Raw genomic sequence first — 126,165 nt, 5'->3', positions numbered from 1 at the left:
CAAGTGGTGCATTTTGAGGAGGAAAGAAGGCGGGCGGTTTCCTCCTCGGAGATATCAGGAAAGGAGGAGAAAGAGGTCTGGGTTGGTTGGTTGAGGGAGAGGGTTGAAGGGTGAAGAGGAGGAGGTGGCTTGGTAGTGAACTCAAGGTTGATCTTTTGCACCTTGTCGCGGAAGTAGTCAGCCAGTGATTGAGGAGAGAGTGACGGGGGGTGGGAGCGGAGGGCACTTTGAGGAGGGAGTTAAGGGTGGCGAAGAGACGACGAGGGTTAGAGCTGAGAGAATTAGTCAATTGGGTGTAATAGTCCTGTTTGGCAAGGAATAGTGAGGACTGGAAGGAGGATAGCATGAATTTGTAGTGAAGGAAATCTGAATGGGTGCGAGATTTCCTCCAGAGGCGTTCAGCAGATCGGGCGCAGGAGCGAAGGTAACGGATGCAAGGGGTCAGCCAGGGCTGGGGATTAGTACGCCTTGTGGGACGGGAGGTGGATGGTGCAAGGGTGTCCAGAGCAGAGGAGAGAGTGGCATTGTAAGCGGAGACAGCCTCGTCAACAGACTACCAGTTCAATCTTCACATCCAAAAAAGAAACAACAGTAGGGTGGCTTTCATATTGAAATTTAATGGTGGGGTGGATATTATTTAATTCACTAACAAAATCTAAAGCTGCTGAAGAACCCCCCCCCCCCCCCACACACACACACACATTATAAAAATATCATCAATGAACCACCACCAGCATATTACTGATTTATAATCAGTCAGATGATATGCCTGGCTATAATCTATGCAGGAAAGACAGTGTAGGAAAAAAGGGTGGAGGAGTGGTATTATATGTTTAGAATGATATTACAGTGACAGAACTGCAAGACATACAGGGTAAGGAATAAGTTCTGTGGGTAAGAGGGAAAGGAAAATGTATTTACATTGGTGTAATATACAGGTCACCCTCACAGTCAGAAGAAATGGACAGAGATTTAATTGAAGACATTCACAGGATAGCTAAGTATATAAGGATTGCCATACTGGGACAGACCAAAGGTCCATCAAGCCCAGAATCCTTTTTCCAACAGTGGCCAATCCAGGTCACAAGTACCTGGCAGAAACCTCGAAGAATAACAAGATTCTGGAATCCCAGAGTAGCAACATTCCATGTAGAACCCCAGAGAGTAGCAAGATTCCATTCAGAATCCCAAGTAGTTAAGTACATAAGTGTTGCCATACTGGGACAGACCAAAGGTTCATCAAGCCCAGCATCCTGTTTCCAACAGTGGCCAATCCAGGTCACAAGTACCTGGCAAGATCCCAAAATAGTACAAAACATTTTATGCTGCTTATTATAGAAATAAACAGTGGATTTTCCCCAAGTCCATTTTAGTAACGGCTTATGAACTTTTCTTTTAGGAAGCTATCCAAAACATTTTTGAAACCCTGCTACCTGCTTTTACTACATTCTCTGACAACGAAATCCAGAGTTTAATTACACGCTGAGTGAAGAAATATTTTCTCCGATTCATTTCAAATTTACTATTTGTAGCTTCATTGCATGCCCTCCAGTCCTAGTGTTTTTGGAAAGAGTAAACAAGCAATTCACATCTACCCTTTCCACTCCACTCATTGTTTTATAGAGCTCTATCATATCTCCCCTCTGCCGTCTTTTCTCCAAACTGAAGAGCCCTAGCCGCATAGGAAAGTCATCCCATCCCCTTTATAATTTTCGTCACCCTTCTCTGCACCTTTTCTAATTTCACTATATCTTTTTTGAGATGCGGCGACCAGAATTGAACACAATGTTCGAGGTGCGGTCGCACCATGGAGCGATACAAAGGCATTATAACATCCTCATTTTTGTTTTCCATTCCTTTCCTAATAATACCTAACATTCTATTTGCTTTCTTAGCCGCAGCAGCACAGAGCAGGTTTCAACTTATCGACGATGACACCTAGATCCCTTTCTTGGTCCGTGACTCCTAACGTGGAATCTTGCATGACATAGTTATAATTTGGGTTCCTCTTTCCCACATGCATCACTTTGCACTTGCTCACATTAAACGTCATCTGCCATTTAGACGCCCATTCTCCCAATCTTGTAAGGTCCACTTGTAATTTTTCACAATCCTCCCGTGATTTAATGCCTTTGAATAACATTGTGTCATCAGCAAATTTAATTACCTCACTAGTTACTCCCATCTCTAGGTCATTTATAAATGTGTTAAAAAGCAGCGGTCCCAGCACAGAGCCCTGGGGAACCCCACTAACTACCCTTCTCCATTGAGAATACTGACCACTTAACCCTACTCTCTGTTTTCTATCTTTTAACCAGTTTTTAACCCACAATAGAACACTACCTCCTATCCCATGGCTCTCCAATTTCCTCTGGAGTCTTTCATGAGGTAATTTGTCAAAAGCCTTCTGAAAATCCAGATACACAATATCAACCGGCTCCCCTTTAGCCACATGTTTGTTCACCCCTTCAAAGAAATGTAGTAGATTGGCAAGGCAAGATTTCCCTTCACTAAATCCATGTTGACTTTGACTCATTAAGCCATGCTTTTGAATATGCCTGAGACACATGGATACAGAACAGATTCTTATCTGTAGTGGCAATGATTTATTTCTAATACATGTCAACAGGAAGTGTTTATTTTTCTTTGGATTAACTGCATTAAAGAACAGTTGGATCAAGAGTTGTCTCCCTGGTGATGCTAATATTGGTTTAGCTCTATGTCAAACTTTGTAATGCAACACTGCGAAGACAGAAGAGGATGGGTGAAGTCCGATCTACCAAGAGTAGATATGAGTATGGATATTGTGTGTAAGGGTCATTTCATATTTTGTGCTTCCTCTGAAATGAGGTGAACATTGACAATCCATTGCACAGGGAAACTCTACAAGAAATGGGCTATAATGATTCCCTGTCATTTTTGTAATTTGTGTGATTTCATACCCAGGGCCAAATACATGCAAGATGTATTGTCCTATTAAAATGTGACTATTAGCCTATGACTAGTTAGACACAACCATAGTTTGAAATGAAAATTTTCACTACATTTGCAGACAGCTTAGAATGAAGAAAGCACTGAAAACATCACACACTGGGTCAGATTTTTATTCTTGTGAATTTTAGTACAACACAAACTTATTATTACAGCAGAAATGAGCAGGCCTTAAAGATTAAACAACTTTAGTTCTTCAGGATTTCACAACTTTATTTTTCCAGGATCCATTATTAACAGATTAGATCTACCTTTAAAGCTTGTTTAAAAAAACAAAACAAAAAAAAACATCAACAATGTTTGCCTGCATAGATAACCAACAGGTAAACATGCATTTTCACCATCTCTCTATCACTGGCAGAGAGCAACGACTCTCAGCTATACCAGAATCACCATACAAACTCACTCTAGTGCAGTCACCAGCATAGTGCATGGCCATGCCAGTGAGTTTACAGAGATGAAACATAGATTGATACTATACCAACAGGGATTCCTCAAAAGACCACTAAATACATAAAAGAGAGCACATGTGTATGCATGGCAGGCTGACATTGTGGTATACCACTCTTACAAACATATTACCCAATAAATAGTTCCATAAAAATAACAGGCACAATATTCTTTTTATAGTCACCGCAAGAAAAGCAAGGGCATGTATGTTTCGGGGAGATGGACAGAATCACTAAGGAAGCTGGAGACAGATCAGAGACCTCTCTGCATTGCAGGGAGACTGCAGGTCAGGCCTCTCTAAGGACTCCACGGAGTAGATTTTGTGACTTGGAATGCAAATTAAACACAGTGATGTCATTCAACAGTGTTGAGCAGACTCCACTCTCTCAGAGCTCATAAAGATTGGAACTGAGCATTTGCATCAATTCCTGCACAGCAGCTATGATCCTGCTCCTAGAGACTGACTTCCTGGCATAGAGGGTGGGTTCATGTGTTTAATTTAGCCTGCTGTCTTATGGAGATCCTGCAGTACAGGTAGGTAAATCTGCTTTCTCTATTGACAAGCAAGATGAAATCATCCACATTAGTGGGGAATCCCAAAGTCCAAGTTTGTGTCTATCATGTGGAGCTTAAATTTTGTAGCAGCAACCTCCCTATGCATAAGAGTTGTCAACTTCCAATTAAAGCATCTTTGGAGAACTGCCTGAGCAATAGCACTGTCTCTCCGAGATTGGTTGTTCAAGTAATGTAATGTGAAAGTGTAGACTGACACCCTTTCAGATGTCTTTCAAAGAAACAGGACAAAGACAGGCAGCCATCACCTTTGACGTGCAAGTCTTGCCAGGGAGCAAACATGAAAGATGCAGTCTGCTAACCAGTTCTGGAGAACATAAGAATGCTATACTAGCTCAGACAAAAGGCTTACTGAACTTAGCATCCTGTCTCCATCAATGGCTAATTCAGGTCACAAGTGTCCAAAAGAGTAGATCCATTCTTTGTTGCCCATGCCCAAAGCTAAACAGGTTTTCTTTTCTGAATGTATATGACTGTTTATAGACTTTCTTGCAGGAAATTGTCTAATCCTTTTTAAACCCAGCTATGCTAACGGCCTTTACCATATCCTTAACCTAAACAAACCAGGGGAATAAAGACAATCACAAATAAATTCTGAAATAAAACACAGTGTAATCACCTAAGTCATTTATTTTTCCAAATTATCAGAAGCCCCTCGGAACTATAACTCACCCTTGCAGCTAACCAGAAATCTGGTTGCTAAAGAGAGTGGACAAGATTTTTCATTCATCAGGTCCTTCACACTGCAAACCAAGGCCCTTAACTAACCTTTCCTTCACAACAAGCACTGTGGAAAACACACAAAACTTAATTGAATACACTGTGAACAATATCACTTATACAAATAACATGATATAACATCTTAAAAGCAGCGATAGTCTTGTACAATAAATCCTAACTCTATAAGATCACAATGGAGCAAATGAAATCTGTAGCCTTTAAATAGCTTGCAGATTATCTCTTGACAGGTATTCCTGAAAAACTGGTCTCTTACCCTCTACTACGATGTTCCTTTGGGCTGCCCTAATACCTGTAGCTTTTGCAGACATCTTTCTGCTTAGATCTTTATGCCTGCTGCGGATGTAGAGGTTGGAGTTACTGAATTGAATATACCATGAAAGCTCTCCACTAGTAAAGGAACAACCGCCTAAAGGGGCATCTCCCCCATGCATGACTTAATAAACCTGACATGCACATCTTCTGTCAGTCAAAACTTCTGGGAATAAGCCATTTTTCTTGTACCAGTGACTACTGTCAAGGATCTGGAGGCTGTGTTCAGTGCTTGACAGAATGAACAAACTAGCTTTCCTCCTCTCTTAACTGCATTGTTGAGTTCTCTCAGGAATTTTTCCCTCTCCTTTTGTAGCAAGACATCAGCACATGGCACTGGATTAATAAAATACTTGTGTATGTATTGTACCATGTAAAGCTGATGGGTAGTGAACACAACACTAAGCATCATGCTGTGGAAAACGTCTTGCACATGGTGTTCCGGGTCTTCTGATCCTTACCCGAGAGACTGGTATAGTCCCTTGAGTGCTTGGCTTGCTTCAGTGCAGACCCTACTAATACTGAACTCAAATCTGTCAAATCCCAGACAAGATGCTTTCTGGCAACTGGTTGGCATATGACTTACAATTCACACAGCAGTCTATGGATAGGGGCCACTGTCTCCTGCAGCATGCCTATCAGGGGAAGAGATCAATTATGTCTGCTCTGGGTTATGACACTTTCTGGAAGGAGAAGATAAGAATGGAAGGCATTTTTTGATAAATTTGGTATAGTTTAGGTCTTCTGGTGAAATGCTCCTTGATGGGGATAGGTACCAAAGAATGAAATCCCCAATGGGTGGGAAAGGAAATGGTTCCATTGCTCTAGTTTATAATTTCTGAACGACCAGGGAGTGTTTTCCTCAGGAGGTTCTCCCTCTAGTGAAAGCTGGGAAGAACTAATGGACCCAATACCTCCTAGGAAGGCTCCTTCTCAGAGGGGTGGCGAGGCCCAAGTTCAATGAAGATTGAATTTTGGTCACACATCTGCTCCAAGATGTGTTGGAATGGTTCTTCAGGGCATACTAGTAACTGTACCAAAAGAAATTCATAAAAATGCTACGAAAGAAGTTATAGATGACCTGTGCCATAAAGGGTCCAAGGAAGGTACCACCAAGAGATGGTGAAGTATAGATGGTAACTTAAGCTTTGGCATCAGTACTAAATGTGTTGAACTTAAATAATGGTGTTGATGTATCCAAGTCTGTGCACCAAACATTTTTGCTATGTACTCTCAGCTCTAGCGATATGGGGACTTCCATGTTGTCACAGGTATTCTGTTTACCATTATCCAAGAGGAGGAAAGCATAGGCCTCTTTTTGAGGTCACTCCTGGAAGAAGAATGGCACTTCTTACCTGTGATGCATCCCTCGGAAGGAGTTTGTCATCTAGCTTTCCATACATGTTGAAGTAGATCCCTTCCAATAAGAACCATTCTAAGGTTGATTATTTCAGACCACATCTTAAGACTCTGAAATTGCAGGACACCAGAAATACCTGGCCAGAGAATATTATTGGAGCTGTAAGTCAGACATCTTCACATCACATGCATTTCTTGAATCTTGGAGAAGAGTCTACCAAGGAAAGAGAGCATTTGTCAGATGCAACTCAATCTTGAATGGGGAAAAGTAGGGGAGATTTTTATGGGAAGGAATAGAAAAAGGCAAGAAAACCAAACTAAGTAAAAAAAAGCAAAAATACTAGTAAGGCAGTGCCCACTGAGAGAGGAGACTCTACATCTGGGCGAAGTGGACAAAAAACAAAGACTGCTGCTGTGTGGGAACTTCTGATCTTTCTGAGCTCTGAGAGACTAGGGTTCATGTCAGCAGCATCAAAGAATGCCACTCACTAGTGTAGTTGATTTCACTATGCTTTATTGATGGAGAACTCCTCATAAGCTGGATCCTACAGAGTTTGAGCCAGGAAAATAGATTTGTCTCAAGAAAGGAGGTAGAGGAGGCAGTCTTCTTTTTCTGATACAGTAGAGATGATTTTCGGTATTTTCAAGAGTAAACATTCACATACTTAAATGTCTTTTACACAGTTAAACCCAGAATTAATCTTCCAAAATCATTTGTGTCTAGATAGGTGGAATCCTGCCTGCTTCAAAGTACATATATGCTGTAGGGATCATAAAAAAGAGGTGCTATGGGGGGCATTTCAGAGACATGTTTGGAAGCTACACACTTAAGTATGCAAAGCATATTTGCATCTAGCACCCATAATTAACTACACTGGGACATAACTACGGACTCTGCAATGGTGATGCCAGCCTGCGCCTGTGGATACAGTGCTGAGAAACATTTTGCGACTTCCTAGGATGGTCTGTATTTCAGCACTATGTATACTCAATAACATGATTAAATCCTAATCTAAACCCTGATAGGAGAGAAAGATAATCCCACTGAATAAATAATACAAAAAATAAAAATCAACAATAAGCATCCTTGTATGAACCCCCAGTTTACTTAGCATATTTAACTGGCTAAATAGAATCATGTTTAAATAGTTGGGTAACACGTTTACTACCATGCGGTGTAAATCTGCAAGACAGAGATTGGGTATCCTGTCCTACATAAAAATCCAAAAAACATGACCCAATCAAAAAAAAAAAAAAACAAAAGTAGCCACACCTACCAAAAGTGTAGTCACTGTAAATTTGTCCAGCGAGATGAACGAGACCATTTGTAAACATCTGGTGCCCCACCTTTTTCAGACTATCTACAAATAGAAAAAAGTTGAAGACCCAGGAAGGGTAATCTTGTCAAAATCACCTTAAGAGCAAAACCCCAAAATCATCTACAAAATGATACAGAACCACACTATAACAACTAAGGATCTGCAGCTTTCTCTCAATGTGGCAAAACTGAGGGTTCATGCATCAACACAGGACTGGTGTGCATGGGAAGACTCTTAGGAAACAAGCATACTCTCTAAAAAGAACACTGATGACCACATTTGGAAGACCCAAAGATTTAGACAGACTAGTGAAAAATTGAACTGTTGGTCATAACAATAAACATGTTGATTAGTGAAAACTAAACACTGCCATCTAAAAGTCAAAACCTTATCTCTATTCTCAAGCATGATGGAGGATCAAGGCACGGGGCTGTTGTATTACATCAAGACCTGGATGACTGTTACTCCACTTTAATGAGCCAAACCCCTACGAGAAAAACTGCACTGGCTCCCAATCAAAGAACGCATCGCGTTCAAAATCTGCACCCTGGTTCACAAAATCATTTACAGAGACGCCCCAGGATACACGACAGACCTCATAGACCTACCAACCAGAAACACATCAAGATCAACACGAACATACCTAAATCTCCATCACCCAAGCTGCAAAAATCAACCTATGCATCCAGCTTCTCCTATATAAGCACATAACTATGGAACGCATTACCAAAAGCCGTGAAAACATATAACCACCTGAAATTCTAGAAATTACTAAAAACTAACTTGTTCAAAAAGGCATACCCTAACGATCCAACTTAAATGCCTTAACCCAGCAACACAACAAACTGGACATTACCTAACTCTTCTTCTTACGATTCCCCAATGTGTCTATCACACATGAACTTTACTTTACCACAACCTCACTTTGTATTTGTTATAACCGGTATTGGCGATCACCTCTACGGTACTATGTAAGCCACATTGAGCCTGCAAATAGGTGGGAAAATGTGGGATACAAATGTAACAAACAAATAAATAAATTTTGTTCAGACCTGACAAAAGGTGTTTTAGCTCCCAAAAGCTATTCAAAAGCTGTATTATTTTAGTTCAAAAAAGGTACAGCCATTCTTTATTGCTTTGCTTTATTCGTTAAAATTTAAATGAACATTCTAGAGAATGCTAGAGCATCCATCTTGTCAGCTGAAACTGAGCCAGAAGTTGGTCATGAAGCAAAATGACGACCTTAAACATTTAAGGAAACCTACTAAGGACTGGTAGTACAAGCAGTGGTATTGGTGCTTATTTTAGAAGAGCTATTCATGTTTTAGATATAAATTCTGATTTTACAAAGTTAGGATATATATGTATAAAATTATATTGCACGGGGACATGGTTTGGGTGAGACTAAAAACCAAACCTGTATTACATATTTCAGAAGGGGAATGTCATAAGAACATAAGAAAGCCATATTGGGTCAGACCGATGGTCCATCTAGCCCAGTATCCTGCTTCCAGCAGTGGCCAAATCAGGTCACAAGTAACCAGCAGAAACCCCATCTACGTCCAAAACACTCAAGGTCGGGATTTACACCTGCTGCTGGGGACATCTAGGTTTCTGAAAGCTGCTCATATTAAGCAGAACTCTTTGGAAAATTAGATGAGGTTGCCTCCTTAATCCCCGTCTCCCTCTACCAATCAAAATTGGCAAGAGATACAGAGCTCTGAGACAGCTTTAAAATAATACATGTGAACCTTTTTAAAATGGCCAACATAAATGTGTAATGTTGTCAATTTTGCTCACTGATATTGTAGGAGGTTTATCGTTCTAAAATGGATGCTCTCTTCATATGTAACTGGCACATAAAAGCCCAATCGGCAGATCCTGTACTAAAATACTGGTGAAACACGACATCCTGACCTAGATGCCTCAAGTCCAATTTGTACATGCTTTGTAAAATGCCAGACTCTTTATTTATACAATCGTATATAGTTCACTGATCTCCTCTGATAGTAATTGGTCTAAAGATGTAGAATGAAACTGGAGAGAGATCATTTATGTTTTAGAAAGCAGTTAAAATCATTAACTTTACATTTCAATTCAATTATTATTTTCAGGTTTCTTACATTTATTTTTTCTATTCTACAAATGTGGATGTTGCATTTATTCTTCACTTAGAATTGTAAAGCTGGATTATAAATTATTTTGATGCTGCTTTTAACTCCTAACCCCATTCACTTGTTCAGTACCCATGTTTTATCGTTCCCACCTTAGTAATTACTTTATCCCTTATTTGTCTTGTTTGTCTGTCCTGATTGTAAGCTCTGTCGAGCAGGGATTGTCTCTTCATGTCCAGTGTACAGCGCTGCGTATGTCTAATAACACTATAGAAATGATAAGTAGTAGTAGTATTATAAATATATTAAATAAATATACAATCAGTTACAAAATAAAGCATTTCTTGGACTGGACAGGTCAAAGTAAGAATCTAAACATTAATGAAATATTGTTACAAGATTTGAAATGAGTGTTCACACAAGGAAGCCCTCAAATGTATGGAAGAATAGGCCAAAATTCCTCTCAAGGGCGATGATGAACCGTTACAGGAAATGTTGCTGCTTAGTGAACTGAATGTAGAATTCACATAGTACATTTGCACACTGTCAAGTATTTTTGTTGAATAATCAAAATGTATCCTTTTTGAGTTATTCAATGCGTTCTTAAGTAGAGAGGTGTGGTAGCCGTGTTAGTCCACTCTTAAAGGTTATCAAAGAAATCAAACAAAATAAAACATGGAAAAGAAAATAAGATGATACCTTTTTTATTGGACATAACTTAATACATTTCTTGATTAGCTTTCGAAGGTTGCCCTTCTTCCTCAGATCGTTCTTAAATCATGGTTTAGATTAGGATCCAATCATGTTTTAAGTAAAAACTGTGCTAAAATACAGACCATCTTAGGTGATTCACAAACTTTCTCAGCAGAATATCCAATCTTGCTGAAAAAGAAAGGCTAGCTCTGGCCTCTGCAGTCACGATTCAAGATCGATGCTCACGATTCATACACTCATTCAAAAACAAGCAATCAGATGCTTTATACTTCCTACAACTTTATGTACAGGACAGCGTCTCTATCACCACCTACTCTCAGAAATCAGGCTCTCGGACAGTTCTTTATTCTTCATGTGTCCGTAACAGACTCAGCTCTTCCTTGGCCTAACAGGCTTCAACTGTCCTTCTCTTAGTCATCACTACATTGGTCCACATGGATCTGAAATGAGGAACCAAGAAAGAAATGCCCTTGAGCAAATCTCTAGTCTGGGGTTCCACAGACTAGACTAGGGAGACAGTAGGGAATGCTGGGAAAATCTGCAGCATGTGTCCATCAAACAAAGCGTATCATACACAGTACAAAATAAACTTCCTTCAGAACTAGCAAATCAATATTGAATGTGGCTCTTATGCGAGATGCAGTTCCAGTGACAGCACGTTAGCTTCTGCTAACTACAACGTGGAAGATTAGTATTTCCAGGTAAAAGATTTTGGGGAGATGGGTCTGTTTCAGAACTAGCATCAATTATATGAATGGCAGGAACGTGTGCTATGTTGTATAATCAAGTGTTTACAACAAACAATATTATATACCATGTCAGATACATGACAAGAACGGCCCCAGCCTGCGTCTGTGTTCGTATCAGCACATGCAAGTGGCAGGAGTCCTAGAGATGCTTCCTCTCCTCTGTGTTTGAGCTGAATAACTAGCCCTTAGTGTTTCTGTCACATAATCAGTCTTGCACACAATTCCTCACCTTAGTGTGGAGTCAAATGAGCAGCCCTTAGTGTTGTAAGACACATTGCTAGTCTTGCATATAAGATTCCCCTCCTTCTCCCTCAGTATTTCTCAGTCATATAACCAGCCCTACACTCCTACCCCCTCACCCTTCCACCTTTCTACATGTATCATGCCGACACTCAACCTCTCTTCCTCTGTGACCTGGTCACTATCCTCTGTTTCTTTTGGGACTTGGACTGTGTTTGGGCTGCTGGTTAGATTACAGATAAAGCTGAAGGTGGAGTGAGTATAAGAGGATGAGTGAAGGAGAGGCAGGATTAGAACTGGCCAGGGAGAAAGAGGCAGCAACATGACACAGTCAAGTAGTGTCACAGGAAGAGCACCTGTGGGTGAAATTTTGCTGCCCTCTACATTCTCCCACCCAATACAGTTCAAGGAGTTTGTGCTCCAGGGCGTTTTGGTTTAAAACTACCCAGGAGGGACTGCACCCCCTTGCGGACACTGGATCCCACTCTGCGGGCAACAGAATCTGCAGGAGGAGCAGGCAGGCAGGAGCTGGAACCCTGGGGTCGTGCATCCAAACACTTCTGATATCGCAGCTGTAAGGAAAAAAAAAAAAAACACAAGTGAGAATCACTACAAAGAAATATCCCAAAACAAGCATCACTGTTCAATCAAGAAAGATTCTAGAAAGCCATCACTGCCCTCCCAAAAGCTTACCAGAGAAAGTAAACCGCTCTGACAGCTGCCTTAACAGTAGTATATCAAGTCTTATTAAACTTGAAACTAGCAAGATGTCTTTACTGCCGCACCAAAGATCCTCCAAGATTGAAAAGTAAGAGCCTCTGCCTTATGAGGAAACATTCTCAGGAATAAGGTGAAAACCTTCACTGCACAACCAGGGGTGAGAGCAACGACAGCCTCAGAAAGAAACCTCCGTAACAGCAGAGTGATAATCCCTGACCCATTACTGACCTACAAAGGAACTTTTCGCATGTATTCAGAGCATAAGAACTTAAGAATAGCCACACTGGGTCAGACCAATGGTCCATCTAGCTCCTGCCCATCCCAGTTACTGATGAATAGTGCACTTGAATATCAGTGCAGATCACCAAAGCAGTAACAGAGTGGATCTGCTGATATTTGGCACTCAGATAACCATCCCAGCCATGTAGAACCACACAAATAACTCTCCTAACAACGGCTAGATAGTTAAGTGGCTTCTGGCACTCAGATAACTCCGATGGGTGTCTAAGAAAACGATAAAGGTGATGAGGAAAGGCTAAAGCGGCTAGGACTCTTCAACTTGGAGAAAAGACGGCTGAGGGAGCATATGATAGAGGCCTATAAAATAATTACATGAATCACGTGTTTACACTTTTCAAAAATATAGGACTAGGGGGCATGCATTGAAGCTACAAAGTAGTAAATTTAAAACAAATTGGAGAAAATATTTCTTCCCTCAACGTGTAATTAAATTCTAGAATTCATTGCCAGAGAATATGGTAAAAGCAGTTAGCTTAGCAGGGTTTTAAAAAAGGTTAGGATGGATTCCTAAAGGAAAAATCCATAGACTATTATTAAAATGGACTTGGGGAAAATCCACTGCTTATTTCTAGGCTAAGCAGCATAAAATGTATTGTACTTTTTGGGGATCTTGCCAGACACTTGTGACCTGCATTGGCCACTGCTGGAAACAGGATGTTGGGCTTGATGGACCTTCGGTCTGTCTCAGTATGACAACGCTTATGTTCTTAAGATCCCAATATTCAGTGCCGGAGTCCAGATATGGCCCAGCACTGAATATGTGGTTCTAATTCAGTCTGCGGCAGTCCACACTACAAAAATACTGACCGCCATAAGCTGAATATCTACGTGTCTAATATCAAGACCGTCCTGAGAGCTCTCACTGCCCACAAATCAAATAGAAAACCCCACACCTCTCCTTTTGCCATCAGAAATACCTGTCTCTTCTTCATGTTCAATTGTAAAGCGCTGTGTACGACTAGTAGCGCTACAGAAATGATTTGTAGTAGTAGTACTCCAACCAAGGAGCCTCTGAGAGAAGAATGAAAGCCATTAATATCCTTCTCCTCCAGAGCAGGGTTGAAAACAATCATTGCCGAACCATGTAACTAACTTCCACTTCCTTGCCAAGAACAAGTGAAAGTCATCAATGCCTCAAAAAGGAACTTTCTAAAGAGCAAATCATTTCATTACTTTCACTTATGTTACCTTCGCTCACGATTGGTATGTTTTGGTCTAAAGTCCTCAGTCATGCCATTTTACTTAACCATTTAGATTTTAGTAACACCCTTATCCACAGCCTTACAGTTACTTCTATAAAACAGATACAGCTTATTCAAAATACAGCCATCAAGTGCCTTAACCATTCCATTAAATTTGCATATGGGACCTCTCTAGTTTCTGATCACCACTAGCCATCTGTTCACTGCACAATCAAATTCAAAGTTCTTATTTTAACTTTGAGCTTTTAATTCCCAATCCCATGGCCTTGAGATCTTCTGAGCTCAGTCTTAATTATTCACATGTTGATTGGGTTTCATTTACTTTGGACCTCAGGGCTGGATACACTTAGAGCAGTGATTTTCAACCTTTTTCATCTCATGGCACACTTACAAGGTACAAACAATGTCAAGGCACAGCACTGGAATCTAACCCATCCCCACCTATACCTGTAACCTTCTGAAACAGTTATTTCATTTAGATATGTTACTGAAATACATCAGAGCACCAATAGACCTGCTACTGGGAAACTGTTACAGATTTCTACACATGCCAGCAGAATCATTTAGCTCAGCTGCAGGTGCAGAACATGACTCTCACCTGATACAAAATAGGGAACCAAAAAAACATGCAGACAAAAACTGAAAACAGAGATATTTGACTCTGTATGTCTTGCAATGCCAGAGAAATAAAAAGAAATGTATGTCCTACTGTACAGTGCAAAATAACGCTGACATATAATCATATTTTCTACCTTTGTATTCTAGTGATTTTATTATTCCTATCATCTTGCTCCCAATCTTTGGTTCTCCTTTCCTCTGTTTCCAGGGTCTCCTTTCCATTTACTATTTCTTTTCTCACCTCCTGCCCTATGTCTGTTTGGCACTGATCTTTCATGTTCAGCTTTCTTCAATTTCTCTTCCTTCCCTTATATGTGCAGCCTGTCTCCCCTCTTCCCTTCCATATCCATTATCCATCTTCCCTCTGTGTCCCTCTCCCTATCCTGCCCCCATGTTCAGCATCTCCTACATTAACATCTCCATTTTGTATCCCTAACCCCTCCCGGGTCCCTCTCCCCCCCCCCCTCCATGTTCAGCATCACCCCTCTAGGTCCCTATCCCCCCATGTCCAGCATCACCCTTTGACCTGATCATAGGCTCCCCCAAGTTTAGTATTTCCCTTCTGTGTCCCTAACACCCCCCCCCCCTCCAAGTTCAGCACTGGTCCTCTGTGTCCCTACCCTCTCTCTATCCAGCATTGACCCTCTCTGTCCCTAAGCTCCTCCATGCCCACTATCTCCCTTCTGTGTCCCTATCCCTCCCTGCCCAGCATCTTTCCTTTTCTTCCCACATGGTCCACTATCTCTGTCTCTTCTCTCCACCCTTCACCCTGTGTCCAGCATCTCTCCCTTATCTTCCCTCCATCCCACCATAGGACAGTATCTCTCTCCCCCCCCCCCCCCCCGCCCACTATTCCCTCTCCCCTCTCCAATACTCAGTGCAGCATGTGTCCCTACCAATGTGAGACCACCATCCCCCTCTTCCCTCCATCTCCCACATACCACAGTCCCACATCTCCCCCCCCCCTAATCTGTCTCTGGGTCCCCCGGGTAGTTTGGCATCTCCCCCTCTCTGTCCAGTCACCCCCCCTGATAGTTCATCAAAACCCCTCTAAGTAGCTTTGGCATATCCCTTTCTGAGTCCCCCTTTCCCCTGCAGGTCCAAATTTTCTTTGGCTCCTTCCCCTGCCAGTATAGCATCTCTCCTACCCCCTCAACATATCCAACAACTCTCCTGCCCCCCCCCCCCCCAGCATGTCCAGCAACTCTCCTGCCCCCCCACAAATCTAGCCGCTCTCCCTCCTCCCGCCCAGCCCCATGGCACTTCACACCTGTCTCCTTGCTCTCTCCTCTCCAAGTGCGAGGTGGCAGCTCTCCTAATACTCCCCCCCCCCCCACCCCATGGATCCAAAAAAACCTCTCCCGCTTCTCCCCATGTCCATGGTGCTTCAAACTTTTCTCCTTGCTCCAGCAATCAACACACTTGGACTGCAACTGGCCCTGGAACCTTTCCTCTGTACGTCCCAGCCCCTACGTAAACAGGAAATTGCATCAGCAACAGGGTGGAATGTGCAGAGGAAATGTTCCGGGGCCAGCTGCAGATAGTGCGTGTTGACCACTGCTGCAGCAAGGAGACAGATTTAAAGCGCCACAGGCATGGGAAGAAGTGAGGGGGGGCATTAGGAGAGCTGTGACTCAGAGAGGAGGGAGAGAGAAATGCAGGCAATGTCTTGGGGATTCCTGAACTCCCGCAGCACACCAGTTGAAAAAAAGCAGACTTACAATCTGCCTTAAGCTGTGCCTACATCCGGTCACATTAGCAGATAATCTGTTTTTGCTTTTACAGTCACGCTCTGCACGTTTCTGTTCTTTGGAAAATTTGAACCTATTTATTATTTGAATGTAATCTGATGCACTGTTTTATTATTGATTATATTTCTATTGTCATTAGACTGTAAACTACTTTGCTATATTAAATTAAATATGGTATAGTAATTGATTAAACTATGTGAATTACAACAGTGTTTATAACTTCAAGTCATGTACCCCCCTAAGTCAAACAAAATTTCAACCAAGTACCCCCAAGTTCTGATCAGCAGAGATTTTGAAATTGACATATTCTAATCACGAAATAGAAAATAAAATTACTTTTTCTACTTTTCATTGTCTGGTCATTTTATTTTTCTAATTGTGTCCAAGCTCTGGTTTCTGCTTTCCTCCATCTTCTTTTCATTCTCTTTCTTTTCTTTTCAGTTTTCTGCCTCTGTCCAGATTTAATTCTTACTATCCAGTCTTCTTCCATCTTTCCCTTACCCTGGCTCTCCTATTCCCATTCCTTTTATTCCCCGGTCTTTCACTAACTTTATCCTCTTCCCATCAGCATCATCCCTGTCTTCCTCCTCACCCATACATGCAGTATTTCTCCTCTATATCTCTCTCTATCCTTCTAGCATCGCCCCCTCCCCTCTCTTCTCCTGCTTCTTCCCTCGCATCTTTGTTACCCTGATAGTTGCTGTTTCTTCTCCAAACCATCAGCAGCACGAAAACAACCTGAAGCAGACTCAGGGGCACAGTCTCCATGCATGTGCTGTCAGCAATTCTGATCCTCTGCCCTGTAACAGGAAGTTGACATTGGGGCTTTGGAGGGGGGGGGGGGGGGGGGTAGAACTGACAGCACGCACAAGGGAGACTTCAGCAGAGCCAAGACTGGTCTGGAAAAGTAGCAGTAGTGGTGGAGGTGGCAGTGAAAGGGATGTGAGAAAGGTCTGCTACATACCCCCTGCTGAGGTCTCATCTACACAGCGGTTATGTGAACCTCTGAATTAGAAGCATTACTGAGTAACTGTTTTCTCCCAAAGACTAGGTATGAAAAGAGCTGCCACGACTCTCCCCGACAATCCTAAACAGCAGGAAACGGGACAATACTAACATGACAAACTAAAAGGAAAGGGGGTCAGGTGAACAGACATTTTGCTAGGCATTAGAGTCACAACAGTACTGGGGAAAAGAGGAACCAGTTTGGCAGGCCACACAAGTGGCTGCCCCCATTGAGAGAAGGAGAAGTCTGTGACAAAATTAATCTCCATCAATAAATATCAATGACCAAAGGAAGGAGAGGGAGGGAGGGGATAGACCCTGAGAAACTTACCATTCACACAGCTGGATGTCTCAAGGAAGGAAAAGGCCAGACCATGAGACACAGATCTGGGGGCCTCAGATAGAAAGGTTGGGGGAGGGGAGGGGGGGGGGTTATGAGTTATCATAAGCAGAGTGTGTGAGGACTGTACCTCTGTTTCACAGACTGTCAGTAATTGGTTACGTTATACACATAGTCATAATTGCTTTTTTTCTTCAGTGTTTGGGTAAATACAATAAATGAATTGAAATGAAGATAAAGCCGCAGGGAAAGACAGCACTTACCATACAGGCAGCCTGGACAGACTCAGATAGGGTAGCAGCATTGGGCTCACACCAGAACATGTGACAGCAGAAATTATCAGGTCCATTAGCCATGATAAAGGCAAAGGAGTGAACATCCCTGCCAACACCCATAAAAGACAGGAATCTCACACGACACTCTGAGATAACCTCTTCTGTCTGAAATCAGAAGGAAAAAGTGGCAATTATCACCTCAGCACAAGTTGCAGGAAGAAAACATTAGCACGATCTTTGCTACAAATATTTCATTTCATATTTACAGATTGCCTTTTTAAAATTACGGACTCAAAGTGGTAAGAGGGATATGTTGTGGGGGGGGGGGGGGTAGGAGGGAAGGGAGAGAGGTGCAGGATATGCAGGGGGTGAGAGGGAAGAACAAGAGGTGATAGATATGCAGGGGAGGGCTGAAGGGAAAGGGGAGAGATCTGGACCTGCGAAGGGAGAGAGGTGCTGGACCTATGGGAGGGAAAGGGGTTGGGGTTAGAGGGAAAGGAGAGAGATGCTCGACTAAGGAGATAAAGGAATAGGAGGTCAAATGCTGAACCTACAGTAGGAGAATGAGTCAGATGCATGAGGGAAGAGAAGAGGAGAAGAGCTGGTTGGGGTGGCATCAGAGAGGAAAGGGACACATTGGTGTGGAGGAGGGAGAAAGGGGACACAGGGAGTACAGAGAAACAGAAGGGAGATGATGGGCATTGGGTGGGAGCGGAGGGAGATATGGGAATAGATATACAATGGATACAGAGGGGAGATACCAGACAAGGGGGAGAATAGGAACACAGAAGGAAGATGCTGGGCATGAGGCATATGGGTGCACAAAGGAATGATGATGGATGTGGGGATATGAACACAGGGGAGATGCTGGACAAGGAAATACAGGGACACAGAGATGGGAAATGGATGGTGGACAAGGAGAGAGAAGAAATTTCAAATGGACAGGAAAGTCAGAGGGAAGCAGAAACCAGAGACTGGGACCAATATGATTTGAAAAATAAAATGACCAAAGAAGTACAAAAAAAATATTTTTATTTTCTATTTTATGATTAGAATATGTCAGATCTGGCATGTACATCTTGCCAGAGCTGGTGTTAGACATGGCTGAGGCCAAGGCCGAAATCTGGGAGAGGACCCTAAAGCCAATTACCAGGCTGCGTCTTCTTCAGCTTCTGGCAGGCTTGGGACTCTCTCTGGCCAGAGAGCCAAGCACAATTGCTCTAGCTGATTCCCTCTAACACCATCCCTGGTATGTGCTATCTTTAAATTTTACACAGAAGGAATGTCTTTCTCTTGTTTCTCCAGGTTCTTGGGGGTTCAGTTTAATTTATATTTATAGAGTGTGTGGTCACTTATTCTGTATTTGGCATTTGTGTTGTGTGTGTGTGTAGGTATTCTGTCACCATGACATTTGTATGTAGCATTCTGTAGTAATTTGGCTTGTTCAGTTTTCTCGATAGATGTATCGATATTTTAGGGTCCCACTGTAATATTTAGGGTACTACCTTTTCATAGGTAGGATCCTTGTTTTGGAAGTTAGTGCTGGCATGGTATATTTGCTCTAGATTCTGAGTGACTTCTTGTTTATAGATCTTTTTAAAAAGTACTTTATCATTGAAATTACACTAGAAACCAAAATTTCTTTGTATGTTGATGGAGGGCCAGGATGTGAAATGTATTTGGCTTCAGTACCATATGTGTGTTGGTGGACTGAATGGGGGCTGAAGATTGCAGTCTACTGAACTTCCCTTAGCTCTCAATTGGCCTGCACTGCTACCCTTATTTTAGTAATTGGGAGTGAGGTAGAGCATGGGGTGGGGTATAGACAAAGCATGGGTGCACTAGGTGACTGTTTTCTTTTCTCTTTCAAAAAGTGGCAACTCTAGTGTCCACCCATCCAACCTGTTGGCACACCTAAAAAACGCCTTCTGGCTACGCCACTGGGTTGGTTATTGTCTTGCTTAAAAGAAACACCCTCTCCCCAACTCCTAACTACTTCCAAGCACACTTCTTAATTTCTAGCTATCACAAATAAAGATGACAAAAGGAAACTTTTTTTTATAAACTCAAGAGAGAAAAAAATCACCAGCACTGGATGGTATTCATCCCCAAGACCTGAAAGAGCTTAAACATGAATCTACTAACCTGTTCCCAGTATTGTGGAAGGCTATGAGCACAAATGCTTATAGTTTAGCCAAAAATATTCCTGTCCTGGAAATCCCTATGGTGGGCCTAAACTTGGACATTGTGACATTTGATGGAGATATGAGATAGGTATATAAAAGCCCGAGTGGAGTGAAATGAGTAATACAAATCGATTGCTTACTCTTTCAAAAAAAGTACAAAGACTTGAAGACACGCCGTGAAGTTACTTAGTGGCACATTTAAAACAAAGGGGAGAAAATATTTTTTCACTCAATATATAGTTAAGATCTGGAACTCACTGCCAGAGCAAATAGTAAAAGCAGCTAATGTAAATGGGTTTAAACACAGTTTGGACAAAATCCCAGAGGAAAAGTCCAAACACTGTTATTAAGGTAGTCCTGGGGAAAGCTACTGATTATCCCCAGGGTTAAGCAGTATGGAATTTTGCTACTTTTTGGGACTCCATCAGGCCACTGCTGGATACCAGTTACTGAGCTAATCCAGTAGGGCAACTCTTATGTTCACAGTTCAATGAGTCTCATGGACAGGATATCACCATACCTGGCTACAACCTATATAGGAGGAATAGAAATGGCAAAAGAGGAGAAAAAGTTCTTTGTATAAAAGGTAATATTAAAGCAGCTGAAATACGGAGAATGTGGGGAAAAGACGAAGCCCTGTGGATCGTACTGGAAAGAGATGCTACCCGCATCCACACTGTTGGAATCTACAGACCTCAAAACTCAAATGGATGAAGTGGACAGAAACTTGATCGATGATAATGCAAAGGTGAGAAAGAAAAGGAAGGTACTGACACCGGGCGACTTCAATATAATGGATATGGATTGGAACATCCCATCTGCAAATCTAGAAAGAAGTAGAAAGATAGTGGATGACCTATAAGAGACTTTGATTAGACAAATGGTGAGGGAATCAACCAGGAAAGGGCTGTTGCTGGATTTAATGCTCACATATGGAGAGTGTGTGCCTGAATGTCCATGTGAGCACTCAACTGGGTGGCAATGATCACTGCATGATTTGATACTGTACCATCTGTCATCTGTTAGTCAATCAGTTTCTACTTCAGTTCTCCATCTTGGGTCCTAACTTAAGGCATGAGCATCCTATGAGGAAATGCAGGATCTCCCTACTTAGATCCTGCATTTTCAAGAACATTAAAAATGAGAAACCTAAGAGGAAACCATTTGGGCCTCTAGGTGACCCAAGGGGTGTCTAGGAAGAGAAAAGGCCGTAATTGAAAAACTAAACACTTGATTTTACCAAAGAAGATTGTGCTAAACAGATATGGTTGATTTCTCTTGGTGATCAGAGAAGTAGATCAAGGCCGTGTACTAGATGCAGTCTACTTGGATTTCAGCGAAGTCTACTTGGATTTCAGCAAAGTCTTTGTGATAAATTTCCTCATATGAAGCTCATGGATAAACTGAGCAGCCTTAAGTTAGGACCCAAGATGGTGAACTGAAGTTCCCTGTTGTGGGGTCATCTCCCTACTTCTATATGACCCCACAACAGGGATGTCCCAATCAACATCCAGAATACTGAAGTCAGCTATTAGAAGTACCTCACCTTTCATAGCTATAATGTGGATGTCTTCAATTAAATCTATGTCCTGTGATGATTGAGGTGTGGTAAGTATCTCCACTGAAGTCTTACATCGTGAGAGCTACACCACTGAGAACTTTACAAATATGAAATGTGGCTATTATATATCAAGATTTAAAACAAATCGGAGAAAAAATTTCTTCACTCAACGTGTAATTAAACTCTGGAATTTGTTGCCAGAGAATGTAGTAATAGCGGTTAGCTTAACGGGGCTTAAAAAAGGTTTGGCTGGCTTCCTAAAGGAAAAAGTCCATAGACCATTATTAAAATGGACTTGTGGAAAATCCACTGCTTATTTCTAGAATAAGCAGCATAAAATGTACTGTTTCGGGATCTTGCCAGGTACTTGTGACCTGGATTGGCCACTGTTTGAAACCGGATGCTGGGCTTGATGGACCTTTGGTCTGTCCCAGTATGGTAGTACTTATGTACATTGGTATGACTAAAGCTGTCTCTGATTATTATAAAAACATTTACACATGTAACCGGCACACAAATGTTAGTACCAACTTCAAAGAATCACTCCCAAATTGTCTATCTGAAAACTGCTGGAACTTGTCCAAACCTTTAAGAAGTTGTGTTTTTGCTCTGTAACCCAGTATTCTTTGAAGATACTTAACTTTGAATCACGTGACTGTTCCAGCTCCTTTCTGAGTGATAGCAGTTCTCCATTCTGGTTAATACAGAGCTTACTCTTGTCATAACAAGCTTCCCAAGTGGCAAAAAATTAACTAGCTCCTAATGAATCTAAAGCTCTTCTTCCTGCATCATCTCTTTCCCACACTGACACTCTGGAGCTCAGCCTACCTCTGTAATTCTGCGTAAGTAACTAGGAGCATTTCCAAAAATGCTACCCTGGAGATTCTGGATTTTAGTTTCCTAAGTACAGCAAAATATTTCCGAGTGTATCCTCTTGAGGCTTCTTATCTTCACCCCTAGGCCTACAGCTTCCACGCCACCGAAAAAAGTATTAACAAACAAGTAGTAAACTTTCAATGTACTTAAATGTCACATAAGCACCGCCATACTGGGAAAAGACCAAGGGTCCATCAAGCCCAGCATCCTGTCTCTGACAGCAGCCAATCCAGGCTTCAAGAACCCGGCAACCCCTCCCCCCCCCCCAAAAAAAAAAAAAAAAAAATTTATTTATATATATTTAATAATGTTCAATGGACTTTTCCTTCAGGAATCTTACCAAACTCCCCTTAAACTCCGTAAGGCCAGCTGCTGTCACTATATTCTCCGGTAACGAGTTCCAGAATCCAACTACACGCTGAGTAAAGAAATATGTTCTCCTGTTTGTTTTAAATCTACCATATTCTAGCTTCATCTTGTGTCCCCTGGTTCTATTATTGTTTGAAAGTGTAAACAAACACTTCGCATCTGTCCGCTCTACTCCGCTCATTATCTTGTAGACTTCTATCATACCACCCCTCAGCCGCCTTTTCTCCAAGCTGAAGAGCCCTAACCGTCTTAGCCTTTCCTCACAGGTAAGTCGTTCCATCCCTTTCATCATTCTTGTCGCCCTTCTCTGCACCTTCTCCAATTCTTTTATATCTTTTTTGAGATGTGGCAACCAGAATTGGACACAATATTCGAGGTGCAGTCGCACCATGGAGCGACACAACGGCATTATAAAATCCTCGTGTTTGTTTTCCATCCCTTTCCTAATAATACTCAACATTCTGTGCGCTTTCTTAGCCACATGCATCACTTTGCACTTGTGAACATTGAACTTCATCTGCCACTTGAACGCCCAATCCCCCAGTCTCATGAGGTCCTTCTGTAATCTTTCACACTCCTCCTGCGACTTGACGACCCTGAATAACTTTGTGTCATCTGCGAATTTAATTACCTCCTCACTAGTTACTCCCATTTCTAGGTCATTTATAAATATGTTAAAAAGCAGCAGTCCCAGCACAGACCCCTGAGGGACCCCACTAACTACCCTTCTCCATTGAGAATAGTGACCATTCAATCCTACTCTCCGCTTCCTATCCTTCAACCAGCTCTTAATCCATAGTAACATAGTAGATGACGGCAGAAAAAGACCTGCACGGTCCATCTAGTCTGCCCAACAAGATAAACTCATATGTGCTACTTCTTGTGTATACCTTACCTTGATTTGTATATGCCATTTTCAGGACACAGACTGTAGAAGTCTTACCCAGAACTAGCCCCACCACCCAAACACCAGCCCCGCCTCCCAATCTCAGCTAAGCTTCTGAGGATCCATTCCTTCTGCACAGGATTCCTTTATGTTTATCCCACGCATGCTTGAATTCCGCTACCGTTTTCATCTCCACCACCTCCCGCGGGAGGGAATTCCAAGTATCTACCACTCTCTCTGTGAAAAAATACTTCCTGACATTTTTCTTGAGTCTGCCCCCCTTCACTCTCATATCATGTCCTCTCGTTCTACCGCCCTCCCATCTCCGGAAAAGGTTCGTTTGCAGATTAATACCTTTCCCATGACTCTCCAGTTTCCTCTGGAGTCTTTCATGAGGCACTTTGTCAAACGCCTTCTGAAAATCCAGATACACAATATCCACCTGCTCCCTATTGCCCACATGTTTGTTCACCCCCTCAAAAAAATGCAGTAGATTGGTAAGGCAAGACTTCCCTTCACTAAATCCGTGCTGACTAAATCCCTTCACTAAATCCGTCTCATCAGCCCATGTTTTTGTATGTGCTCTGTAATTTTATTCTTAGTAATAGCCTCTACCATTTTGCCCGGTACGGACGTCAGATTCACCGGTCTATAATTTCCCGGATCTCCTCTGGAACCTTTTTTAAAAATCGGTGTAACATTGGCCACCCTCCAGTCTTCCGGTACAACACCTGATTTTAGGGATAGATTGCATATTACTAACAGTAGCTCTACAAGTTCATTTTTCAGTTCTATTAATACTCTGGGATGAATACCATCTGGTCCTGGTGATTTACTACTCTTCAGTTTGCAGAACTGACCCATTACATCCTCCAAGGTTACAGAGAATTCGTTTAGTTTCTCTGACTCGCCTGCTTCAAATACCTTTTCCGGCACAGGTGTCCCTCCCAAATCCTCCTCAGTGAAGACCAAAGCAAAGAATTAATTTAATTTCTCCGCTATAGCTTTGTGTTCCCTGATCGCCCCTTTAACACCACTTTCGTCCAGCGGCCCAACCGATTCTTTAGCCGGCTTCCTGCTTTTAATGTATCTAAAAAAATGTTTACTATGTATTTTCACTTCTAACGCTAACTTTTTTCAAAGTCCTTTTTTGCCCTCCTTATCTCTGCTTTGCATTTGGCTTGGCATTCCTTATGATTATCTTATTATTTTCAGTTGATTCTCTTCTCCATTTTCTGAAGGTCTGTTTTTTGGCTCCCTTTACCTTACTGTTTAGCCACGCCAGCTGACGTTTGGTCTTTTTTCCCCTTTTTCTAATACGTGGAATATATTTGTCCTGTACCTCTACGATGGTGTTTTTAAACAGCATCCACGCCTGATGCATGTTTTTTACCCTGTGAGCTGCTCCTTTTAGTCTTTTTTTCACCGTTTTTCTCATTTTGTCGTAATCACCTTTTCTAAAGTTAAACGCTAGTGTATTTGATTTCCTAAGTTCACTTACTTCAATGCCAATATCAAAACTGATCATATTATGATCACTGTTATCAAGTGGCCCTCGCACCGTTCCCCCCCCCCCCCCCCCCCCGCACCAGATCATGAGCTCCACTAAGGTCTAAGTCTAGCATTTTTCCTTCTCTTGTCGGCTCCTGAACCAGCTGTTCCATAAAGCTGTCCTTGATTTCACCAAGAAATTTTATCTCCCTAGCGTGTACCGATGTTACATTAACCCAGTCTATATCCGGATAATTTCCTTTGACATTGCTGCGGCCGTCTGCTCGTCCTGGCCAGGTGGACGGAAGTAAACTCCTATCACCATTTTTTTCTCCATTTCACGTGGAATTTCAATCCACAAAGATTCCAATAGGGGTTCTGTATCCTGCAATATCTGCAGCCTATCTGAATCAAGGTTCTCATTAATATACTACTACTTAACATTTCTAAAGCGCTACTAGGGTTACGCAGCGCTGTACAGTTTAACAAAGAAGGACAGTCCCTGCTCAAAGGAGCTTACAATTTAAAGGATGAAATGTCAAGTTGGGGCAGTCTAGATTTCCTGAATAGAGGTATAATGGTTAGGTGCCAAATGCGACATTGAAGAGGTGGGCTTTGAGCAAGGATTTGAATATGGGCAGGGAGGAGGCTTGGCGTATGGGCTCGGGGAGTTTATTCCAAGCATAGAGTGAGGCGAGGCAATCCTCCTATCTAACCTATCACTATGATATAATCTGTAGCCCGGTATGACTGTGTCCCCACTGGTTATCTTCCTTCCACCAGGTCTCAGAGATGCCTATAATATCCAATTTTTCATTGTGTACAATGTATTCCAGCTCTCCCATCTTATGTCTCAGGCTCCTGGCATTTGAGTATAGACATTTCAATGCATGCTTGTTGCTCAGTTTTATATCACATTTAATACATGGCATTATTAACATGTTATCTTCTGTCTGGTTATTATTCATTTTACTTAAGGCCATCTGATCCACTACAGACATCCTTACTTACATGGAACCTTTTCTTCCCTGTTTGGGTGATATCCTCAAAAGATACCTTATCCTGAACCATGCACTTTTGAGCGACTGTCGGCCTTCCCCCCCCCCCCCCCCCCCCCCCCCCCCCCGTTTCTAGTTTAAAAGCTGTTCTAGTTCCTTTTTAAATGCTGATGCCAGCAGCCTGGTCCCACCCTGGTTAAGGTGAAGCCCATCAGATCGGAATAGGCTCTCCCTTCCCCAGAATGCAGCCCAGTTCCTGACAAATCCAAAACCCTCATCCCTGCACCATCGTCTCATCCACGCATTGAGACTCCGGATCTCTGCCTGTTGCTTGGGCCCTGCATGTGGAACAGTTAGTATTTCAGAAAATGCTACCGTAGATGATCTGGATTTGAGCTTCCTTCCTAAAAGCCTAAATTTGGCTTCCAGAACCTCTCTCCCACATTTTCCTACGTCGTTGGTACCCACGTGTACCAAGATGGCCGGCTCCTCCCCAGCACTATCTAAAACCTTGTCTAGGTGCTGCATGAGGTCTGCCACCTTTGCACCAGGCAGGCAAGTCACCAGGCGATCCTCCCGTCCACCAGCCACCCAGCTATCTACATGCCTAATGACTGAGTCTCCAAATACAACAGCAGTCCTATCTTTTCCCCTGTGGGCTGTAATTGGAGACATATCCTCGGTGCAAAAGGATAATACATCCTCTGGTGGGCAGGTTCCCCTTCTCTATAACATACACCTTTAGGTCATCTCTTCTGGTACAGCTTATGATCACCCTTTATAACACTAGAAATATTCTCCCCATTTTGGTTTCCTTTGGCCTATCTACATGTTTTTGTAAGTACAGATCCCCAAGTTGAATATTTATATTTACTATATGGTGGGTAACTGGTATTGCAGACAAAACTAACACTTGTACTTCTGGAAAGCAACCATTCATTTACCTCCTGCAGCCCAAACAGGCTAAGTACATGCTCTATGGAACTTGTGCATATTTTCAACCACATTTGAGAAGTGGTAATTTTCAGTTATCATACCCTTGTAAATGACTGAAACTTTCCCTGGCTGGACAGCTTTACCCAAAAATAAGCACGTCAGACTGAATGGAAATATACTGAGGTGGTTGTGCAGTTCAGAAAGGCCTTCCAGAAAAAGCTCAACTGAGAGACAGCTTTTCCATGTCAGTAAGAGTGTCACTGGATCACTTCACCCCACTTGTGGTGCTTATTATCAAGGTGGGTTTTTTTTTTGTTACATTTGTACCCCGCGCTTTCCCACTCATGGCAGGCTCAATGCGGCTTACATATTGTATTCAGGTACTTATTTGTACTTGGGGCAATGGAGGGTTAAGTGACTTGCCCAGAGTCACAAGGAGCTCAGGACCAAAGTCCACCACCCTAACCACTAGGCCACTCCTCCACTGTTGCTACTATTTGAGATTCTACATGGAATGCTGCTATTCCACTAGAAACTTTCCATGTAGAAGTCGGCCCTTGCAGATCACCAATGTGGCCACGCAGGATTCTGCTTCTGAAAGTCTGACGTCCTGCACGTCAGACTCACAGAAACAGAAGCCTGTGCAGCTAGTGGAATAGCAACATTCCATGTAGAATCTCCAATAGTATCTATTTTATTTTTGTTACATTTGTACCCTGCGCTTTCCCACTCATGGCAGGCTCAATGCGGCTTACATGGGGCAATGGAGGGTTAAGTGACTTGCCCAGAGTCACAAGGAGCTGCCTGTGCCTGAAGTGGGAATCAAACTCAGTTCCTCAGTTCCCCAGGACCAAAGTCCACCACCCTAACCACTAGGCCACTCCTCCACTGTTGCTACTATTTGAGATTCTACATGGAATGTTGCTATTCCACTAGAAACTTTCCATGTAGAAGTCGGCCCTTGCAGATCACCAATGTGGCCACGCAGGATTCTGCGGGACGTCAGACTCACAGAAACAGAAGCCTGCGCAGCCTTCTACATGGAATGTTGCTAGTGGAATAGCAACATTCCATGTAGAATTTCCAATAATAGCAACATTCCATGTAGAATCTCCAATAGTATCTATTTTATTTGTGTTATATTTGTACCCTGCGCTTTCCCACTCATGGCAGGCTCAATGCGGCTTACATGGGGCAATGGAGGGTTAAGTGACTTGCCCAGAGTCACAAGGAGCTGCCTGTGCCTGAAGTGGGAATCGAACTCAGTTCCTCAGGACCAAAGTCCACCACCCTAACCACTAGGCCACTCCTGCACTGTTGCTACTATTGGAGATTCTACATGGAATGTTGCTATTCCACTAGCAACATTCCATGTAGAAGTCGGCCCTTGCAGATCACCAATGTGGCCGCGCAGGCTTCTGCTTCTGTGAGTCTGACGTCACGCATGTACGTGCAGGACATCAGACTCACAGAAACAGAAGCCTGCGCAGCCTTCTACTTGGAATGTTGCTAATGGAATAGCAACATTCCATGTAGAATCTCCAATAGTAGCAACATTCCATGTAGAATTTCCAATAATAGCAACATTCCATGTAGAATCTCCAATAGTAGCAACGTTCCATGTAGAATCTCCAATAGTATCTATTTTATTTTTGTTACATTTGTATCCCACGCTTTCCCACTCATGGCAGGCTCAATGCGGCTTACATGGGGCAATGGCGGGTTAAGTGACTTGCCCAGAGTCACAAGGAGCTGCCTGTGCCTGAAGTGGGAATTGAACTCAGTTCCTCAGTTCCCCAGGACTAAAATCCACCACCCTAACCACTAGGCCACTCCTCCACTTGTACAAATCCTTGACTTGTACAAATCCCTTTGAAAATAGTCTTCCTCATATGGAGCCTGCACCTATAAGAGCAAACAGTGCCCACTTGGCTGCCACTGTACATCACACAAGTCTAAAAATACCTCATGTTACCCAGAGAAAGAAAAGAAACCTAACATGAGAATATCCTGCCTGAAATGTGTGCTTCTTCAGCCTCTCTCCTGATGGTGGGTGGCTGGAGAACCAGAGAGATCATGGTTCAAATCCTGCTTCTCCTACCAATACTCCTTGTGATATCTGGCAAGTTATTTCACCTTCCAGTGCTTCAGACACAAACTCAGATTGTAAGCCATCTGGGTAATATCTACATGAGCATAACATTCCCTGAACTACCACGGAAAATGTGAGAGATACGTCCAAATTAAATATCAGGTTGGCTCTCAAGTGCAGCCTTACCTGTTCTCGCAAAATGGTAAGCGTAGCAGATGCCACATCAACATACACTGGGATCCAATCCAATCTGTTGATTGTGGTCAGTACTGTGTCTAAAACTGTATTAATTGTATCCATCCCTGAAAAATCCAAGGATACAGCAAACAGTCAGAGATTAAGTCCAAACATCTATCGGTGAACATGAAAAAAACTTTGGATGCATGAACTGCATAGAGCACTCTCTTTCCAATCCTTCCACTGCATGCATTTATCACAAAAGACCTCCACATATATCCAACCCTACAACTGCATAAGCCCATCACATAGACCAAGGGTGGGCAACCTTTATACACAGAGGGCTGCATGAATGTCAGTAATATAGCTAGCAGGTCACAACATTATGCAATGTCAGAACTGGAAATGCACAGAGCTCTAAAGACCCTCTGTGATAAATAAATAAAAATTTAATTTAAAACAATGGCAACAAACTGATAGAGCAGTGTCACGAAACACCAAGTCATCCACCTGGGGTTACCCCGTGGCCACTGCCTGCACCTGCCGCTTGTGCACCTTAGCACCCTCCTTTCACCGACTGGGTTACAACCTCCTCTGGTCGAGTTTCCCGCTCTCAAATTATCCCCAGTGATTTCTAGGTTACTGGGGCGACACACTCCCAGTGGTCCCACAGTTCCCAGAAAGCACTCACAGACTCAACAAACAACCACCACGATTCTTTATCAGTCCAGACAGGCAGAGGCAAGAAACAATTATTTATTGTCTTAAAAATTGAACAATGAACAAAAACGTGCAATCAGCAAACAATAACAGGTAACTGAAATATGAATCAATTATAACACTAACTAAACATTTGTTACTTCCTAAAAAGTACGTGGGGAGATCAGGACATATAATTCACCGAACCTCATCTGTCTCTTTTCTCTCACGAGCTAAGACTGAAGCAACAGCCAGCAACTGCTGGGTAATTTCAAACTCCAGGCCAATCAGAGCCCAGAACAACAACATTTGAAAAAAAGCTGGTTATATCACTCAGGCATTTCCTTATCCGTGTTAACTAAAGGAAAGAAAGGTCAGTTGTTTGTAACAGCTTAAAACATAACATGTAGCACCTGCTGGTCAAACTAGAGAAACACACTTCAGAATTAAGTAAGTCAGGAAAATATCCAATACATTTTTTACACTGTTTCTTCACAACTGGCTATTCTGAAAATATTTGCAAAATACAGTGTTTAAAGACAGCAAAACTCTAGTTAATGCTATTTTCTACGTATACTTCCTATGGTCTAGTAGGCCGTATAAAACAATGGTGGGTTGCAGGTTCCCATCCCTGACAGACCTCTACATGTCCCCAACCATTCACCACCACCAATTCTACTTGGAGCAACCATCATAAAGGCCAACATATGTTTTAAACCACTGCAATAAAAACCAGAACACTGGTGCACGCAACCAATCACACATACCCCTCAATGCCATGTATGTAGGTTTATACAATATCCTTGGATCATACCTACGGGTTTGTTGACAGGGACATTTCCCAAATAAAACACTTGAAACCGCTGGAAAGATTCATTCTTTGGCGCTGGGAACTCAACTGTGGAGAAAAAGCAAGAAGATTACTGTATGTGCAGATTAAGATTTAAAATGAGACTAAAAAGAACATAAAGCAAAGTTACTCACCTGTAGCATGTGTTCTCTGAGGACAGCAGGCCCAGTATTCTCACATATGGGTGACATCATCCAACAAAGCCCAGTGCACACAGCTTTAGGAAAGTTCTGGCAGAATCCCAGCAAGCATTAGCAGGTACCTTCCGCTTGATGGACAAGTGTAGGTACCTCAGTCTGATGGTATAGCTGAAAACAACTCCAAGGAGAGTTGTGAGAATACTGGGCCTGCTGTCCTCAGAGAACACCTGCTGCAGGTGAGTAATTTTGCCTTCTCCAAGGTCAAGAAGTCCAATGTATTCTCACACCTAGGAATCCCTAACTACCAGACTCACCGAAAATAACAAGGCTAGAACAGCAGGGACTCAGAATGTTGAGGTCTCAGTCAATCAACCTGAAAATATAGCCAAGTAGTCATGAAGGTGCAACTTGGAACAGAACAAAAATGGGCCTGGGGGTGGAGTTGGATTTTAGGCACCAAACAAATTCTGCAGAACTCTCTGACCAAACCGGCTGTCAAGTTGAGTATCCTGCTCAAGACAGTAGTGCTATGAATGTGTGGACTAAAGACCACGTCGCAGCCTTGCGTATCTCCTTAATGGAGGCTGATCTCAAGTAAGCTACTGATGTAGCCATGGCTCTGATGTTATGAGCCATGACATGACCCTCAAGAGTCAGTCCTGTCTGGACATAAATGAAGGAGATGCATCTGTAAGCAAACTGGAAAGCGTGTGTTTGCCAATGGCTACTCTTATCTTCTTTGGGTCAAAAGAAACAAAAAGCTGGGCGGACTCTTTATAGGCTTTACTCCTCTCCAGATAGGCCAAGGCTCGCTTGCAGTCCAAGGTGTGCAGTACACTTCGCCACGATGGGCATGAGGTTTGGGAAAAATGTTAGCAGAACAACTGACTGGTTAAGATGGAAATCTGACACCACCTTAGGAAGGAACTTATGAGAAGAACTACACTGTTGTGATGAAACTTAGTATAAGGTGGATCAGCAACTATGGCCCGAAGCTCACATACTCTGCGAGCTGAAGTGGCTGCCACCAAAAATACAATTTCTAGGTCAGATACTTCAGCTGACAGGAATCCAATAGCTCAAATGTAGCTTTCATCAGATGGATGAAAACAATGGTGAGATCCCATCACACTGTAGGTTGTTGTCCAAGGGCACTGTCAACAGCAAACCTCTCATGAATCAAACTAGAGGATGTACAAAGATGGGCTTACCCCCCACATGTAAATGGTAAGAACTGATTGCACTAACAGGCTGGTTTCAAACCAGACTCAGAGAGGTATGGAAGGTATTCAAGCAGTTTTTCTATAGGGTAGGTGAGGATCTAGGGCTTTACACTCATACCATTCGGCAAACCTCCTTCATTTAAAAGAATAACATCTCTTAGGAGAATCTTTCATGGAAGGAAGCAAGCAAGATTCTGGAGACAATCTCAGGCAGATTTAAGGACTGAAATTCTACGCTGTTAACGAAGGCCAGGAACTGGAGGATGGGATGTAGAATAGAAACCATGTTCTGCGTGATGAAAGTTTGAATTAACACTTCAATCTCCGCGGTTCTTCAGAGGACACCACCATAAGAAGAGGGAACCAGACCTGTCTCAGACAGAAAGGAGCGATTAGGATCATTGCTCGCCAATCTTGCTCGAGTTTCAGCAAAGTTTTCTCTATGAGAGGTATGGGAGAATACGTATACAGAAGATCCTTCTCCCAATGGAGAAGAAAGGCATCTGATGCTAGTCTGTCATCTGATCTGAGCCTGGAACAAAACTGAGGGACTCTGTTGAGATGAGTGGCAAAACAAATCCACCAAGGGAGTGCCCCACTCTCAGAAAAGCTTGAAGGCGTACGCCTTGTAGCGCTATAGAAATGCTAAATAGTAGTAGTAGTAGTAGTAGTAGACCATGTTGAGCGACCACTAGTGAGGTTGCATCACCCTGCTCAGTATGTCCAGCAGGCTGTTCTCCTTGCCAGCCGGGCACGTGGCCTGCCAAATCATCCCATGAAAGACGAGCCACTGCCACATCCCTACCGCTTCCTGACACAAAGGTTAGGATGCAGTATGCCCCTGCTTGTTCACGTAGTACAATGCAACCTGGTTGTCAGTTTGAATGAGAACAATTTGGTTGAGCAACTGATCTCTGAAAGACTTTAGAGCTTTCCAAATGGCCCTTAGCTCAGCAGGTTGATATGAAGATCTGAAGATAGGTCTTCTAAGCAGACCATGTCCCTTGGATGTGAAGCTCATCTGAGGTTGGATGCATCCGTTGTCAACACGTTTTGCGAAGGTGGAATTTGAAATGAGAGTCTCGTAGTCAAATTTTGCCAAATTGTCCACCAGAGTAGGGAGTGAACTAGCTCCAGAAGGACTCAGATGACATCCACTAGTTTCCCCACAGCTTGAGACCAAGGAGAAGTCACAGAACATTGAGTTCCTCTCAAATGGAGGCAAGCCATGGGAGTGATGTGCACTGTGGAGGCCATGTGGTCTAGTGATCTCAACATCTGCCGAGCTGTGACCTGCTTGCTGCTGCAGACTTGTGAGGCAAGTATCACCAAGGTATCCGTTTGAGCTTGCAATTATTTAATTAGGATTTATTTATTGCCTTTTTGAAAGAATTCACTCAAGGCAGTGTACAGTAAGATTAAATCAAACATAAGCAACAATTACACAGTAAAAAGAATCAAATCAAAATACAAAGTATGGCATAGTATACTACTTAAAGTAACCAGAGAGGGAAAAACAATATACACAAATAGCAAAGCAAAAAAGAAAAGCACAACTGGGCCAAAGTTTTATTGACTGTCGGAGTTTCACAGGAGTCTTTGACTTTTCTCTTGTGGGGAGTTGTATACTAGCCTAGAAACTTGTTTTTAGTGTACTCCCTACTTGTGTACTTTGTTATTGAACTTGGACCCCTGAGGCAGGCGTTGCTTATGCCGAAACACGGCCCGTGTCGGGTCTGATCTAAATAAATGACTCCTGTTGTCTCTGTCTTGAAGGCCCAGTTGTGCTTTTCTTTTTTTGCAATGCCAACACAATATGCAATAGAACATTTTAATAGACAGCATAGGGTATAAGCAAAGATGGAACAAATAAATAAGTAAGAGAATAAACGGAGTTAGAAAATAAGGTGACTAATTTACACAAAGTTACAGAAGATGTCAGAGAGAGGCCTAATGTTATCTCAGCTAGGGTAGAAGTGGATAAACATGTCCCGCTGCAGAGAGCGTGTGTGTGTGTGACTAAGAAGTTAGTTCTTCTACCGTTGAAGGCCTGGTTGAAGAGCCTAGGCATTGTATCGAGTAGGGCTACTATGAATTCCAATTTCTGTACACGTTGCTCCAATGGTGCGGGTCTATGGCAGTACATTGGGCGCACTTTTTGAAGCCACTGGAGGTCATTTTAGACATCAAGAAAAGAATAGCGGCCAAATTAAAATCCTCAATTTTGAAGGTCAGAAAAAGACTAGACCCAAATTGAGGCCAGCTCAGGCCTAACGAGCTGTAAAAAAATAAGGAAAACTGGAAGTGCCAAAAAAAAAAAAAAAAACCCTAAGAAAATAAGGAAGGCAAAAACAAGGGAAATATTGAGGAAAACAAATGAAAAAAAAATGCACTAAACTCGCACGGGGAGGCACTTGAAATTCAAAGGAAATACGCGCTGAAGAGAGACCACAAAAATGCATCATCCCAGGTTTACGGAAAAGAAGAGACTGAGGTACCTGCACTGCCAGAACTTTCCTAAATGCATGCACGCTGGGCAGCGTCAGAACTAGGCTCCATCGGATAATGTCATCCACGTGAGAATACATTGGCCTGCCTGTCCTCAGAAAAACTGTACAACAACAACAAAACACAGATTCACAAAAGCTAGGATTCAAGTCCTGCTTCTCTCACAGGCACACTCCTTGTGACCTTGGGTCAAGTGACTGTATACTGCAAGCTCCAAAAGGCAAGATCTATTGACCATGTAATATAACTCACCTTCAGCTTAGATTTGTAGAAGTGAGTAATTAAATCTAAACTCCAAATCCCAAATCCACCCAGAGTCATTGACAGGAGAATTACTCCCACAGAAGCAGAATGTCTCACACCAATGACAACACTGGGGATTTGATCTGTCTAGGGGGTCACATGTATTTATATGCAAATGATAGTCCGATAATTTTTCAGTTATTGAACTCTGTTGAGGTCGGTATTGAAGAAATAACCAGGTATAAGTTAAAATACCAGTAAGATGAAGATTCAATGCCTTACTCCTCCCTCAAAAGAACCTGTTAGTGCATCCTTAACAATTTTGGGTATGCAATTTGTGTTGGAATCTTCTTTGTGGGTGTTAGGGATAATACTTGATAGTCAAGAACCAAATCAAACAACTCACCAGGAGAGTTTTTCTCAAGTTGAGACAGTTACAGCGCACAAAAACTGAGCAGGAGTGGAGGCAGGGGCAGTGAGACAACTGTGGCCAGGCAAGAGCACTGCAGCCCTGCAGTAAGCAGGCAGGGGTGGCATTGACTGCATTGTATTCAGAGAGAGAACAGTACTCAGCGAGCATGCAGGGAGGCCAGCCAGGGAGAACAATACTCAGGGATGTCACAGTGATAAGACAGAAGCAGGTTTAAGAGAAAAACACACCTTGGAATGGAACATCCACCAGCTTGGAGTGATCAAGGAGCAACCCATTGACCAAAGAACGAGCAGTCCGTCTCTCTGCCATGATCTAATGCAATGAAATAAAATACTGCAGTAAGTAAGGGATGTACCAAGCATCATCTTCCCAACCCATGCTTTTGAAAGTCTAGGAAGACCCCAGAGTGGGTGCAGGTCTTTTCACAGGGATGAGCTGATTGCAATGCCTGCACACAGGGAAACCACAGTATTTGAGAGAGGAGGTTTATTTAAAGGAATAGAAAACCTGGGATCTTGCAGCCAGTTGCTAGCTGGGGAAGTCCCAGTGTGAGCGCACAGTCTCATCCTTACGTAAGGAATGTTATGGTGGGCCAGCCCAAAGGTCCATTGAGCCTAAATTCCCATCCCAAGAGCAGCCAGATGAGGTCACAAGTACCTGGCATTTTGCAGAAAGCAGATCAATTCCTTGTTGCTCACTTCAGGAAGTAAGCAGCAACTTTCCCAAGTCTATGTGGCTAATAAAAGTTTCTGAATTTTGGAATTACCTAAAGCTTTTTTAAAACCTAGGTATGCTAACTGTCTTGAACATCATCCTCTGGCAACAAATTGCACAGTCTGAAAACACATCAGAGTGACTATTATTTCACTGAGTGCACAAATCAAAGTACTACATAGTAGTTTCATGACGTGCAGCCTCTTCATACTAACATTTCAAGGTTAAACAACTTTTCCCTCTCTCTCACAACACTCTGTCAGTCATAAGTTCTGAAGAGCTCTTTCTTCCTAAAGGAGGTGGTTCCTGCCCTTTTATGAGTTTGGTCACACTTTTTCTGTATCTTTTTTCACTTTTCCTATATTATTTCGAGATAAGGTGACCAAGACTGTACAGAGGGACTCACGCTGTCATCACAACGTGGACTGATACAGACCTTCTATTCTTAGGTTGTAAACTGAGGTGCTTATTTTCCACCTATCTACAGATTTCTTTATGGGTAAAAATATTGGTCTTCATCACTGTTTTGAGCCACTTGTACTATTGTTTGGTATCTTTTTGGGATTAATCAAATATGTATGGATTTGACATCCCGCCTTTCTGTAGGTACAATCAAAGCGGTTTACATATATTATTTGCAGGTACTTTTTCCGTCCCCAGTGGGCTCACAATCTGTTCTGTACCTGGGGTACGTTTGTGACACTTAGTCGTGAGCAAAAGAAAAAGCAGAAAACTGAGTCGAGTACAGAAAACAAGGCAGGAGATGGGTGAGAGAGCATTAAAAAAAAGTGGCATTTGTCTGGTGTTCATTCTTTTTTCCCGAAATAGTGGTATATTTAGGTCTAATAAACCATAAACCTTATTGCATTTGTTTTGGTTTTTTTGCATTGGGTTTCTAATTTTAGTGATAGGAACCCTAATTGTGATAGTCTCAATTCCTTTCTATATAATTTCTAACAACTTGGAGTAGATTTTGTGCAAGTTGTGAAAGTTTCAGCCCTAGAGAAGTGCGTTTCTTACCTTGGAGCAGATTTCATGTAGGCTGGTGGCGATATTCTTGGCAGGAGCATCACAATGGAAGACATGGCATTTCAGTAGCTGAGTCAGCTTGTCCCTTGCAACATATGCAAAATCCCTGTCAATACATGTGGAGACAGACAAATGTGGTTTTTCAGTAGCCAGAATACACCTTTCAGCTGGACACAAAGGTGGGAAGGTAAAACTGCTGAAAACATCTGGATAAGATGGATGAGGTCTGAGATGATTTCTTCACACACACTTCCTGCTAGTACCACAATGATGATGATGATCAAAACAGGTGGGCAATACTGGGTCAGGACCATGAGAATGCAGTGAGCTCTTTCAGAGCGCTGATGAGACACCTTCAATGCCTCCTTACTATCTGACAGGGGTAGTAAAGAGAGAAAGACAGGACATGGCACTATGGATCTCTATAGCATTAAGCTACAACTGCATGAGACACGATGCTTCCTTTCTCAGTCTGGCTTCTCCTCAGAACCATGGGCAGAGCACTGAGCTATCTAACAAGTGTACTAAAGTGTCAATGACAGGGAGCTACGGAGCTCAATGGATGTAGGGGACAGAGGTTCCAGTCGCTCATATAATTTTGCACTTAAAACCAAAGCATTACCGTTTATCATTTCTACAAGAAAATCCTTCTCCTTAGTCCAATTCACTATACGCTGCCTCTCTGCTTCACTCTGACCTCACGATCACTTTGGTGGCATCCTCATCTGATGACTGAAATCAATTCTTCATTGACCCATTTCCAGCTTTTGCCTGTGTCCTGATCTCTTCCTACTGCAATTTACTCTTTCCTCTCTGCTCTCCCTATGCACTGAATGCTGCTGCACCTGCTTCTCCCCTCTCCTTACCTGTCCATTCGCAGGCACCTCCACTGGCTCCTCTCACTTTATTTCTACATTGCCCTCCACTGCCTTTGCTGTATCCCAGTACAGTTCAGCCAGTTAGACTAGATCTTTCTATGTCTCTTTATAGAAAATCCTGCCTCACCAGTCACCTTTCTCTCTTCAGCCTAAGTGTGTGAGTTATTGCTCTATTTGCAAAAGTATCTCCAACCCCCTTAAGTCACTTATAAACATGGTAATAGCGCTTTGTATGCTATACTACGTTTCCCCATCTTCTCTTCCAGGAAACACAAGCAGCACTCTGCTGACAGCACATCACACCGAGAGCAGGAAACACAGAAGGATGCTGTATAATACAATGAGACTTGATGAAGTGATGGGGCTGGAGGCCAGGACAATACTGTACCTCTCCCTGTGTCCCAGAATGCAGCAAAAGAGTCAAACAGCACAGCATTAGCAGATGAGAAGAAAGAAAAGGATAGCAAAATTAGGAGCCAGGGCAAGAGGAGGCCAGAGAATGACAATTCAGAGAGCGAAACATCTGCAAACTCACATCAGTAGCCTTTAAAGATAAAAGCAGAGCCCTAGATTTCACTCAGTGTGTCATATTACAGGTACCCCAACCAGCCAGAGACTTTACTATGCACTGTCCTAGACCTTTCAACCAACCTTAATTCCAGCCTTAGAGAAGATCAAACGTGTCCTAGTCTAGCCTAGAGAATTAGCAAAATGCATTTAACAGAGGCAACCAAGCTATGGTCCACAGATGCTCAATCTGGTCATCATAGCCAGTACTAAGGTTCCCTCTGCTACAGCCTGCCATGGATTACACACCCAGTGAAAGCTTGAAACGTCCACTTTTCATAATATGGTGCTGCACATGTCAAAAATAAACATTTGGAGCTTTCAGTGATGATGTTGCCAGGATATTACTACTACTACTACTACTTAGCATTTCTATAGCGCTGCCAGGGTTACGCAGCGCTGTACAAGTTTAACACGGGGAAGTACCGTCCCTGCTCAAAAGAGCTTACCCCTTGGGCAGCCAAAGGAAGGGTCAAGAACTATACTGAGGAAGCCTGCTGCAACCCCACAAAGGAGACGAAGGGAAAACCAGCTGCTGCATATTGGGCACGCTGGCCAGGCTGGAATCTGGCTGGTGTCATGGGAAAGAGGACCAACCGCCCCTTTGCCCAGTACACAGACCACCTGCCCCTCACAGTTATTACTCTCCAAGAATCTCAATAAATAATTCCTAACCAATCTTGCACAGCACCTATCAGAAAGAGGAAAAGAGATGTGGGGGGGGGGGGGGGGGTGCTAAAGAGGAAAGAAGAGGTGCCAGGGGAAGGTGGGGGTGCTTAGAGGGACAGTTGCTGGAAATAGGAGATGAAGGGAAAAGAAGGGAAAAATGGTGATCATGGGAGGGAAGAGAGGAGACAGTGCCTACCTTCTCACACCACTTCCTGTTACGGAGAGAGGCCTGGGCCAGGTGCAAAGCAGTGAGATTTCACTTTAGCATCAAGGCCGCGGGTTGTGAGGAGCTGGAAGAAAGAGTGCATACAGGAGAGAGAGCTGCTGGAGCACGTGCTGCTCCTCATGGTCCTTGGCTTGGCCGCTGCAATGAAAGCACAGTGTGTCTCATCCAGCCCCAAAGCTCTCTCCGTAACAGGAAGTTCTGTAGCTTTGTGGAGGAGTAGCCTAGTGGTTACAGTACCAGGTTGACAACCAGCAAAGCCAGGTTCAGATCTTGCTGCTGGACCCTGTGATCTTGGGCAAGTCACTTACCCTTCCCTTGTCACAAGTACAAAATTAGATTCTAATTCCCCTGGGGACAGGGAAATACCTACAGTACCTGAATGTAGCTCACCTACAGCTACTACTGAGAAAGATGCCAGCTAAATGCAGAAAAAATATATTCAGCCACGTCTCTATGCACAAGCTTATAGAATTGCCTTTCCCATGCCTGAAAGAACTGTTTTTGTTTGGGGTTTTTTAAGGAAACTGGAATCAAAGTTATGGGTTGAATGTTTAGGATCAATAAAATATAAACGACTATGTGTACATGCTAAATTTATTTCAACTCTTTATATTTGGATCATGCGATTAATCTCACGATAAAACATTCTGATTGCGATTAATCGTATGATTGAACCTTTTAATCAATGTGCAGCCCTACAAGTGAGGCATGTACAATTTATGACCCGATCATTTTTCTTATTTATTTATGTACTAGTAAAAAAGGCCCCTTTCTGACACAAATGAAATGGGTGCTAGCAAGGTTTTCCTCGGAGTGTGTATGTTTGAGAGAGTGTGTGTGAGAGTGACTGTGTGAGAGAGAGAGAGTGAATCTGCGAGTGTGTGTGTGTGACAGAGAGAGAGAGTGAGTGTGGGTGCGAGTGTGTCTGTGAGAGAGTGTGTGTGCGAGTGCGTATGTGAGCCACAGTGAGTATGAGAGAATGTGTTTCACACAGATATAGTGTGTGTGTGTGTGTGTGTGTGAGTGTGTGTGAGAGTATGTGTGCGATACACAGACTCTCTGTGAGACCGAGAGAGTGTATGAGATCGAGTGTTCCAGAGTGAATGTGTGACACATAGAGAGTGAATGTGATACAGTGTGAGACATAGAATGTGTGAGAGACAGTGTGAGTGAAAGACACTGACTGTGAGAGAGTGTGTGTGTGAGAGAGTGTGTGTGTGACAGAGATACCCCCTCCCCCCTTCCCTCTCTGGTCTCAGGACCCCCTCTCAGGTCTCAGGAACCCCCTCTCTGGTCTCAGGACCCTCTCCACCCCCCCTCTCAGGACCCCCTCCCCCTGTCTGGTCTCAGGACCCCCTCCCCCCCTGGGGGGGGGGGGGTACTGCTGAACTGGGAGGAGATGGAGCTGCTGAGAGGGGGGCATCCTTCCAGTGTCTCCCCTCTTTCTCTCCCCATCCTTCCAATGTCGCCCCTCTTTTTTTCTGCATCCTTTCATCCAGTATCTCCTCTTTCTCCCTACCCTTCCATCAAGCGTCTTCCCTCTTTCTCTCCCCTTCCTTCCACCCATCTACCCTCTCTCCTGATCCTTCCATCTGTCTCTCTCCCCCTCCTTCTATCCAGTGTCTCTCTATCTCTCTATTCTTTTCTGTTCAGTGTCACTTCTCTCTCCCCATCCTTCCATCTGTTTTCCCTCTTTCTCGCCCCATCCTTCCAACCATCTACCCCCTCTCCCGATTCTTCCATCCAGACTAGTCTTTCTCTCTATCCCCTTCTTTCCATCCAGGCCCGCCACGCCCCCCCCCCTCGAGGTTGCTGCCGCCGCTCACCCCTCCACCCCCCCCCCCCCCCCCCCCCCCCCCCCCCCCCCCCCGAGGTCACCGCAGCCACTGCTCTCCCCCTCCACCCCCCTCAGGTCACCGCCGCTCCCCCCATCCGTCCACCCAGCCACTTTCCCTCCAGGCCCGCCCACCCAACAGATCTGCCAAGTCTCCCACGAAACACGCGGCGCCAACTCCCATTTCCAGCCACTGCTGCTTCTCCTGTTGAGCACCAGCGGCCGCTACATAAACAGAAAGAGCTGTTTTTAAAAAGCAAACGCGGCACCGCAGGCAGCCATCAGGCATTGGCTGTCGGCTCTGCAGCCACTCCTCTCGCCTCTCACGTCGTTGCGCTCCTCCGGGGTTCTTCATTTGCATACTATGTTTGTGTGTGAGGGAGATTGAGCATTTTAATGTGGTACTTTGCTCAGTACAAGCCAAGTGGTTAAGGACCAAATTTTGGCGCTGATAAAAATTAGCGCTAAGTGCTAGTCTATAAACGGTGCTCAGAGTTCAGCACCATTTATAGAAAAGCATGCAATTCATGGCCAATTTTGGGTGTAAGGATTTAAACCAAGTAAAACCTGGTACAAATTCTCATGCCTTATTCTATAAAACTGTCCATAAATTCCAGGAACACCCCCGATCCTCCCTTGCCCCCTCCCATGGCTGCACCCCATTTTTGGATCAGTGCATAAAATTTACACATTCACATTCATCCTGGTGACTAAACATGCACACGTAATTTTAATTAATGCCAATTAACACTGATGAGTACTAACAGGCTCGTTAAGCTACTAAATTGTACACACAAATTGGGTACGCACTCGTATTTCCGAAGGCAATTTTGAGCACCATAAACAGAATTAGGCCGTCAGTGTGTAGCAAATGTTAAAGACAATTCTGTTCCCCAGCACAGAAAAGCTAGTAAAGTGATTTGGGGTGGATATGTGCAACTCTGCAAACGTAGATATTTATTTATTGCATTTGTATCCCACATTTTCCCACCTATTTGCAGGCTCAATGTGGCTTACATAGTTTTGTTAACATTGTCATTCCAAGATATCAGCTACAGATAGAGTTCTCCTACTAACACAGCTAGAACAGTAAAATTCCAGCAGGTTCAAATCCTGAGATTCCCATCTGTAACAATAAGTGTCAAAAGAACAGGGAGGCTCCCTATTCTCCCACTAACACAAGGAGGCTACTCACTCTGTCCACTCTATAGGGAACCTTCCCTCAGAAGGCTACCCAATTCCATTCCTGTATTTATATCCCGCCTTTATACACTGGAGAACCAAAGCGGGTCACATAACACAAAGATTAAAACCCCTAACTTACCAATTAATAAACTATTTATAAATCAAAATGGTTACTAAAAAATAAGTCCTCAATGATTTTCTGAATGATAAATATTTGAATTCAGTCAGTAAAGATATAGGTATCAGATTCCAAATCGTACTAGATTGATAGCTAAATGAACTTTCATGAAAACGCTTAAGCAAGACATTCCTCACAGTAGGAAAACCTAGTCTCAATGTAGACTAAAATGAGATGAAGACCGAAAAGAAGGAATGGATACGTCTTAACCCTCTTTATATACCCACCTTCCATTGTCACGTCCAACTCCCCACACTCGAATGCTGGCGATGGGTTGGGAATACAGCAGTGTATGCTCCAAGGGATCCACCAGATTCAAGGTCTCATTCTCCAGTACTAGCAGCATATCCTTACCCTGCAGAGACAGAGAACACTTACAGTCAAGCACAGAGATTTCCACATATATCCTAACCCTCATCCCAAATCAGTTGAGATACCATTGAGAAATGGACTCATCCTAGAATCAGGCTTCAAAAACTGAGATCCTCCTCTCCAGAGAAAGGTCTGAGGGCCTGCAGAAAGCATAGAACATGCACTGACCGAGAAAAATTGAGAACCCCGATACTTCAGTCATAATTTATTGATTTGAGACTCATGCTCATTGGCAAGGCCTGAGGCTAGAGAGAATCTTTACTCAGTAGATTCCACCTTATCCTCCACTCCTACCCAGTCAAACGGGAGTTTACAGGACAGCACAGACTTCACATAAAAATTACATGGTACATCTAATTTGCTTATATTCTCTGCACGATGCAACAGATTCATATTTATAAAAATGACCTAGCAATTTCTCTGTTACCAAGCTAAAACTGATAAGAAAGTAATTAGAAGGCAAAAAAGAAAAATAAGTATTTTCAATAAGCAACCATACTGGGTCAGACCAATGGTCCATCTAGCCCACTATCCTGTTTTCCAAACAATGTCCAAGCCAGGTCACAAGTACCTGGCAGAAACCCAAATCTCCATACTACAAATCCCAGGGCAAGCAGTTGCTTCCCATGTCTGTCTCAATAGCAGACTATGGACTTTTCCTCCAGGAACTTGTGCAAATCTTTTTTAAACCCAGATACGCTAACCGCTGTTACCACATCCTCCAGCAGAGTTCCAGAGCTTAACTATTCGTTGAGTGAAAAAATATTTCCTCCTATTTGTTTTAAAAGTATTTCCATGTAACTTCGAGTGTCCCCTAGTCTTTGTACTTTTGGAATGAGTAAAAAATTGATTTACTTCTACTCGTTCTACACCACTCAGGATTTTGTAGACGTCAATCATATCTCCCCTCATCCGTCTCTTTTCCAAGCTGTAAAGCCCTAACCTCTTTAGCCTTTCTTCAAATGAGAAGCGTTTCATCCCCCTTATATTTTGGTCGGTCTTCTTTGAACCTTTTCTAATTCCGCTATATGTTTTTTGAGATATGGCGACCAGAACTGAACGCAATACTCAAGGCGCAGACGCACCATGGAGTGATACAAAGGCATTATAGTATTTTTGGTCTAATTCACCATCCCTTTCCTAATAATTCCTAGCATCTTGATTGCTTTCTTGGCCACTGCCACACATGGAGCAGAAGATTTCAGCGTATTGTCTACAACGGCACCCAGATCTTTTTCTTGAGTGCTGACCTCCAAGGTGGACCCTAGCATCAGGTAACTGTGATTTGGATTATTCTTTCCAATGCGCATCACCTTGCATTTGTCCACATCAAATTTCATCTGCCATTTGGACGCCCAGTCTTCCAATTTCCCAAGGTCTTCCTGCAATATTTCACAGTTAACAACCTGCAATATTTCACTATTAACAACCCTGAATAGTTTTGTATCACCTGTAAATTTAATCACCTCACTCATTGTTCCAATTTCTATATCATTTATAAATATGTTAAATAGCACCGGTCCCAGTACAGATCCCTGCAGCACGCCAATGTTCACCCTCCTCCATCAAGAGAAATGACCATTTAACCCTACCCTCTGTTTTCTGTCCAATAACCAATTACTAATCCACACCAGAACCTTGCCTCCCATCCCATGACTCTTTAATTTTCTCAGGAGTCTCTCATGAGGAACTTTATCAAAAGCTTTCTGAAAATCTAGATACACTACATCAACTGCAAATGAAGCAAACTGGTGAGGGAAGACCTCCCTGGGCTGAACTCATGCTGACTCTGTCCCATAAGGGTTTTTTTTTGACAAAATACAAAAAAACGTTCCTACCGTAGCTGCTGTTTTTTTCTCATACCTTACTTAATCTGAATAAATAAGCTCAACGAGCTGTTTTTACTACAATAGATGCTGTTTTTATTCTCACCTCTCCTGTGTCAGAATTAGCATACAGCAGCCGCTACCTGGGCTTGGTAAACATGAGGGATTACTTCATTTAAGCTGAATAGTTAAGCTTAACTTGAACTGTTTTTACTACAGTACCTGCTGTATTTTCTCCCAACGTTTGAACCTTCCCCTTCTCAGGTCCTTCTCTCATCCCCCTGATATGCCCTTCTCTCCCTAGCTTTGACTCTCCCCCTCCCCCTCTCCACTGTCTTTTGCTTCCTCATCTGAATGGCACCGCTGTATTTTTTGTTCTGTAAACCGCTTAGTTGCCCGTTTGGATCAATTTGCTGTATATCAAGTCCGAGAAACAAATAAATAAAAATAAGTTTACTTATCTGAATAGTTAAGCTTACCTTGAACTGGTTTTGCTACAAGAGCTGCTGTATTTTATCCTAGTTTACGCAATCTGAATAGGCAAGCTTAACCTGAACTGCTTTTGAAGATGTATGAAGACTTGCACTCACGTAGCATTCGTGAGTGATCAGCCATCAAATATCTTCTGACAGCGCTTGTGCACAGCTTAAAACAGCTAGCTTATGCCTTGGTCATGTTAAGTAAGTTGCTTACCTTTTAACAGGTATTCTCTACAGAGAACAGCTTATCATTTCTAGAAAGGGAATGGGACTTATCTTTCTGTGTGTTTTGCAACTACGTTCAAAGCAGTTTACATAGTACTTACAGGTACTTATTTGTACTTGGGGTAATGGAGGGTTAAGTGACTTGCTCAGAGTCACAAGAAGCTGCAGTGGGAATTGAGCCCAGTTCCGCAGGATCAAAGTCCGCTGCACTAACCACTAGGCTACTCCTTCACTAGAAAAGCATAAAGGAATATTGCTCCCCTCAGTTCAGATAAGCAAAGTTGCTTACCTGGTGCAGATGTTATCCATAGAGAGCAAGAATAATCAGGCACACAAGTGGGAATGTCATCACATGGTGTTAGCATGAAACAGTTCTACTGGAGTTCGTAATTATAACACGGTGCTGAGCATGCAGGGTCCCTCCTCATGTAGTTGCAAAGCGCAAGAAGTAATGCAAATCTCTGGGACATGGGAGGGACCGTAAACACCTGCTACAAGAAGCACCTTTACTTTCTCTACTGACAAGCAGTACGTTACCGGACTCCCAAGCACATGGTCACTACACTTTATGACAGCTCATCTATTGCTGAGCAGCCTGATCAGATGAGGTGAGAGCTGAAAGACCATGAAGACAAGTTGGAAAACACTGACCCCACCAAATGTACTGTCTCTGAGGACCATTCCTGAAGCAAGAACCAAGGAACTCTGCAAATATTACCCAGTGAAGTGACCCTGATTGAATGAGGTCTGATCTGCTGATAACAGAACTCTATGCAGGATGCTCGACAATTAACTAGGGTCCACTTTGTCACTAGAATACCAGGTCTGTTGTGGTTGGAAAAGAGCTGAACAGTTCTTCTGATAAATTTGTTTCGTTTACATAGTAGATGACAGCAGAGAAAGACCTGCAGAGTCCATCCAGTCTGCCCAACAAGATCAACTCATATGTGCTACTATTTGTGTATACCTGACCTTGATTTGTATCTGCCATTTTCAGGGCACAGACTGTAGAAGTCTGCCCAGCACTAGCCCCGCCTCCCAACCACCAGTCCCGCCTCCCACCACCGGCTCTGCCACCCAATCTCGGCTAAGTTTCTGAGGATCCATTCCTTCTGCACAGGATTCCTTTATGTTTATCCCACACATTTTTTTATTCCGTTACCGTTTTCATCTCCACCACCTCCCCCAGGAGGGCATTCCAAGCATCCACCACTCTCTCCATGAAAAAATGCTTCCTGACAAGATGAGTTTGCTCCCCTTCAATCTCATTTCATGTTGTCTAGTTCTATCGCCTTCCCATCTCCGGAAAAGGTTTGTTTGTGGATTAATACCTTTCAAATATTTGAACGTCTGTATCATATCACCCCTGTTTCTCCTTTCCTCCAGAGTATACATGTTTAGGTCAACAAGTCTCTCCTCATACGTCTTGTAACGCAAATCCCATACCATTCTCGTAGCTTTTCTTTGCACCACTTCAATTCTTTTTACATCCTTAACAAGATACGGCCTCCAAAACTGAACACAATACTCCAGGTGGGGCCTCACCAACAACTTATACAGGGGCATCAACACCCCCTTTCTTCTGCTGATCACACCTCTCTCTATACAGCCTAACAACCTTCTAGCTACGGCCACCGCCTTGTTACACTGTTTCGTCGCCTTCAGATCCTCAGATACTATCACCCCAAGATCCCTCTCCCCGTCCGTACATATCAGACTCTCACCGCCTAACACATACATCTCCCGTGGATTTCTACTTCCTAAGTGCATCACTTTGCATTTCTTCGCACTGAATTTTAATTGCCAAACCTTAGACCATTCTTCTAGCTTCCGCAGATCCTTTTTCATGTTTTCCACTCCCTCCTGGGTGTCCACTCTGTTACAAATCTTAGTATCGTCCGCAAAAAGGTAAACTTTACCTTCTAACCCTTTGGCAATGTCCTCACAAATATATTGCTGAAAAAAGCTAAACTAACACAAGAGTTAGAGAATGTGTGGTAGCAAAGGCGTAGCGTTACTTATTTGCTCTTTTTTTGGTTTATAGTGGAGAAAAAGACCTCAGTAGTCACCGTTAGGCAACGATGTGCAAAATGCACTCAAATGCGAACGTAATTTTGACTCCGTTTTTATCACTGGACAAAAAACTTCACTTGTATGTATGTATGTATATAAAGGCTACTAATAGGGGTTACTTTACCCTGTGTGCAAAAAATCAAAATCGTGATGTTAAACTGTTTCTCAAACAAGAAATGTTGTTACTTAGCTTAATCAATACTGCCCAACGGGGCTCACCCATGGAAGAGGAGGGAGGCAGGCTACCTCCCTCCTCCAACCAAGGTAGGGGGGCCGGGGGGGGGGTCTCTTTTACTGCTACTGCTGGATCACGAGGGAATTCGGTAGCCAACGCTAGAGGGTGGGGAGTCGGGGTGGGCTGGAGGTCCGCCGGACCTCCAGCCCTCCCCCCCCCCCCCCCCCGTCGCTCACTTGGTGGGAGGGTGGGAGAGGGCTTGGCCGGTGGCCAATGGACATTTTATGGGGGTTTGGGGGGCTGGAGACCCACCGGATCTCCAGCCCTCCCTGAACCTGGGGGGGGGGGGGGGGGGTGGGATCGTCAGGGGGGACCGGAGGTCCACCGGACCTCCAGCCCCCGTGCTCGGGCCTCGGGGCAGGGTGTTTCACCGACAGGCCAGACCTGTCAAACAAGTGCGGGAGGATTGTGCTGAGCGCATGATCGGCATAATTTGCCCGCACTTTTACCCGATGAGAGATAATTGCGCTGCTTAAATTTGCATGCATTATCTCTGATCATCCATGCGGTAAAGCCCCAAGCTGTTCCAGCGCTATATTTAGAGCGCTGTTTGGAACAGCGCAGGGCTTTGATCATCTGCCCATAAGAGTGCAGCAACTCACCCCACTCAGCCTTAAACAGTGAAAGACAGATACTCACCCCCCCCTTCCAAGTTTCAGAGCGATATCACAGTGACTCACCCCCCCTACTAGCTTCAGACAGTGATATCACAGGATCTCACCTTCTTCTCAGGCACGCCGAGAACAGCAACTCATCCCCACAGCCTCAAACAGTGAAAGACAAATACTCCCCCCCCCCCAAGTTTCAGAGCAGTATCAAAGCAACTCACCTCCCCCCAGTCTTTTGCTGGATCATCCTGGCTTTGCTTGTGGTAGGACAACTGGCGAATGCAGTTATTCACTGCCACGCTGCTCTTTCCTGGGGCAAGCTCCTCTTCCGTCATCTCCACCCAACCCAACAAGTGCACTGAGAAACACTGCAGGGATGAAACAGAGCTAAAATGTAACATTGCAGCTATGGCTCTCTTGCACTGGTCAGTCATGTCCGTTTGCCCCATATCACCTATACTCTCACCCCGCGACGGTGCTCCTTCAGCTGTCCAATATAGCCTTGCACATTGACCTCACCTGTCTTTTTCTCATCTCACATACGACACTGCTCCCTCAGCTGTCTATAGATCCTCTCTCATACCTCCTACCCCACACCATAACTCACTCGGCCACCTATGAACCTTGCTCCCACACGATGCCCTTATCAATCCTCAAACCTTCATCCCACAGCAGGAGTGGCCTAGTGGTTAGGGTGGTGGACTTTGGTCCTGGGGAACTGAGGAACTGAGTTCGATTCCCACTTCAGGCACAGGCAGCTACTTGTGACTCTGGGCAAGTCACTTAACCCTCCATTGCCCCATGTAAGCCGCATTGAGCCTGCCATGAGTGGGAAAGCGCGGGGTACAAATGTAACAAAAAAAAAAATCACTTGCTGTCCTCTCTGTACCCACACTGCGATACCACTTCCTCATGAAACACCTGCACCCATCCCCTTATACATCATAACAAAAGCCTTTAAGGTCTGCACCTTAGACTCCTGCTCATTGGTAATCAATGGCTGCTGTTCTTCATCTTTGCATTGATCAGAGCTGAAAGAGAAAACATACAAAAAGCAAGATAAGTAGGAACATTGAAGGAAGAGAAATAACAGTACTGACTCCATGATTTAAAATTCCCCCTCCCCCAGTTGCCTGCACCAAAGGGAACGTTTCTGTTTGCATAACAGGACAGACATCCACTGTCTCCATCTCCTGCACATCTATAATCAACTCATTCATTTATTAGGGCAGCAGTATCCACCTTACATGTCACCGCCTATTTCAAATCAACAGTGTGCTGTGCTAGGCAACGTGATGGTCACAAAGCTTCAACAGCCAGCTAAACCTGTCCCTAGTAAAAACGTTAACAGTAGACTCTCAATTTTTAATACAACTCTTTTTTAATGTAGTTCAAGTCATAGCAAATAATGAAAATAAAATTACAGTTCAGATGCTTGAGTAGAACTGTAGCCTTCTGCTAGCAAATTCAGCAACAGTGAATGGTTAAAATGCCACAACAGGGAATTCTAGGGAGGTAAAATTCCTAGACGTAATAAATGACTGCTTCTTGGAGCAACTGGTCCATGAGTCGACAAGAAGGGGATCTATTTTAGATCTAGTCCTTAGTGGAATGCAGGGCTTAATACAAGAAGTAACGGTGTTGGGTCCGCTGGTAAAGAGTGATCATAACATGATCAAATTTGAGTTGAAGTGAAGTCACTAAGGAAACCTACTGAATGAATTCTTTGCCTCGGCATTTACTGAAGAAGATGTAAGAAATCTACCTATACCAGAGATGGTTTTCAAGGGTGACAATGAAGAGAAACTGAAAGAAATCTCGATGAACCTGTGGATAAAGGTGACCCAGTTGATGCAATGTTATCTAGATTTTCAGAATGTTCCTCATGAGAGACTCCTGAGAAAGTTAAAGAGTCATGGGATAGGAAGCAAGGTTCTGGTGTGGATAAGGAATTGGTTACTGGACAGAAAAGAGGGTAGGGTTAAATGGTCATTTCTCTTAATGGAAGAGGGTGAACGCTGGCATGCTGCAGGGATCTGTACTGGGACTGGTACTATTTAACATACATAAATAATATGGAAATTGGAACTACAAGTGAGGTGATCAAATTTGCAGAAGATACAAAACTATTCAAGGTTGTTAAAACACGTGCAGGCTATGAAATACTGAAGGAAGACCTTGGGAAATTGGAAGACTGGGCATCCAAACGGCAGATGAAATTTAATGTGGATAAATGCAAGGTGATGCACATTGGAAAGAATAATCCGAATCATAGTTACCTGATGCAAGGGTGCACCTTGGGGGTCAGCGCTCAAGAAAAAGATCTGGGTGTCATTGTAGATAATACGCTGAAATCTTTTGCTCAGTGTGCGGCAGCAGCCAAAAAAGCAAATAGGATGCTAGGCATTATTAGGAAAGGAATGGAAAATAAGACTGAAAACACTATAATGCCTTTGTATCGTTCCACAGTGCATCTGCACCTTGAGTATTGCTTTCAGTTCTGGTCACCGTATGTCAAAAAACTTATAGCGGAATTAGAAAAGGTTCAAAGAAGAGCCACCAAAATGATAAAGGGGATGGAACTCCTCTCGTATGAGGAAAGGCTAAAGAGGTTAGGGCTCTACAGCTTGGAAAAGAGACGGATGAGGGGTGATATGATGGAGGTCTACAAAAACCTGAGTGGTGTAGAACGAGTAGAAGTAAATCGATTTTTTACTTGTTCGAAGAGTACAAAGACTAGGTAGGGGGCACTCGAGGAAGTTACGTGGAAATACTTTTAAAACAAATAGGAGGAAATATTTTTTCACTCAACGACTAGTTCAGCTCTGGAACTCTGCTGGAGGATGTGGTAACAGCGGTTAGCGTATCTGGGTTTAAAAAAAGTTTGGACAAATTCCTGGAGGAAAAGTCCATAGTCTGCTATTGAGACAGACATGGGAAGCTCCTGCTTGCCCTGGGATTTGTAGTATGGAGTGTTGCCACGGTCTGGGTTTCTGCCAGGTACTTGTGGCCTGGCTTGGACATTGTTTGGAAAACAGGATAGTGGGCTAGATGGACATTGGTCTGACCCAATATGGCTACGCTTATGTTCTTATGTTATGTATATATGGAGAGGGTCTAATTTGGGTTTTGCACATGTGAATGAGGTCAGGTACTCGGCTGGCGTGTAGTTTCTGTGTAGAGCTCTGTGACAGTCCAGCGTGTGACAGTTTGCACGTGTGATTGAGGTCAGATATTCTGCTAGCGTACAGTTTCTTAGCAGGAGTCTGTAGCAGTCCTGCTAGTTCTGTTTTTGGATCTGTGCTTCCAAAGGTTTATTAGTGCTCTAGGGCACATTACTGTGTTTAGATTTCCTATTTTTCATAGGGAGAGTTGTTGCTTTTGGGTCCTGGGTGTTAATGTTGGTTTGCAAGGCAGGTTTGTGAGCCCAGTAGCGATAAAAAAAAAATATCGCCACGTATACTGTCTGGAAGTGGATGGAGTTTTGTAGATGTTATTGAGATAACACCAAAATTTGTACATTCTTTTTTTACTGTGAGTAGTAAGGGAATGTGTCCTAATTCTGATTTCATCCCTCTTTTTTTTTTTTTTTTAATAAAGTTGGTAGAAAAATACCAAGCTGAAAACTCAAACAAAAAAATCAAAGAAACTTGTGAAGAAAATCCCTGCAGGAACAGGACAAAGTATTTACTATATATACCCCTTGGACATTCATATTGTGAATCCTAGTTCCTTGTTCACGAATGAGGCATCATCCCAGTTCTGCAAGAAGGAGCAATTAATTTGGTACTGACTGGAAAAAGGAGGACATATTTTTGTGACAAAGACTCCTCCTGACCCCTCTTCAGTTCTTCACACTGTGCTCATGTTGCTATGAAACACTGTCACAAGGTATTGTGTTGCCAACTATTTGACGTCCCCTTGAGCTTTCTTACACCGCCTCACCTGATCTTCAGAGATGAATAGCGTAGTGCTGTTTCTTCAACATCCTTCTGACAGGACTCAGAGATCATCTCTGCTGACCGGAGATCCTAAGGAATGGAAAACCATTACACAGACAGTGCTCACCTCTATGTATTTCTCTGAAATGCAGATCCTGCTCAGACTAGCATCTCGGAACATAAACCCAGGCTCCCTTGTTTTTCCTGACACTAGTATCCTGTAATGTTGAGTTCCAGTCACTGTTAAAAAGAATGCAGCAGCTACCTAACAGTGCAGTGGGATGAGAGCCAAGGGAATTGGGTTCAAGTCCCACTGCAATTCCTTTTATGACCCTGGCACTCACTTAACTTTCATTGACCCAGGTACAAAAACATAAGACTGTGAGGCCACTAGGGCCACTGTGTATCAAACATATAAATGACAAGTGACCGACTCACCCGCAAATGCGCAGTAGAGACTTCCCTCTCTGTCCCGCCCTCACGTCAAGACGTGATGACGTCAGAGGGCGGAACAGAGAGGGAAACGGACGCTGCTGCTGGAGCCTGGAGATGAGGGAACATCGCTGGCACACCAACCTCCACCCCCCCATCCCCGACGTCGCTGCCGCCGCCGTTCCCACCCCCCTCCGTATCGGGCCCCCTGCACTGACATGACAGCACCTCTCACCTCCGTGTGGAAGCGCTGCAGGCAGCAGCAGAGCGATCTGCTGCTGCCTGCAGCACTTTCACACAGAGGTGAGAGGCGTTCTCATGTCAGTGCAGGGGGCCCAGCACGGAGGGGGGAGGGAACGGCAGTGAGGAGGGTAGCTGGACATGGGGGGAGGGCAGGGGGAGAGAGGATGGTTGCTGGACATGGGGAGAGAGCAGGGCAGAGAGGAGGGTTGCTGGACATGGGGGAGGGCAGGGGAGAGAGGAGGGCAGGAGAGAGAGCAGGGTTGCTGGACATGGATCGATGGAGGGGAGGGGAGGGCAGGGGAGAGAGGTTGGTTGCTGGACAGGGGGAGGGCAGAGGAGGGTTGCTGGACATGGGGGGAGGGCAGGGGGAATGGCCAAGGGAAAGAGGAGGGTTGATGGATATGAGGGGAGGGCAGGGGAGAGAGGAGGGTCGGTGGACGGGGTGAGGCCAGGGGAGACAGGAGGGCTGCTGGACATGGGGGGAAGGCAGGGGAGAGAGGAGGTTTGCTGGACATGGATGGATGTGAGAATTATTACATTTTGCAAAACACAAATCTCGCCCGTTTTAACGGGCTTAACGGCTAGTAATATACAAACTATTTTGGTTGTACCACAGAACAGCAGGATATCAAATGCATTATCCTTACTCTAAAAAATGAGTGCTGGACTCTCACCTTCCAGAGCTCTCCATCATCATATCGATCCCCCTGACTGAATCCCATCCATGTTAGCTGAGGAAAGAGACAAGAAGAGAGTGAAAAAATAGTTGTGAGAGTATGACTGCCATGTTTATTTATTTCAATATTTATTTTCCGCTCTCTTTCCTGTTCTAGGCGGAATACATACAAGATATAAAAAATTAAAATAAAATAATAATTTAAAAAATGCAATACATCACTCAGCCGATCAGGACATATCAATTACACATAGTTCTCCATAACACAATTCTTCACTGCTCCATCAAACAGTTATGACCCTCTACAACTAGACAAAAATAATGTCACCAACCCATCATTCTATCAGGTGCTGATATTACATTGCCTCTTGAAATAGGTCTTTATTATAATCTTCAGTAATGTGTTCAGTTCTGGTCATCATCTCAAAAAAGTAGCATCTGGAAGAGGACGTGCAAATTCTAAGGCATACCCTTCTCGAATAACCTCCAGTACCCACTGATCAGAGGTAATCTGGGTCCACCTCCAGTAAAACTGCGCTAAGTGCACTCCCACAGGAATTAGAGGCTGGGCCCGGAATCCTTCATTGTGCCGGATGAGCAGGAGACTGGAAAGAAGCTCCCGTGTCCCTGCCCCCACTGCAAAGCTCCATGAAAGAACTGATTCCTCTGAAAAAACAGGACCGTTGATCTGGAGTCACTCTACCAGGTCTAAAGCGATGAAAATCACGACCTCGACCTTGGCTCGAAAATAAATCTAGCCCAAATGCCCTAAGCAGGTCCTCATGAAGCAGCAGGATTTTACTATCTACCAAACTGCAGACTAACTTGTCCAAACAAGAGAAAACCCCGAAAGGGAAACCTACTGAGCATAGAAGCCACATCCGCTGTTCATCCTTGTAGCCAAAGAGACCTTCTATCAGCTACCCCCAAAGCCACAGACTTAGCTGAAGCTCTCAGCAAATCATACAAGGCATCTGCCAAAAAGGCAGATCCCATCTTAGCCGTTTCAGCATCTATGACAGACAAATCATCCGAAGGTCTATCAAACACCTTCTCAGACCAACGAAAGCAAGCTCTAGCTACTAAAGAACTGCAAATGGCTGTCTGTACTGACAAAAAGCAGAGACATCAAAGCTACTCTTCAATAAAGCCTCCATACAGCGATCCTGAACATCCTTAAGCGCAGTGTCGCCATCCATGGGTACTGTATTCCTTTCTGTAACTGCGGAGACTACCGCAACCACCACCGGAGGCTTCAGAAGGGACGAACCATAGCGGGTACATCCCGCTGTGCCTGAATAACGTCCCTGATATTCTGGTTCATAGGAAGGGTCTTACCTGGCTTGTGAATGCCCTTCAATAGCGCTCTACAGCGGGAGTCTCTTCTTCCACAAACTGTAAAGTACAAGAAACCAAAGAATTTAATTCCTGCAAGTCCTCTTTGTGGAAAATTCTAACCACAGAAGAATCCTCCCTGGGAGAAGGAGCTCAGCACCTGAATCTACCTGACCAGAGTCCTCAGTCATATGTTCCCCAACTGAAAATTCCTGTTCCTCGAAAGAGGGCATTTCCTGGTCTGGATCAGAACCCAGTTCCTCATCCAGATCCCAGGACTCCCTGGGTCTCTTAGCTGACACCAACTGTCCTTCCACAGACCGTCTCACAGACAACGAGGGAGAATACATTTGAAGAACAAATTGTGGAAGAAAACCCCCTTCTGATCCTGCTGGGATAAGAGGACGACTCTCTGCCTGTGGCTGAACTGATGGAACCGGCAGAGAAACAGACCAATCTGATAACAGAGGAAGGAGGCAAGATGGCAGCATTTCCTGCCGGAGCCGCCGGCTTCTCCTTCACCACGGACGAGTCCTTACCCCCCAAGGCCCGTTAAAACTGAAGGAGAGGGACCTGCTTCCAAAGAGCTTTCCAAAACGGTGCAAAATTTACAACAGCCGCTTGCACAAAGACCCCACCGTTGACACACAGCGCAGCGTCAGAGTTTATCTGCCATGCCACAAGAAACAGCACCGCAGTTTTTTTTTTTTTTTAACTCCTCAGCGACGGAGCCGGTACTGAGAGGGAAACTGAGACCAGCCACTACCAAATAAGCAAAGTGAGCTGCCTTACTCGCTTTACACTACAGCTGTCTGGGTTTTTTTGTTGTTCTTTTAAACGTGGCTGCCTCTCCCTTCCTTAACCGCTCTTCCCTCAAAGAAACTGAGGCAAATATCACCAAGAGGCAGCGCACCTTGCTGCAATAGGTAGGATTTGCTTGGGTGGAGGGACCCGGCCACCCATGTGTGACACCCTCCGAGGCTGACGGAGATCCTCACGGACCTCAGCCTCTACAAGCAGGTTCCAAGTACCCCAGATGCACAGAAGATCTGTTTAAAAATACCAGCTGTTACTACAGAGAAAGAAATAGCATAAAGTAGAGAGACTGAAGGGCTCACCACCTTCCACCTGAGGGAGTCTGAGAATATTGGATCTCTCTCTAGCTGGCAAGGGCTCTTATTGGCTCTCTCGAGTCAAAATTCTCAGTCTCCACCTGCTGGAAGGCATGCACAACCCATCAATCACATTCTGGGCCAGTCTGGAGGGATGCTAAGGAAGGCTATTCTTATGCTCTTATTATTTCAAATTTTGCATAGATCGAATATTGTTCGGCAGGGTATTTCACATTTGTGGTCCTTTTATGTAAAAAACAGAATTTCTATATTCATCCAAGTACACTAAATGAAATGATGGTACATTCAGCATGTTTGACAACGATGATTGCAAAGAGCATGAGGGTTGATGGAGATGTAATGTTGCTTACATAAATTTACATAAATAAATTACGGTAATCAAGCCGAGAGATAACCAATGCCAAGATAAGGGAACAGATGGATTGAGAGGAAAGAAACGAGTGAACTGAACAAATACAGTGTAAAGCAAAGAAGGAAGATTTTACCACATTATCAATCTGTGTCTTGAAAGTGAGTTTTGAATCAAAACCACAAACCCTAACGGAATCACTGAAGCAAAGCAGTGTATTATCAAGAATAGGTACAGGAGGTAAAGATGAGTGAGGACTAGTAACGGCGATAGCGTCACATTTTGCTTTTTTAAGAAAAAGACCATTATCTTTTAACCAGGAGGAGATGGCAGTGAGACTCCAGGTCAGGGTGATTGAAGAAAGTGAGGAATTAGGAGTGCAGAAAAGAATTTGGATGTCGCTGGCATCAGGGGCGTAGCCAGACAACAGATTTTGGGTGGACCTAGGCAAGAATTGGGTGGGCACCAAGTGTTCTTCCCCTCCCCCCCCCCCCCCCCCCCCCCCCAAAAAAAAAAACCTCAGCTGGTGGGAAAACGCTTCTTTCCACTTTGGCAGCAGGAATGCACTGAAAACTGAGCATGGGCAGGTGCCGGTGTTGTGGAGAGTAGCATTTTCGTTACCATCAGGGGGAAATCTTCAGCTGGTGGAGCTTGGGATTCCCACCAGTTACCACTAAACATGTGCTACTGTAGGGTGGGCCTGAGCCATAAATGGGTGGGCCCTGGCCCACCCAAGCCCACCTATGGCTACGCCACTGGTTGGCATAACAAAAGGGCAAACAACCTTGTTCCTGAATGATTGTTAATAGAGGGGCAAGAAAAATGTTGAATAGAGTGGGGGACAGGATCAAGTCCTGGGGCACACCAGAAAGAACACAAAAAAAGCGGAAGATAAACCAAAACAGACCAAAAACAAGGGAGTAAGAGCGCCAGAAAAAGTTTAATAGGCCCCTACACGGTCCGTGTTTCGGCCAACAGGCCTTCCTCAGGGGTCCTGAATCTGACGTTTACAGGTACACCTCCAAGATATTCATGAAACAAAAAACCAAAATACTTGTAACAATTAATCTCGTATTATACTGGAGAAAGAGATTGGAGGCGACAGCTGTCAGTCATTTGCAATCGGGGAGTGTTGTGATTGCGGCTGTGCTTGTTCTGGGAGCTGTGGTTTGGCTTAGTCTCTTTCTCCAGTATAATGTCTATTTTCTAATGTCATTTATTGTAAGCCACATTGAGCCTGCAAAGAGGTGGGAAAACGTGGGATACAAATGCAATAAATAAACCACCCAACTAGCAATCAATCGGGCTCCAGATCCTACACTCCCTCCAGTCTTTGTAGACAAGACTGACAGGGAGAATTTACTTTTGACAGTGATCTTCCTTTGTTCTTTATTATTGCTGCCCAGGAAAGAGTTTAAACCGCTTACCCTGCATTCTGTACTCATATAATGGGCACAAGACTCCCAGAGCGGCCTGAGAAACATCTCCTAAATTTCAAATCAGAACTTTTCCCAAGCCAGATTGTTCCTTACACTTGGGTTACTGCAGCGTAATAAAGGTTTTCCTCATCTCAATGACAGCTCTGCCCACCCTGATGTACTGTGGGATAACCAGAGCTGTCCCACTTGGAGTTCTCAGAACAGTGCCTGCCTCTCTCCCATACCTTGCAGTACTTCTGCATAACACCCCAAAGCAGCAGGAGCCGTCCCCCATCTCTCTTCCTTTTCTTAAAGGAGCTGAACATCTTGTTGCAGGTCTGCAAGAAACTGTAGGACTCGAATGCTCTGCAGAGGAAGCTGCACTCGCCCCACCCACTGGCCCTGTGGCTTGCATGAACCCACACTGCTGCTTCAATCTTCTTACTAGAGATGGACATCAATATAGAACACACTGAAAATGGATGAGTCAGCAATTTCAGACAACTACACTCTATGTGGTGGAACTGATCAATGTAATCAGCTTCATTTTCCAAGGACTGAATGCCAGGAAACACCAGAAGAAAAGACAGAGCTAAACAGCTGAGACGTCCAGTTTCATTTCAGACAATGTCGTGTGTTTAATGAGCATACACATGCAGAAAACCTCCAATAAATGCACATAGAGTTAACTGAACTAACATTTTTTAACTTCATTAATTTGATACAAACCCCAAAACTATTCACATGCACACCCCTACTAAATAACACTGCCAAATACATGAAGGAAATTAGATAAGACATCGCTGCTTTGCTACCTGTCAAGGAGAGAACCGAAACGCCCCAAGAAAATATTCAGCTTACAGACGGTAAATTATAGCACAGACCAAAGGTTGTCAACCCAGCCCTCGGGACACATCTATCCAGTCAGGTTTTCAGGATATCCAGAATGAATATGCATGAAAATTTCTCTCATATTCATGGTATGTATCCTGAAAACTGGGAGAGTCCAAGGACTTGTTTGAGAACCACTACAGACAAACATGCAAATATACCCAGCACACACTGCCCAGTTCCAAATTTTCAGCATCTCCTTGAAAAGAATGCAAGAGCTTTTCCTCCAAAAACCTATACAAAAAAGGCTATTCAGGTGCAGCTGTTAACAACTGAGGAAAATTCAAGAGTCTTAAATCTAAATGCATAGGAAAGTTATCAAAGTTCTCAATTCTTCTCATCCTGCATACCAACGACACAGGTAGGAGGGAGATTGTAGAAGCTGGGTTTAGGCTGTTAGGTTGAAAGTTGAAATCCAGAACCTCAGGGATAGTGTGTGGTGGGGGGGGGGGGGGGGGGGTCCTGCCTTTGTCTGTGTGGACTAGAGGAGTCGTTTAATGGTTAGTGCAGTGGGCTTTGATATTGGTGACCTGGGTTTGATTCCCACTGACTGAACTTGGGTAAGTCACTTAACCCTCCATTGCCCCAGGTACAAAAGCTTAGACTGTGAGCTCTCTAGGGACAAGAAAGTGCCTGCATATAACATCATGTACAGTGCTGCATACGTCTAGTAGGATCTCCACACAGTCCGAAGGAATTTTCGTGCAAGCAGAAACTGCTCCTAGACTAAAATAATTTCACTGGTTTCTAAGACTTGATCTTCAAGGAATAAAAATAACAGTGGGTGTAGTGGGAGTAATTTTTTCAACAAAAGTGTCATGAAAGTGGCTATTAAGAGTAGCCATACATGGTCAGACCAATGGTCCATCTAGTCCAGTATCCTGCTTCCAACAGAGGCCAAGCCAGGTCACAAGTATCTGGCAGAAACCCAATTAGCAGTAACATTCCATGCTACCAATCCCAGGGCAAGCAGTGGCTTCCCCATGTCCATCTCAATGACATATGGACCTTTCCTCCAGGAACATGTCCAAACCATTTTTAAACCCAGATATGCTAACCTATGTTGCCACATCCTCTGGCAATGAGCTCCAGAGCTCAACTATACGTTGAGTGAAAAACAATTTCCTCCTATTTGTTTTAAAAGTATTTCCATGTAACATCCTTGAGTGTCCCCTAGTCTTTGTACTTTTGGAATAAGTTAAAAAAATATATATATATAGAGAGAGAGAGAGAGAACAATGAAGGAACATTCAAGTTATATAAATCTCGATCCACAACTGGTAAATACATTCCCAAATATCAAACTAGGGGTAGCCCATCATAAAGGGAAGGTGTCCACCCACAACTCCTTGAGGTCACCCAGTACTGGTACTGCCTCTGTCTTGGTGTAATTAATTGTGAGGTCTGCAATTTGCTGAAAATGTCAAAACTCTTGCAATGCGCTCTGTAAGGAGGAGTGTGGGTCAATAAGCAAAAGAAATATACCAGCTGCAAAAGCCTGCATCTTTACCTCTTCCTGTCCTAATCCTGGGGTTACTTCATAAGTGTTGCAGAGTTTCTCCCTTATATTATTAATTACATTTGTACCCCGCACTTTCCCACACATAGCAGGTTCAATGCGGCTTACATAGTAAACAGAATTACAAAGTCTTGAAGGAGAATGTTACACGTTGTAGTAAACATAGTAGTAGTGGGGTTTTGAGGATATGTAAATTGAGCATGGAGAGGTAAAGAAAGATAGGATGAGCAAAAGGAGAAGAGATTGGGCGGGGTAAGGAGTAGGAAGGATGGAGAGGAAGAGATTGAGGAATGAGCATAAGGAGATTGTGAGACATGGTCAAAGGTATAATAATCGTCGGGGCAGGAATCATGTGGGTGGGCTTAAAAAGTTAAGTTGGGTCAGTAGGGTAAGCTTTCTTGAAGAGATGGGTCTTCAACATTTTTCTGAATGGTAGATGGTCATTGATTGTTCGGATGGATCTTGGCAGAGTGTTCCAAAGCTGGCTGCCCAAAAAGGAGAAGCTGGATGCATGAGATGTATGCAGAAACGGATAGGGAGACAATAAAGTGACTTGGAGAGGACTAATATGAGCATAGCGACACCGGCGGAATATAAGTTGTGCAGCACAATTTTGAACGGATTGAAAGGGAAAGAGATGGATTAGGGGGAGACCTGTGAGAAGTAAGTTGCAGTAGTCTAAGGGTTTTGGTAGTATGCTCTGGGGCACTGTCCAATAGATAGGGCAAGCTTCTCGGTGTTTCTCATGGCACACTGACCGAAAAGCACTGCACACATTGTTATCTTACTGGGGCAGGTATAAATCTGTACACTACTGGGAGTCACTGTAGAAACCTATTTTACAAAGGCACATAGACGTCTTTATAAATAATTTCTTTTTCTGAAATACTTTCAGGCATTCTGTGATGAAATTATCCCAAAAGGACCAAGTGTGCTCATGTGTTGATAGCTATGTCGCACATACTCACAAGCCTTGAAAAGACCACCCCCCCACACTTAAATTTTAGCACTGTTGGATGATGGCGCTCCACTCGTGTGACTGATCAATGGAGAAATGTCAAACTATCTTAGAACTATGCTATAAAAGCTCTGAAAACCAGATCATTATTGCAAGAAAGTCCAAGAAACACATCACACAGTAGAAGCACCACAAAATGCAAACAGAGATTCTGAAAATGTGGCAGAAAGATACAGCAATATTTCCCATCATTACGGGCTTAATTCAAAGTAATTTCCAAGAACAACTTGACAGGTTGCTTATACAGACAGGCAAGTGCTGGGCAGACTTCTACGGTCTGTGCCCTGATCGCAACTGGACAGATTTGGATGGGCTGGAGTGGGGCTTCGAGGACAACTTCAGAAGCTGGACAGTAAAGCCATTAGGGACAGAAAAGTACCTGCAAAAACCGTAGATGTAAACCGCTTTGACTGTATCTACAGAAAGGAGGTATATTAAGCACGGAATAAACAAACATTTCTAAGATCTGTGCCGTAAAAATGGCAAGGACAAATCAAGATCAAGAATGCATATGTAGTATCACATCATACTTTATGCTATGAGTTTATCTCGTTGAGAAGACTGGATGGACCGTACAGCTCTATCTGCCGTCATCTACTATGTTACTATATATTACATCCTATGAACTACAGAACGGACCTCTTTTTGGGATGATGCGAGTACTACGGTGAGTGTTAGCAGTCATTTTCAGAGAGTGATCATACTCCACTTATTTTGACTTAGGAGTGAGCTTTATTACTGTTATGTCCGTGCAGAATTAACCCATTAGGACACACTGCTCGGTACAGTGCCTGGGAATGCTATAGAGTGAGGTGTAAATGAAGGAACTGACGTCAGTCAGCTTCCAATATTGCTCACCTGCTGCTCCTCGGAAGGGGTGGTGCCCTGAGAAGAGGTGGGGTCTTTCTGAGTCCCGCTGCTATCAGAGTGTGCCAAGGGTGGCTCCCACTGGGTAGTCCCTGTTGGAATGTGCCAGTAATAAGTCCCCGATGTATCCTGTACCCTCATCCATCCGGCAGGCAGGTCCGAGTCCGTCTCAAAAGTATTACGGTTCCAGATGGAATCTGAAAATGTAAACAAAAACAGCCCCCATAACATGAATTGAATCTGGTGTAGTACAGTCAACCCTGCAGCGTTTTGACACCATGACTTAATATCCAGTGCCTTCTCCTAGCTCTGTGTAAAACCAAATCCACAGCACAAACATCCACCTACCTGGCTTCCCTTTTATCATATACTGTGCAACTCCCTTATACTTCAGACACCTCAAAGTCCTCCACGTTTCTAAAATCCTTCGTCCCACTGCGGGTGGATTAAAGAGTCTCACTTCTGCTGTCCTGGTTCAGGTGTTTCAACCTACTGGGGGCTTTTAAGGGGAATTTCATTTCTAGTGGTTATGTGATCTCTTACTGTTCAGTATCTTATCCTGGTGGTAATGGCAAATTTTTAAACAAATTCAGCTTAATACAAGTTTCCATGTCGCTCACAGGCCTCGTGGCTGGGAATGACCTAGGTGCACATCTAGTGTTGCTTTGTCTCATATTTTTCCCTCCCTGACGTTACTTGGTTATTTTTACTTTGGATAGTATAATTTTTGCATCATTTACTGAATCTGTCCAATATGCTTTATGAATTTTACCTGATTTGCTTTGTATTTTTTTTTTTTTTGTTACATTTGTACCCTGCGCTTTCCCACTCATAGCAGGCTCAATGCGGCTTACATGGGGCAATGGAGGGTTAAGTGACTTGCCCAGAGTCACAAGGAGCTGCCTGTGCCTGAAGTGGGAATCCAACTCAGTTCCTCAGGACCAAAGTCCACCACCCTAACCACTAGGCCACTCCTCCACTCCAAGTCTTTAACTTCTAGTTTACTACATATTTTTAAAATACATAAGCCGCTTCTTAGATTTTGTAATAGATTAGACAGTATGTCAAAAATGTTGAACTCTGAACCTTGGAAGTGTAGACTGGGAGTCTATCTATAGGCTTAATTATTGCAAAATTCAAAATGCATAAATTCCACTGAGTAAAGGACTGCATCGAGGGCTACTGCTATTAGCTGGTTTTCATTACCGCAACCTGGGCAGGAGAAGGAGATGGCATTAGTCTTTATACCCTCTTTCCAGGCTAATGACTATTTGCAGCTTTAACCACCTATGGGACCCACTCCCTCCTCCCTCTCCCAGATCCAGTAGAACAGTTTCCTAAGCCTTGTTCCAGGCAAGCTGCTTCCCGCTGAAAAAAAAGCAGCATAAAGGCACAGAGCTGCCGTCTGGGCCATGCCACTAACAGCTCTACTGCTTCCACCCTTCAGAAACAGGAAGCTCAGATCAGAAGGGGTGAGGTGGCCTAGACAGCAGCTCTGCACCTTTATATCACTTCTTTTTTTTTGTTGGCTGGAAGAAAAGGGGCTGGCGGGGTGGGGGTAAGGAAGTAGCTGGGCTAGAAGAGGGAGGGAAGGGAAGGAAGATGCTGAAAGGTAGCCAATCCCCAAAGAGTTAGATTTACCACCCCAATGAAAGGGGAACTGTGAGGTTTTGCTCATGGTGGTGAAGGAACTGAGGCCTAAGGGCTGTTGGCTATCTTTATTGACTGCCAATGCCTTCAAGTGCACCTACTAATGGATTTCTGTATCATGGGTGACGTTACATATTTTAAACTCTTTTATTTCAAGCACTTACCAATACATCTATGGAAAATTTAAAGATTTCTCAAGAGGTAGTATCTTACAATTTAAAGATGATCATACACAAGTCTGCTATAAATACAACCACCTCAACACACATTAGCTCCTGCATGTCCCTACCTTGCCCTATTCAGCATCTGCCCTCTGTATGTCCAGCATTAGCCCTCTGTGTCCCAGTCCCTAGCACCCTCCCTGTGTCATTTTCCAGCTTCTCCCCTTTCTCCCGCATCTCCAAGTTCCTCCCCCTCCCCACAGACATCCAAACTTGACTTCCATCACTGGCAACTACAGCAATTAAGATAGCAGCCTCCAGTCAGCCCCAGGATCTTCCCTCTGCCATATCCTGCCTCCTCTAATGCAACTTCCTGCTTCTGCATGGGCAGGCCGCAGCAGAGGAAAAGCCCCGGAGCCTGCTAGAGGTAGCCTGTCTTAATCATTGCTACTGCCAGAAATAGAAGTCAAGTTTGGACAATCATGGGGAGGTGGGAGATGGGCAAAAAGAGAACAGGTGAGACACCAGGGGAGCAGAGGGGAAGGAGAGAGACACCAGACAGGGTTAAATGTATCTATGGGCAGCTGGGCCCCCTTTATGCAAGGCCTGGAGCATCCGCTTCTTTTGTCCTTTGGTAAAAGCAGCCCTGCATGCATATGGCCAGAAATGTTCTAAAGGAAACTGGAGTAAGGGTGGTCTATAACAAAAGAGATGTGCTAACTGTGATAAGAGTTTAGAAAATAAATTTGAAAAATTGGACACAAAAATCTATTAGCCACATATTAATTAGAAGAAGGAGAATTGGAATTTTTAAACGAGATCTAGGACTCGGAGTGATCATCTCAGAAGACTTAAAGGGAACGAGTCAATGCAATGATGATACTGGGAAAGCTCTCGGTACTCTTGAGTACATTAAGGGAAGTTGTAGTACTGGTTTTGTAGGTCACCAGTTAGACCCCACCTTGAGTACGGTGTTCAGTTATGGAGGTCGAACCTTCCAGAGAAGGGGTCCAGTGAAACAGGATGTGCAGCTCAATGCAATGCAAGGCTCAAGATAGTCAAAATGTACTTGTTGGAGGAAAAAAAGTTAAGGGAAGGTATTATAGGAATGGTCAAATATTTGGCAGGCTTCAATAAATCACAAAAAGAGAATATTTTCCAATGTAAAGTCATTTCAGAGAGTCTTCTTTATTTATGTATTTATTTGGATTTAGACCAAATTAATCAGGCACTATTTTTTAAATTCTGGATTTGTGTAACTATGATCTTCAAGGAAATCTACGATACTTTACAGAATTCCCCTTATTTGCATTTAGAGCACATCTTGGGGCAGACTTATACGGTCTGTGCCCTGAAAAAGACAGGTACAAATCAAGGTAAGGTATACACAAAAAATGACACATGTGAGTTTATCTTGTTGGGCAGACTGGGTGGACCGTGCAGGTCCTTTTCTGCCGTCATCTACTATGTTACTATGTTATATCTTTTCAGGAGTAGCTCAAGGTGAGTTACATTCAGCAGGTACAATAGAGTTTTCCTGTCCCTGGAAGGATTTCAATCTAAGTTGTGTCTGATGCAATTAACTTGCCCAAGATGACAAGAAGCAGAAGCGAGATTTGAACCATTGATATTAGGAGTTGGCAGAATACAAGAGCTACATTACATTTACCTTTACACCTCAAATCTTACCCTCAGGATTTCTGACATCCTGAAAAAAACCCCCCAGAGAAGTAAATCTGTTAATCCACCTGCAGTTCTTTTGCCCAGGGGCGGGGGGCATCGCGCTGTTCCAAGGGGGGGCGGTGGGGGCGGTCCGCCCCGGGTGCACGCCGCTGGGGGGGTGCCGCGCGCCTGTCGGCTCTTCGTTTTCATGCTCCCTCTGCTCCGGGGGGGGTTCTTTTGCCCGGGGGTGGGGGGCATCGCGCTGTTCCAGGGGGGGGGGCGCTGCACCCGGGGGGCGGGGCGCATCAGCGATCCGGAACGCCACTGGTGTCAGGAAAGATGAGCAGAAATGCCAAGGATGGTCCATCCCAAAGAGCGACAATGAAGTTCAATCAGTGAGGTTCTTCTTGTGAAGTAGTTGGGATATACATTTGGAAAGATCTACCTGCTGTATTCCTTTGCAAGTATTTCTCTCTCTCTTCCTCCCCCAACTTAGCATCTCTCCTCTCTTCCCCCATACTTTCAGTGGCCCAGCACCTCTTTCCTACCCTCAGTTCTTCTTCCCTCACTGCTACTGCAGAATGCCATTTCTCTGCCCCTATACGTCAGCATTTCCCCTTTTTGACTGGAGTGGAGGAGTAGCCTAGTGATCAGAGCACAGGTGTTGACATCCAGAGGTACCTGGTTTAAGTCACTTAACCCTCCATTGCCTCAGGTACAGACTTTGACTGTGAGCCCTCCAGGGACGGGGAAATACCCAGTGTACCTGAATGTAACTCACCTTGAGCTACCTACTGAATAAGGTGTGAGCAAAATCCAAATGACAAAAATTTCCCTACCTTGCCACTGTGGTCAGCAGCCAGAACACATTGCAGGGGTGGGGGGACTAAGATGGAAAGGAAGGCTGGGGGCATTTCAGCCTGCCATGCCCTCCTCGTCCCAATGCAGACTGGGTGGGAAATGGCAGGGCTTCAGCACAACCTAGGCTGAAAGATCCCATGCTTTCTTGCCATCTTAGTTTCCCCTACCACTGATGAAATACGTCAGACAGACCTGGCATGTGAGCTGGAGAATGGGGCTAGATGAGTGAGACACTGTTTCAAGCTATGTTGCCTCTGTGTGTGTCTTGCACATGTGTCAGCTATCCATATATCTGTAATATTGAGAGGAGATGAGAGGGGAGGGCAATTTGAAAGCTACAATTCCTTAATCACTATGTTACAGTAAATCAATGTATGTATGCTGTGACCATGGAATTTCTTCTGCCATAGAAATGTACAGAGACATAGGGGGGGGGGCATAATTTCTCCTCCCCCTTCTCCCGCCATACACACACACCAACATCAACACATACAGAAGTTTCATTTGTACAAACTCCTGCCGGAATTCTAAAAAAAAAATTCTGAACACAAAATTTGCAAATTCTGCAAGTTTGCCGTAATTTAACCAATATTAGAGCCCTCCCTCTCTGTACACGGATACCATCCATATTTTTCCCTGCACCCACACATAGCATCCACCATTTTTACAGCCCCCTCCCCTTTATCTTTATCAACTCACAAAAAACCTCCAGACCGCCCAAACACAGCAGCCAGGCTGATATTTGGTAAAACGCGATTCCAAAGTGCCAAACCCCTCCGAGAAAAGCTGCACTGCCTCCCAATCAAAGAAAGGATCATCTTCAAAATCTGCACCCTGGTCCACAAAATTATCTACGGCGTAGTCCCAGGATACATGATAGACCTCATAGATCTACCAACCAGGAACAGAATCCGATCATCACGATCATATCTAAACCTACATTACCCTAATCGCAAAGGACTTAAATACAAAACAACTTACGCATCCTACTTCTCCTACATATGCGCACAACTGTGGAATGGACTCCCAAAAGCTGTGGAAACAATCCATGACCATATAAACTTCAGAAAATCAAAACCAACCTCTTCAAAAAGGCTTACCCCACCGATCCACTGTAAATCCCCACACCCGGCAACACAGCATAACCAACGATCTTACAATCTTCATTCCCCTCGACCCTCATGGTACCTAATACACACCTACCTCATTAGGCCACAATATAAGCTTGTATTTGTTATCTACCGACTTGGCGAACGCCATTACAGTACTATGTAAGCCACGTTGAGCCTGCAAATAGGTGGGAAAATGTGGGGTACAAATGTAATAAAATAAAATGTATTTTACTTTTTTTACAGCCCCTTCCCTCCAGAGCAATCCACCTTTTCTTTACTGTCTCCTCCCTCCACAGTATTTTTACAGCCTCTCCCCTCCACCCACAGCATCCACCTTTCTTTTTTAAAGCCCCCTCCATCTTTTTTTTTTATAGCTCCCTGCCTCCCTTCTTGCACCAATGCTCAGAAGCAAATGCAAGTGATTAGCAGCAGACTAATGCCTGCATTTGCCAGTACACCATTTACTTATTTTTCTAGGACACTTGTATCCCACAATTATCCCAAACAAGGTCCCCACTGTGGGGAATAACAAGCACGCTGAAGGATAGCGCAACAAGCATGCAAATGCATTCTGATGAACTAATTCCCTGTTCCTTCCCAATGCTCAGCAAGAAGCACGCCAAAAATACTAGGACTAGGGGGCAGGCAATGAAGCTACAAAGTAGTAAATTTAAAACAAATCTTAGAAAATATTTCTTCACTCAACGTGTAATTAAACTCTGGAATTCTTTGCCAGCAAATGTAGTAAAAGCAGTTAGCTTAGCAGGGTTTAAAAAAGGTTTGGCTAACTTCCTAAAAGAAAAGTCCATAAGCCATTATTAAGATGGACTTGGGGAAAATGCACAGCTTATTTCTAGGATAAGCAGCATAAAATGTATTTTTCTGTTTTGGGATCTTGCCAGGTACTTGTAACCTGGATTGGCCACTGTTGAAAACAGGGATGCTGCGCTTGATGGACCTTTGGTCTGTACCAGTATGGCAACACTAAAAATTTTAAAATTTAAAACAAGGGCTCTCTTCTCACAACAAACCTTATGCCAGCTCAGAGCCGATGTTAAGGCTGCACCAAGCCATGGGGAGGAATAGGGAAACCGGTTCTTGCTGAGGCACCCTATAAAAGACCAAAGAGCCAGGTTTCAGACTACATTTGAAGACCATAACGGTAACGGAGTGGAGGAGGGCCTAGTGGTTAGGGTGGTGGACTTTGGTCCTGAGGAACTGAGTTCGATTCCCACTTCAGGCACAGGCAGCTCCTTGTGACTCTGGGCAAGTCACTTAACCCTCCATTGCCCCATGTAAGCCGCATTGAGCCTGCCATGAGTGGGAAAACGCGGGGTACAAATGTAACAAAAATAAAAAATATGTTCATCTATTAAAAGCCTCACAAAACAGATGAACATTAAGCATAGCCTTACATTTAGGGAGGGTATCCACCGTCTATAATGCATTCCACAGAGAGGGGCCTACTACATTAAATACTAAATTTGGAAGAGTGCGCACAGGCAGCTCACGAGGTGCAGGGATGTGGGCTGGAAGAAACATAGGGAAGTCTCTAGGGATTGAAGCGCACCCCTTTCTGATCCTGCCTCGTTGGCTCTGGCTCTGAAAATGGTGGCACCCCTAGCAGTAAATTTACGGTAAGCACTCAAAAAAGTAAGCACTGATGGATGCCTTGGTCTGAGATGGCATAAGAGAGACTGGAAGCAGAGGATGATGGTATCTCAGGGCAACGCTGAGGTGGTAAAAGAGGAAGATTAGAGCTTCAGGTGGCAAAGAGGCAAGTAATACATTGTGGAGAAGGCCAGGGACTAGGGTGATGCCTCAGATTAGTAGACATTTGAAGTGGGTGTAAGGGGCGGTGATGAGCTCTTTTTTCTGCTTCCTGAGCACCGATAACAACACATTGATGGAATGAGGCTCTAGGAGCAGACGTACTTGAAAGCACTGTAGAATGGCGTATTTACAGACTGAGAAAATCCCATTAGGCAAAAGGCAAATAAAAAGACAAGCAGTTCTCCTACCCTACCTGGAGAGCTATCCTGCAAAATGATGGCCAGGAAGTAGTCCTCAGTGTACATGATCCCAGGAAGCAGCTGAGGCCCACACAGAGTCCATCTCACAATCCTCAAACACTGACCCCTGATTCAGGACTATTCCTGCTGCGACTCCAAGATCCAGCAACCCTCTGCTCTGAGCACTTAGACAGCAGACATGCTGGTTCTCGGCTTCCCAGGCAAGACGCAAGTGAACAGGCAGCAGCATGTTCCAGGCAGCTCCTCCTCCCTCCCCTGTGCAGGCAAGTCTGGCTTCTCAAGGGGGAGATAGTGTATCAGACAAAGAACGGAGATAGAGAAGATAACCAGAGAGATAAGAAGTAGAAACACAAGAGAGACAGGCAGGGAAACTGCAGCAAAGGATAGGAAGGCAGAGGGAGTGGCAGGGTGAACAGAAGAGACTAGAGGGAGGTGCAGAGTGAATTGAACATGTCATCAAGGCAGAAAAAGGAATAAATACAGAGAGAGGAAGAATCAACATGAATAAAGGCAGCAGTAAAGGGACAGGGTGACCAACAACAGTAAAATGTGTCATATCCCAGACATGGCGCAAGAACTCAGGGACTGTCCATGTTATCGCTGTTCCGTAATTTATTTGATTACTAGTTTCAAGTTTCTTTATTTCTTGATATAAGGTACAAGCCATCACAGCAGTTTACATTAATACAATATAATAAGAGAGATCATAGCATAATATCTTTTTCAGTACAAATCGTTAAGCTGATAACAGTAAAGAGAATATGAAACAAGACAGTAACAGAAGGTGACTTGGGGATATAGGAGAGAGATAAAAGGCATAGAAAGCATGAGTAAAAAAGGGTGAAGGGGAGGGAGACAGAAGCCCCTGTTAAAGACGCTGCAGGGGAAGTTCTAAGGGTCCTACATCAGGCCGGACAAATTTTCTTTGTATGTACGAGTCGGCAGCTGAGAGCTCTCAACTTCTCTGTATTCCAACTGAAGCAGGAAAGGGGGAAGGGACCCCCCCCAACTCACAGTCTCTCTCCCTCCCCTCCTCCAAGATCTGCCGCAGATCCTTCAGGACCTGAATTACTATGAGTCACCAGCAGGAGCGTTCTGCACTTCCCTGTCGTCACTACTGTCAATAGCTGAGCCAGAGGCTACTGCCCCTCTGCTTCCCCCCATGCACTGCCAGAGACCAGGTCACCATTATAATCAGATGGTGGCAAATAAAGACCAGCAAGGTGGCAAGAGTCATACCTGATTAACATCTCTACCTAGCACAGTGACACAGCCTAACATGGCTTATCCTGTCAGCCCGGAAGGGCAGCCAGAGTTATTATACCTGCAACGGTCTTTACAGCTGTATATAACTGACACACTGTGCAGTCAACTCCCCTCTACGCTTTTTTCCCACACTTCAAAGTGTGAAAGTTAGTTTCCAACAGCGGCCAATCCAGGTCACAAGTACACGGCAAGATCCCAGAACAGTAAAACAGATTTTATGCTGCTTATCCTTGGAATAAGCAGTGGATTTTCCCCAAGTCCATCTTAATAATGCCTTACAGATTTTTCTTTTAGGAAATTATCCAAACCTTTTTTAAACCAAGCGAAGCTAACTGCATTTACCACATTCTCTGACGACAAATTGCAGAATTTAATTACTCGTTGAGTGAAGAAATATTTTCTCCGATTTGTTTTAAATTTACTACTTTGTAGCTTCATTGCGTGCCCCCTAGTCCTAGAGAGTAAACAGACACTTCACGTCTACCCTTTCCACTCCACTCATTATTTTATAGATCTCTATCATATCTCCCCCTCAGCTATTTTCCAAGGTGAAGCCACTTTAGCCTTTCCTCATAGGGAAGTCATCCCATCCCTTTATCATTTTCATTGCCTTTCTCTGTACCTTTTCTAATTCTGCTATATCTTTTTTGAGGTGCAGCGACCAGAATTGAACACAATATTCAAGATGCAGCCACACCATGGAGCGATACAAAAGGATTACAATGTTCTCATTTTTGTTTTCCATTCCTTTCCTAATACCACCTAACATTCTATTTGCTTTCTTAGCCACCGCCGCACTGAGCAGAGGGTTTCAACGTTATCAGCAACAACTGAGCAGAATATAAATTCTATATATACATTTTTGTTAATGATACTATTTTTGCAGCCAACTCTTTTGAGAAGCTTATGAATTTCTTTTTCTCACTCTCCTTAAAGAACTGCTGCCCTTCTTTTTGGCCCCTTTCAGTATAGTCCACTGTCCGTCTACCTCCTCCCACCCTATCAGCTTTTTCCTTCAAACATGCTGACATCTGCATGTTTGAAATCCAGGACTTAAAAGAGTTTTGTGTGACTGGACTCCACGCTAGCTCATATCAAAGCATACAGTGCAGTGGACACCCACCCAGACATTAGACACACTTTCTCCATTCGTGCACATTAAATCCAGAATCACCCTTACCTTGTGGGTTCCCCTACTATTCTCTTTTAAGTTTAACCTCCTTGCAGCCTCATTTCATGTCCTCTAGTTCTGTAGCTTCACCATCTTTGAAAACGATTTCTTTGCTCATTAATACCTTTCAAGTATTTAAACGTCTGTATCATATCTCCCCAATCCCTCCTTCCCTCTGGGATATACACATTCAAGTCTTCAAGTCTCTTCTACAGTTGCTGTCATCACTCTTGAAGCAGCTGTTCGCTCTGGGTTCCATATCATGAGGCTCTCTGTGTTACAGCCACACGGTATCTCTCCCATACTAACAAGACCAAGCAACAAGCAGAGCTAGGAAAGACAGTCAAATACTCAGCTGCATGGAATGGTACAGAAGCAAAGAGGAAGACAATAAAATCTGACTTGGATAAACAAGCAATACCCTACATATATAGTTCATCTTCTGTGTCTACAAAACAAAAAAAACTACAAAAATGGTATGGGATTTGCGTTGAAAGCCATGAGGAGAGACGTGCCGACCTGAACATGTATACCCTGGAGGAAAGGAGAAACAGGGGTCACATGATACAGACGTTCAAATATTTGAAAGGTGTTAATCAGTAAACAAACCTGTTTCGGAGACGGGAAGGCGGTAGAACTAGAGGACATGAAAAGAGGTTGAAGGGGGGCAGACTAAAGAAAAATATTAGGAAGTATTTTTTCATGGAGAGAGTGATGGATACTTGGAATGCCCACCCGCGGGAGGTGGTGGAGATGAAAACAGTAAAGGAAATCAAGCATGCGTGGAATAAACACAAAGGAATCCTATTTAGAAGGAATGGATCCATGAAATCTTTACAGAGATTAGGTGGCGACACCGGGAATTGGGAAGCAAAGCCGGTGCTGGGCAGACTTCTACGGTCTACGCCCTGATCATGACTGAATAGATAGGGATGGACTGGAGTGAAAATTTTAAGGGGTTTCGACGTTAGCTTCAGAACTTAGTACAAGAACAGTGCTGTCAGGTTCTCAAGGCAGAAACTAGGTTCATGAGCCCTTGGGCCACTGCCGTGGAGCAGCAGTGGCAGGCAAAACCACCCCACACCAGAGACAAGGCAGAACTCTGACAGGGACAGCTAGACTTCACCTGCACTTGACCGCCGTTCCTCAGGAGTTGAGCCCCTGGGTACAGGCGGCCGGCAGGACTTACCAGACAGGGCAGGAACTGGGTACCCACTAGGCTGAACAGGGACTGAGGGTCAGAGGGGAAAGGAATAAACATGGGCAGCAAAGCAGGAAACTGGGCTAGGACTCACAGACAGACAATACTACACTAGGCGGGAGATGGACAGGCTTAAGGGTCAGGACTGAAAGCTGCAAAGCAGCCACTAAGAAAGGAAACACAGATAAGAGACAGAACTGAAAGCTGCTAGGCAGCCACTAAACAAGAAACACAGACAGAGAAATACAAACATAGTAACATAGTAGATGACGGCAGAAAAAGACCTGCATGGTCCATCCAGTCTGCCCAAGATAAACTCATATCTTGAATTTGTACCTGTCTTTTTCAGGGCACAGACCGTATAAGTCTGCCCAGCAGTATTTCCCGCCTCCCAACCACCAGTCCCGTCTCCCATCACCGGCTCTGGTACAGACCGTATAAGTCTGCCCTCCCCTATCCTAGCCTCCCAACCGCCAACCCCTCTTCCCCCCACCTGCTCCAATTTCAGCTAAGCTTCTGAGGATCCATTCCTGCTGCACAGGATTCCTTTATGCATATCCCACGCATGTTTGAATTCCGTTACCGTTTTCATCTCCACCACCTCCCGCAACAAGACTGGGAAACAAGCAATACAGTACAAGATAAACTACACAAAGACTAGACTAGAATCAGGCAAGAATCTCAGACAATAAACTGGACTAGGCAGAAGTGCACAGCGCACACCAGCATACCAGGGACCTTAGGCGATGCAAAGGCAAACACAGAAGCTTCCAGGTGGCTAATAAAGGCCACATACAAGGGAGTTCACCAGATAAGGGTGCTGCTAAGTTCCAAAAATTCCGAGACAGTCTGGGAGGCTGGAAGATCCGGACCGGCATGATTTCTGGAACATGGGAAACAGCACACAGACAGTCCAATGCAGCCATCAGGTCTGGCCACCAGGTGGCGAGATGACTGAGAGCCTGAAACATTGGCACGATCGTGACAAGTGCTGGGCAGACTTCTACGGTCTGTGCCCTGAGAATGGCAAGGACAAATCAAACTCGGGTATAAAGGTATCACATACCATGTAAAATGAGTTTATCTTGTTGGGCACACTGGATGGACTGTTCAGGTCTTTATCTGCCATCATTTCATTTACTATGTGTCTAGCTGTGGGCATATATTTTTAGCTGCATTGACCAGAATAACTGATGTAGATGGGCCAGCTGGTCTTTTTCTTCCAGCATCTACAATAGAAACATAGAAAAATGTAGGCAGATGGAAGACCATATGGCCTATCCAGTATGCCCATCCATGCCATCTACTCTCTGTTTCACTCCCTCGATCCCATATACAGTGGTGGAAATAAGTATTTGATCCCTTGCTGATTTTGTAAGTTTGCCCACTGACAAAGACATGAGCAGCCCATAATTGAAGGGTAGGTTATTGGTAACAGTGAGAGATAGCACATCACAAATTAAATCCGGAAAATCACATTGTGGAAAGTATATGAATTTATTTGCATTCTGCAGAGGGAAATAAGTATTTGATCCCCCACCAACCAGTAAGAGATCTGGCCCCTACAGACCAGGTAGATGCTCCAAATCAACTCGTTACCTGCATGACAGACAGCTGTCGGCAATGGTCACCTGTATGAAAGACACCTGTCCACAGACTCAGTGAATCAGTCAGACTCTAACCTCTACAAAATGGCCAAGAGCAAGGAGCTGTCTAAGGATGTCAGGGACAAGATCATACACCTGCACAAGGCTGGAATGGGCTACAAAACCATCAGTAAGACGCTGGGCGAGAAGGAGACAACTGTTGGTGCCATAGTAAGAAAATGGAAGAAGTACAAAATGACTGTCAATCGACAAAGATCTGGGGCTCCACGCAAAATCTCACCTCGTGGGGTATCCTTGATCATGAGGAAGGTTAGAAATCAGCCTACAACTACAAGGGGGGAACTTGTCAATGATCTCAAGGCAGCTGGGACCACTGTCACCACGAAAACCATTGGTAACACATTACGACATAACGGATTGCAATCCTGCAGTGCCCGCAAGGTCCCCCTGCTCCGGAAGGCACATGTGACGGCCCGTCTGAAGTTTGCCAGTGAACACCTGGATGATGCCGAGAGTGATTGGGAGAAGGTGCTGTGGTCAGATGAGACAAAAATTGAGCTCTTTGGCATGAACTCAACTCGCCGTGTTTGGAGGAAGAGAAATGCTGCCTATGACCCAAAGAACACCGTCCCCACTGTCAAGCATGGAGGTGGAAATGTTATGTTTTGGGGGTGTTTCTCTGCTAAGGGCACAGGACTACTTCACCGCATCAATGGGAGAATGGATGGGGCCATGTACCGTACAATTCTGAGTGACAACCTCCTTCCCTCCGCCAGGGCCTTAAAAATGGGTCGTGGCTGGGTCTTCCAGCACGACAATGACCCAAAACATACAGCCAAGGCAACAAAGGAGTGGCTCAGGAAGAAGCACATTAGGGTCATGGAGTGGCCTAGCCAGTCACCAGACCTTAATCCCATTGAAAACTTATGGAGGGAGCTGAAGCTGCGAGTTGCCAAGCGACAGCCCAGAACTCTTAATGATTTAGAGATGATCTGCAAAGAGGAGTGGACCAAAATTCCTCCTGACATGTGTGCAAACCTCATCATCAACTACAGAAGACGTCTGACCGCTGTGCTTGCCAACAAGGGTTTTGCCACCAAGTATTAGGTCTTGTTTGCCAGAGGGATTAAATACTTATTTCCCTCTGCAGAATGCAAATAAATTCATATACTTTCCACAATGTGATTTTCCGGATTTAATTTGTGATGTGCTATCTCTCACTGTTACCAATAACCTACCCTTCAATTATGGGCTGCTCATGTCTTTGTCAGTGGGCAAACTTACAAAATCAGCAAGGGATCAAATACTTATTTCCACCACTGTACTTACCCCAAACTCTCTTGAACTCAGAAACTGTTTACGTCATCAGTACTTCCACCAGGAGGATGTTACACAAATTCACCACCCATTCCGTGAAGAAGTGTTTCCTCGGGTTACTTCTGAGACTATCACCTTCATCCTATATCCCTCATTCCAGAGCTTCCTTTCAACTGAAAGAGACTCACCTCCTGTGCATTTATGCCACATAGGTATTTAAACTCCCCTCTCCTGCCTTTCTTCCAAAGTATACATATTGAGATCTTTAAGTTTGTCCCCATACGCTTTATTGTTGGGCAGACTGGATGGACCATGCAGGTCTTTTTCTGCCGTCATCTACTATGGTACTATGTATGTATGATAACGACAATGGACCATTTTAGAAGCTGCCCTCTGCACTGATTCCATCCTGTTACATCTGTTTGAAGGTGCGTTCTCCAGAATTGTACACAGTATTCTAAATGAGGCCTCACGGGAAAATTAGGTTCTTACCGTAATTTTCTTTCCTGTAGTCATAGCAGATGAATCCATTACGAATGGGTTTGTGTCCACCTACCAGCAGAGGGAGATAGAGAGCACTGAATACCATAGTGCCTCTTGGCCAGCTAGCTCCATCTGCCTCTTAGTATTTGAAGCTTCCAAAGCAGTGTTACACCGCAAAGTAGAATAACATGAACTTTCCTCACAGCGAACGAACGCCCCAGAACAGGAGCAGTAATTCAAAGGAGGGACGAACTCAACCTCCTGTAACAGAACAGAAATCCTGAAGACTGTTTTCCAACTTCTCACAATGAGGGAACATATCTACAGGAAAAACTGAACCCAAAACAGCATTAATCAATCAATCAAACAATCAGGGAGGGCTCATGAATTCATCTGCTACGACTAAAGGAAAGAAAACTACCAAGGTAAGAACCTAATTTTTCTTTCCTTGTCATCAAGCAGATGAATCCATTACGAATGGGATGTATCAAAGCAATCCCTAGATAGGGTGGGAACAGGCCACACCACACGCCAGCACTTGCGCTCCAAAATGCACATCCCTCCTGGCAGCCACATCCAGCCTGTAATGTCGGGCAAATGAGAGCTTAGAAGCCCATGTCGCTGCACTGCATATCTCTTGAAGAGAGAGTGCTCCAGTTTCAGCCCAAGAAGAGGAAATCGCTCTTGTGGAATGTGCCTTAAAGGCTTCAGGCGGACACCGGCCAGACAGCAGATATGCTGAAAAAATAGCTTTAGACGCTGGAGACCCTCTGCGAGGACCTGACAACAAAACAAAAAGGTGATCAGAGGTCCTAAAAGCATTTGACATGCGCAGATACTGCAACAGAGCCCTTCGCAGATCTAGAAGGTGCAATTGCAGAAATGGGTCTCGACAGGACAGCGCCTGGAGCTCAGACACCCGTCTAGTCAATGTAATGGCCACCAGAAAGACCGTCTTTAGGGTCACATCCTTCTCCAAAGCTCGCCTAAGCGGCTCGAAGGGCAAACACGGAAGGGCCTTTAAAACTAACCCCAGGTTCCAGGCCAGACACGGAGCCCGCACGGGAGGACGGAGCTGAAGCACCCCTCCAAGAAACCGTGCCACCTCCGGATAAGCAGCCAGGGAGAGGCCAGCGACCTTCCCCCCAAAAACATGCTAAGGCTGCAACTTGAACACGCAGGGAATTATAGGCCAAACCTTTTTGTAGACCATCCTGCAAAAAGTTAAGTATCGGCGAGACCGAAGCCCACATGAGTGTAATCGCTTTAGCAGCACACCAAGCTTCAAACTGGCGCCAAATCCGAGCATAGGCAACGGAAGTGGAACGCTTGCGGGCCTGAAGGAGAGTGGAGATGACCTTGTTGGAATAGCCCTTGTCTCTCATTTGCGCCCACTCAATAGCCATGCCGTAAAACCAAAGCGGCAGGCATCCTCCATATTTACCGGCCCCTGTGACAACAGGTTCGGTACCAGAGGCAAAGGAAGGGGAGCCTCCATCAGCATCCGCCAGAGGGCCACATACCATGGCCACCTGGGCCAATCTGGGGCAATGAGAACCACTTCTCCTTGATGTAGCCGAATCCGCAGGAGTACTCACCCTATGAAGGGCCAAGGAGGGAACACATACAGGAGACCCTGAGGCCAGGGTTGAGTCAAGGCATCCAACCCCGCCAAGCGAGGATCTCTCCGTCTGCTGTAAAGCACGGGACTTTGGCATTTGCGCTTGACGCCATAAGATCCACTACAGGCGTCCCCCATTTGGCACAGATCTGAAGGAACACTTCGTCTGCCAGTTCTCACTTCGCTGGGTCTATTTGATGCCTGCTTAGATAATCGGCTTGCACGTTGCTCTGACCTGCAATGTGAGCTGCTAACAGAAACTGCAGATGTAGCTCGGCCCAGTAGCAAATTTGCGCGGCCTGCGCAGCCAGTGCCCTGCACTGAGTGCCGCCTTGTCTACTACTACTACTACTACTTATCATTTCTATAGCGCTACTAGACGTACGCAGCGCTGTACACTTGAACATGAAAAGACAGTCCCTGCTCGACAGAGCTTACAATCTAAATAGGACAAACAGGACAAACAAGAGATAAGGGAATATTAAAGTGAGGATGATAAAATAAGGGTTCTGAACAAGTGAACAAGGGTTAGGAGTTAAAAGCAGCATCAAAAAGATGGAGCTTGACGTACCGGCTCAGGAAGTCTATTCCAGGCATATGGTGCAGCAAGATAAAAGGAACAGAGTCTGGAGTTAGCAGTGGAGGAGAAGGGTGCAGATAAGAGAGATTTACCCAGTGAACGGAGTTCCTGGGGAGGAATGTAGGGAGAGATGAGAGTGGAGAGGTATTGAGGAGCTGCAGAGTGAATGCACTTATAGGTCAATAAGAGGAGTTTGGGGTATACGAGGGGGCGTTTCAAGATGGCCGCATGCTGACCGGTAGCGAAACGCTCGTCTATTCTCGGGGGAAAAAATTTCTTACAAACTTACCTGAATATGCCGCATACTAAGCGAAAAGGTGTTGTGAAACGGCTGCCTTCGCCTCCCACTACCTCGACACCAATACAACCGAGAATTGAGCGATTTTTCTCCGGCGTCTCTCAAGAAATGTGGGAGAGGGATCCCCTTGTGGCATTGACCGGAGAAGAGGAAACTTCACGGGGAGAGGAAGTCTCCCTATCGCCATCAACACAAGCACTCCCTCTGTGTCCGGCGTCGAAGACCGCCAAGGAGACGACGTGCTCTGCCATCGGAAGTGAGACAGAGAAGTCGCCAAATGAGGGTCCTGGGCTGCTAAAAGAGACGCCAAATGTTGAGGCTTGACCTCAAGGAACAACACCGGAGGTGAATCTAGGAATGATCTGGGCTAAGTTGAATAACATGGAAGATATTCTCCAAAAGAAATCGGGTGAGTTGCAGTTTCTTTGTGGGAAATTTGATGAGATGAAAAACGTGGTGGACCCAGAAAATAACTAAAGTAGAAAAAGATTTGGAACAGTTACAAGATTACAAAATATCAGCAATTAAAGATAATACAGAGATGAGACGAAAAATAGAACTTATAGAGAATTATAATAGACGCCTAAATCTTCGGGTCTTGAACTTTCCTAAATCCCCAGGAATCTCTCCATTAGATTTATTTAAGAGATATCTTAATGAAAATTTGAAATTACCTAAAGAAGCTATGCCTCTAATAAATAAAATGTATTATATTGAAATTTCCAAAGGGGAAATGGGAAGGACTGGGAATGAGGCTGAAGGCCAAACAGATTTGAATAACATTTTGCTTTTACTAGAACAATCTCTGGAAAATGTAACTCAAAGAACTACTTTATTAGTATCATTTGTGTTCGAACAGGATTTGAATTCTGTAATGAGACTGTACTTTAAAAATGCAAAATCCCTCTTTGGAAGTGAGAGAATATGGATTTATCCTGATGTCACAAAACAGACCCAGACGAAAAGAAAAGCATTTCTGGCTTTGAAAAAAGGGACATTGGAAGTGGGGGGTTCCTTTTTTCTAGCGTATCCATGCAAATGTATTGTAAAACTGGGAATGACAAAATATGTGTTTTATTCACCAGAACAGCTCAAATCATTCATAGAGATGAAACAACTGAAGAGTTAAGGAAAGTAAATGAGAGACATGCAGCCTATTTAAAGATAATTATGTATGATTATGTAATCTTCTCTATTCATTCAGCCCCTCTCAAGTGTGTATTTGTGATCTAAGGAAGCATGACATTTATTTTGATGATTATTTGTGTATTTTATTTGACATATTATTGCTGTATTTCATAAACAAGTTTATGCTTGTTTAAATATTGAAATAAATAAAATTAAATAAAAAAAATAAATAAGAGGAGTTTGAACTGTATGCGGAAACGGATAGGAAGCCAGTGAAGTGACTTGAGGAGAGGGCTAATATGAGCATAACGACCCTGGCGGAATATTAGTCATACAGCAGAATTTTGAACACATTGAAGAGGAGAGAGATGGCTAAGTGGGAGACCTGTGAGAAGCAAGTTGCAATAGTCTAGGGCGAGAGGTGATAAGAGCGTGGATGAGGGTTCTGGTAGTGTGGTCAGAAAGGAAAGAGTGAATTTTGCTGATATTATAGAGAAAGAAACGACAGGTTTTAGCAGTCTGTTGAATATGTGCAGAGAAGGAGAGGGAGGAGTCGAAGATGACACCAAGGTTACGAGATGATGAGACAGGAAGGAAGAGAGCGTTATCCACAGAAATAGAGAATGGGGGAGGAGGAGAGGTTGGTTTAGGGGGAAAGATAAGAAGCTCAGTCTTGGTCATGTTTAGTTTCAGATGGCACTGAGACATCCAGGCAGCAATGTCAGACAGGCAAGCTGATACTTTGGCCTGGATTTCGACTGAGATTTCTGGTGTGGAGAGGTAGATCTGGGAGTCATCAGCGTAAAGATGATACTGAAAACCATGGGATGAGATCAGAGTACCAAGGGAAGAATTATAGATGGAGAAGAGAAGAGGTCCCAGGGCAGATCCCTGAGGTACACCAACTGACAGTGGGATAGAAGTAGAAGAGGATCCACTACACTAAAGGTACGCTGGGAGAGATAAGAAGAAAACCAGGAAAGAACAGAGCCCTGAAATCCAAGTGAGGACAGCGTATCAAGGAGTAGGCTGTGATCAACAGTGTCAAAAGCAGCAGATAGATCGAGAAGGATGAGGATAGAATAGAGACCTTTGGATCTGGCTAGGAACAGATCATTGGAGACTTTAGCAAGCGCTGTTTCAGTTGAATGAAGGGAGCAAAAGCCAGACTGAAGTGGATCAAGAATAGCTTGAGATGAAAGAAAGTCAAGGCAACGGCAGTGAACAGCACGTTCAAGTATCTTGGATAGGAAAGGGAGGAGGGAGATGGGGCGACAGTTGGAAGGACAGGTAGAGTCCAATGAAGGTTTTTTAAGGAGTGGTGTGACTACGGCATGTTTGAAGGCATCAGGAACAGTCGCAGTGGACAATGAAAGATTGAGGATATGACAGATAAACGGGATGACAGTAGGAGAGATAGTGTTAAGTAGATGGGTGGGAATAGGATTAGAGGAACCGGTAGTTAGTTTTGAGGAAGAAAGAAGATGTGTAGTTTCCTCTTCAGTGATTTCAGAAAAGGAAGAAAAGGAGGCAGGGGTTGGAGGGTTGAGAGAATGGACTAAGGGAAGGAGAGGTGGAAGTGACCTGGTTGAGAATTCAAGTTTAATCTTGTGAACCTTATCATGAAAGAACTCAGCCAGAGTCTGGGGGGAAAGTGAAGTGGGGGTTGGAGGTGAAGGCACTTTGAGGAGAGAGTTCAGTGGCAAAGAGATGACGAGGGTTTGAGCCAAGAGAATTAGTCAACTGGATGTAATAGTCCTGTTTGGCAAGTAAAAGAGCAGACTGGAAGGAGGTCAGCAAGAATTTGAAATGTATGAAGTCAGCATGGGCACGGGATTTCAGCCAAAGGCGTTTGGCAGAGTGGGCACAGGAACATAGGTAGCAGATTCTAGAGGTCAGCCAAGGTTGGGGTTTGGTACGTTTTACAGTACTACTACTATTTAGCATTTCTATAGCGCTACAAGGCGTATGCAGCGCTGCACAAAAATAGAAGAAAGACAGTCCCTGCTCAAAGAGCTTACAGTCTAATAGACAAAAAAATAAAGTAAGCAAATCAAATCTATTAATGTGAACGGGAAGGAAGAGAGGAGGGTAGGTGGAGGCGAGTGGTTACAAGTGGTTAAGAGTCAAAAGCAATGGTTAAAGAGGTGGGCTTTCAGTCTAGATTTAAAGGTGGCCAAGGATGGGGCAAGACGTAGGGGCTCAGGAAGTTTATTCCAGGCGTAAGGTGCAGCGAGACAGATGGCGCGAAGTCTGGAGTTGGCAGTAGTGGAGAAGGGAACAGATAAGAAGGATTTATCCATGGAGCGGAGTGCACGGGAAGGGGTGTAGGGAAGGACGAGTGTGGAGAGATACTGGGGAGCAGCAGAGTGAGTACATTTATAGGTTAGTAGAAGAAGTTTGAACAGGATGCGAAAATGGATAGGGAGCCAGTAAAGGGTCTTGAGGAGAGGGGTAGTATGAGTAAAGCGACCCTGGCGGAAGACGAGACGGGCAGCAGAGTTTTGAACCGACTGGAGAGGGGAGAGGTGACTAAGTGGGAGGCCAGCAAGAAGCAGATTGCAGTAGTCTAAACGAGAGGTGACAAGGGTGTGGATGAGGGTTTTGGTAGAGTGCTAAGAAAGAAAGGGGCGGATTTTACGGATGTTGTAAAGAAAGAAACGACAGGTCTTGGCAATCTGCTGGATATGAGCAGAGAAGGAGAGAGAAGAGTCAAAGATGACCCCAGAACGGGGAATGAGAGGAGCAAGAGTATCCAGAGCAGAGGAGAGAACAGCATTATAGGAAGAGACAGCCTCATTGACAGACTTGGATAACATAGTGGTAGAGAAGAGATTTGAAACATTGGAGGACAGAGTAGAAGGGTCAATAGCCTGAAGATTCCTAAATGTATTGGTTAAGATTGGACGAGACTGGGGAGGAGGGTGTTTAAGTGTGAAAGTTATCAGATGATGGTCAGAGAGGTGAAGAGTTGAGGCACAGAAACTGGAGAGTGAGCAGTTTGAGGAGAGGATAAGATCAAGACAGTAGCCGTTCTGGTGAGTGGGGGCAGTGGAGCACAGTTGAAGATTGAAAGAGGATGTTAAAGCAAGAAACTGCGAACCATAAGAGTCAGAGGGATCATTAGCATGAATGTTAAAATCCCCAAGAATGAGGGAAGGAGATGAAGGTTCAAGAAAGAAGGAAAGCCAAGCATCAAAGTCAGTGAGAAAGGAAGAAAGGGATTTGTCAATTTATGTAGGCCACTGCTGTCGTATTGTCCAACAGAACTCTGACAGCCAGTCCCTCCAGGGTCGTGTGAAAGGCCAGAAGCGCCTGGAATATCGCTTTCAACTCCAAGCGATTGATGGACCACTCCGATTCCTCAGATGTCCACAGACCCTGGGCATGCCTTCCCTGGCAATGTGCCCCCAGCCCTGCAGGTCGGCATCTGTTACCACCAGGCACCAATCAGGAAGCACTAGCGGCGTTCCTCACCGCAGCATGCTGTCTGAGAGCCACCACTCCATACTGAGCCGGGCCGCAGAGAGCCACGTGAGTCTGCGCTGGTAATCCTGAGATATTGGAGACCATTGTTGAAGCAGGGAACACTGCAGAGGTCTCAGGTGCGCTCTCACTCATGGCACCACTTCCAAGGTGGCCGTCATCGACCCCAACAGCTGGACTATGTCCCAAGCTCGCGGGTGAGGCATCCTCAGGAGCAAACGGAACTGGTTCTGTAGCTTGCACCGCTTTTGGTCGGGTAGAAAGACAAACCCTGAGGCTGTGTCGAACCGGACCCCCAAATATTCTAGAGATTGAGGGGGGGGGGGGGGTCAGGTGACTTTTGGGTATATTGACGACCCAGCCCAGAGATTGAAGTACTGAGACCACTCTGGCTGTTACATGATGACTCTCTTCTGCAGAGTCCGCTCTGATGAGGTAGTCATCGAGGTACGGGAGAACCCAGATACCTATTACTACTTATCATTTCTATAGCGCTACTAGACATACGCAGCGCTGTACAGTTGAACATGAAGAGACAGTCCCTGCTTGACAGAGCTTACAATCTAATTAGGACAAACAGGACAAACAAGAGATAAGGGAATATTAAGGTGAGGATGATAAAATAAGGGTTCTGAACAAGTGAATAAGGGTTAGGAGTTAAAAGCAGCATCAAAAAGTTGGGCTTTTAGCTTAGATTTGAAGACGGCCAGAGATGGAGCTTCACGTACCGGCTCAGGAAGTCTATTCCAGGCATATGGTCTCTCGCCTGAGAAAGGCAGCTACTACCACCATTACCTTGGAAAAGGTTCGGGGAGCAGTGGCGTGGCCAAAAGGCAAGGCCCGAAACTGGAAATGTTTTCCCAACATCGCAAACCGGAGAAACCGGTGGGGGGGGGGGGGGGGGGGCCCAAATAGGAATGTGCAAGTAAGCTTCTTTCAGGTCCAGAGACGTGAGACACTCTCTTGGCTGTACCGCCACAATGACGGAGCGCAGGGTTTCCATGCAAAAAATGCTGCACTCTTAGTGACTTGTTGACTTCCTAAAAGACCCTCCTTTTCGCGGCACCACAAAGTAAATGGAGTAACGACTGTAGCCGATCTCAGTGGGAGGCACAGGGACCACCGCCCCAAGGTGCAACAAGCCTTGCAAGGTCTCCTCTACCACCGCCCGTTTTGACGGCAGAGCCGCATCGGGACTCCACAAACACGTCTCTCACCGGGGCATTGAATTCTAATCTGTAGCCATCTCTGATCAGGTTCAAAACCCACTGATCTGAGGTAATCTTGACCCATTCCTTGAGAAAGAGGGAAAGACGTCCTCCAACTGCAGGAATCAAGGACTGGGCCGGCGCACCATCATTGAGAGGGTCGTCCATGAACTCCAGGCCTTGAGCCGGCCGCTGTGGAACGTTTGTCCGAGCGAAAGGAGTTCCTCTGCTGAAAACGGGCACGTGAAGTAAACCCAGCAGAATGCCCCGAGCAGTACCTTCTAGCTTCACGGAAGCGAGGTCTGGAACAGGAGGGAACTGCCTGACCCTTGGAAGAAGGGCGCGGCCTATCCTTGGGTAAGCGCTGGGGTATAGTTTCCCCCAGGCCTTTAACAATTTTCTCCAACTCCTCACCAAATAGGAGAAGGCCCTGGAATGGCACCTTCACCAACCTTTGCTTAGAGGCCATGTCAGCCGCCCAATGCCGTAGCCATAGAAGGTGGCGAGCAGCCACCGCCACAGCCATCTGTTTAGCCAAAGCTCTGACCAGATCATAGAGGGCATCAGACAAAAATGACAAGGCCGACTCCATCCGTGGTGCCAGCTCCGCAAGGGGCTCCACTCCATCCCTGGGCTGTTCCACTGCCTGTTGCAACCAAGCCAGGCTCCAGCAGCATAACAACTGCACACAGATGCCCGTAAGGCTAGGCCTGAAATCTCAAAGGACCGTTTGACTGCTGATTCCAGACATTGGTCCTGCATGTCCTTCAGGGCGACCCCTCCCTCTACTGGGAGGGTAGTCTTTTTCATCACAGCCGTGACTAGGGCATCCACTTTAGGCACGGCCAAGCGTGCCAAGTGCTCCTCACTGAGAGGGTATAAGTGCCCCATTGCCCTGGCAACTTTCAAAGGCCCCTCAGGATCAGCCCAGTGAGCCGAAATAAGTTCTTGGATGGAGTCATGCAAAGGAAAGGCTCGAGCAGGCTTCTTAGTACTTGCCATCCTCGGATAACCAGAGGAGGCTTCGCCCATCACAGGATCTTCAATAGAGAGGGCCTGTAAGGCATCAGAAATAAGCGCTGGCAGCTCCTCGCGGTAGAAAATCCTAACCGCAGTGGGATCATCTGGATCCAGTGGCAATCCTACACCTTCCTCTGGCTCTTCGGACCACGAAGGCCTGCCAGACCCCTCAGAATCCCCACAGCCTGAACACGGGGGGGGGGGGGGGGGGGGGGGGGAAGGGGAGTGTGCCACTCTCTGAAGGGGAATTTATCCTTCTGCGCTTGTCTTGCAGCCAACTGTCTGGGGAAAAAAACGCCTGACGGCAATCCCAGGCCGGTGTCCACCGGAGGGGAACCAGGTAGCAAAGCAGAGTCAGACATCTGCGGCAGAGCTCTTTTAACATGAACGCTTTATGTAAAAGCAACACACACTCAGGGGAGAAAGGCTCACCCTGGCCTCCCGGTTCCAATCCGGGGTAAGCAGCTCCTCTGGTAGCCTCCATCCGAGGCTCCCCTCCGGCCTCAGAACCCTCCGCTCCTGCGGGGGTCGAGCCATGCGGCGCAGCCAAGATGGCGCCCGCTGCCAGCTCCACCGAGCAGGAAGAAACCTCGCTCGCCATGCTCAGGACGGCCCTGACGTCTGAAGAGCACGATTTACAGAGCCCCACTGCGGATCTGTGCTTGCCTCAACATGAACAGCGCTTAACAACCTCTGCAGCCATCACCGAAAACGGCGGAAAATTTCAAAATGGCGGATTCGCGCCTAAAACGTCCCGATCACGGGCCCTCCCCAGAGAAACTACAAGACTCTCTTACCTCACCAGACCAAGTCACAGAGCTCCGGTCATGCTGCACAGACAGAGGGAAGCCTCAGAATCGCAGCGCTAACAAGCACGTCGTGTTGTTTTTTTTTTTTTTTTAACGCTGTGAGGAAAGTTAGAGGCAACAGCTACACAGGCAGTCCGGAGGTCCAGGAGAGTGGGAAAGGCAGGGAAAGGACGAACCAATGTGCCTGCATCCACATAGAAGAGTGTGGGAAAGGCAGGGACAGGGCAAACCTATATGCCTGCATCCACAAAGGGGGAAGGGTAAGGCAGGGAAAGGGCGAATCTATGTGCCTTTAAAGTAAAGCAGCAATAGCCACAACACCCCTGCTACAACTGGCAAAAGCCCAGGAGCCATCCCAGGCAGATTTTTGAAGGAGCTGAATAAGCTGCGTCCAACCCTGCTGGGGAGATAGAGAATACTGAGAGGCAGATAGAGCTAGCTGGCCAAGAGGCACTATGGTTTTCAGTGCTCTCTATCTCCCCCTGCTGGTAGGTGGACACAACCCATTTGTAATGGATTCATCTGCTTGATGACAAGGAACAGAGTCTTATACAGGCGCCTCACCACCTTTTCCCTACTTTCCCATGTTCCTATGGGGGTCCGACATTCGCACAATTTGAGTAGGCTAGCTGCATAAATTCTGTCCAGTGACCCCATTAGCTGGATAAAGTTTGTTATCTGAAGGCAGTGCTTGCTGAATTCAGGGACATATCCAGCTAGCCCTGAAAATTAATGCTGTCTACTTACATAGTAACATAGTAGATGATGCCAGAAAAAGACCTGCATGGTCCATCTAGTCTGCCCAAGATAAACTCATATCTTGAATTTGTACTTAAGCTTAACCGAGTAAGTCAGACCATGCATCTTGCTGGTGCACAGTTACCCCAATAACTTACATATTCAGCAGAATTACCCAGCTAAGTCTGCTGAAAATGTGGTTAAAGTTTTATAACAATATCTGCATAAATAATAATCAGATCCGCATAACCCCATCAAAAATGAACAAAATCATGATCCACCCTCCCAACATCAAAATCAACCCACTTCTCTGATCAACTTCTGGCCCATAAACCCTTCACATTTACCTGGCCATATGGATAAACCAAATCCCTCACCACGGTCATACACAGAACGACCATCAACCAATGTAGATTAAGGGATCACAAACTAGAAACATGCAGACAAAAATGGAAATCTTGGGAAAGCTCAGAGACTTTTGAGACAGTCACTTTTCCATTGGGCTGTTTCCAGTACCAGCTGCTACTCAAGAGGATGCCCTACCGCGGTACGCTGCCATGGGCACGTGCCCGAAAGGGCATGACCAAAGGGGAAGTTTCCGCCCCTTTGGAGCCTACTGAGGAGCCAAGGGACGGGGACTCTGGTTGTTTTCCTTCATGGGCAAAAGGAAGATAAATGGGCCCATGAAAAAGATGGCCCTGGTACAAAGACCAATGGAACAACATATGTGAAATGTAATTGCTGTGGGCCAGGAAACAGTGAGTTCCTCGGCCGCAGTGTCCATTTCATCGGGCAAGTGAACCCCGCCCCATCAGCCTGGAGTCTTGACAGAAGAGTTCGTTCCTATCATAAGTACATAAGTAATGCCACACTGGGAAAAGACCAAGGGTCCATCAAGCCCAGCATCCTGTCCACGACAGCGGCCAATCCAGGCCAAGAGCACCTGGCAAGTTTCCCAAACATACAAACATTATATACATGTTATTCCTGGAATTGTGGATTTTTCCCAAGTCCATTTAGTAGTGGTTTATGGACTTGTCCTTCAGGAAACCGTCTAACCCCTTTTTAAACTCTGCCAAGCTAACCGCCTTCACCACGTTCTCCGGCAACGAATTCCAGAGTTTAATTATGCGTTGGGTGAAGAAACATTTTCTCCGGTTTGTTTTAAATTTACGTAGAGATGTGTGGTAGCCGTGTTAGTCCACTCTTAAAGGTTATCAATAGAACTCAAACAAAATAAAACATGGAAAAGAAAATAAGAGGATACCTTTTTTATTAGACATAACTTAATACATTTCTTGATTAGCTTTCAAAGGTTGCCCTTCTTCGTCAGATCGGAAATAAGCAAATCTGACGAAGAAGGGCAACCTTCGAAAGCTAATCAAGAAATGCATTAAGTTATGTCCAATAAAAAAAGGTATCATCTTATTTTCTTTTCCATGTTTTATTTTGTTTGATTTCTATTGATAACTTTTAAATTTACTACACTGTAGTTTCATCGCATGCCCCCTAGTCCTAGTATTTTTGGAAAGCGTGAACAGACGCTTCACATCCACCTGTTCCACTCCACTCATTATTTTATATACCTCTATCATGTCTCCCCTCAGCCGTCTCTTCTCCAAGCTGAAAAGCCCTAGTCTCCTTAGTCTTTCTTCATAGGTGGGCAAAAAATCAAATCATCACATAAGCAAGATAAAAACCCCAAACACAGGATCAGAAATAAACTTAATCAATAGTTCTGAAGTCATCCCATTCATGCCACCTTGAATGAAATCCGCTCTCTAACTAAAAGCCAATGAAGTTGAGCAATATAATTAGAAACGCTGGTAAACTTGACAGTCCAAAAATTCACCTGATTGCAGTATTTTGTATTCATTGCAGCTTTTTAAAATTTCGAGCAGACAAGCCCGCATAGAGAACATTGCAGTAATCTAAATGGGGGAGGACTGACATTTGAACTAAGTCAGCAAACATTTCTAGATTAAAATTAATCTAGATTGCCTCAATCTAAGAGAGTTTTTTGCCAAAGGTGGTTTACATGGGAACCATCTCTATATATAAAAGGCACCACCAACGTTCTAAATGAAGCCTCCAGCCGGAAGTGTGGAGGGGGAGAGATATCTGGTTTCCCCATGAGTGTCTGCCCCGCCCTCACTCTCTCTGTAACACAAACAGTGAAGGAAAACACAGCAAAGCACGAAATCAAATCGCTCTCTCTGTAACAGTGAAGGACTCAGAGGGGGAAGGGGAGAGAGGGCAGAAGCCCTCACTATCTCTGTAACACAAACACAGCACAGCAGGAAACAACACTGAAGGACTTGACTCCGAGGGAGGAGGGGACAGAGAGCAGAGGGGACAGACAGCACACTCCCACATGCACACAGAAGAAAACCTTGCTAGCCCCCGTTTCATTTGCATCAGAAACGGGGCTTTTTTACTAGTACTGTAATAATCCAAAATGGTTCTAATTGAACTGATAAAATTTTGTTATATGACAAAATGAGTAACAAAAGGTACAACTACTACAAGATTTTTAAACCAAAGCACCTTCATTTTATCTGGGTTTAATTTTAACTTATTGGTTAATGCCCAATTCTGTATCTTATTCATTGCAGACAATACATTATTAGAAAGATCTGGAACATGAAGAAGTACTGGTAACAAGAAAAAAATACCATCTGAATAAGAAAGAAAGAAAGAATTAGCTCTCCCACTTCCAACTGAATTGTACCCAAAGACATTAAAAAAAGTAAAAAAGTACAGAGATAAAGGAGACCCCTGGGGCCCCAGCTCGGGCCAAAATAAAGCCTCGTTAACTTTACCCCGGGTGAAACCAATCTGGGTCAACCTCTTTTTAACAGATTTAGAAAAACAATTGTCAAAGTAAAATCTATCAAAAAATGGTCGGACTGTGGAACAGCCAACCAAGAAAAGGTATCAACCAGATTGGAAGGGAACATAGCAAGAAAATCTAAAGAATGTAGTCCTACCCATGAAAACAGCCAATCCAAATGACACAAATCACAAGAACAAAAAAAAACTTTAAAAAACAGTTGTATCAAATGCAGATTTAAGTCACCTAATACAATCAGTCTTGAACACTAACATGCAGCTTGATTATATCTAAAAGAATAGATTCTGCCTCAGCCCACGAGCCTGGAGGACGATACAATAAAAACAGCACCACACTCATTAATAAAGTAATCGCAAAATTCACATCAACTCAATCTCTGGAAAAACACCTGAGTGAGTTAACGACAGATTGAAAAATGTTTTATAAATTCCAGCTAAACCACCCCCTTTTTTTACACTGTCTTGGAGAACGAAGAATACCATAACCAGAAGGACATAACTGAGAAAGTACAGGGCTGTCTAATTCAGTCAACCAAGTTTCCGAGATAAACATAAAATCCAAATTATAAGGTATCAATAGGTCTTGCAAGACAAGAAGCTTATTATTCACAGATAAATGACAGGGACTGGAGTAAAATCATGATCAATAACGCATAATGGTTCTTCGACTAGCGCTTTAAGATCAAGTGGATTCCTTCAATTAGAAGACCCTTCTTCAAGCCTAGAAGAACATTCTACCCTATTACCACCGTTCTTAGTAACTCTCCTTCCTCCTACAACCACATCAATTGCTTCAGAGCAAACAGAAATACAAACCAACAAATTCTGTCTAGAATTAGGGGGTATAGGCCTAGGTTTCATCTTACATACAAATCTTAGACAAGGCTCACAGAGAAAGTAAAGCTGGACCAGGAATGGCTAGCAAGAGGGAATGTGTAGAGACTGGGCTGATGAAACAGCAGGGAATGAGCAGCATATCAATGGCCGAAAACAGACAAGAAACAGAGGCCAATGAAATCAGATGAGAGGAACAAGATCAGCATTAGCAGAGACCAAGAAAAGAGAGAATACACTCTAAAATGTGATCGTATTACTCCTCTTTTAAAGGCAGAACATTGGTTTCCGATAGCTTACAGGACTCCAAGATATTGGTGCTAAACTCTAGTGAACCACTATTTTTTTTTTTTTTTGCTTCATCATTTAAATCCTTACTGTAATTTCCTTTTCTTTAACAATTTAATTTTATTTTTATTTTATATTTGTTTGTTTTCTTTTTGCTTTGTGTTTTATTATTATTTTTTTTTTTACATTCATGACTGCGATTGTATATAAACTGTTCTCTAACAGGCAGTGAGGGGCATAATCGAACGTGGACGCCCATCTCCATGGGCGACTATCTCCGAGGACGGGTATGCGAAGGGGCGGGACAGACCGTATTTTCAAAAAAGATGGGCGTCCATCTTTTGTTTCGATAATATGGTTGGTGCCGGGCAAATGCATCAGATTTGGGCGGATTTGAGATGCGCGGTATCGGTCTTCAGCGATAATGGAAACTGAAGCCGCCCAGCTCAAAAATGAACACATCCAAGGCATTTGGTTGTGGGAAGGGCCAGTATTCGTAGTGCACTGGTCCCCCTCACATGCCAGGACACCAACCGGGCACCCTAGGGGGCACTTGTAAAAAGTAAAAAAAAACAAACAGTAAAATACCTCCCAAGTCATAGCTCCCTTCCCTTGGGTGCTGAGCCCCCCAAATCCCCCCCCCCCAAACCCACAAGTGTAACAGGTGGGGGGGGGGGGCCTGGGTCCACCTGCCTGAAGTGCACTGCACCCACTAACAACTGCTCCAGGGACCTGCATACTGCTGTGATGGAGCTGGATATGACATTTGAGGCTGGCATAGAGACTGGAAAAAAAAAGTTTTTAAAGTTCTTTTTTTTTGGTGGAAAGGGGGTTAGTGACCACTGGGGAAGGTCATCCCCGATTCCCTCGGGTGGTCATCTGGGCAGTTTGGGTACTTTCTGGGGACTTGTTCATGAAAAAAAGGGGTCCAAAAAAAGCAGCCCAAATTCTCACTACTGCCGCCCTTCTTTTTTCCATTATCGGCCGAGTGCGCCCATCTCTCCTCGACCAATAAACACGCCCCAGTCCCGCCTTCACCATGCCTCCGACACGCCCCCATCAACTTTGGTCGTTCCCACGACAGACTGCAGTTGGAGGCACCCAAAATCGGCTTTCGATTATACCGATTTGGGCGCCCATCTCCCGATTTGGGTGTAAATATGGGCGTCTTTCTCTTTCGAAAATAAGCCTGAGTATATCAAAAAAGTTTGAAACATGAAACTAGGGAAGAGGGAGGAAATTTACACGAGTGTCTCAGCTCAAAAGGTTGCAGGCTTCCTGGTATAGAATATGCAAAGAGCTGGAGAAGAAGCAAGATGTAACTCCTGGTGACCTTGGACAAGTCGTGCTATCTCCCTGTTGCCTCAGGTACTCATTTGGGGTCGGTGTAATAATCCATGTACTACAGTTGTGGGCTTAAGTTCAGCTCATGGTTTTCTGAAGCACCCCTAATGCTGTTAACCTAACCATATGCAAATATTTTGATGCAAACAAGCACAAGACAGCACACCAGTCAGCATGTAAACAGGCGTGCATTAGCAGCAGAATATTTTGTGTACAAGATAAACAATTGGAAGCTGGAGTTTCATCTGTACACAATATGTGAAGTCTGAAATGCTATTCTGTGCTTAAATATTATTGGTGGTTCAACACAAGGCACTATTATAAATAAATCTAACAGAACTTGAAATGCCATATAATCATACACAGAAAGAAATCTTCCAAAAGTGGTATATCAAACTTTCAGCGGCATCACTTATGATCTTCATCAGGGGTCCAATAACTCCACCAAGATTGAAATCTTTGTTTTTTTTAATCATTTATTTAAATTGAACTTTCATACGGAATTTAAATACTCATCTTCACTCCAAACACCTTGATGCACTAAAGACCTGTTAAAGCACTGATCGCTATTTGCAACTCAGTAAAAATTACAGCGTTGGAAATAGCGAGCGATGCTCAGACGAAACGGGATGCAAATGAGCTGCTTGCAAAAACAACTATCAGCTCAGTGGGGGGGAGGAGCCAATCAGTCTGTCGAGCATGGCCAGGAACAGCCAATCGCTACGTGTGCCTGCTATGCGCATGCTACAGACAGCTTTCATACACACATACAAACTGGGTGTATGAAAGCAGTTTGTACCCACAAGGACCTTGCAAAGGTCCAAAAACAGTTCATTTGTCCTCCACTAGTTTGTCATGTTGTTACTATATTTTGGAGGTTTTCGGAATTAGTACAAACAATGTAGCTGGTTAGAGGTTGAGGACTTGGCAGCACACTGCTGAGATCTGTTCTCCCCATATTCCTGACTCCCGCTCCTGCTGGAAGAACTCTGGGCTGATCTGTCATCTAAGGCGCTGTTAGCTGCAAAAACAAAGAACAGGCAGGCCCAGTAAAGTTTTGTGAGTGCAGAAACCCAAAAGAGAGATACCGAATAGAAGGGGAGAGATTAGTAAGCTTGACTCAGGAGACAGACCTTGGGGTGTTGGTGTCTGAGGATATGAAGGTGAAGAAACAATGTGACAACGCAACGGCCGTTGCTAGAAGGATGGGGGGATAACCAGCAGAAGAAAGGAGGTGTTGATGCCCCTCTACAAGTCGTTCGTGAGGTCCCACTTGGAGTATTGTGTTCAGTTTTGGAGGCCGTATCTTGCTAAAGATGTAAAAAGACTGGAAGCGGTGCAAAGAAAAACTACAAAAATGGTATGGGATTTGCGTTGCAAACCACATGAGAAGAGACTTGCTGACCTGAACATGTATACCTTGGAGGAAAGGAGAAACAGGGGTGACAAGATACAGACGTTCAAATATTTGAAAGGTATTAATCCGCAAATGAACCTTTTCTGGAGATGGGAAGGCGGTAGAACTAGAGGCCATGAATTGAGGTTGAAGGGGGGCAGACTCAGGACTAATGTCAGGAAGTATTTTTTCACAGAGAGGGTGGTGGATACGTGGAATGCCCTCCCGCGGAAGGTGGTGGAGATGAAAACGATAAAGGAATTCAAACATGCGTGGGATAAACACAAAGGAATCCTGTTTAGAAGGAATGGTTCCATGGAATCTTAGCAGACATTGTGTGGCAACACCGGTAATCGGGAAGCAAAACCAGTGCTGGGCAGACTTCTACGGTCTGTGCCCTGATCATGCCTGAATAGATATGGATGGGCTGGAGTGTAAATTTTAAGGGGCTTTGACGTTAACTTCAGAACTTTTAGTACAAGAACAGTGCTGGGCAGACTTCTACGGTCTGTGCCCTGAGAAAGGCAAGGACAAATCAAACTCGGGTATGAAGTATCACATACCATGTAAAATGAGTTTATCTTGTTGGGCAAACTGGATGGACCGTAAGGTCTTTATCTGCCATCATTTACTATGTTACTATCCAGCTTATTTTCGAAAGTGATCGCCGGCCATCTTCCGACATAAATCGGGAGGTGGCCGGTGATCTCGGAAAAGCGGCAAAATCAGTATAATCGAAAGCTGCTTTTTTGACAGCATCGCCGCTTTCCCGTCGTCTCGCCGCGAAAGTTCAAAGGGGCTTGTCGCCAGCGAAGCAAAGGAGGGACATGGGCGGGCATGGGCGTGGCTACCAGATGGCCGGGTTTCGCGGATAATGTAAAAAAAAAAAGAGGCATTAAGCAGTATTTCGCCGGGTTTACTTGGTCCTTTTATTTTCACGATCAAGCCTCAAAAAGGTGCCCCAACTGACCAGATGACCACTGGAGGGAATGGGGGATGACCTCCCCATACTCCCCCAGTGGTCACCAACCCGCTCCCACACGAAAAAAATAAAAATAAAGCACTTTTTTGCCAGCCTGTATGCCAGCCTCAAATGTCATACCCAGGTCCCTGACAGCAGGAGCAGTTTTTAATGGGTGCAGTGCACTTCAGGCAGGCAGACCCAGGTCCATCCCCCCCCCCTACCTGTTACACTTGTGGTGCTAAGTGTTGAGCCCTCCAAACCCCCCCAACACCCACTGTACCCACATGTAAGTGTCCCCCTTCACCCATAAGGGCTATGGTAATGGAGTAGAGGTGTGGGGAGTGGGTTTGGGGGAGATTTTGGGGGGCTCAGCACCCAAGGTAAGGGAGCTAGCTATGCATCTGGGAGCTTTTTTTGTATTTTTTAAACATTTTTAGAAGTGCCCCCTAGGGTGCCCTGGCATGTGAGGGGGACCAGTGCATTACAAATGCTGGCTCCTCCCACGACCAAATGCCTTGGATTTCGCCGGGTTTGAGATGGCCGGCAATTTTTTCCATTATCGCTGAAAAACAAAACCGGCCATCTCAAACCCGGTGAACTCTGGCATTTGGCCGGGCTAAACCGTATTATTGAAAAAAAAAGATGGCCGGCCATTTTTTCGATAATACGGTTCCGGCCAGCTGTTGTGCCGCCGCCAAAATAGATTGCCGGCGATCTATTTCGCCGGCGACGTTCGATTATGCCCCTCTATGTTACTCTTTGGGGTTCTACATGGAATGTTGCTACTAATTGGGATTCCAGAATCTTGTAACTCTTTAGGATTACGGAATCTTCAGAACTTTTAGTACAAGAACAGTGCTGGGCAGACTTCTACGGTCTGTGCCCTGAGAAAGGCAAGGACAAATCAAACTCGGGTATAAAGTATCACATACCATGTAAAATGAGTTTATCTTGTTGGATAGACTGGATGGACCGTACAGGTCTTTATCTTCCATCATTTACTATGTTACTCTTTGGGGTTCTACATGGAATGTTGCTACTAATTGGGATTCTGGAATCTTGTAACTCTTTAGGATTCCAGAATCTTCAGAACTTTCAGTATAGGAGCAGTGCTGGGTAGACTTCTATGGTCTGTGCCCTGAGAAAGGCAAGGACAAATCAAACTCAGGTATAAAGTATCACATACCATGTAAAATGAGTTTATCTTGTTGGGCAGACTGGATGGACCGTAAGGTCTTTATCTGCCATCATTTACTTTGTTACTATGTTTTGCAACTTCACAGCTCTCCTCAGCCAGCAAGGCAGTACCGACAGCTCCTGACCACGTTAAAAATTCATTGTAAAGATAGGCGGTCCTTTCTGTGCATCGCTACGAAAACAGCTATGCATTACTAGGAATGCACATTTGAATGGTAAGTGGCTCATTTAAATAACTTACCATGCAATTATCGTTTTATGCTACCGTGACAGGAAAAGAGCCTGCAGAACCCCTTTGTGTGTCATGTTCCCTGTCTTTGCAAGTATGGGCACCGGAGGATTCTCTATTTAAGGCTCTGCCCTCAGTCCATCCGTGCTTCAGCTTCTACTCAGTTCGCTGGATAGTTGCAGTGCTTCTGGATCTACTTCTGTCTGATGCCTGGTTCTGGTCTCGGCCTGTTCCTGGACCTGCTCTTGACCGCTGCCTTGTACTGACCTCTGCCTGCCTTTGGACCTGCTTTTGACCGCTGCCTGGTACTACCTTTGCCTAGCCCTGGGTTTTGCTGTTATCTGCTGCCGGGTCTAACCCTGTGGACTTTGTGCTGGACTTTGTTCTCTCTGTAGCTGGCTACTCGCACTCAGGAGCTCAACTCTTGGGGAACGGTGGGAGGCACAGGGAGGACTCAGGGTTTTGGCCGGCAGCCCGGTGAGGGATTTCCTTCATCGAGTACAAGGGCTCACCTCTCCTTGGAAATACATTACATTGTGCATGTGTCGCTGAACTCTGTGCTCACTTAACTGGCTAAAACCAGTATAAAAACAACGTTGCTGGCTCGTTAATTTTTGTGCATCTGGGCCCAAGGAAGCATGGGGACCATTCTCTGGATCCGGCCCATTTTTCAACTGGTTTGCCCCCACATCAAATTTGGTCCCACTCCATGAAATTTTGAGAGAGTTTGCTCCAGACATTCTCCACCCCTTTCTAATGCAGACTGGGCTCAAAAAGAATACAATCATCTGATCAATAATTATTTATTGAACAAGAAGCAGCAAAGTTAACAGAGGCCAATCCAAGTCTCTAAAATGTCTGCTGAGACACCACCATATCAAGCTCACAAAGCTCAGCCATCTCCTGACATATGTGGAGCCTTGGATACAGCACTGAGTCTGCAGCCTGTAAAAGAGATAATTAACTCCACAGAGAACACATGTCCCAGCAGGGCAGATGACTTCCAGTCTAGAGAAGCAACAGCTTGAAGGCATGTTATCTCCAGACACCTCCCTGCCACCTGCATTTCTCAGTGTACAAGCTTCTCTGAAAGGCACTAACAAATTTATTTTTACCAGGGTTAAGGCAACTGTTTCATCAGGCTGTCTGAATCTACCTGCTCTGAGATATCTGACGCATTGTTTTGTGGCTCCCTCTTTCTGGAAAAGGTCACCTCCCCCCCCCCCCCCCTTCCATTACATAAATCTGGTTGGCATTTCATTACATCTAGCATAGCCCTGAAGACGGACATGAAACCCATCATGTGCCTTTTCCTTTCTGCCCTCTGTAACAGTAACATTTACAGCTCAATTTCTCCCCCACCAAAAAAAGTGTGCTCTACCATATTGCATTGCTCCCCCAACATAATCCATTTAATAGATAACAGGTCTCATATCCTCAGGCCTGATACCGCTATGTTAAAGTCAAGCGGGCCACCGATATCAGCATGCGAAGCCACCAAAGAAGGAGCTCTATCACTACCTCTCACTAGCCTGCCTGTGGCCACCTGTGGGTTGATGCTGCCTCATTGTCCTCCTCCGAGCCCAAGGTATCACTAATACCCCCTCCTCTGTCATCTCCAGGTGGAGGAAGCTGCCGATCTTTCTTTGGCTACAGCTGCCACATCTCAGTTTTAGGTCACCGTGGGGATCTGGAGTCTTGGCTTTGTTAAGCCCAACCATGGCCTGGTTTTCAAATATTCATACCGATTATGCATGATATAGATTTACATATAATGGAGGCAGTGCACACAAATATACACTTTTCATTGTGGGCATCCTGAAAACCAGACTGGCTACTGGGTATCCCAGGACAAGCCTGAAAAACCTGCGCCACAGATCAGACGCTAATGGCTCAGGATAATCGGTACATAAGACATGAAGAGTTGAAACTGATTATAATGTAAAACAACTCTCAGAGCAGAACAGATTGACTGGCTACGGAGGAGTCACCAGGATATGTCTGGGAAGCCCTGGACTAAAACAAGACAGCAATGGACTAGCCGTGGAAATACAAAGAACAGCAGCGATCAACACTGCAGAACATAATCCCAAAGGGAACAGAGCTGAAATCTCAGAACACAGCAACCAGTTTGGAAGTCAAGAACTATATGCGCTGCTGTGCCAGATGTACTTCCCCAATCCTTCTATCCTAAGACCCCTGCGAAGAGCCCGATGTGTTTGTGTTCTAGGAAAGACGCTGCCTATAGCTTCTTGGAAGTCATGTGAACTCAGACTATTTTTATCAAGTTTCCTCTTCAGTGTCATTCAGCATTATGTCCAGATTTACGTCAGTTTTTATCCCTATTAAGTGCCACAGCTCCACCAAGTGCAGTGGCCTGGGTCTCTCCTCTCCCGTTACAATTTTGTACAACATTACAGTAGTTCAGAAAGGGAAAAGAGGCGGGGGGGGGGGGGGGGGAGACCTGAAAGCCAGCATTACTAGCATCCTGGTTTCGGAAAGATGTGTTAAGCTTCTGTTAACTCCATTTCAACGCGTCTTTCTGTGAAATAATCCTCACTCATAATTTAATAAGGGGTTTAGCATGAAAAAAGGAGCATACCTCTATCTAAATACCATTCAACTGCTGGAATTAGCTACACTGCCTTGCAAAAGTCTTCACACTTTTTTTTTTAAGGCAGCAGATGTAAAAAATGTGCAATTCCTACTGCATTCATATAGGAGTTTGGTTCACTGAACTAGCCAAGATTCTCGTCATGTTCAACATGAAATAACAATTATAGAAACGTGCTAACCAAGGCATCCGAGATGCCCCTTGTGCTCACCCTTCATGCAGTCCTACCCCCTTCCAATGCGGGCAATGGGATTTGATATAACGCTTTCTGTGCTGCAATCAAACTGCTTTAATTTCTTATATGCAGGTACTTTCTCTGTCTCTAGTGGGCTCACAATATAAGTTTTGTACCTGGGGCAACGGAGGGTTCAGCAACCTGCCCAGAGTCACAAGGGGCTACAGTTCCCCAGGTTCTCAGCCCAATACAATTCAATAGTCACTGATTTAGGATAAATTTGGCCAGTTTTACCTGTACCAAACGTACCATGAGCCTGGTCAGTTTTCTCCTTTTTTGCATGCTCCCCCCAACCAGGCCCCACCTCAGAGCTCCAGACATGACCAGCCACATGTTCCCAGGCACGACTGCTCCCTGGCCACCATCTTCCTATTAAGAGTCCGTCAAGGACAGACTATTGCCCTTCTCAGAAGCCATTGTTTGACTATTATGCAGTGCCAACAGTACCCCCAAGGCTGTGTGGAGGAGTAGCCTAGTGGTTAGTGCAGTGGACTTTGATCCTGGGGAACTGGATTCGATTCCCACTGCAGCTCCTTGTGACTCTGGGCAAGTCACTTAACCCTCCATTGCCCCTGGTACAAAATAAGTACCTGAATATATGTAAACCGCTTTGAATGTAGTTGCAAAAACCTCAGAAAGGCTGTATATCAAGTCCCAGTTCTCTTTCCCTATTTGAGATTCTACATGGAATGTTGCTATTCCACTAGCAACATTCCATGTAGAAGCCTGCCCTTGCAGATCAGCAACGCGGCCGCGCAGGCTTCTGTTTCTGTGAATCTGACGTCCTGCATGTATGTCAGACACAGACACAGAAACAGAAGCCTGCACGGCCGCATTGGTGATCTGCAAGGGCAGGCTTCTACATAGAATGTTACTAGTGGAGGAGTAGCCTAGTGGTTAGTGCAGCAGACTTTGATCCTGGGGAGCTGAGTTCAATTCCCACTGCAGCTCCTTGTGACTCTGGGCAAGTCACTTAACCTTCCATTGCCCCTGGTACAAAATAAGTACCTGAATATATGTAAACCACTTTGAATGTAGTTGCAAAAACCTCAGAAAGGCAGTATATCAAGTCCCATTTCCCTTTCCTTCCCCCCTTTTTCTTTAGTAACTGATAAATTATCCCCCACCCCAATAAAACATGACTAATAACAGAGCATAGGAGGCAATCATAAAGGATCCTGTGGACATAACTGTCAATGTGAGCTCCTGGTAGGTGAACTTCGTCAGACTAATTTCGATTTTCATTCTGACCCCATTTGCCCATACAGGCTTATCCCCAAACTTTAACCTATGACCATCAAGTCCTTCACTGTGCTTTCCCAAGCCATCCTCATGCCCCCCTTAAGAGTCCCATCCTGACCGAGTTAAGGTGGGGTCTATCTGATGTGCCTAGTGATGGGCCCAAAATAATAATGAACGGCCCACAACCCAGACTATTCTCACCCTGCCAAGAAAACAAAAATGAGCAGAGGCCTGTTGCTTCCATATTTCTCCTTCTAACATTTATTTATTACTTGTGACATTTATATCCCACAGTATCCCAAACAAGTTTGACTTCAATGTGGCTTACAATAAATAGTATAGGATACATAACAAAGAAGAATGGTTAAGGAAGTAACTTGTTGTAAGAATCCAATTTTACAATACAATATCATAAACATACTGGGAAAGTAATGGATGTTTAACATTTAGAAAATCTATTATGAATGAGAAATTGTACATGAAGCAAAAAGAAAGTTAATGGTAAATAGAGTAATAACCAATTCAGGTAATAATTAATTGTTTGAGATACGGTTGTTCATACATGTGGTATAATCCTCATCCTCCACTTCCAACTCTGCGAATGGCTGTAACACCTGAAACAAGTGTGACGACCTGTACTCATGCAGGTTCGATCCAATCACCCAGACGCTATTCAGAGCATTTGAAATTTTGAGAACTCATCACTGGGCGATCACCTGGCGAGACAGAAATAGCTCCCTTCACCAGATCCCATGTGATCCATATCTCCCTACACAAAAGTTTCTTTGAACCTGAATGTGCTCTAAGGGCCCAACCGAGATGACTTACTTTCACCTGAACCTCTGACTCTCCCACCGTCCAAAGAATGCAACCAAGACTACCACAAGGAAAAGCGAGTCTCAAACCTGCAGCTGCTTGCAGGCTAGGCCTTTGATGATTCACGAGTATGCTTTTCTCCCTGCTCTCATCCAGCTCACACCACTCACACATGTAAGGTTATCTATCCCAAGGGTTCCCCCTAATTGTGCCTTCCAAATAGACGAATCCCATCAAGGATAATACCGCTGCTGATGGCATTAACTTCTACATTTGGAACTCTGAAATAAACCTTTGCTCGCTTTCCTCCACCCTACCAGGCTGCCTTGGCTTGGTGGACACCCCTGCCTGTAAGACACTCACATTTCAGGGGCAACCAATCTCCAGAACAGACCACATGCATCACCAGCAACTATGAGAGTTCCCCATTCCTCAGCTTCCAAAACCAGTACCTTGAGTCTACATTTGAACTAGATAAAACATCAACAATAGAGGAATGTGTTCCTAGCACTTTAACCCAATCAGCGCCTCACAACCCCTCACGTTCCAACTGGCTAGTCATCAATATGACCACCTCCATATTATCATAGAGGATGATTTCGCACTTATTCCAGAGAACGTTTGAAATGTTCTGCTCCAAATGCCTCCTATAAACACTGTGTATGGGAATGCCTTCAAATACAGACTCTCTGGACCCCCTGAGTGCTGTCTGTGGCGGTAACTGGCAGGTGCTCCCCCATAGATCTCTCTTGCATTTGCTGGATGGCATTGTGGAGGGCATGGCATTCTCAGGACTTCCTTTGTACAAAGCCTGTTTGATGGCAAAGTGCTGTATATTGTTACAATGGATTGATAGAGCTCCACCCACTGTGTATCAATGACATAATCAGATGTTTGAGCTGCTTCAGATAGAAAACATGACAGCGGTCCTTCGGGGACGGACTGCAAACAGGAAATTTTTGAAGATATGGGATCCCTATTTGGCGACTTCACACTTGAGAGTCCATCCTGTTATCTTAAATGACTTAGATGTATCATAACTGGAGGACCTGGCTGGGAGCACAAGAGCTTGGGGAGCAGACAGAATGTTAAGTGATCACAACTGAGACTTGTGCTATTCCTTGATGTGAATTTTAGCGCACTTCATGAATAGGGGGATTGAGTGATGTATGGGTGGGGAATGTGATGGAAAATCAATCATTTTGATCATCATTTGTCTATCGTTGTGCTTAAGTACTTGAGTATCTGCTACCTTGTATATTGCAAAGGTTGTTGATGACTGAATAAAAAATATTTACACATAAAAATCACACAAAGAAACAGCACTGATGATACCTTGTATCTCCCTTACCCATGTCCTACCTGCATCATCAGGAGAACTGCAGGATGGACTTCCTTGTGACAGTGTGGCCCAGCTGGAGTCCTCATCACTGGTCGCTGTGTTCCTCATTCCAAACAGTAGGCTAGCACTCTTCCCATGATCTTTTGTTCCCTCAGGCTGCATATCTGCTTCAAGTTTGGGTTTCAAGGTCTCAGAGTTGAGATCCATGGTAACAGGATCCATTTGCTCACTCTGCACGGGTGTAGAGTCTTCATCTTCCTCACTCTCTCTCTTCTCCTCCTGCAGTTCAATGAGCAGCGTCTCCCTGCCATTGTTGCTGTTCATGGAGTTCCGTGCCGACACCTCAAGCTGTGAGTAATAGCTGAGGAAGCCCTTGGCACTGGAAGACGATTGGCTTTCCTCTTTGTCCCCAAAAGGGTTTTCATTAGATAGTTCTTTCTTGGGAAGCTCACAAGTCACATTCTGATTCTGGTCTTGCATCACGTGCTCGGCAGCTTTGCGCAGCTGGTTCTGCCCTTCCTTTATCCACTTCGTATTGGTACAGTCAGACCCTGCATTGATGGACGGAGCCCCCAGGCCCATGGCGTTCTGCAGGTTGGTGGAAGCATAGATCTTGCGGCTCTTAGGTGACGTGCTCTTCGTTATCTGGTTGTTGAGAAGCTGGTTGTGGGAGGAGTGGAGGTCTAAGGTCAGGGGTGACTGCAGACAGCTGTTATCATTTAGCAGGTCCTTAGTAAACGATCCTGACATGGCCCCCTACAATCCTAAAGAAAAGAAAAAAAAAAGTATATGAGAGAAAAGCAGGACCGACTGCCAACTGGCTACAGAGACTGTGTGCATGCCTTGCCTATCCCTGGAGGTGCATCACCAAAAGCACAGCATTTATACAATGTCAGAGGGAAGAAAGTAGCGACAGAGCGAGAGAGAGCGTAAAGTGTGTGTGTGTCTGAAAGAGAAGAGAGAAATGGGATGGAGTGATTATACCATAGCCATCCTAGACAAAAAAAGAAATGCCCTGTTAGCCCAGTTGTCAGTACATCTATAAGCAAAGAAAGCACCAGTAGCCAGGGCCCTACTTGATAATCTTCAGTGCAAGACCAAATGAGCACTTTCCTGATGACAACTACAGTCAGAAACCACAAGTCACTGACCACATGGATAAATTATGTTTTACCTGATAATTTTCTTTCCTTTAGTCAGCTCCTCTGTTCTGCTCAAGTGATATTATCCTCTTCTACCAGCAGATGAAAATAGAGAAAACTGAGTTTTACCAGTGACCTCATGGGTATTAGCTGGTGGTGCTCCCTGGAAAGATCCAGTATGCATCTGCCAAAGTAGCAGAAGGTCCTTTTTTGTAACACAACCATGCCCCATTGACCACTGCAGCTGCAATGAACAGCAGGCGAGCATTAACACCACAGAGTGCCACTTGCAACCCTGCATATTCCAGAATATATCATCATAACGGGACACTCTTATTGCTGGAAACTAACACTTGTGATTTAACTCTTTACATTTTTCTCTCTCTCTCCTTTTTTTTTTTAAACACGGATAGGGAAATTGCAGAGCACAACCAGAGTCCTGGGCCCAAATCTTCCGAGAGCAGGTTGCAGAATGGTGTAGCTGACTAAAGGAAAGAAAATTATTGGGTAAGATAATTTGTCCTTCATAAGCATCGGTTCCATTGTTCTGCACAAGTGGGGTGTACCAAATCAGATCTAATGAGCCTGGGAAGACAAGGCCCTCCTGAATGATGGCCCTGCCAAATTCCAAACAGATTCTGGCTGGTACATCCAATCTGTAATGTTTATCAAATGAACGGACCAACAACCACCGCCCTGCAAATTTCTTCAGGAGCCACCGCCCAGGCCTCTGCCCAGGATGTGGCCTGAGTCCATGTGGAGTGGGCCTTCAGGCGCTTAGGCACCAGATGATTCTTACAAATGTAGGCAGTTTCAATAGCTGCTTTGATCCACCTCGTAATAGAAGCCTTAGAAGCCACCTGGCTCTTCCTTGGACCATGGAAAAGAACAAATAGGTTGTCTGAGAGGCAAAAATCATTCATCTCTTCAGGTACCTTAGCATCCTCCTCCAAACGTCCAGACTATGAAGACTCCAGTCCACAGAACAGAACCCTCCTCCACAAAGGAGGAGAAACAAACTTCCTGATTCACATGGAATGGACAGACAACCTTAGGGAGAAAGGAAGGGACCATAAAAAGAGAACTGAATCCTCTGCAATGGAGAGATACGAGTACCGACAAGACAGCAACTATAGTTCGGAAACTCTGAGCCGAGGTGATAGCGACCAGAAAGACAGTCTTTATAGCAAGATCTTTAATGTAGGCCGAACGCAGAGGCTCAAATGGAGCCTTGGTCAGAATTTGGAGAACCAAGAGCCCACAAGGGGAAGGAGGGGCATGTTTGAGGAAGCGCATAATGCATCACGCCTCTCAGGAAATGGGACACTTCTCTGTGCAAAGCCAGAGAAGTGCCTTTCACACCTTACCCCGAAAAACTGACAGAGCAGCCACCTGGACCCTCAGGGAGCCCAATGCCAGACCCTGATCCAGTCCCTGCTGCAAGAATCCTAGAATATTGGGAACCTGAGCTCTCTCCGCACACCAGGTTTCAAAAACTTTCCACACCCTAATATAAGCCACAGATATGGAGGACTTCCAAAAGTGGCGGGAGAAAAACTGCACTTCTCTAAGTGCCCCCTCTTAATGGCCAGACTATAAACCAGAAGGGATCCGGATCTTGCATTTCCGCTGGCCCTTGCCTGGGCAATAGGAGAAGGTCGCACTACGGCCATCAAGGTCAATCCACAGTCACTAAAAAGACCAAACAAGGATGATGCACCATCCTGTGCAACAGACAGCCTATCAAAGGCCAAGGAGAGAAGACAGAGTGCTTTCTTCATTGGAAATGGTTGAACTAGGGCATCTATCTTTTGAGAAGCCAGTTCTCTCCAACGAATGAAGAAATGCTCCACTTTTGCATTGGCTGCAGAAGCTAACAGATTAAACTGCAAAGGGCCCCAGTGGTCCAGGATGAGCTGAAAGGCCTATTGCCCCAGCTCCTACTCCCTTGGATCCAGGAGAGAGTGATTGAGAAAGTCCACGTACAATGTGCTTGCCCTCAGTATGGGCCATTAGCCATTGTGAGGGCCTACAAGTGTCTCTCCAGCCACCAACAGAGGCACATTGCATTAGCCATTGTGAGGGCCTACAAGTGTCTCTCCGGCCACCAACAGAGGCACATTGCTTCCAAGGCTAACGTCCGATTCCTGGTACTTTCCTGTTTGTTGATATAAGCCACTGTAGGTGCACTGTCCGACATTACTCTGACTGCCTTCCCCCAAAAGGGTGGCAGGAATTCCAACAGGTCCAGGCAAACCATTGGGTCTCCAGATGACTGATGGACCAAGCCACCTCCCACAGGATCCAGGTTCCCCGAGTCACCCGACCCAGGCAATGAGCACCCCAGTTGAGGAGACTCTCATACATGTCACAAGCATCAACTGGGGGGGGGGGGGTGTGAAGGGAGACAGCAGCACCCCTCCCCCCTCAACCAGGAGCGGAACTGTGCTGTCCCAACAGGACAGACTGATTCTTGCCTTGGGTGAAAGAGACAGAGGATGGTAGAAGTTGTGAGAGACTGGCACCCACCGAGCCACAGGGCCAACTGGAGGGCCACATGTGAGCCCTCGCCCAAGGCGCCACCCATGGCACTTGAATCTTTTCCGCCTGGTCCTCCATCAGAACATCATCCCCCGAGCAACGCTGAAGCGAACTCCCTGCTCCAACTCACAACCCAGCCCAGGGTCTCCAATTGGGAGATGACCTGAGAAGTGCCCAGGCTGCACACCGCTGCTGAGTTCACACCAATCAGCCAGACGTTAAGGCACGGATGCAACCTGATTCCCTGCAACACAGATAAGCAGCAACCACCATCGTAACCTTGACAAAAGGTATGGGGGGCTGTAGCCAGACCAAAGGGCAGGACCCAAAATTAGGAACTATGCCCAAGAACACAGAAGCGAAGGTTAATCCACTGCTTATTTCTGGGATAAGCATCATAAAATGTACTGAGCTTTTTGGGATCTTGCCAAGTATTTATGACCTGGATTGGCCACTGTTGGAAATAGGATACTGGGCATGATGGACCTTTGGTCTGTCCCAGTGTGGCAATACTGATGTACTTATGATGTGAAGTAATGGGAATGCACAGCTAGGCCGGGACGTCAGGAACTAGCACAGCTGCACCAAGGTGCTCACCGACCTGATGGTTTCCATGAGAAAATGTTGAACCCAAAATGGGTCCAAAATGGGACGGAAGGAACTGCCCTCTTGGGGACCACAAAATAAATGGAATAATGGCCCAGGCCACACTCTTCATGAAGCACTGGCTCCACAGTGCCCAGCTCCAACAGGTGCTGGAGAGTTAGTGTGACAGCCCAGAGCTTTTGCTCTGAGCCACATGGGGAAGACACGAAGGTGTCAGGAATAGCACAGGCGAGCTCCAAGGAGTATCCCTTCTTGACCACCTTTAGAACCCACTGGTCCAAGGGGATGTGAGTCTACTCATAGTGGAAGAGGGACAACCTGCCTCCCACTCACACCAGTGAGGGACTTGGCGTATCAGCTGGAGCTTGGCCTGGAAGGACTGGCTCTCCTAGGGCCCCAAAAAGGAGACCGACTAACAGGGCTGCCCTGAAGTGGAGACCTGGGTCGGAACACGTTAGGCTGGCCAGAAACAGCTCCTCCTCCCCCCCCCCCCCCCCCCAGAAACCATTTTGCCTCATCTCAGGCAGATGGAGTCTAGCCTCCCCCATATCATTCATCAGCTTCTTCAGGCCCTCCCCAAACAGCTGTTTCTTGGAGGCTGCATCTGCCAGCGACGGTCCACCACAGCTGAGCTCTTGGCCGAGAGACCCAGCAGACCAGACCACAAAGGAAATCTGCCAAGAAGGCCACTCCAGCACAGCATAGCTTGTGCCACATAGCCGCCAAAGATAGCTGCGTGGATGCTAGACCCCCTTACCGAAAGGCTAGATGCAACTGCTGCTCCACCTGCTTACTGTGGAGCTCCCGCTGTCTCTGAGGGCTGAACTTCCCTGAACAGGGACAGCGGTCACCTTGATGACTGCCATAACGTGAACACCCACCTTACAGTACATCCTTAGCCTCCCACTCTGCCAGCATCATGTGGGTAAGCCATATGCAACGGAAAATGCTTCAAGGGCCCTTGCAAGGCTTTCCAAGACAGAATCCCCCTCCGAGAGGTCCACAAAGTCTCCCAAGAGCATCCCGAGAGTCCCATAACCTCATCAATAAGACAAGAGATCCTCACAACGGAAGAGCCAGATCACATGGGACCGCTCCTCCTCCTCTTCCTGTGGGGGAATGTCATCTAAATCTGAATCATAGGGACTGCGGGTGAAAAAGGGGCTCCAGGTTCTCCTCCGACACCGTGGAGCTGACCGTGATAGCCACATAACCCTTCAATCCCCCCTGCGATGCTTGGTTCCCACAACAGCAGCGCAGCTGGGAGCATCTGGGTCCCTAGGAGCCCCACCATTGGCCAAAAGGCTAGCCTCCTCCTGCAGGACTTGACCATTTGGGTCGTCTGGATCCAAATAATCCACAGGGCTCCAAAAAGCCCCCATCGAGACCTCCCCCCCCCCCCCCCCGCAAGATGACCTGAGGTGGGTGGGAAGGCAAGGCTCCTCATCCCCCTCCCCGACCTCCTCGAGCCCTGATAGCAGCTGTGAAGAATACTGCTGCTGAGAAGATGTGGTAAAAGAGGTTAGCATGTCTGGGTTTAGAAAAGGTTTGAACAAGTTCCTGGAGGAAAAGTCCATAGTCTGCTATTGAGTCAGACATGGGTAAGCCACTGCTTGCCCTGGGATTGATAGCACAGAATGTTGCTACTATTTGGGTTTATGTCTTGTGACCTGGATTGGCCACTGTTGGAAACAGGATACTGGGCTAGATGGCCATTGGTCTGACCTAGTATGGCTATTCTTATGAGAAACAGCAGCAGAAGAAAACAGAAGCTGAGACAAAATAGCTGCCATTCCTGCCAAGGTCATAAGGACCGTGGGTCCTGATGTCTCAGAGGAAGGAGAAAAAAAAAAAAAAAGAGGTAGCTTTGGTGGCCCCTCGACCCCCCTAGGGGGCCACCTCTGAAGTTAGAAACAGCCCATCACAGGAGGGACAGATAGTCAGCAGATCTGGCAATCTGCTGGCTCTTGCAGGCTGCAGACCTGCCTATCCACTCAAGCCAACTTGAGCCCGGCCTCCATTGATTCCCCTGCTGCCTCAAGTGCTATGTTAAAAGGGGGGGGTTGATTGCTTTGCTTTTATTTTTTGAAAGCTTTATCCCTGCACCCAGGAATAAAGCTAAGCCAGGCAAACCAATTAGGATTTTTTTTTAAGCCTGGTAGCTGCGGGGGAGCCCCAGAGGGCACTCAAACAAGGCAAGCAAGCAAGGAGTGGATGAATGGGAACCCACACCCCACTAGCAGGGTCCCTCCCACAGGACTCAGCCACAAGCCTCACCCAGTAGATGCTAAAAAGCATGACTGAGGGCAGTGGAGCCAAGCTCCGCGTTCTACAAGATTCAGACCAGGGACTGGATATCCTGGGAGCAGCCCTTAGGCTCAACCAAGCTGTGCGGCCAAAGCCAGAAGAGCGTGGAGCGAGGCCAATGGCAGGGGCAGAAGACTGCATGACTTACCATCTGCTGAAGTAGAGAAAATACTGGATCTTTCCAGCCAGCACCACCAGCAAGGTGAAACCCCTGCCTCCATCTGCTGTTAGGAGGGAATAATACCCATTTGTGAGAACAGTGGAGCTGACGCTCAGGAAAATGAATATTAATAAATGCAATTTTCCCCAGAAGAGAAAGGAATCACTACCTAGAAAATTAGGAGAACACAATAAAGCATAATTTGACCTAGGATTTATATTCCTTATTAAAAAAGCACAGAGCTCCTCAAGAAAGATTCACACAACCTTTTTAAACAATCCAAAGCAACTTTGAAATGAAATTTAATTAAATATATGAACAAAAGTTACCTGAAATTGAAGCAGCTCTAGTTCATTTGAATAAATCAAAAATTCCTTCTGTAATATGTGGAAGGGGCAAATCCTAAACCATTCCAGTACTACCTCATATAAAAAAAGAAAAGAAAATTAAACCTGAAGATCTCTCACACAAGAGAAATTGAAATGACTGAAAATGGCAAACCATCACCACACACCCCTATAACAACACAGTAAATCAAGAAATACCGCCATTAAAGCATACTTAATGAAATGCTTAAATACATCAACTTACAAATGCAGGAAGCACTAACAAGACTAACCTGATTCTACTTTCTGTCCATTCCTCTAGCTCATACTCAGAGGGACTAATTACACCAATCTATAAACAGAGATCAACATTAACAAAATGCTCAAGTGTCCTCTAACCAAAGCTAAAATTCATAATGAACAGCAAAGTCTGCACAGAATTCAGACTAAATTCCTCACAAAAGCACCAAACCACTGACCGTCTTTTTAAAAACCTCTGATCAACAAACAAGTAAAATTTTAAAAAATTAAAAAAACCCTCACAATCCCTCAGAGAGAATTTTTTTATGTCTTCTCCTGGGGGAATTCTGCTCAACTGTACAATGTTTTTTCTAGAATCCAACGAGTTGCAGAATCCAAGGCAACATGGCTTTCCAAAGCAAAATCTGGCCAAATGAATCCGATTGATTTCTTTGACTGGATGGCCAAAGAACACGGACTAGATGTAAACTACTTGGATTTCAACAAAGCCTTTGATAGGGTTCCTCACAGAAGACTCATGAAGAAGCTGAGAGGGCTGAACTTAGGACCAAAGTGGTGGCCTGGACAGGAAACTGGTTGACCGACAGGGACAGAGAGTGGTGCTAAACGAAATCCACTCAGAGGAAAGGAAGGCGAGTAGTGGAGTGCCTCAGGGTTCGATGCTGAGGCCAATTCTGTTTAATATATTTGTGAGAGACATTGCTGAAGGGTTGTAAGGAAAGGTTTGCCTTTTTGCAGATGACACAAAGAGAGCCAATAGAGTGGATACCCTGGAGGGAGTAGAAACCATAAGAAGAGATCTCCAAAAATTAGAAGAGTGGTCAAAGGTCTGACGTTAAAATTTAATACACCAAACAATTGCAAGATATAAATTATTGTTCAGGTACTCGTGTACTGAATCAAATTCCTCCAAAAGTACCCAGAAATGTTCTAATAACAAACTTAAAAAAAAATCAAATACATTAATTAAATAGTGCTCAGAGTGATTAGTGATTAGGGGTGATAGTATCTGAGGATCTGAAGGCGACGAAACAGTGTGACAAGGCGGTGGCCGTAGCTAGAAGGTTGCTAGGTTGTATAGAGAGAAGTGTGACCAGCAGAAGAAAAGAGGTTTTAATGCCCCTGTATAAGTCGTTGGTGAGGCCCCACCTGGAGTACTGTGTTCAGTTTTGGAGGCCATATCTTGCTAAGGATGTAAAAAGAACTGAAGCGGTGCAAAGAAAAGCTACAAAAATGGTAAGGGATTTGCGTTACAAGACGTACGAGGAGAAACTTGCCGACCTGAACATGTATACCCTGGAGGAACGGAGAAACAGGGGTGATATGATACAGATGTTCAAATATTTGATAGGTATTAATCCGCAAATGAACCTTTTCTGGAGATGGGAAGGCAGTAGAAGTAGAGGACATGAAATGAGATTGAAGGGGGGCAGACTCAAGAAAAGTGTCAGGAAGTATTTTTTCACGGAGAGAGTGGTGGATACTTGGAATGCCCTCCCGCGGGAGGCAGTGGAGATGAAAACGGTAATGAAATTCAAACATGCGTGGGATAAACATAAAGGAATCCTATTCAGAAGGAATGGATCCTCAGAAGCTTAGTGGAGATTGGGTGGCAGAGCCGGTGGTGGGAGGCGGGGCTAGTGCTGAGCAGATTTCTACGGTCTGAGCCCTGAAAATGGCAGATACAAATCAAAGTCAGGTATACACATAAAGTAGCACATATGAGTTTATCTTGTTGGGCAGACTGGATGGACCGTACAGGTCTTTCTCTGCCGTCATCTACTATGTTACTATGTTAAGTGCCTCGCATCAGTCTATTTACTCAATATTTGACCATCATTGCCTCCTAAAACCCTGGAGGCAAACAATATTATTTTGCATAGGCCAAATTCAGTCAGAAAAAAAGCTGCTATAAACGTCAATCAAGCTGGCTAGCAATAATTCAGTGTCCTTATGTATTTACCTGAGGGCAGTACTGTTGTTGTTGGTGCAAAGTTCAAATCAATAGAGCTGACATCTCCTTAATGGTGAGAACAGAACTTTGGTTGAAATCACAGATGAACACTCATTTGGTTATACAGTCTTCGCACCATTAAGGAGACGTCAACTCTATTGATTTGAACTTTGCACCTCAGATAAGTACATAAGGACATTGAATTATTGCTAGCCAGCTTGATTGACGTTTATAGCAGCTTTTTTTCTGACTGAATTTTGCCTATGCAGCATAATATTGTTTGCCACCAGGGTTTTAGCAAGCAGTAGGGGTACAGTGCAATGATGGTCAAATATTGAGTGCATAGATTGGGTATTCATACCCTTTGATGCGAGACACTTAATAACTCTGAGCACCATTAACATATTTAATTAATGCATTTGATTTTTTTAAGTTTGTTGTTATTAGAACATTTCTGGGTACTTTTAGAGGAATTTGATTTAGTTAAGTGCAGAAATCCAAAGGGATGTACAAGATAAGAGAAGAGAGATTAATAAGCACAGCTCAGGAGAGAGACCTTGGGCTGATGGTGTCTGAGGATCTCAAGGTGACAAACAGTGGCCATCGCCAGAAGAATGCTAGGCTGCATAGAGAGGGGTATAACCAGCAGAAGAAAGGTGCTGTTGATGCCCCTGTACAAGTCATTGGTGACTGGAGGTGAAGAGCAAATCCAAGAAGACATGAGAAGCCTCCACGGAAAGTCAAAGAAAAACAGCAGAAGTAGAGGCTGACAAATGCGCAAACCAATAGGGAGATGATATCAAAAACCAGTTTATTCAGAATATTCATATCAAGGACCCGACACGGTCCATGTTTCGGCGCCAGAGCACCTGCCTCAGGGGTCACAATCAACTTTCTCTGAGAAGCTGATAGGCTTGAATAATTCCTTTATGTATGCAAGTTAATCCACAGAGAGAACAAAAGAACAGCCAACACCATGTTATTATTTTATATCTATGGAAACTATTAATGTGTATATCACTGTACATATTGGTATATTGCAGGTGCTTTTTCTGTTATTTCATTATAAACTTTTGGGTTAATACTGACATTCTTACATAAGATTTTGGTCCTAATTTGTTTTAAACTTCTATTCTTTTAAAACATTACATTTTTTAAATTATTACTCTGAGGTTTTGTGTATTTTTAATTTAGCTGTTTTTCAATTTAGCCATTCATTACACAATTTTATGAAAGAAAAATTTTTTATGTAGTTTGTATTTATGATTATATATTTTTGTGTTTTTATGGCAGGCGTTTGTGCACCGAAACACGGCCGGTGTCGGGTCTTTTTCATAATAAAGGACGGCAATTATCTCTTTCCTGAAGGCCCAGTGTTGCTTCTTTTTGTTCTTGTTGTATGCTTGTATACTGTTCTACCCTCTCTTTTGTGGAAGTGAATAGGTAACAGAATCACTCAGCAAACAGTTTAATTCTGGAATATTGTGCCACAAGATATGGTGAAAGAAGAAGGGTTTAAAATGCAAATATTAAAGAACAGCGTAATACTGAAGGGTCAAATACTCACCAAAGAAAGAGTGGTGGACCCACCACTCAACAGATGACGTGCGGATAGCAACAGTTTAAAGAAAATGAGAACATTTATTCATACTGGATCAGAGCAAAAGTCCATCTAGCTCAGTATCCTGCTTCGAACAGTGGCCAAACCAGGTCACTAGTCCCTGGCAGAATCCCAAGTGGCCACAGGATTCCTTGCCACCGACCCAGAGACAAGCACTGGCTTCCCCTCTTCTTTTTCTGTTTTATTTGAATAAATGCTATTGTAGTGGGAAAAGTGGGCTTCAGAGGAACACTGATAAAACGAGATTGATATGGTTAACAGGAAAGGGTCTTATCCTTACAGACCCTTTACTTGTGAATTCTTTAAAGTTTTCAGGAATCACTTTAAAACTGTCTTTATTCTTTAAAATACGTTAGTTAATATAGAAGGTGTTTTGGAAATGTCACCAACTACGTAGAATAATGAAGTACTTTTAATTTGATCATTTCAGTCTTTTAACACGATTAGGTTACTGTAATGTCTTACATGCTGGGTGTTCTATAGAACTGATAAAAAGCTTGCAGACCCTGCAGAATTTACCAAATCTTACAAAAATTGCACTGGTGGTCAAAAGAGGCATGCTTATCTTTTAAACCCTGCATTTTGCTGTTCAGAAATTCAGTCACAGATTGTCTCTGACCTATACAATTAATCTGTTAGTTTTCCCTTCACCGTATAGAACATCTCACTATAGAAGGCAACCGTCCATTTTTCAACAGCAAAACACATAATATACAAACAGATTTTTGCCTCTATTTTTGCTTATCAAGCACCAAAACTTTGGAACTTATTACCTTTAAATAATTACAACTTTCTATAACTACATGAGTTTCCACCAGAAATTAAAGACCTTTTTATTTTCCAGATATCTGGAGATTCAACGATTTTTGTCAGATCATTTGTTTTATTTATTTGTTGCATTTGTATCCCACATTCCCCCCCCCCCCCCCCCTTTGCAGGCTCAATGTGGCTTACATAGATTTGTTAACATTGTCAATTCTTGTTATCCACAATGTACCAAACAGATGCAAATTGAGGTATAATAAGCTTATTAAATAGGAAGGAAAATCCATAAACTGTTACAATTCAAGAACACTTTTTACACCTAGCTACACTGAGTTTTACCTCATTCTCCGGCAATGAGTTCAACGGATTAACTATGCGCTGAGAGAAAAAGAAATCTATTTGTTGAAAAAGTAAACATCGGATTCAGATTTACTGTTCTACTCAGGATTTTGTAGACTTCTATCTTGCCCCCCCCCCCCCCACCCGTCTCTTCTCCAAGCTGAAACGTTCTTCCATCTGTAACCTTCCCTCAAATGAGATCGTTCCCTCCCCTTTATCATTTTGGTCGCCCTAACCTGTACCTTTTCCAGTTCCACTACCTTTTTTGAGGCACACAACGGTTGCATCCTGGAGTGATACCGAGGCCTTCTATATTTCATTTAGCCTCTTATTTCATTTCCTAATTTGCTATTTTAGCTGCCACCCCACACTGAGCAGAAGATTTCAATGTATTGTCCACAATAACACCTAGATCTCTTTCTTTCATTTATGTATTGGGAAGAATAACCCACATTTATCTACAATTTTGGGTTATTGTTCCCAATACCTCATTCTGAACTTCTCTACATTCCGTTTTATCTGCCATTCGGATGGCCAGTCCCCCAGTCGCATAAGGTCCTCCTGCAATTTCTCACAGTCTGTATGCAATTTTTCAACTTGAAGAATTTTGTATCATCTACAAGTTGATCACCTCACTCATTTCTCCCCATTTCCAGATGATTTATAAATACGTTAAAGAGCACCGGTATCAGTACATATCCCTGGAGCACTGCACTATTCACCTTTCTCCATTGAGAGAATTGGTTATTTAATTCTACCCTCTTTTAATCAGTCCACAGCAGAACACTGCCTCCTACCTCACAGCTTTTTAAATTTCTCAGGAGTCTCTCATGGGGGACCTTGACAAAAGCTTTCTGAAAATCGTACACGACATCAAATGGCTCACCTTTATCCACATCTTTACTCAAGCCTTCAAAAATGCTTAGCAGATTGGCAAGGCAAAACTTGTGACCCATTAAACCATGTTTGTCTCTGTGCTCAGTAATGAAGACAAAGAAACCAACTCTGGGCCCTTTTACAGACTGGCGGGAAGACCAACACGGGCTTACCGCTCGCTCTTCCAGGACTACCACCGCCCAACGCGACCAACGGTGGTAGCCCCACCCTCAGCATGCACCATTTCTGGGGGAAAAAGAAAACCCCCAAAATGGCTTGTGCAGCGATAATCCAGCAGTAATCGGACATCGCTGCGCACTGCCTAGTTACTGCTGGGGTAGCGTGGGAGCCCTTATCGCCACCTCAATGGGTGGTGGGTAAGGGCTCCCTGCCACATGGCCACACGGTAATTATCTCACCACGTAGTCATTTGGGGGGGGGGGGGGGAAACGGCCTTCCTGCAGCTTGGTAAAAGGACCCCTTTGTTTCTTTATAATACAATGACTGAAGCACTGATCATTCCTAGGTGTAAAAAGAAATGAATCTACTCCTAGGGATCCAGATGAACATGCATGACTCGGATTAAGAAGCATCAGAAAGGATATGAACTTGAAAGACCCCTGATAATGCATATTTACTTTCTTACAACCAAGAAAAAACTAATATGTTGCTTTGTACTGAGGCACTTGAATGATTTGTTCTAATGTAACTCTACAAAATTCTACTGAGCATAACTATTTATTACAGTTGCTTAGTTTATTCTGTATTATATTTTGATTGTGTTATTTTTTTTACCTTGCATAGAGTATTTTTACACTAGGGGGCTTAAAACAAAGGGCCCTGTTTACTAAGCTGCGCTATGTAGGAATATATGGGTGTCTCTAGCGTTTAGCGCACGTTAAAAATGCAAGCGCACCTTAGTAAACAGGACCCAAAGAAACAAATATCTCACAGCATCTACAAACCTAGAATTACGCATTGGGTTTTCTCCTCACTTAGCCTTCAGTAGTAACTGCACACTCCTCAGAGGGTACATCTCCACCTAGGGTGGAAAACAATGAGACACAAGATTCTCCTGTCATGCCCTGTGCAGCCCTGATCTACCTTGATCCTCTACTTTTTAAGTCTTGCCTTTGGATAGTACATATAAACTCATAAAACCTGGATCTGGAAGTTGTGCTCATCCACCAACTGTACCTACATCAACCATCCATTAAAAAAAAAAAAACCGAAACACAAGTGGGCAAGGGCAAATAGAGATCTCCAGGCCCATGTAGTCTGCCCAACATACTTCCTGATGAAACATCACAGACCCTCGCTGACCTTTGGTTTCACCCTCACCTCTCTAAAATAACATATCCCATGATAGCAGAAAGACCAACTGGACCATCAAGTCTGCCCAATTATTCCTGTTCATGCTTCAAGGATATTTCCCAGCCACAGTCGGACAAGGTGTTGGGCAGAAATACAGAAAATATGCAGAATAAAGGATTTGAATTTCTCTCACACCTTTTCAATAGTAGCTCAATAGGACACAAAAGATCTTTCATTTATTCTGTTCTGATCTGAGTTTAGTCAAAAATGCATTTAGTCTAATAGAAATGATTACATTCTTTGCTTTTATGCTTTATTTCTATACAATCAGCCCCATTACTTCATGTTCTAGACCTCCCACCTCATCAAGAGGTTTTCTTGTCTTCCTCTTATGTAGTTCGCTACCTTGGAGTGGTGAATGTAGAAGGTAGTGACCCCCTCCCAAACCTACCAATAAAGAAATTACCTTGTGTTTTTATCTACCTCTATTTCTGTGCAGTTGGACGTACTAACAGCAACCACACTACTCTATCCAAAAATTTCCCCAGGAATCCAGTGCCAAATCTCAGCCTTTGTGGCTAATATCTTCAACTTAGCATAATCGATTTGATTTCACAGAAACAAAAATAACAATGTTCTACCCTCCCCCACCCCTTTGCTTCTTATTCTATTTCTATAATTAACACTGTCATCCTTCCAGTCCCCTCAGCCCAAAACCTTAGTGTCACCCTATGCCTCCTTTTTTTTTCTATACACATCCAAAACTTTGCTAAATTGTGTTTTCTATAACACCAAAGTCTTATTCAGGCTCAGTACTTTGGCCCACTTAGCCATCTATCCCCACTTCAGTCCGTTCAGAACTCTGCTGCACGTCTTATCTTCCGCCTGAACCAATATACTCATATCACCCCTCTCCTCAAGTCACTTCACTGGCTTCCGATCAGGTACCGCATACATTTCAAGCTTCTCCTACTAACCTACAAATGCACTCGATCTGCAGCCCCTCCCTACCTCTCGACCCTCATCTCCCCTTACGTTCCTACCTGTAACCTCCGCTCTCAAGACAAATCCCTCCTTTCAGTACCCTTCTCCACCACCGCCAACTCCAGGCTCCGCCCTTTCTGCCTCGCCTCACCCCATGCTTGGAACAAACTCCCTGAGCCCATACGCCAGGCCCCCTCCCTAACCATCTTCAAATCATTGCTCAAAGCCCACCTCTTCAATGTCGCCTTCGGCACCTAACCACTACACCTCTATTCAGGAAATCTAGACTGCCCCAACTTGACATTTCGTTCTTTAGATTGTAAGCTCTTCTGAGCAGGGACGGTCCTTATTTGTTAATTTGTACAGTGCTGCGTAACCCTAGTAGTGCTCTAGAAATGTTAAGTAGTAGTAGTATCAGTTCCTGTGCCATGAAGAACCAGGAAGTGACTGACAATGCAAGACAAAAACAAGAAAAAGAGGCAGACAGCCTCTAAGCTTTTGGAGGGAAGAAGTGGGAGACTGAAGAAAAAGGATAAGGAAGGAAGTCAGAAAGGAGAAAATACACACATACAAAGTGAAGTCTGGTACAAACCACAAGGTTCATCTAATCTGTCCATCCTCAATTCCTTCTCATCATTAATGACCTCAGTAACTGGAATAGTGGACAAAAGAGGTGTATAAGTTCACTTTATGAAGGGCTGCATTCAGTATTAACGTTTCAGCCCTACCCTTCACTTTCCTTACTGGGGACGAGCCCGGGGAAGAATAATGAGCAGAATGATGTCCCTTTAGGGGCAGAGAAGCATGGTCTGTCCCACTTTCCCCAATAAGGGGAGGATAGGAGAAGCGTAATGTTATGCCCCCACTTTCCCAGGAGAGGAAATGGTACAGAGAAGTAGAAGCTCACTTTCTCGGGAGGATGAGGGAAGAAGGGAGGGGTGGAGAACACCTTGATCTTATTTTTTATTTACAGGGGAAGGTGGGAAGGAAAGAGATAGTACAGCAGGCCTTGCCCTTCATTTTCTGTGGAGGGAGAATGAGAAAGGAGGTCATGCAGGGGCCGTTTTTGTAAGGCACATCAAAAAGTGGCCTGCGCTGGTGTAGGTATGTGTTCTGGACGTGCGCAGGTTCATTTTTCAGCGCGCCAGTAAAAAAAAAAAAAAGGCCCCTTTTTTGGCCGAAAATGGACATGTGGCAAAACTAAAACCAACGCACATCCATTTTCGGCCTGAGACCTTACCACCACTCATTGATTGAGCGGCAAGGTCTCATTCGCTAAGTGGGCAGTAAGCGGCAGCATGCGTGTACTGCCTATTACTGCCGGGTTAAGTGCTGCACGGTAGAAAAATATTTTCTACCGCATGTTTTGGACGCGTGTCAAAAATGGAATTAGCACCCACGCACGCAGTAGCCGGGCGGTTGTACCAATTTGACGACGTAGGCGCCTACGCTCCTTAGTAAAAGGGCCCCACAGAGCGTCACATGGTTGTTATTCGGGGGGGGGGGGGGGAGGGAGGCTGACTTCATGTTTGCAGAAGGAAACTACAGAATATTTTAATCACCAATAGGTCTATTGGACGGACCTGAGGCAGCTGCTTCTGAAAAGCTAAAGCTAAGGGCGAGGCCAATTTCCACAAAGGCTTCAGATCCCCTGATTAAGTAACTGATGATAAACACAGAAGAGCAGGAGGTGCAGTAACGTCTCTTCACACCCAGGCCCGGGGGGGGGGAGGGGAGAAGTGACACTAACCCCCCAACCCACCCCCACGAACGGGAACGCAAGGCCGAAAGAAAAACATAAGGTGAGAGGTTGGGTTGTGCTTACGTGGAGGGGGCGGGGTCAGAGATACGGTCCAAAAGAAGCTCCTCCTCCTCATACAACAGCTGTAACGGGAGACACCGGCGGAGGGATGGAGACGCCACTGCTCACTCACTCACAACATCCGCTTTCACGCACTTCCGGTGACGTATGTCCGCACCGTCGCAGGGCGGCGCCATCTTAGGAAGGTCCAGGACGAAAAGGCGGGACGGACGTGGCGTAGTGGGAGGAAGAAGGTCGCTGGTCTCCGCCCAGGAATCCGACCTTAACCCAGAGACACCCCAAAGTATACAGAGAGAGATACCCTCCAGACACCCCTAAAAAATACATTTATACCCCTGAGACACCACTAAAATACACAGAAACACACACACACATTTAGGGCCCCGTTTACTAAGGCGCGTTAGCACACACTTACCGTGTAGGCGCCTATAGGGATATTGTGGGCGTGTACATAGCGCACGTTAAAAGATGTTAACGCGCCTATAACGTGGCTTAGTAAACAGGGCCCTTATACCGAGACACCCCGAAAAAATACATTTATACCCCTGAGACACCACTAAAATATACGAAACCTACACAGATACCAATGAGACACCCTGAAAAAATACATTTATACCCCCGAGACACCTCAAACTATACAAAAAAACAGCCTTTTAGTCAAAAACACACATTTACACCCCAAGTATCCCCTACATATACAGACTCAGCCATGAGACACCCTGAAATATACAGAAACACACATTTATACCCCCGAGACCCCTCTAAAATATACGAAACCTACACACATGCCAATGAGACACCCCTAAAAAATACATTTATACCCCTGAGACACCACTAAAATACACAGAAACACACACACACATTTAGGGCCCCGTTTACTAAGGCGCGTTAGCACACACTTACCGTGTAGGCGCCTATAGGGATATTGTGGGCGTGTACATAGCGCACGTTAAAAGATGTTAACGCGCCTAGAACGTGGCTTAGTAAACAGGGCCCTTATACCGAGACACCCCGAAAAAATACATTTATACCCCTGAGACACCACTAAAATATACGAAACCTACACAGATACCAATGAGACACCCTGAAAAAATACATTTATACCCCCGAGACACCTCAAACTATACAAAAAAACAGCCTTTTAGTCAAAAACACACATTTACACCCCAAGTATCCCCTACATATACAGACTCAGCCATGAGACACCCTGAAATATACAGAAACACACATTTATACCCCCATGACCCCTCTAAAATATACGAAACCTACACACATACCAATGAGACATCCCGAAAAAATACATTTATACCCCTGAGACACCACTAAAATACACAGAAACACACACACATTTAGGGCCCCGTTTACTAAGGCGCGTTAGCACACACTTACCGTGTAGGCGCCTATAGGGATATTGTGGGCGTGTACATAGCGCACGTTAAAAGATGTTAACGCGCCTAGAACGTGGCTTAGTAAACAGGGCCCTTATACCGAGACACCCCGAAAAAATACATTTATACCCCTGAGACACCACTAAAATATACGAAACCTACACAGATACCAATGAGACACCCTGAAAAAATACATTTATACCCCCGAGACACCTCAAACTATACAAAAAAAACAGCCTTTTAGTCAAAAACACACATTTACACCCCAAGTATCCCCTACATATACAGACTCAGCCATGAGACACCCTGAAATATACAGAAACACACATTTATACCCCCGAGACCCCTCTAAAATATACGAAACCTACACACATACCAATGAGACACCCCTAAAAAATACATTTATACCCCTGAGACACCACTAAAATACACAGAAACACACACACACATTAGGGCCCCGTTTACTAAGGCGCGTTAGCACACACTTACCGTGTAGGCGCCTATAGGGATATTGTGGGCGTGTACATAGCGCACGTTAAAAGATGTTAACGCGCCTAGAACGTGGCTTAGTAAACAGGGCCCTTATACCGAGACACCCCGAAAAAATACATTTATACCCCTGAGACACCACTAAAATATACGAAACCTACACAGATACCAATGAGACACCCTGAAAAAATACATTTATACCCCCGAGACACCTCAAACTATACAAAAAAACAGCCTTTTAGTCAAAAACACACATTTACACCCCAAGTATCCCCTACATATACAGACTCAGCCATGAGACACCCTGAAATATACAGAAACACACATTTATACCCCCATGACCCCTCTAAAATATACGAAACCTACACACATACCAATGAGACATCCCGAAAAAATACATTTATACCCCTGAGACACCACTAAAATACACAGAAACACACACACATTTAGGGCCCCGTTTACTAAGGCGCGTTAGCACACACTTACCGTGTAGGCGCCTATAGGGATATTGTGGGCGTGTACATAGCGCACGTTAAAAGATGTTAACGCGCCTAGAACGTGGCTTAGTAAACAGGGCCCTTATACCGAGACACCCCGAAAAAATACATTTATACCCCTGAGACACCACTAAAATATACGAAACCTACACAGATACCAATGAGACACCCTGAAAAAATACATTTATACCCCCGAGACACCTCAAACTATACAAAAAAACAGCCTTTTAGTCAAAAACACACATTTACACCCCAAGTATCCCCTACATATACAGACTCAGCCATGAGACACCCTGAAATATACAGAAACACACATTTATACCCCCGAGACCCCTCTAAAATATACGAAACCTACACACATACCAATGAGACACCCCTAAAAAATACATTTATACCCCTGAGACACCACTAAAATACACAGAAACACACACACACATTTAGGGCCCCGTTTACTAAGGCGCGTTAGCACACACTTACCGTGTAGGCGCCTATAGGGATATTGTGGGCGTGTACATAGCGCACGTTAAAAGATGTTAACGCGCCTAGAACGTGGCTTAGTAAACAGGGCCCTTATACCGAGACACCCCGAAAAAATACATTTATACCCCTGAGACACCACTAAAATATACGAAACCTACACAGATACCAATGAGACACCCTGAAAAAATACATTTATACCCCCGAGACACCTCAAACTATACAAAAAAAACAGCCTTTTAGTCAAAAACACACATTTACACCCCAAGTATCCCCTACATATACAGACTCAGCCATGAGACACCCTGAAATATACAGAAACACACATTTATACCCCCATGACCCCTCTAAAATATACGAAACCTACACACATACCAATGAGACATCCCGAAAAAATACATTTATACCCCTGAAACACCACTAAAATACACAGAAACACACACACACATTTAGGGCCCCGTTTACTAAGGCGCGTTAGCACACACTTACCGTGTAGGCGCCTATAGGGATATTGTGGGCGTGTACATAGCGCACGTTAAAAGATGTTAACGCGCCTAGAACGTGGCTTAGTAAACAGGGCCCTTATACCGAGACACCCCGAAAAAAATACATTTATACCCCCGAGACACCTCAAACTATACAAAAAAACAGCCTTTTAGTCAAAAACACACATTTACACCCCAAGTATCCCCTACATATACAGACTCAGCCATGAGACACCCTGAAATATACAGAAACACACATTTATACCCCCGAGACCCCTCTAAAATATACGAAACCTACACACATACCAATGAGACACCCCTAAAAAATACATTTATACCCCTGAGACACCACTAAAATACACAGAAACACACACACACATTTAGGGCCCCGTTTACTAAGGCGCGTTAGCACACACTTACCGTGTAGGCGCCTATAGGGATATTGTGGGCGTGTACATAGCGCACGTTAAAAGATGTTAACGCGCCTAGAACGTGGCTTAGTAAACAGGGCCCTTATACCGAGACACCCCGAAAAAATACATTTATACCCCTGAGACACCACTAAAATATACGAAACCTACACAGATACCAATGAGACACCCTGAAAAAATACATTTATACCCCCGAGACACCTCAAACTATACAAAAAAACAGCCTTTTAGTCAAAAACACACATTTACACCCCAAGTATCCCCTACATATACAGACTCAGCCATGAGACACCCTGAAATATACAGAAACACACATTTATACCCCCGAGACCCCTCTAAAATATACGAAACCTACACACATACCAATGAGACACCCCTAAAAAATACATTTATACCCCTGAGACACCACTAAAATACACAGAAACACACACACACATTTAGGGCCCCGTTTACTAAGGCGCGTTAGCACACACTTACCGTGTAGGCGCCTATAGGGATATTGTGGGCGTGTACATAGCGCACGTTAAAAGATGTTAACGCGCCTAGAACGTGGCTTAGTAAACAGGGCCCTTATACCGAGACACCCCGAAAAAATACATTTATACCCCTGAGACACCACTAAAATATACGAAACCTACACAGATACCAATGAGACACCCTGAAAAAATACATTTATACCCCCGAGACACCTCAAACTATACAAAAAACAGCCTTTTAGTCAAAAACACACATTTACACCCCAAGTATCCCCTACATATACAGACTCAGCCATGAGACACCCTGAAATATACAGAAACACACATTTATATCCCCGAGACCCCTCTAAAATATACGAAACCTACACACATACCAATGAGACACCCCTAAAAAATACATTTATACCCCTGAGACACCACTAAAATACACAGAAACACACACACACATTTAGGGCCCCCGTTTACTAAGGCGCGTTAGCACACACTTACCGTGTAGGCGCCTATAGGGATATTGTGGGCGTGTACATAGCGCACGTTAAAAGATGTTAACGCGCCTAGAACGTGGCTTAGTAAACAGGGCCCTTATACCGAGACACCCCGAAAAAATACATTTATACCCCTGAGACACCACTAAAATATACGAAACCTACACAGATACCAATGAGACACCCTGAAAAAATACATTTATACCCCCGAGACACCTCAAACTATACAAAAAAACAGCCTTTTAGTCAAAAACACACATTTACACCCCAAGTATCCCCTACATATACAGACTCAGCCATGAGACACCCTGAAATATACAGAAACACACATTTATACCCCCGAGACCCCTCTAAAATATACGAAACCTACACACATGCCAATGAGACACCCCTAAAAAATACATTTATACCCCTGAGACACCACTAAAATACACAGAAACACACACACACATTTAGGGCCCCGTTTACTAAGGCGCGTTAGCACACACTTACCGTTTAGGCGCCTATAGGGATATTGTGGGCGTGTACATAGCGCACGTTAAAAGATGTTAACGCGCCTAGAACGTGGCTTAGTAAACAGGGCCCTTATACCGAGACACCCCGAAAAAAATACATTTATACCCCTGAGACACCACTAAAATATACGAAACCTACACAGATACCAATGAGACACCCTGAAAAAATACATTTATACCCCCGAGACACCTCAAACTATACAAAAAAACAGCCTTTTAGTCAAAAACACACATTTACACCCCAAGTATCCCCTACATATACAGACTCAGCCATGAGACACCCTGAAATATACAGAAACACACATTTATACCCCGAGACCCCTCTAAAATATACGAAACCTACACACATACCAATGAGACACCCCTAAAAAATACATTTATACCCCTGAGACACCACTAAAATACACAGAAACACACACACACATTTAGGGCCCCGTTTACTAAGGCGCGTTAGCACACACTTACCGTGTAGGCGCCTATAGGGATATTGTGGGCGTGTACATAGCGCACGTTAAAAGATGTTAACGCGCCTAGAACGTGGCTTAGTAAACAGGGCCCTTATACCGAGACACCCCGAAAAAATACATTTATACCCCTGAGACACCACTAAAATATACGAAACCTACACAGATACCAATGAGACACCCTGAAAAAATACATTTATACCCCCGAGACACCTCAAACTATACAAAAAAACAGCCTTTTAGTCAAAAACACACATTTACACCCCAAGTATCCCCTACATATACAGACTCAGCCATGAGACACCCTGAAATATAC

At 44.5% G+C, this 126,165-nt stretch overlaps 1 protein-coding gene across 3 annotated transcripts; it reads right to left on the bottom strand.

Moving 5' to 3' along the window:
- Positions 1-10,557: 10,557 nt before the first annotated feature.
- APBB1 (amyloid beta precursor protein binding family B member 1) lies at positions 10,558-120,244 on the bottom strand. 3 transcript variants are annotated; one of them, XM_030199784.1, is made up of 14 exons: positions 120,146-120,244; positions 103,145-103,888; positions 62,350-62,555; positions 53,827-53,883; positions 52,482-52,567; positions 49,507-49,567; positions 48,758-48,904; positions 42,946-43,073; positions 37,173-37,287; positions 35,666-35,750; positions 30,856-30,939; positions 29,352-29,467; positions 17,759-17,935; positions 10,558-12,131 (listed from the first exon to the last, which is right to left on the bottom strand). In XM_030199784.1, the coding sequence occupies exons 2-14, from the start codon at positions 103,872-103,874 to the stop codon at positions 11,964-11,966; spliced, it is 2,160 nt and encodes a 719-aa protein (XP_030055644.1). In that variant the 5' UTR covers positions 103,875-103,888; positions 120,146-120,244; the 3' UTR covers positions 10,558-11,963. The 3 variants fall into 3 exon arrangements, with proteins under 3 accessions (XP_030055644.1, XP_030055646.1, XP_030055645.1); XM_030199786.1 differs by lacking the exons at positions 103,145-103,888; positions 120,146-120,244 and adding an exon at positions 72,284-72,716; XM_030199785.1 differs by lacking the exons at positions 103,145-103,888; positions 120,146-120,244 and adding an exon at positions 69,831-69,882.
- Between the last annotated feature and the right edge of the window lie 5,921 nt (positions 120,245-126,165).

This window comes from Microcaecilia unicolor, chromosome 4 (genome assembly GCF_901765095.1).
Source record: "Microcaecilia unicolor chromosome 4, aMicUni1.1, whole genome shotgun sequence".
NCBI classification, from domain to species: Eukaryota; Metazoa; Chordata; class Amphibia; order Gymnophiona; family Siphonopidae; genus Microcaecilia; species Microcaecilia unicolor.
This window is presented reverse-complemented; position numbering and strand designations above follow the sequence as displayed.

What these genes read in the sequence shown, in the direction of transcription:
- APBB1 (XM_030199784.1), bottom strand. Translation starts at nt 103,874, where the DNA reads ATGTCAGGATCGTTTACTAAGGACCTGCTAAATGATAACAGCTGTCTG. An exon ending in ATGATGGAGAGCTCTGGAAG is followed by an intron (nt 52,568 to 53,826) that starts GTGAGAGTCCAG and finishes TCCATTCCTTAG; the next exon opens with GATCTCCGGTCAGCAGAGAT. An exon ending in TACATGAAATCTGCTCCAAG is followed by an intron (nt 35,751 to 37,172) that starts GTAAGAAACGCA and finishes TCATTGCATTAG; the next exon opens with ATCATGGCAGAGAGACGGAC.